Source organism: Mesoplodon bidens (assembly GCF_964165515.1).
Source record: "Mesoplodon bidens genome assembly, chromosome: 18".
NCBI lineage: Eukaryota > Metazoa > Chordata > Mammalia > Artiodactyla > Ziphiidae > Mesoplodon > Mesoplodon bidens.
The window spans coordinates 52,376,854-52,483,931 of NC_138175.1; the positions used below are offsets into that span (position 1 = coordinate 52,376,854).

Sequence of the window (107,078 nt, forward strand, 5' to 3'; positions counted from 1 at the left end):
TAAATATATATATAATGTGTGTGTGCATGTGAGAGAAAGAGAGAATAAATGTGTCAAAACTTAAAATTAGTGAATCTAGATGAAGTTATGTAAATATTCATTGGACTATTTCTTTTTTTTATAAATTTATTTTATTTTTATTTGTTTTTGGCTGCATTGGGTCTTTGTTGCTGCGCATGGGCTTTCTCTAGTTGCGGCGAGCGGGGGGTCCTCTTCATTGCAGTGCGTGGGCTTCTCATTGCGGTGGCTTCTCTTGTTGCAGAGCATGGGCTCTAGGCATGTGGGCTTCAGTAGTTGTGGCTCGCGGGCTCTAGAGCATAGGCTCAGTAGTTGTGGCGCACGGGCTTAGTTGCTCCACGGCATGTGGGATCTTCCCGGACCAGGGCTCAAACCTGTGTCCCCTGCGTTGGCAGGTGGACTCTTAACCGCTGTGCCACCAGGGAAGCCCTGGACTACTTTCTGTAAGCTTGAAGATCTTTTTTTTTTTTTTAAGCTTGAAGATCCAAGATTTTTAATTGGTTAACTTCATCTTTGATTTATTGGTGTCACTTTTTCCCTTTGTTAGAATGAAAAATTAACTATAATGATACAAACATATCAGTTATATAAATCAATATCATAAACCATAACTTAACTAATTATGAAGATACAGTATACTATAACTCATAGGACAAAAAAGGGCCTATTAAAAGTCCCAAATATAAAAATTTTTGACAGAATAAAATAAAATTAAAATTATCAAATGGCTCTTCTCATTTTGTCCCGAACTTCAAACCATCTGCACCTGCCTCTCATCCTCTAGAGTAAGATAAGGCGTAAGGTCATGATTGGAGGCTGAATTGGGGGTCAGGAAAGCAGTTAGGAAAGGGCCTTTCCTAGGGGGCTCAGCAATATTTGGAAGAAACATGACAAATCTGAAGAGGCATGTGCTTCCCAAACTTGCTCATTTCAAAGACAGCCTCAAATTATTCTAAGCAAAGCAGTGCTCATTCTGGAAGAGTTGACTTGCATATTTAGTGCTCAGGATCCTGAATTTTTTTTTTTTTGCTGAGCCAGTGGCTTGCAGGATCTTAGTTCCCCGACCAGGGATTGAACCTGGGCCCTCTGCAGTGAAAGCACAGAGTCCTAACCACGGGACCACCAGGGAATTCCCTAGGATCCTGAATTTTTTACATTCTCTATTTGCCTCAAAGTACAATGATCACATATTGCAATTATCAAATAGATTTCCAGGCTTAAAAAAAATAAAGGGACTTCTCTAGTGGTGCAGTGGTTAAGAATCCGCCTGCCAGTGCAGGGGACACGGGTTCGTGCCCCGGTCCGGGAGGATCCCACATGCCGCAGAGCGGCTGGGCCCGTGAGCCATGGTCGCTGAGCCTGCGCGTCCGGAGCCTGTGCTCTGCAACGGGAGAGGCCACAACAGTGAGAGGGCCGCGTACCGCAAAAAAAAAAAAAAAAAAAAAAAAAAGAATCCACCTGCCAATGCAGGGGACACGAGTTCGAGACCTGGTCCGGGAAGATCCCACATGCCGCGGGGCAACTAAGCCCGTGCGCCACAACTACTGAGCCCCTGTGCCACAACTACTGAAGCCCGCGTGCCTAGAGCCTGTGCTCTGCAACAAGAGAAGCCACCACAGTGAGAAGCCTGCACACCTCAACGAAGAGTAGCCCCTGCTCGCTGCAATTAGAGAAAGCCCGTGTGCAGCAAGACCTAACACAGCCAAAAATAAATAAATACATAAATAAATTTATGAAAAAATAAAATTAAAAGACCATACACAAAACTAATACAATGTTATATGTCAATTATATCTCAGTTTTTAAAAAATTCACGATCTGGTTTCTCAATGATCCCTTTGTCCCCTGGGGTCACCATGGCACAGTCACCTTACTTCTTTTCATCCCTCCAGAGTCTGGTCATTACTTCCTCTGAGAGATGTTCCCTGAAACCACAGTACAAAATACTCCCCCTAGAGGTTATATATTGCCTAGCACAGGGCTGGGCATTGAGGTCGTCCTCAGGGAAATGTAAATGAATGAACCTATCAGAGAGACTAAATTCAGAAAAATGGAGAGTGAGTTCACATTCTCAGAATATTATTTCCTGACTCCTACACTAAGCCAGACACTGTCATAGCTCCTTCTTTTCCTTGACAGCACTTCTCAAAGTTTCTGTTTATTTTTCTACCACTTTCAGCAGAGAAAGGAACTAAAGTCAGGGAGAGAAAGAGAATTGGGGTTGGGCAAAAACAGAGAGAATAGAAGAGAGAATTGGGTGGGGAGAATGTTCGGGTTATCTAATGCTCTGTAGCAAGTGATCAGCAAACTTGCGCCGCAGGGCTTGCTGGTTCTTAGTTCCCCAACCAGGGGAACTGGGGCCCCAGCAGTGAGAGCGGCCAAGTCCTAACCACTGGACCACCAGGGAATTCGCAGCAAACAGTTATTTTTCTTACAGATCAGCACTTTGGGCACGGCTTGGCAAGAATGGCTTCTCTCTCCTCCCTCTGGGGTGACTTGACTGTCTGCCAGAGGATCTCCTTCCAAGACGGCTCACTCACGTGGCCAGCAAGATGGTGCTGGCTGTTGGCTGGGGCTGTTGGCCGGGCTGAGGGTCAGAAGCTTTGGTTCCTCTCCATGTGGATGTCTCTGTAAGATGCTTTGTCTTGTGCTAGTATGGAGGCTGGGGTTAAGAACAAGTGTCCCAAGAAACAGAAAGTGGAAGCTGACCACTTCCTTTTTTTAAAAACAGCTTCACTGAGATATTCGCAGACCATGCAATTCACTCATTTAAAGTGTACAATTCAGTCATTTCGGGTATATTACATTATTAATTTTTTAAAAATTGTGGTAAAAATTTATAACATACAATCCACCATTTTAACCAGTTTTAAGTGAACAACTCAGTGGCATTAAGTACATTCACAGTGTCGTGCAACCATCACCACTACCTACTTCTTTTTTCATCACCTTTTGTATCTGGGTTCTTTCACTTAGCATAATGTTTTCAAGGTTCATCCAAATTGTGGCATGTATCAGTGCTTCATCCATTTTTATGGGTGAATATTATTCCATTGTATTGATTTCCCACATTTTATTTATCCATTCATCACCTGATGGATTTGGTTGTTTCACGTTTGGCTATTGTGAATAATGTTGCCATGATGATTGGCATACAAATATCTGTTTGAGTCTCTGCTTTCAATTCTTTGGGTATATGCCTAAGAGTGGAATTGCTGGGTCCTATGATAATTCGATGTTTAGCTTTTTGAGGGGAGGCTGCCCATTTCTTAAGGGCTGGACTCAGAAATTGGCCCAGCATTCACTTCTATCATATTCTATTTTTTTAAAAATAAATTTATTTATGTATTTATTTTCGGCTACGTTGGGTCCTTGTTGCTGTGCACGGGCTTTCTCTAGTTGTGGTGAGCAGGGGATACTCTTCATTGTGGTGCCAGCTTCTCATTGTGGTGGCTTCTCTTGTCACAGAGCACAGGCTCTAGGCGCACGGGCTTCAGTAGTTGTGGCATGCGGGCTCAGTAGTTGTGGCTCATGGGCTCTAGAGTGCAGCCTCAGTAGTTGTGGTGCACGGGCTTAGTTGCTCCACAGCATGTGGGATCTTCCTGGACCAGGGCTCGAGCCCGTGTCTCCTGCATAGGCAGGCAGATTCTTAACTACTGTGCCACCAGGGAAATCCCTCCATATTTTTTGAATGATATATTAAAAATATATATATTTATTTATTTATTTGGCTGTGCCGGGTTTTAGTTGCGGCATGAGGGATGTTTACGTGTGGCATGTGATGTCTTAGTTGCAGCATGTAGGATCTAGTTCCCTGACCAGGGATCGAACCCAGGCCCCCTGCATTGGGAGTATGGCATCTTAACCACTGGACCACCAGGGAAGTTCCTTGAATGATATTTTGACCTCTGATGAATTGCTACCCTTTTCTGAGTCTCAGAGTCATACTGTAAAAGGGGAGGAAATATCTATCTCTGAGGTTCATAGGGTATGTACCTCACTGGACAAGGTCAGAGCACATAGTAGGAGCTTAATGTACCACCAGCAGTATAACCTCCTAAGGAAGCACGTGGGCCTGGATTTGAATCCTAGCTTCACTACTTCTAAGATATAAGACTTTGTTCAGGCCACTAATATCGATACTTAACTTTGCTGGACCTCAGACTCTTTAGCTGTGAAATGGGAATATTAAAGAATTTATCTACTCTTGCAAGGGTTAGAGAAATAATCCATGTAAAACCCATTTAAACTCCATGAGAGGGCAGCTATTTTTAATTCTTATTTAAAAATTAAAAAAAGATTTTTTTTACTGCTCTATCCCTAGCACAGAGACTGATGGTTGACAAGCACGTTCTTTTTTTTTTTTTTTTTTTCGGGGGGAGAGGCGTGTGCCAAGAGGCTTGTGGGATCTTAGTTCCCTGACCAGGGATTGAACCAGGGCCCTCGGTAGTGAGGTGCAGAGTCCTAACCCTGGACGACCAGGGAATTCCCAAAAAAGTTCCTAATAAGTATTTGTTGAATGAATAATAAAAAGGTATTTTGCCTAGGGAAAATACATATTAGCTATTATTAGCTATTACTAACCTACAAGATTCCCCACCTGCTTCATATTATGATTTAATCTCTTACCACCCTCTCACTCTGCTCCAGCCACCCTGCCCTCTCCACAGCTCCTCAATTACGTTAGCATGTGCCAGCCTCAGGGCCTTTGCAGATGCTGTTCCGTCCAGGAATGCTACATTTCCCAGTCATCTACCCAGCTTGTTTCTACGGTTCCTTCAGATCTCTGCTCAACTATCATCTGTCACCCTGTAGTCCCATATCCTGTTTTAATTTTCTCCAAAACATTTATTGAGGGCCTGATTTATGTATTTTTTCCTTTGGGCCCTCCTCAAGGGAACGTAAGTTCCATGAGGGCAGGATTTTATCTATTTTACTCGCCACCCTATTGCACAACATCCCCGTTACCGGGATTTCGTCAGACGCTCCATTTTACTTGCTGAATTGAAGGCCTCATAAACAACCACTTGGGTATCCTTGTGGGGCCAGAAGCCGCGCGGATTTTTGGCCAGGATTGGCAGGAGACTCCATCACGTGACTGGCTGATGCCCGCCCACCTCGGAGGCTAAGGAGGTCCACGTGATTCCAGGGTCCAGGGTCCGGCGGGGCTTGGAGAAGGTAGTGCGCAGGCGCGATCCCTGGCGCAGGCGCAGATGCGGCCTGGGCTCACGGCCCGTGGCGGTTGGCTGCTTGTGGGGCCGGCGGGCGGTTGCCGTGAGCAGGACCAGGGCTCCGGCGCGGAGAGCTGGCGCCATGGTGGAGAAGGAGGAGGCGGGCGGCGGTATCAGCGAGGAGGAGGCGGCTCAGTATGACCGGCAGATCCGTCTCTGGGGATTGGAGGCCCAGAAACGGTCAGGGCCGGTGCGGCTTGTGGGACTGAGGGTTTGGAGGGTGGTCTGGCCTGAGGCGTTGGGGAGCCGGAGGGTTTAATTTGAAGAGAGGAGGCGGGAATCGTGTACCCGGCCGTGGTCGCCTTCCTGAGAGGACTGGAGGGGTTGATTTGGGATGTTTCCTCGGAAGGTATGGGAAGCGGGGACGTCCTAGGTGGTGGGAGGGCCGTTCCGAGGAATTGGCGACCTCTAGAAGGGGAGCTGGGGGAGTTCTGAGCGATCCGGAGGATGCAGACTCAGGAACTCGACGCCCGAAGGGAGCGATGGTGGCGTTTGGATCGGGGTTGGGGACTTAGCGAATAGGGGGGGCCAGGAGTGCATGGAAACGATGAAAATGGGGGGGCATAGTTCATTCATTCATAGGTAGTGGAAACCTGTTCTCTGCTGGATGCTGAGGAGACTGGCGAGCCCAACAGATGAGAGCTTACATTCATTTTTGTGGCCTCTGAGGGGTGGGCCAGTCTGAAAGACTGAGGTTTTTTTTCGAGTTTTGGAGCAAGTAATTTCAAGTGAGGTTCCTGAGAGGCTCGGAGAGTCTGGGGGGTGGGCTGGAGGTACCCGAAGAGATTGCTTGTGTCTAGATCTGGGGGTGTGTCCCGAGAGGACAGGATTGGGGATACCTTGGGCATGGGGGAGTAACTATCGGAGGGGATGAGGTCTTTGAAAGAGGTGGTCGATATGATCAGATATTGTTTGAGCACCTGCCACCGGCGCTGAGCGGATATTAATGAACTAGGCAGACTCCTTGCCCACGTGGAGCTTATGTTCCGGTGGGGGAGGCAATACACATAAAAAAATAATAAAATATTAGGCAATGCAAGTGCTAGGGAGAAAAAATAAAGCAGGGAAAGAGGATCGATAAAGGATGGTGGGGTGGGAGAGCTATTTTGATAGGGTGGCCAGGGGAGGCCTCTGAAGAGGTAACATCGAACCTCGGACCTGTATGAAAGGAAAGAGCCGTCTGGCCATCTGGGAGGATCTTCCTAGCACAGGGGACAAGTGTAAAATCCTAGAGGCCAGAGCATGCTTGGCAAATGAGAGCAACAGGGTGGCTGGAATCAAATGAGGGGTAGCTTTTTTTTTTCTTTTTTAAATTAATTGATTGATTGATTTTGGGCTGCGTTGGGTCTTCGTTGCTGCGCGCGGGCTTTTCTCTAGTTGCGGCGAGCGGGGGCTACTGTTCATTGTGGTGAGCGGGATTCTTACTGCGGTGGCTTCTCGTTGCGCACAGGCTCTAGGCGCGTAGACTTCAGTAGTTGTGGTACATGGGCTCAGTAGGTGTGTCTCGTGGGCTCTAGAGCGCAGGCTCAGTAGTTGTGGCGCACGGGCTTAGTTGCTCCACGGCATGTGGGATCTTCCCGGACCAGGGCTCAAACCCGTGTCTCCTGCATTGGCAGGTGGATTCTTAACCACTGAGCCACCAGGGAAGTCCCAGGAGGTAGCTTTTGAATTCTAAGTGTGCTGGGAAACCTGTTGGAGAGTTTTGGGCAGAGGAGTAACACGATCTGAGTTGTGTTTGAAAAGGATCGCTCGTGCTGCGTGGAGAACAGGTGGAAGTGGGCAGAAGTGGAAATAACGATTCCGCCTAGGAGGCTGCTGCGGTAATCCCCTTGAGATGCAAGTAATAGTGGCTTGGAAGTCTAGGGAAGGGGTCAGATGTAGATTCTGGATATAATTTGAAGGTAGAGGGGACAGGCTTTGCTGAAGGATTAAATGTGTGGAGTGGGAGAGGCAGAACTCAAGGTTGCCTCCAAGGTTTTTGGCCTAAGCAGTTGGAAAGACGGAAGTGCCTTCACTGACTGAGGTGGGGGAAGAATCAGCAGTTCTCTTTTGGACTTAACGTTTTAGCTGTTTACTGTACATCTAAGTAGAAATATGTGAGTGGTTGAGTTCAGTGATGAGGTCTGAGTGATGGGGGGTGGTCATGTGGTGTGCGTGAGTACAGAGGGCAGAATTAATTGATCGAAGGGTTGGGGAGGCAGGCAGTTCAAGAGGTTTGAGGGGCAGGAGCTTCTAGAACTTTTTGGTGAGAGAGCGTGTGTGGTGGGTGGGGTGAGATGGGGGTTACTTCAGGCTCATTTCAGGTGTGTGGAGCCTTCTGTGACTGGGGAGGAGGGTGCATTACGAGGCATTAGCAAGCACTGGTCTGAGGGTTGAAGGCACCTGAGATAGAAGATTGGGGATTAAATGATGAGAATGGGCCTGAAGACATAGTGTCGAATGAGTTTAGGAACTGCCGTTTGAAGGAGTGTTAGGGGTTCCTGAAGGGTTGAGAAGGGGATCGTAAGTGTACTACAAGGGTTGATCCCAGGCGTTGGGGGCAGCAGGTGGTTTTGTTTGAGGTGGGGTAAAGTTGGTGAGGATTAAACTGGAATTAGTGAGGGATCTGTCGGAGGGGTAGGAATGAATGATTTATCTGAGGAGCATTAAAGAATGGATGGAGGGCTCCTGAGGGAGAGGTGACCTAAGGGGCAAGTCAAAGTCGGGGTATGGAATTCTTGGGAGATGGGAGTTACTCTGAGGAAGTGAAGATGTCTAGAACTCAGCGAGAACCTGGAAAGGATTGGCTGAGGGTCCTGGGAGGGTAGGAAGGGGTTACCTATAATTTGGAATCGATCGATTTGTATACAGTCTTACAGAGTTGATTAAAGTGCTCTCTTGTCCCTTTTTCAGCTGAGTCTCATAGCAGCTCTTTGGAGAAGGAAAGGCAGTGATTTCCTCCTCTGTAGAGAAAGGAAGGAGGCTCCACAAAGCAAATTGACTTGTCTCTAAGGGAACTCCAGGTGGGATAGGGGAACTGTGGGGACTGGGATTCCTTGTGAAGTGGAAAGCAGCCTGGGAATCGACAGACTGCATTCTGGCTACAGTTTTGCCTCTGACGCTATAATGTTGGACCAAGGTTGTCAGAGAATTGGAAGGGAGACAGATAATAATAAAAAGGGTCTTCAAGGGAACTCATACAGTCTAGAGGTTAAAAACTGGTGTGTATCTCTCATACAATGTTTTAATTTTTTTGAAATTAGTTGCCAGCATTTAAAAATCTAGAGAATTGGCCAAATTTGGGACAGTTTGAGCGTCAGAAGGAATAAAATCGACTTCACTTAGAAATCTTTAATAATGTGTCTTCTGATGTAGTGAAATAAGAACCTCAGGGCATCGTCTTTGATGTTTTCCTGCCAGATATCACGTTTGCACAGAACAGAGGAACAAATTAAAGGACACCATCGAGGTAATGATGAGATGTCCAGAATGTGTCCAGGACGTTTTACAAGACGACTGCCCTGGTTCTCTTCCAGAAGTCAATGTCATGGAAAAAACAAGCGAAGGGGCTGTTCTAGATTAAGAGAGTAAAGGGTGGAGCCAAATGCAAGGTATAACCCTGACTGGATCCTGGTTTAAAAAGAAAACTTCCCTAAAAAACATCTTTTAGGCAATAGGGGAAATTTGAGTATTCAGTCCTGTTAGATGATATTTGGAATTATTTTCTAGATGTGATAATGGTGTGGTTATGAAGGAGAATGTCATATTTTTGGAGTTGCACGCTAAAGGTGTGAAGTGCTGTGATGTCGGCATATGGGTAAAGCCAGTGGGGCAAAGTGTTAACTATTCTTCCTATTTTTCTGTACGTTTGAAATTTTTTATAATGAGAAGTTGGAAAGATGTGTCTGTCTCCCTCCCAACCAACCCCACCCTCCCCACATATGGAGATTTCACAGTTTCTGTCTTTTGAAAAATAGTAAGGTCAGACACCTCCACATTGGTTGGAGCTAAGTAGAGGCCGCCTCTTTTATTTGGCCGCACCGTGAGGATGTGGGATCTTAGTTCCCCAACCAGGGATCGAACCCGCGTCACCTGCATTGGAAGCGCAGAGTCTTAACCACTTGACCGCCGGGGAAGTCCCGAGGCTCTTTTACACAGAGCCTGGGCTCTCTACTTGGCCGTCGTCTCCAGCAGTTCTGCTTCACTCATTGATAGAATTGCCTGGCCCCTGTAAGCGCATCTCTTGCTGTGGCGCCGAGCCCATTTTGTGGATGAGGTTCAGGGAAGGGAGCCACCTCTCCCAAGGTCACACACCAAGTACATAGAAGAAGGAGGACTTGAATCTAAGCCACTAACTTCAGGTTCACTGCTCTTTCCACAGTAGCTCATTTGCCACAATGGGAGGCTCATTCTTTCAATCAGATGAACATAAAGGAGAGTGTTGAAGCTGGCAGCCCTGTGTGTTCTCAGACTGTGTGCTTCAGCAGTTTTTGCACCGACTTTCACAACAAAGGCATGTCTAATTTTCCTCCTTCCACTCAGCGGTCGTTTATCCCCTATCTAAGAGTGAGGAAGGAGGGTGACTGAGAAGAGAGAAGTAGAGGATGAGCTCCATGAGGGCAAGCACTTTGTAAATGTCCAGGAATTAAGATGCGGGTTTTGACTGGTCTCTATTAAATTCCCAGTGCCTGCAAGTATGTAGACATTCGGATATTTGTTGAGTGGATGAAGTGATTGTACACTGCAAAGACCTAGGAAGTCCAGAAACCTGGGTTCAATTCCCAGCTCTGCTAACTAGCTCTGTGACCCTGGGTGAGTCACAACAGTTTCTTGGCCTTAGGTTCCACATCTGCAAAAAAGGAGGGGTGAGTGTGACTAAATCTTTAAGGACTCAACTGAAGTGTTTTTGTTTTTTTTTTTAGGATGTTGGGGGTAGGAGTTTAGTTATTTATTTATTTATTTTTGCTGTGTCGGGTCTTCGTTTCTGTGCAAGGGCTTTCTCTAGTTGCGGCGAGCGGGGACCACTCTTCATCGCGGTGCGCGGGCCTCTCACTATCGCGGCCTCTCTTGTTGCGGAGCACAGGTTCCAGATGCGCAGGCTCAGTCGTTGTGGCTCACGGGCCTAGTTGCTCCACGGCATGTGGGATCCTCCCAGACCAGGGCTCAAACCCGTGTCCTCTGCATTAGCAGGCAAATTCTCAACCACTGCGCCACCAGGGAAGCCGTCAACTGAAGTTTTGACTTTACAGGAAAGAGGCTCCAAAAACTTCCCTCTTTTCAAGCACTCATTACCCTACATTGCTGCTGTTCAGACAGCGCTTCAGTTGGTTCCATAGGCACCTACTTGCCATGAAAGTGACTGAGCGTGTACTGGAGGCCAATCCTGGTTGTTTCATGTAAGGATCAATTTTTTAGTGGTTAATAGTTGAGTTTGAATCTCAGCTCTAGAACTTCATAGTTATCTAACCTTGGATACATTTCTTAACTTCTCTGTGCTTCAGTTTTCTCACTTATCAAATGGGAATAACAGAATCTACGTCATAAGATTATTGAGAAAGAAATGAGATTATGCATGAATAGAGTCTATGCACAGAAAGCATTCAGTAAGTTATAGCTACCATTATTTGACAAGTATAAATCACCAGTCACAAAATAAGGGAAAATAAATAGGAAATAGGTTGAGATAAATGAGATAAAGCAGGTGTCAGTGGGATGAGTGGAAACTCCAAAAGGACAAGGAAGACTGTAGGAGGAGCAGATTTGCCCAAGCAGATCAAGGTGAGGAACAGTCTTAAGTTCTGTCTTGGATTCTGACAGGACATTTAAGTAAGTATAATGATTGGGCAGTTGGATGGAGCAGGATTGTAGATTTAAGTGAAAAGGACTGTACTGTTAGTTAAGTGGAGAGTATTTTTAGAAGGAGAAAATGGTCAGATCTTCTAAGTGGCCCCATCATTTTTCTGGTCACAGTGACCAGAAACCTAGGAGCCTCTGTCCTTTCTGTCCACATCCAGTCTATTGGGAGTTCCTCTAGGCCCTGCTTCAAGCTCCGTCTCATCCTCCCTTCTTAGTCCAAGCTACACGCATCATCTCAGATCACCTGAACAGTTCCTCCCTGGTCTCCCCTGTTCCACGTGTGACTCTTTATAATCCATCCTCCACACAGCAGCCAAACTGATTTAAATTTAAAAAACAGATCACAGCAGTCCTGCTTAAAGCCTTCCAGTGATTTCCTGTATACTCAGATCTTTAAAAATCTGTTGCCTTTCCTGCCCTGCCTTGTCCGACCTTGCCTGCATCTCCCTGGCTCACTCCATTCAAGCTGCTTGTATCTTTATGTTCCTCAAATATGCTAAAGCTCTCTCTGGCCTTGGGGACGTTGTGCTTGCCCTACTCGAAATCATCTTATACACGATTTTTGCATGACTCACTCTCACGCATTAGACTCTCAATAAATGTGGTTTGAATATGAATTTGGTCGTCTTCAGAATTTCTAATCATGAGTGGAATTCATTGGCTTGACTTACCTTGTAGTATGTATTGTGAATTCAGATTGTGGTGTAAAGACTGGTTCCTTCCTCCCCAGAAATTGAAAAGGTGTTCCCATGGCAGCAGAAGTAGAGAGGAGAGTAAATCAGCAAGTATTTATTTAGAACCTACTATATGCAAGGCAGCATGGGGGAGACATTGAGAGAGGGAAAAAAAAAAAATCATAGATCCTGGTTAGAATTGAATTTGGGATCCCAGCTCTGGGCACCCGTTAGCTGTGAGAGCTTAGACACCTTTTCTGAACCTCAGTTTTTTCCTTTCTCAAGGCAGACATGGATCCTTTCCTGTGGAAACGTGATGGCCTACTTGGGGGCCTGTGGAGCCACTTGGCCTTTTAGGGAGAGAAATTGTATGCAACATTTAGGATGCGTGCTTTTTTTCTGAGAGAAAAACAGTGAAGAACCATAATCAAGGTTTCAGTGAGGCACTGTATATATTGTATCTAGCTCAGTGCCTGGAACTTAGTGAGCCCTCTGTGGTTGGTAATTACTGTCACTGTTTTTTTTTTTTTTTTTTTAATTTATTTTATTTTTGGCTGCGTTGGGTCTTCATCGCTGCACGCAGACTTTCTCTAGTTGCGGGGAGCGGGGGCTACTCTTTGTTGCGGTGCGCGAGCTTCTCATTGCGGTGGCTTCTCTTGGTGTGGTGCGCAGGCTCTCGGCGTGCAGGCTTCAGTAGTTGCAGCACACGGGCTCAGTAGTTGTGGCACACAGGCTTAGGTGCTCCATGGCATGTGGGATCTTCCTGGACCAGGGATTGAACCCGTGTCCCCTGCATTGGCAGGCGGATTCTTAACCGCTGCGCCACCAGGGAAGTCCCGTTAGCTGTTGTTTTGATCATCTTTTTTTTTTTTTAACATCTTTATTGGAGTATAATTGCTTTACAAAAAATATGGAACACTTCACGAATTTGCGTGTCATCCATGTGCAGGGGCCATGCTAATCTTCTCTGTATCATTCCAATTTTAGTATATGTGCTGCCGAAGAGAGCACTAGCTGTTGTTTTATTATGTACCAGGTTTATGTAATTCTGCCGATGGACATTTGGGTTTCTTTTGGTGTATTTTTTTTTAAAATAAATTTTATTTATTTATTTATTTATTTTTGGCTGCATTGGGTCTTCATTGCTGTGTGTGGGCTTTCTCTAGTTGCAGCGAGCGGGGGCTACTGTTCGTTGCAGCGCAGGCTGCTCATCGCAGTGGCTTCTCTTGTTGCAGAGCACGGGCTCTAGGTGTGCAGGCTCAGTAGTTGTGGCTCGCAGGCTCTAGAGCGCAGGCTCAGTAGTTGTGGCCCCCGGGCTTAGTGGCTTCGCGGCACGTTGGATCTTCCCAGACCAGGTCTCAAACCCGTGTCCCCTGTGTTGGCAGGCGGATTCTTAACCACTGCACCACCAGGGAAGTCCTGGTGTATCTATTAATTCAATAGCAATTGGAGTAACAGTGTGGTAAGTCCCAAGCACAGTCATAGATGCTAGAGATACCATGGTTTCTGGAGCTTACTTACATTGTAATGGAGGAACTAGGAGTGAACACATAAACAAGTAGCAAAATTCCAGATAGAAAAGATGTAGACCTATTTTGGATTAGGTGGCCAGTGTGGACTTTTTTAAGGAGGGGTAGTTGAGCTGAGACCTAAAGAATGGGTCATGTGAAGAGTTAGGAGAAGAAGCAGAGAGAACAGCTAATGCTAGAGTCCTGCGGTGGGAGCAAATGTGGCATTTTCTGGGATCAAGGAAGGCCAGCCTGGCTGTAGGCAAGTTACCAGGGGAGAGAGTAGGGTGAGACAGGCAGGAGTGGTTGCAGGGCTGTTGGTAAGGAGCTTGCATGGGGGCCACTGAAAGGTCTGAGCAGGAGAGTGGCCTGGTCAGGTTTAGAAGCTCTCTACCTGAGATGGGGACAGTGGATTGTTGGGGGCAGGAATGGAAGCAGGGAGGCCAGGTGTCAGGCTCTTGTGTGTGTGTGTGTGTTTTTTTTTTTAAAGGGAACGCTATTTATTTATTTATTTTTTGGGCTGTGTTGGGTCTTGGTTTCTGTGCGAGGGCTTTCTCTAGTTGCGGCGAGCGGGGGCCACTCTTCATCGCGGTGCGCAGGCCTCTCACTGTTGCGGCCTCTTGTTGCAGAGCACAGGCTCCAGATGCGCAGGCTCAGTAGTTGTGGCTCACGGGCCCAGTTGCTCTGCGGCATGTGGGATCTTCCCAGACCAGGGCTCGAACCCGTGCCCCCTGCATTGGCAGGCAGATTCTCAACCACTGCGCCACCAGGGAAGCCCACTCTTGTGGTTTTATAGGTGAGAAATGGTGACTCAGAGTAGGGCTGTGTGGCTGTGAAAGTGGAGGGAAGTGGTGGACGATGCTGCTGTGAATAGCATTGTACATGATTTTTGTGCCCATGTGAGTATTTCTGCAGGATTGATTCCAAGAAGGGAATTGCTGCATTAGAGTCTGAGTAATGATAGCCAGCATTCATTCAATGCTGACTATGTGCCAGGTACTATTTTAAGTGCTTTTCATGTAATTGAGCCATAAATAAGCAGTAATCTCAGGGCCCCTAGAATGGTTAAGGATTAAAAACATAAACATGATATTCAGTGTTGTTGGCAGTTGAATTAAAAAACCTCCCAAGGGACTTCCCTGGTGGTCCAGTGGTTAAGCCTCCAAGCTTCCACTGCAGGAGGCATGGGTTCGATACCTGGTCGGGGAACTAAGATCTCGCATGCTACGAGGCATGGCCACAAAAACAAAACAAAACAAACAAACAGAACCCCAAAACCCTCCCGAGCAGTCAGAGCCTATGGAGCTCTCTAGGATGGAGGGATCCTAGAGAGGCCACGGGCTGCATGTGATTTATGTCAGAGGCATTTATGTGGAGCAGTTGCTTGAAGAGTTTAGAGTGTACTCTCCTGAGTCTGCTGTGATAAGGACTTTTTGAGGAAATGGCATTTGAGTTGGGGTTTGAAGTCTGGAGGAAAGGCTTGACTAGGCAGAGAGAGGAAGACAGGGTGCGTTTCAGGTGTGTGGAATGTTGTGATTTAAAGTCTGCAGGTAGGGGACTTCCCTGTTGGTGTAGGGGTTAAGAATCCGCCTGCCAATGCAAGGGACATGGGTACGAGCCCAGGTCCAGGAAGATCCCACGTGCCACAGAGCAACTAAGCCCGTGTGCCACAACTACTGAGCCTGCGCTCTAGAGCCCACAGGCCACAACTACTGAGCCCGTGCACCACAACTACTGAGCCTGCATGCCACAACTACTGAAGCCTAGAGCCTGCGCTCTGCAACAACAGAAGCCACCACAATGAGAAGCCTGCGCACTGCAATGAAGAGTAGCCCCCGCTCGCTGCAACTAGAGAAAGCCTGTGCACAGCAGCGAAGACCCAACGCAGCTAAAAATGAATGAATGAATGAATGAATAGCTTCTCTTGTTCCTGCACTGATTCTCGATGCTAGCAGATTTGGGATTTCCTTCAGTGATATGATCAAAGGGTAAAATGGTCATATTTCAGTGGAATTGTCACTTGAAAGGCTCCTGTCAGCTAGGCTATGGTTGGCAGTGGAAGGGCCGTGTAGAAAAAAGCAATAATGGAGAAGCTGAGCCCCAGACATATTCCTGTGTCAATGTTCTCTCCCTCCCCACCACGCCCCGCCATTTTACCCTTTGGTCATATCACTGAAGGAAATCCCAAATCTGCTAGCATTGAGAATCAGTGCAGGAACAAGAGAAGCCCGTGTCCCGCAACAAAGAGTAGCCCCTGCTCACTGCAACTAGAGAAGGCCCGCGTGCAACAACGCAGACCCAACACAGCCAAAAATGAAAAAAAAAAAGAATCAGTGCAGGAACAAGAGAAGCCCGTGTCCCGCAACAAAGAGTAGCCCCTGCTCACTGCAACTAGAGAAGGCCCGCGTGCAACAACGCAGACCCAACACAGCCAAAAATTAAAAAAAAAAAAGAATCAGTGCAGGACTCGATTTTATCAGCCATCATTCCCATTAAAGACTTCTAGCCTAATGACATGCAAGTGTCCATGATTATTAGAACCATTTTTGGAAAAGAGTTTCTGCATGTTCTCCTTAGTAGTGGTACTTGAGGAGAATGGACTCATTTCATAAATTAGGAGCAAACTCATTGGTCAGCAGAACTTGAATTTAGATGAGACTGTTCTTAGTTCTTACTAATGCTTTTCAGTGTGAATAATCATACATTTGCTGCAAAAATATTAATGAGTTTGATTACAGGGTGCTGCCTAAGATCCTGATGGGGTTTTTCATGATATATGATGCAAACTCTTTATTTCTTTTTTTTTTTTTCTTCTTCTTTTGGCCTACTGCGTGGCTTGTGGGATCTTAGTTCCCCAACCAGGGATTGAATCCAGGCCCTCAGCAGTGAAAGCACGGAGTCCTAACCACTGGACCCCAAGGGAATTCCCTTTATTTCCTTTTTCACATATGAAAAATTCTGATTCTGAAACACTTCTGGTTCAAGGGATTTCGAATAAGGTATTGTGGACCTATACTGCCTTCTGCTGACCTCAGAGTTAAGTCCAGACTTCTCTGACTACCTTTTTTTAAAAAAATTTATTTATTTTATTTATTTATTTTTGGCTGCATTGGGTCTTCCTTGCTGTGTGTGGGCTTTCTCTAGTTGCTGTGCATGGGCTGCTCTTCGTTGCAGTGCACGGGCTTCTCATTGCGGTGGCTTCTCTTGTTGCGGAGCATGGGCACTAGGTGCGCGGGCTTCAGTAGTTGTGGCACGTGGGCTCTAGAGCGCAGGCTCAGTAGTTGTGGTGCACGGGCTTAGTTGCTCCGCGGCATGTGGGATCTTCTCGGACCAGGGCTTGAACCCGTGTCTGCTGCGTTGGCAGGCGGATTCCCAACCACTGCGCCACCAGGGTAGCCCTACCCTTTTTTTTTAAAGCCCCATCTTCTGTCGCTCTGCAGGCTCGGAATGAGCTAAACACTTCCCAGATGCGCCCTGTTGCGTGCCACCTTGTGTGTTATAGCTTAAATAGTACCCCTTCTCCCCTTCCCTTCTGCTGTCACACTAGTCCAAGCCATCATCCTCTCACCTTAACTGTGACACTCTTCCCCTTCCAACCGCAAACCCGCCCCCACCCCATGGCTTTCCATCATGTTTAGAATAAAATCCAGAATCCCGACTGTAAGAGCCTTCATGATGTGGCCCCTGACTCTGTCTACAGCCTCATCTACCATTCTTCCCCTTTTTTAAGATTTTTTTGATGTGGACCATTTTAAAAGTCTTTATTGAATTTGTTACATTATTGCTTCTGTTTTATGTTTTGGTGTTTTGGCGGGGAGGCATGTGGGATCTTAGTTGCCTGACCAGGGATCAAACCCCGCACCCCCTGCATTGGAAGGTGAAGTCTTAACCCCTGGAACACCAGGGAAGTCCCCCATTCTTCCCTTTGCTCACTGCTCTTCAGCTGCTCTGTCTGCCTTCCTGCTCCTGGAATATGCCAAGCACTCCTCTGCTTCAGGGCTTTTGCACTTGCTTTTTTCTCTACCTGGACTGTTCTCCCAAGTATCTGTATATATGTCCTTCATTTCATTTTGATTTTTGCTCAGCACCTCTGTGGAAAGGCCTTCACGATCAGTCTGACTAAAGTCACGTCCTCCATCATTCCCGATCCATGCCATGCTTGATTTTCTTCACTTTTTGAGATATTATATATCTCTATTTGTTTGTCTGTCTCTACAAAATACAAGCTCTGAGGGCAGGAATTGTGTCTGTTTATTCACTGCTGTATTTCCACACCTTGGAGGGGGGCCTGGCATAATAGGTGCTCAATAAATATGTGTTGAATGAATGGTTCTCAGCAGGGTAGATTGGAGCCTGTCTCTTTTTCAAGATTTGAGGCCTGGATGCTTAAGTGCAGTTAATGAAATCCAAGATCATTTCCCTGTTTTTGTCTTGTTTTGTTCTTCAATGATTCGGGGAGCTTCCACTGTCCTCTTTCATCCCGTTGACAATATCTGCCTTGTAGGCTGCGGGCCTCCCGGGTGCTTCTTGTTGGCATGAAGGGACTCGGGGCTGAAATTGCCAAGAATCTCATCCTGGCTGGAGTGAAAGGACTGACCATGCTGGATCACGAGCAGGTGAGATGTTCCGCTGCCTTATCACTCTCCTTCGCCATCTCCCCTCTTTGGTATAAACACGTGGAGATTTCGTGCCTTCCTACTTGCCCCTTCTGGGCTGTGAAAGAGGAGGGCTGGCGTCAGTGGCACTGTAGCCCTTGGAGACGGACAGCGCCAGCACCGGGTTTGAACTCAGCTCCACCATGTCCTACGTGGTCAACCAGTGGAGGCTCTCGTCTCCTCGAGGACCTTGCCCGTCTGTAAAGTGGAGTTAGCATCTCCCTTGGAGGGTGATTGTGAGGAGTGGAGGAATGCTCTTCCAGTTTGTACCTTTAAATCGCCCGAGTCACTCATTTAAAATGCAGAATTGCCCTGGGGCTTTGTTTTGGTGTAGCTTTCACCCCTAATGAGTCTACCTTACAAAGTCTGAGATAAGGCTCAGGAGTATATACATTTAAAAGGTGTCTCAGAAGAAAACAGACGTATCTCAGGAGATCTTGATGGAGATGCTTCACAGGCATTACCTTGGGAAATGCTGGATCAGAGAGAATGTGTATGGACCACTTAATGTAGTGCCTGCATGTAATAAGCATCCAATAGTTAATTATATGATAAAATGTTATTTAATTGATAATAGAACCATAGTGCCCAACCCCTATGTAGCTTTCTCTGACCTATCTTTTCTCCAAAGTGAAAATAACTGCTGCTTTGTCTACATTCTCATGCCTCAATGACATTTTGGGTTTCTTTTATAGAAAATTTCAAATATATACAGAAGTAGAATAATATTTGACACCTCACCGACTTGGCTTCTACAGATACCAGTGTTTTGTTGATCTTTTTATTTATCTTTTCCCCTGTAGTTTTTGGGACAGCTTTTTAAAGCAAATTCCAGAAATCATGTATTTTTTCAGTTAAAATATTTCAAAAATTGTGTTGTCACATGATATTATTTGTGTCTTTTTTTCCTTTTAGGCAATGAACAGGGGTCCTGTCTCATGCTAAGTAACTAGCACACACAGTGTGAGGTATAGGCTCTGTAGACAAAAGTAAATGTTAATGAAATTTTTAAAAGCTCACCTTATTTGGAGTTTCAGGAGAAAATAATATCTAGAATTTTTGTTGTTTTAATTCTCCTGCAATACGAAGAGACAGATAGGTTGGCTCACTTAATATCACAGTCACAAATTGATTTTTGACTTGAATTCAAAACTTTCTAAGGAAAGAAAATGCCTGCAAGCAAGCTGCCAGATAATTAACTAACCCTCCCAGCTTTGACATCCCCCTGTCCACCAGCCACAGTGCCCCCTAGTGGCAGGAACACCCCATCCAGGGGAAGAATTTGTTTGCCTGTGTAGAGAGGGTAAGAGTGGAGACCCAAGGAGGTTCCAAAGGTTCCAAGGTTCCAAAACCTGGAGGCCGTTGGTGTGGAGAAACGAAACCACATGGGATGGTAGTTTCCTCATTTGTTTGGGAAGTCTGAGAATGGGGACGAGAGAACACCGAGGCCGTGTGATGTGGTTCTCTCACTGCCTCAGCACTGGCACGAATGCCACCCAGAGTTGGAGTCAGCCGTTGCCTCTTCAGTTTAAAGACTGATAGTGCCTTCTACTTGCCTTCCGCTGTAAGGCCTGACTCCTCTGACTGGTTTTCAAAGCCTGACACAGTGGTTCTCAGTTCCATCTGTGCTTTAGAATATTTGGGGAGTTATTTAAAAATAAAAGTTCTCCAGGTGAGTCTAAAAGGCAGGGAGGGTTGAGAACCACTGGCTTCATATAACCTGGTCCCAGTCAACTTACCCAGCCTGACTCCCATCTCATAGATTTCACAGTTCGTGAACACCCTCTCTGGTGGTTCTGCCTTTTGTAGTTTGCTTGTGCTTTTGTCCCTGACTAGGAACGTCCCAGGAAGATGGTGCTGCATTTTGCAGAAGCTTTGGAATCATGAAGGCTTGGGCTCAAATCACACCTTCTGAAGCTGGGAAAGGGAATTAACCTCACAGAGACTTAGCTTGTTCATCTATAAATTGAAGATGCTAATTCCTGCCCCTTAGAGTTTTTCATTTCGTTTATGTCAGCAAGCATCCAAGAGCACCTGCTGCCTACCCTGAAGTAGTCTAGGTACTGGCGATAGAAAAATGCACAAGATTTGCTTCCCATCCTCAATTTTTTTCCAGAAACCAGAGCACGCTGCCTGACTCAGGTTGTGGCATGCAGACATGAGAGAGACTTCCAGGAGTGCTGAGCTGAGTCTTAAAAAACAAGCAGAGGTTTTTCAGGGTTTGAGGAGCTGTGTTTTAGGCAGGGGACATTAGCACAAGACAGCGTGGTAGAAATCAAATATAACAGTTTGGTGTTTTTAGAGTGTGAAGCCCGCAGTGCTGGGGGTGTTGCAGATTGCAGGTGAGGTCCAAGTCACGAAGGGCCAGCTGGTAAGCTCTGCTGTAAACTTACTTAATTCTCTAGGTGGTAAGGAGTCATTGAAGAGTTTCAGATGGGTGAGGGTTGACTGCAGCTTTGGGCTTTCTGTAGATCACTAATACTGTGTAGACTGTGGTTGGCACAAGATATGGGGCAGAAGACTACTTAGAAGGCTGCTTTAATGGTTTAAGTGAGAGATGAAAAGGGTCTGTGGAATGACAGTGGGGATAGAGATGGCGAGAAGCACCGAGAGGTGAGAGATGCTTCAGTGGTATAGTCAGTAGGATTCTATATGGGAAAGCAAGGAGGAAGTACAACAGCTGACACTTACTGTAAGTGCTGGACGCTGTTCTAGGAGCTGTAGTTGTAGCATCTCATTTAGGCCTCAAAACAACTCTGACATGTAGGGATTATCATTCCTGCTTTACACATAAGAAGAAGGAGGGAAAGGAAGTGAAGTATTGGCCCACCCAAGGTCACAGCAGTTAGTGGTACCACCAGGACCCATGCAGTCCGACTCCTGGCAGAGGCCATGCACTTAGCCACATCACCTGGTGCCTGCTATCAAGGAAATGTAGAGGATAGGCAGACCAGGTTTCTGACTCTGGTGACTGGATGCGTCAGAGATGTCTCTGTTTGTTAACAGAGACAGCAAACATAGGAATTGGATTATGATTGGCCCATGGGATCTCCAGGAGGAACTTTCTGGTGGGCAGTTTAGTATAAGACTCAGATGGATCAGGAAGCAATCTGTACCAGTAAGAGCAATTTGAGAAATAACAGCAGATTTTGGTAGAAACTGTAAGGCGTGGATGGAGTTGGTTTATGGAGCTATATAGAGTGAAAAGATGAATGATTCCGAGGTGGAATCCTGAGAACAGCTGCACCTAAGAGGGCCCATATAGAAACTGGAATGTCCAGCGGGGGAGGAGAGCCGGGAGCTGTGAGGCCAAGGAGTGGGGCACAGGTAGTACCGACTCCCCTGGTGGAGTGATTAGTAGTGCATCACTTTTAGTACCATCCTCATTTTACATGTGATTCCCTCATACTCAAGGTCACACATTTAGGTGGTTGAGCCAGGATTCAAATCACAAGTGTGAATCCAACCTGAATTATCCCAGAGCATGGCTTTTAACCGCTATGATGTACGATCTCTCTGTGTGTGGTGAGATCCCTGGGATGGGATGGGATGGGATGGGTCAAGCATACTGTTAGAGGGCTGGCCTTGAACGGGAGGAGGACCAGCTCATTTGCTTGGAGGGAAGATAGTAAGGGAGAGTGTATACTGTGGGTAGTTGGCAGGAGAGGAGGATTACTTCTGTTGAACCCAGTCTTGGTGAATGTGGCGGGGTCATACATGGAGATTCATGATTAAATTAGATGTTTGATGTGTGAAGAAATGCATTTTGAACAGTGGAATCTGTAATCCTACTGGTGGCTGTCAGGTGACTATGTTATCTGTCTTTGAGGCTCTCTTCTGCTGACGTCCAGCCTTATGAGTGAAATTATCCCTCCTTGTGTTGGTCTGATTTTAAACCACCTGTAGGCAGGGACTACATCCTTTAAATTACCTATGTCTCTCTCTGATTGCTTAGAATTGGGCACATGGTAGGGATTTGGTCAACTCTTAGCACTGATGATTATGTCATTTTGTTAGTTAAAAATTTACTTAAGCAAGCATGGACTTCTTTTGTTTAGAGTGAATTTTCATTATAAACACAAGGGGGTGCTCTTTAACCATCAGTGCCCAGTTTAAAAAAAAAAAAAGTTCAATGTCTATTTTAAAGCCTCAGAAGGAAAGAGTATAGGGAGTCTGCATTGGGCAGATTCCTATAGGAGCAGTAGTACTACAATTAGATGGTAGATATTTTAGTTATTCTTTAAAATGGAAAAGTTTATTTGTTTTTCCTCCCAAATTCAAGTATTAAAAAAAAAAATTATTCTTAGGTATCTCCAGAAGACCCCGGAGCCCAGTTCCTGATCCGAACTGGGTCTGTTGGCCGAAACAGGGCCGAAGCCTCTTTGGAGCGCGCACAGAATCTCAACCCCATGGTGGATGTGAAAGTGGACATTGAGAATATAGAAAAAAAACCTGAGTCGTTTTTCACCCAATTTGATGCTGTAAGTTTCATAGAGCATGTAAAAGCTGCTTCAGGAATTCAGCAAATTAAAACACTAGTTGTATGTATACTAGGTACACTGGAGCATTAGAATCTCAAATCTGAGCTTTTCCCCAAGTAAGTTTTTAAGCTGTTCCATTCTTTAGTTTTAATATATTGCCCTAGTAGATTGAAGTCTTATATTGCCTTAGTGTATGTGACTTATTAGTGTATTGCCTTAGTATGCTGAGTGTGTTGGTAGGCAGATCCAGTCTGTTGAATCTGCTCTAGCTGCTTGTGAGTTGCTGCCTTTTGGTTTCTTCTTTGGGCATATTTTTCCCAAGACCAGGGTGTTTTTTTTTGTTTTTTTTTTTTAAGACCAGGTTTTATCATTGGTGTTTTGTCTTCCTTCCAGAATTTTTGCACATAGCTTCTATACATTTTATTGCAAATGTTTTCTTCTGAAAACTTAACAAGTTGGTGAATTTCTGTAGCAGAGTCTTTTTTTTGTTGTTAGAAATACCAAACTACAGCTTGCGTTTTGTCTTTAAAAAGAGCACACCTGATCTTGGTCTGTCTCTGTCTCTTTCTTGCACACAGCCACTTTGACCATGTTGCCATGGATAACTAGACAAAATCACTGTAGTCTTCAGCCAAACGAGGCATATCCAGCCTCATTTGATTTCACTGCCAAATCTTTACAGAGGTGAAAGGATAAGTTAAATTCTGTTTCAGTGTCTGTGACCTTTCAGACATGGCTCCCGGTACCCTGGAAAAGCTTAACAAATGTTGGATAACCGTGCAATAGTCACAGATGATCTACTTGTTTTTTAAATGAAGGGCCCATTATGTGAGAGGTTAGAATTTGGGCTTGGTAGTTTTCTTTTTCACACTGTTGTATTTCATATGTGCGTCTGTTCAAATGTGGGCTTGGAATGATGGATCATCTGTGCATTTTGTCCCTTAAAAATTTTTTTTTATTCTATTTTGTAAGCCTAGGTATTGGAACATTTTCCATTTGGACATAAGTCATCTCTTCATTTCTTTATCCGTAGTAACCACATTTGGTTTACTCTAGGTGTCCTTTGAACTTCTAGCAACTAGAAGCTTTGTTAGAACTGAAGCATGGGGCTGTTGCTTGTATAACGCATGTGCACAGGGCAGGCGTGACTTCCTCATATTTGAGCCACGTTTGACTGGTCTTCATAGGTTTTCACGCTCAGTTTTGACTGCAGGGCTCCATTCGGTTAGTTGATTGCATGTTCAGCTGCACCTGTCTTATCTTTTAGATTTGACTTTTCCTCGGGTGACTGCATCCTTTGAACGGCAGCAGAGACACACGTTGCTCTGTGAGCGTTATTTCAAAATTCAGGCTGCCAGACAACAGCAAGAGGTTTATCAAACGAAAATCCTTTTGTAATTTCTCCTCCAACTTTCTATGTTCAGAAGAAAACATGTGCAATTTAGAAGTTGTCTTCTTGGCCCTGATCACAAAGCTCCTCCCGAAAGGTCGTGTTCTGTGCAGTAAAACTTAGCCATTTCTAATACCTCAACTTACTGGAACACAACTTAGAGGCCTCAGAGCAACATTGATAATTCCACTGAGTGAATCACCGGTCTCATTGTCTAAGTCTGAATTGGAGGTCACTTGGGCTGTAACCTTTTCTTTTGTCCTTAAATTCAGATAAAGTTTCACATCGAAAACTGTGGAAAAATAATCTCAACAGGACTTGTTTATTTTCTTTATCTTAACATATCAGTCAAAAGAAGGGGGGAAAATGCCCTTGTATTTAAACATGACCTTTGGGTAAATTTAAAAAACTGGTTTTGTTTCTTGCTGTAGCTTATTCAGATATTAATAGGTTTAATGATTTAGAAATAACTTCCTCTAAGTTATATTACTGTCTTTTCCTTTTCCTGAAAACTGTGAAATGTGGTTTATATATGTTCATGGTTTAGGGGAAATAAATTCATCGAGTGCCTTTTACTTAATAGCTAAACACGTTTCATTTTGGTTGCAGAAGGTGAAGTGACCGTCTCATGATTTACATTTTCTACACACTGAAACCTGCAACTTTTCTTTTGTCTTCTAACCATAGCATCCAAAGAACCTGTTGTACCAGTTTGAAACTGGCTTTAGCCATGCCCAGAGAGACTGTTCATTAAGGTGTATTTAGACATCAGGGCGGTGATTCACAGTCTGCACAACTCACACCCAACCACTTTCATTCTTTCTGCAGGTATGTCTGACTTGCTGCTCCAGGGATATCATAGTTAAAGTTGACCAGATCTGTCACAAAAATAGCATCAAGTTCTTTACGGGAGATGTTTTTGGCTACCACGGATACACGTTTGCCAATCTCGGAGAGCATGAATTTGTAGAGTAAGTCTGGGGAGAGGAGGAGAGAACATAAAACCTTTTCAAAATGTAGTTCTATTTACTGGTAGGAAATGAACCATTTAAGGAAAGTATTTAACTATAATACTTAGAACTTTGGGAAACCAATTCATTAACAGCTTACTGAATATATAGATTCTGTGCTCAGAATTATAGGAGATGTGGCCCCTGCCTTCCAAATTGATGGTCTCCTCTAGAGCATGAGGAAAGCAGTTCTAAGGCGATGGAAATACCATGTGGGTATCTGATCAGTTTGGACTTCAGGTGGTGAAGCCACACTTTCTATTCAGGAAGAACCCGCTCGGATTGTAAACATTTGTTCCCCAGCTGGGGCTTGCGTGTATTCAGGTTGAGAGATGGTAAAATGAGGACTAGTTAGATGGGCAACTCTGTGGGCACACTCAGCCGGAGTCTACCTTGGAAAAGCTGCAAGGTCTAGAGACTGCTCTGGTGGAACAAACAGACTGCCTCTCATTTTGAACATCGAGGTTACAGACCATGGTGATTCCCACATAATGAAACCTGTAGTGTTTTGAACTTGTAGCTTCTAGATGAAAGATGGCAGATGATACCAGTACTGTAAAACTACAAGAGTTGGTTTTGGGGCTGTAACTTTTGACCACCACCCTTGCCGATGAGACGTAAAGAGAGACCCTGTGTGGTAGGTGAAGCCTCCTATCAAGAGTCAAGAACTGCTTTCTTTTGTTCAGCTTCTTAGGCAAGTCACTGAACTTTGTCCAGTCTGCAAGTTTCTTGCCTGTAAAGTCGAGATGGGGGAAGGACAAACATGTTCAAAATCTCTTGTATCTCTTACGTTTTATGGCTTTAAGAAAATCTAGTTCTTTGGGCACCTTATAAATGGATAAAGAAGTCACAGTAGAGAAAAGAAGGCCAGATTATTTTAATGTGAGCTCCCCATGGCAGAGAGGAGGAACTGAGTTCAACTCTTTATTTCATGATTCAGGTGGAACATTTACAAAGTTTATTGAGAGTATACTATGTGCTAGGCAGTGTGCTAAGCAATTTGTTATTTCTCTTCTAATAATTCTTCAGGGATTATTATTCCCACATAGCAGGTAAGTGAGGCATCAGGTAATCAGTGGCCGGGCTGGGATTTGAGCCAGATCTGTATGAGCTTTTGCTCTTAACCACCATCCCATTCAGTGAGCCACTGATGCTCCTTTTGTTCTCATGGCATGATTCATAGGGTAGAACTCGATTCCCTCCCCTTGTCACCCTCTAGGGAGAAAACCAAAGTTGCCAAAGTTAGTCAAGGAGTAGAAGATGGACCTGATACCAAGAGAGCCAAACTTGATTCATCTGAGACAACCATGGTCAAAAAGGTATGTGGAGGATGTGGAGGAGAGGGGTGGTGTCAAGGGTCAGAAGCCCTGGGGCCTTGGAGGCTACGGGCCATAACCATTGCCAGCAAGGGAAGCAAGCATGTAGTCCTGAAGGGGGGAGTCTGGACAGACCATTTAAAGGGGCAGCTGTGCTTGGTGCCAGCCGGCTGTTGCTGTGAGGGAATGTGGACCTAGTGATGTCAGATGTGATTTTTCAAGAGAATGAGAAAGAAAGATTTGTTTCAATATGCTCTGTCCCAGACTTTCTAATACCGGCAACCTTTTTGCATGCTGTTTCCATCCACCCTGTAGAGACTAAAGAGAACATGCCTGCAAGACTTACCTGCTCTGTGGGCCCCAGATTTGCACCTCTGGTGTATGGAGCAGCATCAGAAAGACTGTTTCTGAGCACAGGCCCTTACTCTTATTTATTTTTTTTTAAACTTAGGTCACTTTTATTATTGCTACATCTATTTTTTAAATTATTAATTTATTTATTTGGCTGAGTCAGGTCTTAGTTGTGGCATGCGGGATCTTTTGTTGCGGCACACGGACTTCTCTCTAGTTGTGGCACGTGTGCTCTAGAGCTCAGGCTCAGTAGTTGAGGTGCACGGGCTTAGTTGCCCCGCGGCATGTGGGATCTTATTTTCCCCACCAGGGATGGAACCGCGTCCCCTGCATTGGAAGGCGGATTCTTAACCCCTGGACCGCCAGGGAAGCCCCCACTCTTATACAAATTTTTTGGGTTTTTTTCAGATTGATAGACAATTTAGTAAGGTCCTAAGTGGGCAGGGAGACAGTTTAAATTTGAATTGCTTAATTGCTTTTTTGCTTTTTTAAAATAAAGTTTTTGGTTTTTTCCCACCAAATAACCTTTTAAGAAGAAAGGTCTCAATGTTGACAAGTGTTATCAGATGTGTATATATATATATATATATATATATATATATTTTTTTTTTTAATGTAGTTTACATTAGGGGCTTAGTCTCTACTAGGATTGGTGCTGTAATTCATGTTATAGAAAGAGGAGTGGGAAGGGAATCAGTAGACAGATGATGGTTTTGTAGCTAGTGTTGGAATTTGAGAAGGGAATTCATGCGATGGGGAAAAAAACAAGATGAAGTGGCCAGAATTGGTTTTGTTGAACCGAGAGGAAAGACATGGCCAAGCCCTTATTTACTCTTTGCTTTGTAGATCTAAATGTTGAGAAAGAAAAACAGCTGGTCAGGGCGTCGAGTTAAAACTGCTCTAAAGGGGGATTCTAAGAGTGCAGAAACCACAAAAGAGACTGCAGAAAACCACAAAAGTGGAACTCTTTTGAGTTTCCAGCAAGGCTGCGTTGGAGATTTTCTTTTTCTTGCTCTTTATGTTTGTACTGGAATAGTTTGATGCTGTGAGTGTAATACAGAGGAATTATTAAGCCCTAATTTTAGTGTCTATTCACAGGACCATAATTATCCAGAGTGAACATCGGTGTTTTGGCCAAAACTTGGGTCTTTTTCTTTCTTCCTTTCTTTCTTTTTGAGGCCCAGTCAAGCTTTATCTGAATAGCTCCGTGAGTTTGGTGGGGGGAGATAAATTGTTAACTAAGGGAGGAGTACAAAAGCAGCTTTGTGGGTGCTGTCAATTTATAAATCACACCCTCTTACAAGTGTGACACTTGGCCTTGGTGTGAAGGGTTTTATGGCTTAAGGGCCTTCTCTGATTGAGGCAGGTCTTTCACATTCAAATGGAGAGAGCCCTAGCTTTGTTTGCCCTTCACAGCTGGAAGTTTCCTGGGAGTCAATTCTGATGGTGCCCACTGGGGCAGATCTGGAAACCTCCTTTGGGAGCCACTTTAGCTAGCTATGAGGAGAATGTGGGCAGCCCTGGCAGGCACTCGGCGGCCTTCGCGTACCATTCCTAGGGCTCTTCAGTCACACAGCTCTTTGTGCGGCCTCTTCCTACATGGGGCCCAATTTGAAGGTATCAAAATATTCCCCAGCTGACATTGTTAGTCAGCTGTTGCACTGGGACAATTCAGGCTTGGATTCCAACCCTGAGCCCTTAAGGTTCCAAGGCATTCAGTGCATTCCTGATGACAATCCCTGGGATTCCAAACCTTGTCTTTGTGCGGCCTCACCGCGAGCGGCTGAGCAGGGTCTGGGCCTTGGCTTTGCCACCTTGCAGTAACACGCCGACTCCATTTTGGCAGTGACTACTCCACGATTTCGAAGTTTTCCTCCAATTCAAAAATCCCTTGATTTAGATTCTGCCCTTTCAACTAGTTGGGTTATGCTCAGCATGCAGGATGGGGGTGGGGAAGCAACCACTTCCCGTTTCCTGTGAAAGGCTTCTGGTTAGGGTTCCCTTCCCCTCCCCCTTTTCCTTAGGTTCAACCCAGTGTTGTAAAGCCACTTTTGCTTCAAGGTACACATTGTGCTCCTAAATTAGAAACGTTAAAAAACAAAGAGGAAAAACAAAGCTTGTGGTTTTCACACCGTCTAGGAAGACACTGGCTGGGCCTTTCTAGCACCTGTGCCATCATGATAAATACGGCAGTGGGAAAATGCCCAGCCCAGAGCTAGACATGCAGTAGTAGATTGTTAGCTTCCTTTGGTGCCCAGGAGAAGTGATGAGACACATTTCGTCAGAAACAGGTGTTGGGCGTAGACCAGATGTGGGCTCTAGTATGCAGTAGATAAAGGAGATTGCAGTGGTTTTGGGATGAGGAAGTGACCGGAAGGGCTTCCCAGAGAAAGAATTGTTAGAGTTGGCAGGTGAAGGACAGTCTGCCAAGCACCAAAGCTAGGACCGGCATCCAGTCACAGGAAATAGGGTCAAGAAAAAGCACAGCTGTCAAGACAGAGTGACTCTGGCTTCCCTCACTCCAAGCAGCGAGCCCTTTCTGTATCTGCAAAATGCCTGCTGTGGACAATGCACTGTATTGGGTGCAGGGAAGCAAATTAACCCTCTTGTCTCTGTTTACAGCTGACACTAAAGCCAAGAGAAGTTAAGGAACCCCGCCCAAGATCACACAGCAGTGTAAGAAGGAAGGAATAGGTGGGGAGAGAGCATAGGCAGTGGCGAAGGGCACAGGCGCACCTTACCGCCCACAAGGTGAATCCCCTTGGAGTTTCTAGGATAACTTGAAGTTTTGTGAGGATGGTGGGATGAAATATGTGAACACTGGGATCACTCCAGAAAACTTTAAAAAGCCACCAATGTGCTCCCGTGCTGCTGTTCATATTTCTTTATTGTTAGGGGCCTGCCAGATAGGAGTAGATAGATGCCTGGTGGTGGGTACTCTCCATAATAGCTCTTTAAAGATTAAACATAAAGTAGGATTTGCTTCTGATATGCTAAGAAACTACAGATTTAATTTTACCACTGCTTCTGATGTAGTGGGTGACTAATTTGGGCACTGTAATCCTTTTTTCATGAATTAGTTGTGAAATTCCACAGTTGAGGAGTGATTCATTATTTTGATTTCCCCCTTTCTGAGCAATTTGTTGACAACTCTCTCATCCTCCTCTCACCCCCATCCTTAAAGCAGCATTCCTGATGACTGACTAGTGTAGTTCCTCCTCTTTTCTGTGGCACGTTGATTTGAAACGCTGGTTACACCTCAGATTACTTGTCAGGGTCTCCCTCGTTACAGTTGAAGCTCCATACGGGCTGGGCAGTTCTGTTCACTGCTCTGTTCCTAGTGTGGTGCCCCGCACACTTGTGTTCAGGAGATTTTCTTTTAAATAAATTTATCTATTTATTTTTGGCTGCCTTGGGTCTTCGTTGCTGCACATGGGTTTCCTCTTGTTGCAGCGAGCGGGGGCTACTCTTTTTTTTTTTTTTTTTTGCGGTACGCGGGCCTCTCACTCTTGTGGCCTCTCCCGTTGCGGAGCACAGGCTCCGGATGCGCAGGCTCAGCGGCCATGGCTCACGGGCCCAGCCGCTCCGCGGCACGTGGGATCTTCCCGGACCGGGGCACGAACCCGTGTCCCCTGCATCGGCAGGCGGACTCTCAACCACTGCGCCACCAGGGAAGTCCCCAGGAAATCTTTGTTCAGTGTAGTTGTGGCTGTTCCAGCATCATAATGTGACCCAGCTCTGGAGGAAATTATTGTCATTGTAAAAAGGATTTATTCAGTTCACTTTCTTTGTGATCAAATAAATGGATTAATGTTGTAGTACATCAGTTCTCATAGTTTAGGTTATTTGAGCTGAGCTGAGAGAACAGACTTTTAAAGAAAAGGTTCTTGGCTGGGAATATGTAGAAGTCAGTCATTGGGTTGCCTAGACCAGAACCTGCAGCCCAGAGAGGTTCAAGACTAACTTGTCAGAGAGTCACTTGGTTCGGGGGAGGGGAGCAGGCAGGGAGGTGCAGGGTGCAAATCGCAGAGAATTTGGTGGACTGCTGATAGTAGGTTTTGCAGGTAGGACAGTTGTGGAGTGTGGGGTGGGTGCTGGTGGTGCCTTGTCTCACCTGAGAGAAGTTTCTTGGGCTCTACGGATGAGGAAGAGGAGTCCCTCCCATCATCACAGCACAGTCTGGTCTTGTGTGTATGTGTGTGTGTGAGAGTGAGAGAGAGATATTCAATATACAGAAATCACACGACATCAATGCAAGTTATGGACATAATGGTAAAACAAATACTATCCAACTTAAAAACCAAAACGTCCCCAGTACTGTTGTACCAATCTGGGTGTTCTTTCTCTGTCTTCTCAGGGCTGCTGGTACATTTGTGTGGATTTAATAAGGTATCCAGAAGGGGTGGATATAGCCCTGCTTGGCATGGTGTTTTGTCATGTGTTTGTAAATCTAAACAATGGAATAAAGCTTATTAGGTGGTGTTGTAGGTATAAATTAAAAATGAAATTGAGAGCGATAGAGCTAACCACCATGTACCCACCACCCAGTTTAAAGCATAAAACATGACTGATGTGATCGAGGCCCCCTGGTTATCGCTCGCCAGCATGAGTAACTACTGTCCTCAGTTGTGGTTCTTATTCTGGGCATTTCTTCTTACCGCACGTGTTTGTTTTTCCAAGTAACATAGAATTGTTTGGTATGCTTTTTAACTTCTTAAAAATTGGTTTTGCATTTTATGTATGCTGCCATGTGCTTTTTAAGAGCAGCTTTATGTTTGTGAGGCCATCTGTGTTTGTGTGTGGTTCTGGGGCTTCGCTGTCCATTATGGTAGCCACCGGCCGCATGTGGCTATTTAAATTAAAATTAATGAAATTTAAATTAAATTAAAAATTCAGTTCTTCAGTCTCACCAGCCACATTTCACATGTTTAGTAAGCACAAGCGGCTGGTGGCATCCATATCGCAAAGCACCAACGTGCAGAATGTTCTTGTCGTCATTGCAAGTTCTCTTGGACAGCAAACACTGCAGTTTTTTTTGTTTGTTTTGTTTTTGTTTTGACCATAGAGTATTTGTTGTGGGAAAACATTACTATTTATTTATTCTCCTATTAATGGGCATTTAGGTATATAAGGTTTTGCTCTTACAAATTGTGCTGCAGTCATTGTGTGTGTGTGTGTATGTGTTTGTGTGTGTGTGGGGGGGTAGATAATCTCCTTGGGTAAGTGTGTGATTTCTCTAGGATATAGGAGATTTAGGATGTGCACATCTTCAACTTTACTAGACCCCAAAAAATAACTCTCAAGTCGTTTCCTCAACTTACATTCCAAACCCAGCAGCATGTAACAGTAACATTTGGTAACTTCAGGCTCTTTTGCCACTCTGCAGAGTGTGAAAACTGTCTCGGGTTGTAGTTGTCAGTTGTTTATTAAAATGCTTTTGAAAACTGTAGTCTCCCATGAGTAGGTGTGGAAATTAGACCTAGAAATCTGTAGTTTGAAAGTTGTTTCAATTCTGATTTACATTCAGCTTTACATCCAGATCTGTATCACTTGTTACAGATGTTCAGCCTGATCTAAAAAGTAAAGTAGGTTCACAAGTCCCAAATGTGGAAAATACAGAACAAGTTGAGAAAATGTGAACCCTGTTACCCAGTGATGTCAGTATTCTTTTTATGCATGTACATAATAAATTAGAGCACTAATTAATATATATTAGTACATGCAAGACATGTATAGTGATCTAATGTAATATATGACATACATATGTATTGACTTTTCCTTTTTTCACTCCATATATTTTCATAAGCACTCCTCAAATCTTTATGTCTACTTTGGAGAGCATGATTCTATTCTATTCTGTTTATTTTTTTATTGACATATAGTTGGCGTACAATTGGAGAACATGATTTTAAATGGCTGTATGTGTCGGTCTTCCCCTTTTTGCCTTGCCATGATCTGTTGAGCCAGTTTCCTATTGCATAGAGGTTATTGCAGTCTCCCACTATTCTAAATGGCCCAGCACAACCCCTTAATTTGATAGCTGATAGACTGTGTGGAGAATTCATCTTTATATTTATTGTTGGGCTTTTCGGCAAATGAAAAGCAGGTAGGTCCTATCACTTCAGGGGTATTTATTGAAAATCTAGTCCATTCAATGCTGTGCCTTTCACTGTGGTCCCTGCCTCAGGAAGCTGCTACCCATCTGAGGAGAGGGGATCAGTTAACGGTGTGAGAGGGCTTATTATTAGTCTTAACTAGACTCTCAGATTGAAATCATCAAGGCCCAGAATCGTCAGGGGAGAAAATGGACAGTGGAGGGCAGTGGGTTAGGCATTCGAGGCAGAGGGATCCATAGCCAAGGGCATGGAGGAGTGGGAGGGACGAGTGAGCTGTGAAAGTTACCTTCATTCGGGGTGGGGGGGTGGATGCTACTACCTGGCAGGCACTGCCGGCTGCTTCATCTGAAAGGCTCTTCATTCCTTGAAAGCACCGTCGAACGGGCTTTTTCTCTTTATAAACTCAATGCCAGTGAGGTCGGTAAGGCAAGCACCACCTTTTGCATCTGTGCTACTACAGATTAGGCGGCTTGGTTAAGTTTTGTTTTATTTTTAATAGTTATGAGCCATGATAGTAGACTTTGGGTACCTTGAACCAGAAAAGGGGGTGTTAATTGAAGGCGGGCTGGAGTAGCACAAGAAGCATGGAGTAGCTCCTGTGATCTGAGAAGGGGAAAGACCAGGGCAACTGGGGAGCCTCGGAGGCATCAGGAATTTGGCCTTTCTCTTTAGAGCTCTGACGTTAATGTGTCTCCATTTCCAACTTTCATACTCTCGATTCCCAGGAGAAACAATCTGATGGGTCTGGCTGGGTCATGTGTCCACCCCTGGCTTTGTCACCTGTGGCTGGAGGGCTGGTACACATTAAAGACTAGGCCACAGGGGGTCTCCTCCTCAGATACCAGGAAACTTCTCTAAAAGTTGACAGCCACAGACAGGCCCAAGAGAGGTTAATTCATTTGCCTAAGGTCACAAGTTAGTGGCAGAACTGAGTCTAATTCCGCCCTTAGAGTTGAGGAGGGAAAAGGGCCTCTATCCTTGGCCCTGGTGCTATAGAAGGGCCCACTCTGGCCTTCCTCCAGCCATTCCCCTCACAGGGTAAGGATCCCATGGGATGCAGGAGATGCATCTGCCTGGATCTTGTAGCCTTCCTCCAGTTCTAGACCACATTCTGGATACCTGGACCCCTGGAATCTCCTGCCCAGATAACCCCAGGCTACTTCCCGGGCTTTTGTGGGCTTCTTCCCTGATCTGCCTCTGGAGTACAGACCTTCCCACAATGTCTGCATGCCTAGGCCTGAGGGGTGGATGTTTTGGTGGGGAAGGATGGGCAAAACCTTTTGCAAAGTTAAGTGCAAAGCCCCTTGAATTTTGGGTCAGAGCCAGAGCGGGGAAAGGGTGCGGGTACGGCCTTCCCAGGGTATCTCGTTCTGGCACAGTACTCCCAAGGAGTGTGAGAATTCCAAATTTGAATGAACCTGGTCTTCCAGGTGGTTATGAAGAAGGTTTATTTGTTAGCACAGGAGAATATAATATACTTAATAACTTATTAGTGTGATTTATAACTAAATACGTAGACATGGGTTTTCATTTGTACTCTTACCTCAGGCCCTGAAAGTGTTAGAGGTGGGCCTGCCTGGGACTAAGACTGTAAAAACAACTTTTTTCCCTTCATTTGTCATATAATGGCCTAACAAATCAGAGGATTCTTAGCATTGGTCTTTGCCAAACTACAAAAATTCTGAATTAAGGTCTTGGTAGTTTCTGAAACCTGGTTAAGACTTTTCTTATTGTGATGGCATTTCCAGACCATACTGCTGATGGCTTGATCTGCATTGTAAGACTTGTTAAGAAGGGTCTGGCAAGTCTGTATCAGGCACTAAATGTCACTCCGCTAACTACGTGACTTATCTGTTAAGGTCAAACAGACCCATTGACCAAAAGGTTTGAGGGCAGTACAGACATCTTGTATGCTAGCTTTTACAATGGACCCAGCCCCCAAAGGAGTGATTATGGGGAAGCAGAAAGCCTCCTTGAAAACCACGTTTTCAAGGCACCTTGGAAACCACGACTGTTTTATCTTCACCAGCAATTTGAACTTTCATCTTTCAAATCCGTTACGGTCTTCAGCAAGCTGCCTGGTAGCTGATAGATCTTGGTTCACTTAGCCTGCTAAATGGTACCTTTGTTGTCTTTTTTCTCTTTTATTTTTAAAATATCTGATGTATGTGTGTGTGTGTGTGTGTGTGTGTGTGTGTGTGTAGAGGAGACAGGAAGAAAGACACACAGCTCTGTAAGTTTGAAATTATTCATACACTTACACACATATACCATCTTAAACTTGGTAAAAGTAGCTAGTACTGACAAAAATTTGAGAGTAAGGTGCTACCACCTTACTCCCAAATATTTCAGTCTGTATTTTCTCAAACAAGGCATTCTCCTTAATCAGAAACCAACCATCAAAATCAGGAAATACACATGGGTATGTCGCTGCCATCTAATCCTCAGACCCCATTCACGTTTTACTAGTTGTTCCAATCATGTCCTTAACAGCAAAAGGATCCAGTTTAGAGTCATGTGTGCATCTAGATTTTCATGACACCTGAAGGCTGCAAGCCAGTTATTTTGTAAAATGTCCCGTAGTTTAGGTTCATCTGATGTTCCCTCGTGATTAGACTGTAGCTACACATCTTTGGCAAAAATATCACCACATGGATGCTTCTCATTGCATCCTGTGGTCTGGTGCATGGTTATCACATGCCCCTTTACTGGTAATGTTAACTTTGATCATTTGAGTAAGATTGTTTGCCAGACTGCTCCTTTGAAAACAGTTTTTTTCCCTGTGTGACTAATAGGTATTCTGTAGAGGGGTATTTTGAAAATATGTAAATACCCCATTCCTATCAAACTTTATTAATTAGTTAATTTTAGGTCTGTGGGCTACTGGATTATAGTTTACTTAAAGTGTTATAATCTGTTTTTATCCTCAAATTGTTTTAGTATATTTATCCTCACATTTGACCAGTGGAAGCTTCTTTAAGCTGGCTCTTATTACCTCTTGACATGGCCCATCATTCTTTGAGGACTTGCCTTGTTTCAGGCTCTTCTTGTGCTCCTGCTGCCCCACTTTTGAAGTCAGTCATATCTCCAAGGAGAAATGTTTCTCTTAGTGGTGATTAGAAACCAAAATCTGGGTGTTAGATGTGCTCATTGCTATCAGAGTATCATTGCTTTTAGACCTTCTCAGTGGACACAGCAGCTAAATATCTGTATGTGTACACATACACACACTTGCATCTACATTTATTTCTTTATCTGCCTGTATATATAGAAAACGAGTTCATGCCAATAACTCTCACCACAGGCTTCATTCTACTTTTCTCCTTTTCCATATTTCTAGTTCTCTTCTTCTCTGACAGTGAGAAACCTGGCTCCCCAGATGCTCAGTGTAATTTCTTGTTGCATCAAGTCCTTGGATGTAATCAGTCTCCTGTTGCTGCCCTTTGGGGATGCCCTTCTTACCCTGCCCTGCTCTATCCCCTCCAGCCAGGCCACCCAGCCCCTCCACACACACCGTTTCCCTGCCCTTCCTCAGTCTCAGCAAATGGCTTTTGGACTTAATTGTTTAGGAAAGGGAAAGGAAAACCATTTTCTCATTCATATTTAGTTGTTTATATTTAAAAATATAACTGTCTCATGGCATTTTTTTGAGAAAATTTGATTTAGTTTAATAGGTTTCAACCATATTTCCTCCTACCACAGAGCTTTTGCAAATGCCATTTCCATTTCCACAGCCTGGAGGTTTCATTCCATCCCCTTTGCTTGTTTTTCTTCTTGTTATTTATGGATATTGTTGTTTGTTTCTGTTTACCAATACAAAGAAAATTTATTGAATGTCTTTAGACACACATTCTTGGTCACTTATGAAGGTATTTCCGTGGTGTAAATACCACCAGAGTTCAAGAAAGAGCCAGAATGGAACTAGGTCTTTAGCTTTGCTCTGTCTTTCTTCAGTGCAGGGAGCACATATCATTGATTTCTGTGTCCCCAGTGCCCAGGGGAACACACAGTAAGTGCTCAATAAACATTTATTGGATTTGAATGGGCCTCAGCTTCTTTTAATGAACAGTAAACCTTACAGAATGACATTTCTCCTAGAAATGGTGAAGAGTTACTGCCTTGTGATATGAAGCCAACATGTTTTATCCCTAAGCAGTTTCGTCTTTTTTTTCAACAGAAGGTGGTCTTCTGCTCCATCAAAGAGGCACTAGAAGTGGACTGGAGCGGTGATAAAGCAAAGGCAGCTCTCAAGCGCACAACTCCAGATTACTTTCTCCTTCAAGGTGAGGACTGGAAGCAGGGCTTCCCAGCGAGCGATTTGTGCTTTGATTTCTGCAAATGTGGGTGCAGAAGCCAGAAGGTTTCTTGAGGTTTGCCGTGAGTGGAGTTCCCCCTTAGCTGGGTCTCAGTGGCCACTTAGAACAACAGAGTGAATGGAGAGGAGGCCTATCACTGAGCTCTGGTTTCTTAACGATTTTTGCTTTTTTTATTATTTGTTGAAGTGAACTGCCCTCTAAAGTTGAGCCTGAGATAACAGTGCCATAAATCCAGCTCTTTTCATCACTGCTTTCCCTCTTCAGAGTTCTTCCTGGGCCTTAAAACCAGTCTTCCTCTCCTGAAGTCTTTTCCCCCACTCTCACCATCATTGCTGGTGTCAGGGAGCATTAGCTAGGTATTAGTTGGCGTCTCAGTGTTCTTGTGCCTGGCACTTTTATTTTTTAATATTATTTTTATAATAATAATCATAAACATTGAGTGCTTACTAGCAAGAGCCATTGGGAGTTGATACTATTACTATCCCTACTTCACAGACAAGGAAACTGAGGCACAGAGAGATTAAGGTTACTCATGTTCTCACAGTAAGCCAAGTAAGTGTATAAATAACATCGGTTTGTTAATTAGTGTAAAAATAATCCATATTTGTTATAGAAAATACCAGAAAAAAAGCAAAAAAAGTCACCTCGACATTTTTGTACTTTTGGGGATTTGCTTCCCAGCTTCCCCCGCCCATGTTGGCACATAGGAAGCCCTCAGTAAACAGCTATTAATTTGGAAAGGTTTGGGGTATAGCCTGAGCGTTTCTAACTGCTGCTTATAAAAGGAGTCAACCAGTATTTTGAGTTTACCATAACTTGGGGATTCTCTCAGCCAGGGGCAGTCTTGTCCTCCAGGGAACACTGGCAGTGTCTGGAGACATTTTGGTTGTTATGACTGGGGGTGGGATGGGGAGAGGGCAGGGATGTTGTTTAATATCTTATGACACATGGCACAAGACAGCCCCCCCATGACAAAGAGATATCTGGCTGCCAGTGTCGATAGTGCTGACGTTGAGAAACCCTGATCTAACCCTTTGCAGTTTCCAGAGTATTTTCTTGTCCATCTCATCATCACAGCTCCCTTATGAAGTGGACAAGGTGGGAATTATCTGCAGTTTGGTTTCTTGGGATGAAGAGACAGAGTCCCAGAGAGGCTCATGTTTTGCCTGAGGACACAGAATGCAGATGGCAAAAGAGCAGCCCAGGTCTTTGAAGTCTAATTAATTAAATACTGTGAGAGGTACCAGGTAATGAAAGCATCCGGGCTCCATTCTCAGTGCTCTGTGGGTATTAGCTCGTTGGATCCTCACCACACTCACATGAAGCAGCTGCTGTATCCCCACTTATAGGCGTTTTAAAAGGTACAAATTGATGAAGACACAGGCATGTGGTCACCCCTGCCCTCAGGAGCCCATCATTGAGATGGAGAGGCAAAACTAATGGCCTGGAGACAGTGTGGGGGATAATGTTTATTGAATCCAGATAGATTCCGCTGACCATCACTATCAGAAGTTACAAGGGGCTGGGGAGCAGATAGGTCGTGAGGCAGAAGCAGGAGCTTTAATATTGTGACCCAGATGGCAGGCAGTGGTACACAGTTCAGAACTAGTGCTCTGGAATCAAAACAGACCTGCCTTTCAGTCCTGGCGCTGTCATTTTCTTAGGTGAGTGATGTTGAGCCACAGACTTAAATTCCCTTAAATTCCCTGAGGCTCCCTCAGATTCCCCTCTGACCATGGGGGTGTTAATAGCACTTGCCTCAGAGGGCTTTTGTGAGGCTTGCATGACACCACGCAAGGGGCTTAGCACATAAGCAAGTCTAGAGACCTAATCTAGTTATGTGCTTGGAGGTGGGAGGTACTTCGCAACTGTGCAGTAGAATTTTAGGACTGACTCAATTTACCCTTTTCTAAAAAAATTTATTAAAAAAAATTTTTTTGGCTGCGTTGGGTCTTCATTGCTGCACGCGGGCTTTCTCTAGTTGCGGTGAACGGGGGCTGCTCTTCATTACAGTGCGCGGGCTTCTCATTGCAGTGGCTTCTCTTGTTGCGGAGCATGGGCTCTAGGCACGCGGGCTTCAGTAGATGTGGCACGCGGGCTCAGTAGTTGTGGCTCGCGGGTTCTAGAGCGCAGGCTCGGTAGTTGTGGCGCGTGGGCTTGGTTGCTCCACGGCATGTGGGATCTTCTCAGAGGAGGGCTTAAACCCGTGTTCCCTGCATTGGCAGGCGGATTCCTAACCACTGCGCCACCAGGTAAGTCCCTCAATTTACCCTTAATTCCATACTTGAGTAAGTATTATCATAGCAGCAATCCTATTGGATTTTAGTTTTTTGCCTGTGACACTTTGTTGGATAATATACTCCATATGTTTACTTCTCTCTTCTTTTTTATTTTTTTTAAATTGTTTTATTTTTAATTTTTTAGGTTTTTTTTAACGTTTTTATTGGCATATAATTGCTTTACAATGGTTTACTCCTCTTTCTAAATGGTACTAATTACCTTTTTAATTTCAAGTTCCAGGGCTTCGGATTTGGTGATTGAAACTATGTTCATAAAGCAACTATACTCCAATAAAAATTAATTTAAAAAAACTGTGTTCATAATTAATACTCATATTAATTATGACTATTTCTTTATTGTAAAAAACCACATACCATAAAGTTTACCATCTTAACCATTTTTATGTGTATAGTTTTGTAATAGAGAATTTTATTTTTATTTTTTTGCAGACTTTTAAAATATATATTAATTTATTTATTTATTTTATTTATTTTTGGCTGCATTGGGTCTTCATTGCTATGCGCAGGCTTTCTCTAGTTGTGGCGAGTGGGGGCTACTCTTGGTTGTGGTGTGCGGGCTTCTTATTGCGGTGGCTTCTCTTGTTGCAGAGCACAGGCTCTAGGTGCGCAGGCTCAGTAGTTGTGGCGCACGGGCTTAGTTGCTCTGCGGCATGTGGGATCTTCCCAGACCAGGGATCGAACCCGTGTCCCTTGCGTTGACAGGTGAATTCTTTCTTTTTTCTTTATTCTTTTTTTTTTTTTTTTTTGCGGTACGCAGGCCTCTCACTGTTGTGGCCTCACCTGTTGCGGAGCATAGGCTCTGGACGTGCAGGCTCAGAGGCCATGGCTCACGGGCCTAGCCGCTCCGCGGCATGTGGGATCTTCCCAGACCGGGGCACGAACCCGTGTCCCCTGCATCGGCAGGCGGACTCTCAACCATTGAGCCACCAGGGAAGCCCGACAGGTGAATTCTTAACCACTGTACCACCAGGGAAATGTCCCTGTAATAGAGAAGTTTAAAAGGAGGCAGCCCCACATATCATACTGTCTAGACCAAGGCTGGCAGCTGTGCGCTTCCCACTCTCCCCTCCATCCCTCACCTGTGGCAGATGTGGCTAATAAGGCCTTATCATTGGCCGGCCACTTTTCTTATAGCCTTGGGATTCTTTAAACAGCACTGCCTGCAGTTCCCTCTCTGATTTGGCATACAAATACAAATAAAGCTAACTCTCTCCTTATAAGAATGAGACCTAGAAGGGAAGTGACTCCCCATGGCCTAGGTCTAAAACCCAAGTCTCCTGATTCTTCCAGGATCTAGTTCTTTTTACACCATCCCCAGTGTTCTTCCTGAGTTTTTTGGATATCCAACATAGCCTTTCCTGGGCTTTTCTCTTTGTAGCAGATGACATGTCCTAACTTTGCTTGCGTGGCGTCATATGCATATTCCTGATGATATTTTTTTTGCCCTCTTGGGTCGTTCTGAGCTCTGTGTGTCTTTCCAGAGGTGCTGCAACTGGAAGTATAAGGAGTGTTCCAAATGCAACGAGCATGAGGGCCTGCTTTGCTGTCTGGGAGTTTTGCTCTTGGTGTATATTTGATTAACTGCTTTGGCTAGGGACTGGACTAAGCTTCTGGAAGTAGAGGGAAATGGCTCTCGTGATCTCTTTCCCTGGGTCCTGCCGGCAGCTTAGACTTCTGCCAGAATTCAGCTTGTAAGTATTAAGCTGACTTTCTGAGTATATCACCTTATTCTTTTTTTTTTTAATTTTTGAATTTTATTTTATTTATTTTTTTATACAGCAGGTTCTTATTAGTCCTTAATTTTATACACATCAGTGTATACATGTCAACCCCAATCGCCCAATTCATCACACCACCATCCCCACCCACCCCCGCGGCTTTCCCTCCTTGGTGTCCATACGTTTGTTCTCTACATCTGTGTCTCAACTTCTGCCCTGCAAACCGGTTCATCTGTACCATTTTTCTAGGTTCCACATACATGTGTTTATATACGATATTTGTTTTTCTCTTTCTGACTTACTTCACTCTGTATGACAGTCTCTAGATCCATCCACGTCTCAACAAATGACCCAGTTTCATTCCTTTTTATGGCTGAGTAATAGTCCATTGTATACATGTACCACATCTTCTTTATCCATTCGTCTGTCGATGGGCATTTAGGTTCCTTCCATGACCTGGCTATTGTAAATAGTGTTGCGATGAACATTGGGGTGCATGTGTCTTTTTGAATTATGGTTTTCTCTGGGTATATGCCCAGTGGTGGGATTGCTGGATCATATGGTAATTCTATTTTTTGTTTTTTAAGGAACCTCCATACTGTTCTCCATAGTGGCTGTATCAATTTACATTCCCACCAACAGTGCAAGAGGGTTCCCTTTTCTCCACACCCTCTCCAGCATTTGTTGTTTGTAGATTTTCTGATAATGCCCATTCTAACTGGTGTGAGGCGATACCTCATTGTTTTTTTTTTTTGCGGTACGCGGGCCTCTCACTGTTGTGGCCTCTCCCGTTGCAGAGCACAGGCTCCAGACGTGCAGGCTCAGCAGCCATGGCTCACAGGCCTAGCCGCTCCGCGGCATGTGGGATCTTCCCGGAACGGAGCACGAACCCGCGTCCCCTGCATCGGCAGGCGGACTCTCAGCCACTGCGCCACCAGGGAAGCCCTCATTGTAGTTTTGATTTGCATTTCTCTAGCAATGGAAGCAGTACTTGTTGGAATTAATCGTTTGGTTTTCCGGAAGGAGCTCATAATAGAGGACTCCCTTCCGATCCCACCATATACACAACATCACCTTCTTTGGATGAAGGCCTTTGGTGTGGTTGGTGGTGGTTCATTTCGCCTGGCCCACGATCTCTTCCATTCCACATTACTGTACAGTATCCACTTTTTAAAAATTAATTAATTAATTTTATTTTATTTATTTTTGGCTGCTTTGGGTCCTCATTGCTGCGCGTGGGCTTTCTCCAGTTGTAGCAAGCAGGGGCTACTCTTCGTTGCAGTGCACGTGCTTCTCATTGCAGTGGCTTCTGCTGTTTCAGAGCGTGGGCTCTAGGCATGTGGGCTTCAGTAGTTGTGGCACACAGGCTCAGCAGCTGTGGCTAACGGACTCTAGAGCGCAGGCTCAGTAGTTGTGGCGCAAGAGCTTACTTAGCTGCTCCGAGGCATGTGGGGTCTTCCCGGACCAGGGCTCGAACCTGTGTCCCCTGAATTGGCAGGCAGATTTTTAACCACTGTGCCTCCAGGGAAGCCCGTAGAGTACCCACTTTTTATCACCCATCACAATTTGTTATAAAAACGGAACGTTTTCATTACATTTAAGTAGAGAATCGCGTGCGGAAATACGGTCAAGAAGGTTATTTTCGCTTAACTTAATGTGAAACTCAAACATAAAAGCGATTAACATAACTAAGCTGGTACAAATGATTTTGAACGCTTGATTTGGATATTTTGAGTATGTTAGCTGTCTCCTGTGTGGTACAACATTGATTGTTCTCAATTAATGTCTCAATTTGATCTCTCTCCACTTCACCTAGTCTACCTGACTCTGGAGCAGCGTCCAGTGAGAAAAGCTCTAGCACAGAACTTCACAAAACACTTTTGACATGTTCGATCAGTCACAGCACCTTCTTCATACACTGCACAAATCTTTTTTTGCATTTCAGTTCCGTTTTTACCTTTCTTGAAATAATAATGCATAATATGCCAAAAATGTTGGTTTTTTCTTCCATCTTCAGTATTAAAATGGCTACACAAGAATTCACCAATTTTGAGAAGTCCTTTTTAAAACGCACGCTGACATGACAGCTGTCACACACAATCTAACAAAATTGTTTCGAATGAAGTTGACGACGACGAAGGGCTACTAGAGCCATCGTACGGGAAAAAACCGAACGAACCTTTTGGCCAAGCCGATAACTTCGGGCTGTGGGCTGGCCTTGGGGAATATCCAACTTGAATGATCAACTTTTTTAGGCAGTACTCTAGTTTTCATGGTTGCTTCGGAAAAGATCTTGGAGCATATGTAGAGTGACCTCATTTGTCTTGTTGGCTGCAGAATGTATTTCTTTGAGTGTACTATCATTTGTGACCAGTCTCATCAAATGTAGGTTGTTTTCAGTTTTTCTCAGTCCTTGGAATTTGTTCCCGAGAGCCTTTCTGGGAATGTGACTGATATACCTGATGACGCCTTAGGAATTCCTCATGACGTCAGGGTGCTTGGCTCTGATACACACGAGAATACCTTTGTTTCACCATTGCCTAATGGAACACTTAGTAGGTGCTCGATAAATAAATGGGTGCTCAATAAATAGCTTTTGCATGAGTGACTGGTTTGCTTGTCTGGTCATTTCTTCACCCTAGAGAGAGAGCAGCTTGCCCACTGGTGTCCCTGCAGGCTTCTCTTTCCTGCCTGCTTCCCTGAGCACTTGTCAGGTTTTTGATCCCAGTGGCACCCTAGTCCTGGCCTGCCCCTCACACATAGGTGGCTCTTTCTGCCCCATTCAACTGAATTGTGAAGCAGCTGCCCTGCCGTCCATGTGCGTGTGTCGTCCATGTGCATGTGTTTGCCTTGTTTGGGTGTTGGGTGTTTTTCCAGTTTACTTAATAAGATGGTGGCCAGACTGAACGCTTCCTGCTGCATTTTTCCACCATCTTGAGAGTCGGCCTCACCATCTGTGAGCCAAAGGTCTCATCTTTTTATTATTCTCCCATGGCATGTTGCAAAACATGAAGTGTGAGCTGGTTTCCTGTGGCAAAAAGTTGACTTTGATTTGTTCTTTTTGAGGTTACTGTGAGTTTATCATAACAGGAGTGCTAAAAATATCGGGTCTAGTATGGAAACAGCATTCACTTACCAGCATGAATAATAACACACAGGTTTAGTTCAGAGCAAGGAGGCAATGGGCTTCATCTCAAGATGTGAACTACTTAGCAGAGAATCCTTGGCAATCTTAACTTTCTCAGTCTGTTCTGACGAGTCGTGGAAAAGTACTTAGGCCGTTTTTGAGCCACAGAATTAAAGCTGAAAATAATCTTAGACCATTTTTGGAGCACCTGATATGTGTCAGATCCCATGCCTGGGAATCGTCACGGGAAGAAGTCATCTTGCCAATGCAAAACTCAATCACAAATAATTCTACTCCTTGTGAAGAGAGCTGTAACAGAGAGCTATTGACAAAGCTGTCGTGTTGTGCTGGTCTGTTTTTCAGTATGTGTGAATTATTCTACCATCAAAAGCAAACTGTTATGGGAGCTCAGGGAACTGAGGGTCTGGCTCTCTTTGGGGAGTTGGGAAGTCTTCAGAGAGGAGGAGACATCTGAGCTGGATTTTAAAGAATAGGTATTGGCCAGGTGGTAAAGGGAGGTGAGAGTGTTGCCGGCAGAGAAGCAGTGCTTGCAGGCGGCCAGCGGTGCAGAGACCATGGCACAGCGAGGCTGGAGCTTGGTGGGTGCCGATCAGAGATGAGATCAGGGCCTTGCTTTTTTTAGGTTTTTATTCTTACAGCCAGTGGTTTCCCAACTAAGAGGATATCAGCCTCACTCGTGGAACATTTGAAAAATACAGATTCCCTGGTTCTAGCTCAGATTTACTGAATCACAATAATTAGGAGTGGCTGGAATATGCATTTTTGTAAACCTTCCAGGTTTCTGAAGGATCAGCCAATTAGAGGGAAACCACTGCCATAAGGAGAAAAGGAACCCATGTCCTGTGTCAAAGCCCTGATTTACTCATGTGTGGGTTTTTAAAAAATGTGTTAAGTACTGTATTTCAGATGAGGGCATGACTGAAGCAGGGGTAAGAAGGAGATAACCCATGTAGCTCTTTTTTTTAAAAATTACGGAATGTGTTTTTTTGAATTAATAAATTTATTTTTGGCTGTGTTGGGTCTTCATTGCTGTATGCGGGCTTTCTCTAGTTGCGGCGAGCGGAGGCTACTCTTTGTTGCGGTGCGCGTGCTTCTCATTGTGGTGGCTTCTCTTGTTGCGGAGCACAGGCTCTAGGTGCGCAGGCTTCAGTAGTTGTGGCATGAGGGCTCAGTAGTTGTGGCTCGCGGGCTCTAGAGCGCAGGCTCAGTAGTTGGCACAAGGGCTTAGTTGCTCTGTGGCATGTGTGATTTTCCTTGACCAGGGCTCAAACTCATGTCCCCTACACTGGCAGGCAGATTCTTAACCACTGCGCCACCAGGGAAGTCCCCATGTAGCTCTTGAATACAGAATTTTGACTGTATACCCTCAGTTTAAAAAAAGAACCGTTGCGGCTTCCCTGGCGGCGCAGTGGTTGGGAGCCCGCCTGCCAATGCAGGGGACACGGGTTCGTGGCCCGGTCCGGGAAGATCCCACGTGCCACAGAGCAGCTGGGGCCATGAGCCATGGCCGCTGAGCCTGTGTGTCTGGAGCCTGTGCTCCGCAACGGGAGCGGCCACAACAGTGAGAGGCCTGTGTACCGCAAAAAAAAAAAAAAAAAGAACCGTAAACAAATATGAAGTCTAGTAAGTTGGTTTGTTTTTTACAGTGGTATGGGTTAGCAAGTCTGAAACTATCTACTATTTATTCTAGGATTGAACAAATAGGCAAATATATTGTGGATGATGAGACTCGGACTTTTTTATTGCCAGAAAAGGGAGTTAGTTTCTGTAAATACGGAAGGTGGGAAAGGCTAGAAGGAGCCCTGTGGGGTTGGATTGGTATTGCAGTCATCTGGATGAACTCATGGTTTTTTATATGTAGGTACAGAAATAGATGTGTGTATGTCTGTGTATTTACATTCATACGTACGTATTTCCTAGCTCTGGCTGTTGAGAGGGCTGAGGAGCAAAAGCACTCCAGTAGCAATGAACAGACTTCATGCCCAGATCTTGATGGCTAATATCCAAGGATCCAGGAGTCCTTGGAGACATGGCTGATTCTGGGGCTGGGGTAGGAAATTTACAGGTGAGCTTGGAACATCCTGCTGTGCCTGAAAGTAAGGAAGTGCTCAAAGAATGATGGGTCATGTCAGAAGGTCACAGGAGTCAACTTGAAAGGGCTCCTATTGGTCAAATCTGGGACAGTTTGAGTATCAGATAAATGATAGTAATAGATTGTAACCCATAGACTAAAACAAGAACCCATGAGTCTATACTGATAATTGAATAAGTAAATGAGGGGAAAAAGCAAAGTTCTTTTTTTTTTTTTTTTTTTTTTTTACAGAAGAATAACAATAAATAAAGCAGGAATGATGAAGATTTTTAAAAATCTGTATTTGGCCATCATCATAGTAGTAAAAACTGTTTTAAGAATTATTGATGGATGCTAAAACTAATGGGAAAGTGCGCTGTGAAGCAGGGTAGATGGCTTCTCAAGATATGTTTTAATTAATTGCAGAGAAAGACTAGAGAACCCTGGCAGATTGTTCCTCAACCAAGAGATCACAGTTAACATTCCAAGAATAGGACAGTAGGTCTCAATGCGTCCTGATAGGATGCACTGAGCAAGACACGCCACCGTTCTGGTTCCCTGCCCAAAGTGGGTAATCTCAGCCTAATTGTGAGGAAACATCAGACATGCTTGGATTGAATAAGACTCTAGAAAATAGATGGCCTGTACTTCTCCGAAGTGTCGTAAAGGACCCAGGAACTCCATTTCAGATTAAAGGAGAATGAAGAGACCTGATAGCTCAGTGGGACATAGACCTCCCAGACTGGGTCTGAGGGCAGGAGATTGTTTGTTTCTTTTGCTCTCAAAGACATCAGTGGGACAGTTGGTAAAATTTGAAAAAGGTCTGTAGATTAGATGGTGATACTCCATCCATGTTAATTTCACAGTTCTGATCATTGTTTTGTGGTTCTGTGAGAATTTTTTTTTTTTAATAAATTTATTTATTTATTTTTGGCTGCGTTGGGTCTTCATTGCTACACACGGGCTTTTCTCTAATTGCGGAGAGCGGGGGCTTCTCACTGTCGTGGCTCCTCTTGTTGCAGAGCATGGGCTCTAGGCGCTCAGGCTCAGTAGTTGTGGCACGTGGGCTCTAGAGCACAGGCTCAGTAGTTGTGGTGCACAGGCTTAGTTGCTCCACGGCATGTGGGATCTTCCTGGACCAAGGCTCGAACCCGTGTCCCCTGCATTGGCAGGCGGATTCTTAACCACTGTGCTACCAGGGAAGCCCCTGTGAGAATATTCTTGTTTTGGGGAAATACATAGTGAAGTATTCAGGGGCAAATTTCAAATCATTTTTAAAAATGTGTATTTATAGATATGAAGAAATAATGACAAATGTGGTAGAATGTTAGCATTTGGGGAACTAGGTAAAATTATGCAGGAATTCTGTGTACAGGTTTTCTGTTAAATCTAAAATTATTTCAAAATAAAAATTAAGGGCCTCCCTGGTGGCGCAGTGGTTGAGAGTCCGCCTGCCGATGCAGGGGATACGGGTTCGTGCCCCGGTCTGGGAAGATCCCATATGCCGCGGAGCGGCTGGGCCCGTGAGCCATGGCCGCTGGGCCTGCGCGTCCGGAGCCTGTGCTCCACAACGGGAGAGGCCACAGCAGTGAGAGGCCCACATACCGCAAAAAGAAAAATAAAAAAATAAAAAAATAAAAATTAAAATAACGAAAAACAAAAACAACCTCCAAAAACCCCTGTTCTCAGCACCTGGAAAAATCCCGATATTGACGGCTGATGAGTAGTACCTGCAAAGGGCTCTATCAGTGCTGGGTCCATAGGAAGGGCACATATAACAGCACATCCTCATCATCTCTTCACATGTACAGTTCCTCTGGAAAGGAGCCATAGAGTTGCCCCATATTTTCAAGGGTGCCTAGAGACCTCTGCTGTGGGAGAAACAGCACACCTCTGTGACTGAGAACAGAAAGCCTTCATGCTTCAGGTAGGAGATAGTATAGTAAATAGCACCTCACTGCTGAGCCAGCCTGGGGTGGTCTCCACTTAGGGCCCTTGCTCTGCAAAAGGAATTTCTTCTTCCAGGCAGTAGTGTTGGGCAGACTGTAGGGGGTGTATTTGCATAGAAACACTTAACCCGTCTTCAGCTTTCATGTAGAGCCAAGCAGGACCTTACTAGGAACACATACAAATGGTGGCTTGGAGGCGGGTACTAGGGGTACAGAGGGTGAAGGGGTGCTGAGCCTCATGGTTGGTTGTTGGGCGGATTAAAGAGGAGCTCTCAGAGCTCTTAATATACTGCCTGTGTCGGAAACCAGTGGAGCTCTTCTAACGCATTTGCCATTTTCTCTTCTGCACAGCGTTCATCAAGAACTTGACTGGCCTCTCCTTTCATCCAGAAAGCACTCTGCATGGGGCTCGGTGGGACTGGAATGCAGCCTGGACATGACCATGAGTCCTCCCGTGGGGCTGCCTCTCACCCTCAGCCTTCATTGGTGGCTTAGCTCTTTACCAGCCTCCTCCTTCAGATCTCTTCCTTCTTTTTTTTTTTTTTTAATATTTATTTATTTGGTTGCACCAGGTCTTAGTTGTGGCAGGTGGGCTCCTTAGTTGAGGCTCGCCCGCTCCTTAGTTGTGGCATGCATGTGGGATTTAGTTCTCTGATTGGGAATCGAACCCGGGCCCCCTGCGTTGGGAGCGTAGAGTCTTAACCACTGCGCCACTAGGGAGGTCCCCAGATCTCTTCCTTCTAATCCATTTTCAGTCACCAGTCCGATCTGTCTAAAAACTAAAACCCTTCCATGATTCTCTTTTGCCTTCAGGATACCATTTAGACCTCCTGGATTGGCATCCCAGACCTGGGGCCCACTGACCTCCTTTTCTCCTTTCCACTCCCTTCTGCCCTCCATGAAGCCTATGCTGGGGACATTGCTGTCCCCAGACGTCTGTCAGTCCCTCGTTTCTACACATGTTTTTATTCCTTCTGCTTGGAATATCCTGCTTCGTCCCTTCCCACTTACCCTCACTGGTCACTCTGATGTGACCTCCAGGAATGTAGCTCCCCTGATGTGAGTTGGGTTTCCTTCCCCTGTGATCCCATAGCATCCCCTGGACAACAGAGTCACTTGAGGGCAGGGACCACAGCTCACCATCTCTTGACTGGGCCTGACGCAGAGCAGGGCCTTGCTAAATGTGGATTGATTGATTGCTGCAGCCACCTGTCCCAAGCTTGGAGAATCTTGCCCTTTCTTAACCTGTGGCTTCATTCATTTATTTTAGGCCCCTGTAAAGCCATCTAGGTGGTGCTAATTTGCATAGTTGCCCTTTGGCCTTTTCCTGACTGTGCCACAAGACACACAGTACCTCAAAGCCCCAGACCTGGCTGTAGGACTGTGCCTAAATCCAAAGGATCGGGGAGCCCTTCCACTTTCCTTTAACTCCCCATGTGCGGGGAACAAGGGCTTGTTTATGACTGGAAGCTCCTATCTCTCCTAGGCGCTGGCAAAGTTAGACCTAGGGCCCTCCAAGGGAAGAATTCGAATCTTTTCTAAGATGGCTGATTGTTCTTGGTTCATAAATCTAGCCAAACAAGTTTGGAGTTCATGTCTACTTTCTCCTGCCACTAGAACCTTGATGTCTCCAGCTTTGGATTTGAAAGAAAGGCATTTCGGTCCCACTCTATCATATACTGCCAGGCCTTGAGCAAGCCTCTTTGCCTTGTGGCCTCTGTTTTCTTTTATAGAAATGAGGGAGATGTTGATAATCTCCTCCCAATGATCATGTATAGGAGAGCCTTAGAAATGGCCCTATTTTCTCCTTCTTTTTATTGTAAAAGTAAGATGTCTTCTTAGTAAAATATTCAGATACCTCAGAGGAAACTGCCATTTCTTGTGTATTCTTCCAGAACTTTCTAGTATTTTGTACCTCATTCTTCCTCATCACTAAAAGGATTCTCTCTCAAGATTTGGACACTTTATAACTTTTTTACTGTTAGAAAACTTAGTTTGATTCCTCCTTCCTCAATTTTCCCTGCCCTCACCGCAGGGAAATTTTATGATTTTTTAATTGACTTTCTCTCTAGACCTCAGCTTGATTGGGTGATCAGTTCTCTTCAGAAGGAACTTCTTATTTTAGAACTTGTAACCTTTGCAAACCGGCCATTGCCACTTGGGCCTGGCGTTCCCCAGCGGGTGTTTTGGTGTCCAGCAATGACAAGAACTGCTGAGGAAGAGACAGCCACAGGGAAACGGGTTCCGAAAATGGGGCAGCAGCCGAGTGCTTGTTGATTGGCTACTGTCATAACCACAAATGTTTAAAAATAATTTGTGGGGCGGGAGGAAGAAAAAAGCAGTGGGTTTTGTTGTGTTTCTTTCTTTGTTTGTTTTTTTTCTGGTGCCACTGCCTTATCAGAGGTACAAAACGCAGACCACAGTCATTCAGAAAGGAAGAAGGCACTGCCGTGCAGAGAAGAGAGGTGAGGGAAAGGGCAGAAGTGACCCATAAGTGCAGTTCCGGGCTTTTCCGCCGTCAGCAGGTGTAGAGTCTGGTCAGAGAACCAGCTGTGTTTAGGCTCACGCTCCACTCCTCAACCTAAAAAAGAGGCATAACCCCAGGTCCGCCACATAGGGTCACAGGGATTAAATGATGGCCAGGCACATCTTGTGCATTAGTAATTGTTGATTAAGTGCTTTGTCTCCATCGTGATCACATTACATCTTCACAGCACCCTCGTGAGAGCAGACCTACTATGATCACGTCATTTTCACAGGAGGAAATTGAGTCTTGGAGAAGCTAAGCCATTTGTCACCAAACCTAGTAAGTGTTTAAGCATTGCCCAATACCCCGTCTCTCAAAGCGCTCAGTCAGACTTTAATTATTAGCCTTACTAATACTAATAGCATTATGTCCATTGTTAAAGTCTGAACCTCACAAGAGCCCTGTGACATTTTCTTATTCCACTTTTGCAGATGGGAAACTGAGACCCACCGAGACCAGATTGTAATAATGGGCAACACTGTCAGCAACCTGCCTTGTTTTCTTCTTTGCAGGCCCACATCTCCCCCACCCCCACAGTAGCCTATGTTTGAGCTGTTCTCGGGCCCCAAGCCCAGCTGCAATTCTTGTTTAAAGCCTCACATCTTTTCTCTGACTGTCAGACAACAGTCACGGGAATGTCCTGTGCCATCTTCCCTGGGTAAGAGCGGTTGGCAGAGAGCAGCAGATGCCCAGAGTCAAGGTCATGTGCCACTCAAGTGCTGGCCTGGAGAAAAGACCCTGTCTCTCTGCTGCTTGTGACCAGGCAGGGTGAGTGTGAATGGAAAGGGCTTTGTCAGAATAGCTCTGTAAGCGGAGGATGCGGCTGGCAAAGCTAGTAGATAGGGGCCCTTGCAGTAGGGGACCAGCGATCTCCATACTTGGCCTCTACATCATCTGCCTCTGCATTTTAGAATGTTTTTGTCCCGTTCTCTTTGTAAATTGCAGACTTTTCAGAATGTTCCACCTTATTTAAATAAATGTATTTATTTATTTATTTATTTTTGGCTGCATTGGGTCTTCGTTGCTGCGCGTGGGCTTTTCTCTAGTTGCGGCGAGCGGGGGCTACACTTTGTTGAGGTGCCGGTGCTTCTCATTGCCGTGGCTTCTCTTGTTGTGGAGCACGGGCTCTAGACGCGTGGGCTCAGTAGTTGTGGCATGCGGGCTTAGATGCTTTGTGGCATGTGGGATCTTCCTGGACCAGGGATAGAACTGTGTCCCCTGCATTGGCAGGCGAATTCTTAACCACTGCTCTGCCAGGGAGGTCTGGAATGTTCCACTTTAAAGGTGAGAGTCAAGCTTGGGAATCATTAGACTTTTTTTTTTTTTTTTTTTAAGAGGAGAACTAGAATATTTGGTCAGACTAGAGTCTGAATGGGTGGTTTGCATTATTCCAAACTGGTGGACTCTGAGGTGGGAAACTAAGGTCACCTGAAGTGATTTTCTTTTTTCTTTTCTTTTTTTAAACTCGCCTGTCTTCTGTCTTCTCTCTGCTTCCAGGGAGGCAGTACAGCATAGAGGTTAGAAGTGTGCTGACTTTGGAGTCCATCGTGATCCCGAGCCTCAGTTTCCCACCTCTAAAATGAGGATGGTAACAATTGTACCTACTTCATTTTTTTTTTTTTTAATTGATTTTTGGCTGCATTGGGTCTGTGTTGCTGTGGGCGGGCTTCCTCTAGTTGCGGCGAGCGGGGGCTACTCTTCGTTGAGGTGCGCGGGCTTCTCACTGCTGTGGCTTCTCTTGCTGCGGGGCACGGGCTCTAGGCGTGCGCGCTTCAGTAGTTGTGGCTCGTGGGCTCTAGAGCGCAGGCTCAGTAGTTGTGCGCGGGCTTAGTTGCTCCGCGGCGTGTGGGATCTTCCCAGACCAGGGCTCGAACCCGTGTCCCCTGCATTGGCAGGCGGATTCTTAACCACTGTGCCATCAGGGAAGCCCTAATTCATTCTATTTTATTTTACATAGGAGAGCTCATTCTGAATATAGGCTATTTATGCCCCCGCTTTTTTTAAACCTAAATGCTATTAAAATTTTTCAGTGTGACTAAAAACTGCTTAAACATAATTTTAATAGCTGAATAATATTCCATTCTGTCAGTTTATCATGTTTCATGTAATCATCGTGTTATTGGATATGAGATTATTTCCAGATTTTTTGAAATATGCATAAATAACGTGGCGGCGACCACTTACACATAATTAAATCACTGGCCAAGGAGCATGACCTTTTGTAAAGATCCTCGATACCACATCTTCACGTGGTTTGGTGAGCATCTCACTGCCGCCAGCTCTGGGCGACAGAGCCGGCGCCTCTGCCGCTCGCTCAGGCTGAGTAATCGTGGTCTTGCATTTGGTAGGCAAAAACTGGCAGCTCATTTCTGAGAAGTAGGACTTTGCTTTCTCCCGTCAACAACTTTCACCCAGCTGCCCGAGGTTCTTTTCAGAAGAGAGTGAGCTGTAAATAACAGGAGGCAACTTTCTTTCTCTGTTTTGAGCTGATGTGTGATGAGATCAGAGACTGGCCTTCATAGGAGAGGTCGAAGTGTGGCCAGGACTTGGTGCTTAGAAGGGGTGTTTCAGAAAAAGTCTTCAGGGGAGGCCAGTCTGGAGGTGAAGTTCTCTGGAGAAAGAGGTCAAAGGATTGTGTGGCCGTGGTGACAGATGGGGGCTTATGCGAGTGCCCTCCGTGGATTGTGAGCTCTGCCTTCTGGGTCCCCAGCACAGCTCAGCACAGGCGGTGGGGGTGGAGTGCAGGTGCTCAGAAATGTTTGTGGATGAAAAAGTGAATGAATGAGTATATGCACATGCATAATTTTAAGCTTCTGGGTTAAAGGGAAAAACTAAGAGTGAGGTAGATGAAGGGGGGAGTGGTGTGGAGCTGAGCTGAGCAGATGGCCAGACGCCGCAAGAGGTGAGAGGCTGAGAGCCAGCAGAACTCCTGGTGGCTTCCTGGAAATGCCCCGCCTTCCTCAGTCCAGCTGTGTCCCTCCTCTGAGGTTCACCCCCGTGGGCTGGCAGTTCTGTACCTTTAGCCCTCAGATACAGCCTTGAAAGCCAGGCTTCTATCTTGTTTCCCTCTTGAGGGCAGATGTGGTACACTGTGTATCTTTTTTTTCTTTGTTTCTTGCTGGCCATTCCATGTTAAGCATGTTTGTAAATAGTTGATAAGAAAAACAGATCCATCCTCGGTATCTTGAGGACTCCATTCAATTTGATGAGTAATAGAGCAGGCCTGGTTAGGCTCTGTGAGGGCCTTGTGTCGCTTTGTTGTGAGCCTTCTCCCCACCCGTGTGATGATTTTCCTTCCTTCTCCAAACATTGAAGCTTCCCGTGGAACAGATACTTTCTCAGTGCCTACTATGGGGCAAGCCCTGTGCTAGGCATTAAGTAGATAATAGTGAACAAAACAGATATGGTCTCTGCCCCACAGAGCACCAAAATCTGGTGGAGGAGACAAGTCAGTCCTTGTACAAGTGAATTTACACAGATGACTGTAAAATCACAAATTGAGATTAAGACCCTGAGGGAAAGAACAGGGTGCGGGGAATAAAGAGTATAGTTGAGAGCCGAGGCGCTGTAGTCCCCGGAGCTCACTGCTGAGTTAGTGGTGGTCACACGAGGAATCACAGCATGAACAAGCGTGTCAGCTCCTCTAAGGGCCATCCGTGCAAGCTGGATTTATGGCGATGCGGACAAGCAGTGGCAGTTCTGGAGTAGCGCCATTTACCTGATGCTTACCTGGCACCGTCCGGGGTGCTTTACGTCTATCAGTTCCCTTAATCCTTAAGCCTCTTAATAAGGTCAGTGCTCTTACGATTCCCATTCCACAGAGGAGGCTCAGGGTCGTTGTCACTTGTCCAGGGTCACAGTAAGCAGGAGAAGAGGGGGTCCAGAGCTGTGCTCCTCGCTGCTGCACGCTGCTGCCTGTGGATTCCCAGGCTCCCCAGGCCTAGCAAGGGCTTTGCGGAGAGAAGGCGCAGTAGGCAAGCAGGCAAGCTGACAAGCAGCGTGTGAGCAGGCTGAGGGTGAGAGGTGGGGAGGCTCAGCATCTGGGGCCGGGGGACCTGTGAAGGTGAGGTGGTTCCGCCCACTGGGGAGGGGGCTTGGCGGGCTGCTTGGCGGAACCACTGCCTTCTGCCCGATCACGCTCCCTCAGCGCGCCTTTCCTAGTTCCCACCTTTTGTTATTTCATGTGTACTTTTTGTTTGTCACCCTCACGAAATGCTCTGAGAGGCAGAGCGTGCAGTTTGCTCTCCCCTGCCCAGCTCAGGGCCCAGCACAGAGTCGGTGCTCACTACGTATTCCGTGTGAGACCTAGCGTCTTGCCTGAGCACATAAGCTACCGGCTAAGAGGATAACTCTGTTTTTCATTTTCTTGGAAGTTTATGTCACCCAGGAGTGGATCTGATTTCCAGGCCATTCCCAGAGATAATGAGTCGCCATTAAGTGAGCCACTTTGGGGAGAATGGGTGGGGAGCACCAGAGAGATGGGGATGGTGTCTGGCACAGAACAGCTTTAGGCGTCAGCCAGGCAATTTTATATAGATTTGACTTGGTCTCAGTTGAACTGTTTTGGGAAACAGCAGTTGGGTTGGAGCTAGTTTGCAACATTGATTTCATTTTTTTCCTATAAAAATACTGGAGTCTTTGGATGGCCTTAGTGATTATGCTAAATATAATCGTGCCATTTAAATGCAATAAGAAATGTTTAGAAAGAAATAGAGTGATTAATCACATTGCTTCCCAAATTCCTGTTATAACACTAATCTGGTATTCTGATTCAGATTAAATTTGAATTTGAGTTAATTTCTTTTTGCAAAAGTAGTAGTTTATTCACACGTACGCAGTTTTTCTTCTAATCCATGAAAAGGTGCTTGGTTTCCCCTTTTCAAAGTTTGTCTTCTCTGTTACATGGGCAAGTCCTGAACTATAGCAGAGACCCCGGCCTATCCTCCGTAACGGTGAATGTCATCCCCCCCGGACTTCTGCAACCTGAGTTAATTAAAAGGTGCAGATGAAGTTAATCAAGTTTGGAGCTCTTATTTTGTGCAGTGTTTTAATATGTTTCAATGAGTCATCTTTTGGCATCCCTGACCGTATTTGATCTTCATGGAATAGTTTCATAATCTGGAAACTGGTGGGGAGGTGCTCTTCAGAAATGCAGAGTCAACAGTGCTATGTGTGTGTCTGGCTATTTGGGAGGGCGGACAGCAGAACAAAGAGGAGAATTTAATAAGTGAGAACTCGTCCGGGGCTAGGGTCAGTTCTGAGGCTGCTGCCCGTCTAGAACACTGGGCTTCTTCCCACACCCCCTCCACCCCTGCTAACTGGAGTGCTGACATTAGAAAAAGAGTGCAGAATACAGCCTCTGTTTGCTTTGCTGCAAATAAGTGGCTGGACTGACTGGCCCCCTTCCCAGAGGCCCTGAGCGGACTTCAGATGTGGTCAGCAAGGTATCTGGACGGTGCCAGGCTGCCGGCCCACGTCCAGGCGGCCTGCACCAGGAACAGGCAAGGGGCCCAGAGAAACAGCGGGGCCAGCTGCTGGCTGCCTCTGCTCCTCCTCTGAGCGCCATCTTATTTCTTTCTGAGTTGAAACTGGTCTTACCCTCTGAAGATTGATGGGCAAGGTTTCGTATGGCTTCCACGTCCACTTCTCACCCACTGAACTAGTAACTTAAAATTAATGGACCAGGGACTTCCCTGCTGGTTCAGTGGTTAAGAATCTGCCTGCCAATGCAGGGGACACAGGTTCGAGCCCTGGTCCGTGAAGACCCCACATGCCGCGGAGCAACTAAGCCCGTGCGCCACAACTACTGAGCCTGCGCCCTAGAGCCTGCGAGCCACAGCTACTGAAATGAAGTCTGTGTGCCACAACTACTGAGCCTGCGCTCTAGAGCCCGTGAGCCACAACTACTGAGCCCACGTGCTTAGAGACCGTGCTCCGCAACAAGAGAAGCCACCGCAATGAGAAGCCTGCTCGCCACAACTAGAGAAAGCCTGTTGCGCAGCAACAAAGACCCAACTCAGCAATAAATAAATAAATTAATTAATTAATTAATTAATTTATAAAGGACCAGTTGAGAGAGGGCAGGGCCCTGTCAGGAAAATGCATCTCACAGAAATGTTGTCAAACAGGAGTCTTCCTGAGGTGGGGGGCAAAGAGCCAGACCACTTGGAATCCTTGGGCTGCATTCCTGATGGTCCTGGCTTTCTCCTGGATCAAGAAGCACAGATTCCAAATGCCAGCATTGGCATTTCTACGCCACTACTCATTGGCGGTCCCATTGAACAAGCCGCTCAAACTCTGAACTTCAGTTTCTTCACCTGTAAACTAAGAAGAGCATTCGGACCTACCTACCTCCCTGGGTTATTGTGGATGTAAAAGGTTTAGAATGGTGCCTGGCATAGAGTAGGCACGGTTTGTTTTGCAGTTGTTCTAATTGTTTGAGTATGCTTCAAGAGCCGTGCTTCATAACCAAAAGATGAACAGTTTTGTGGTGAGGGCTGAAAAAATGATCCTCTCTCCTCTGTCCCTTGTGACAGTTGGTGCTTCTGTCCCAGTGACACAGAAATAAGAGGACTGCGTGGGAGGCAGCTAGGGCGGGACTCCTGCTGCTGTCCGGCAACCTCGTTCCGTTCCCACGTGCTTGCCACTGGGCCTCGGACTGTGCATTACAAGCGGCCTGCCCTTGGCACTGCCTCCGTCATCTGCTCAGGCAACACTGGTGCACATTCTGGGTCCATCTTCTCAAGAGTGATTGACAGAATTAGAGCTGACATTCGAAACAGTCCGCTCGGAGTATCCTCTTTTGACTGGACTAGCAGATTTCCACGTTCCTTTGTCTCCACAGGACATTGTTGGAAAAGAGGCTTGGTGTAAACAGTGATGACCTGCCACTTCTGCAGTCTCTTCTCTACCCTGTCCCCAAATGCTTGCTTGATTGCATTTGTTTACTCCAAATTGGAATCCCAGTGACACATCTGCAAAGTTAGAAGTTGAGCTTAGGTGATGGCAGGTCTGTGATTAGCCAGCATCCAAATTGTCATCGACTTTTGAGTTGTCTGCCAAGTGGTCAGGTAGAATTGAGGGTTGTAGAAGCTGTGTTCTTGAAAATGAGAGGGGAGTAACATTCCCAGACAGCAAACAGTATTCAGAAGAGGTGTTCTGGAACCTTTCTAAGATAAAGAATAGAAAACCTCTGATGTGCAGAGCCCTATGCTGGGCACATGACAGGCGATCTTCCTCGGACACCGGCACTGAGAAAAGCATAGCCCAGAAGCAGGTTGCGTCTTCTTTTACCTGGGCTTCCACGTTTTGGGATCTTCTCAGAACACTGTGTAGCCCATTTATGAACTTCTCTCAGGCTTCAGTGGAGCCATCTGTCTTGACCCCTAAATTCCCCATCCTCCCCTGCCATCGCTTTCAGACTGCGGAGACCCAGACTCCCTTGCTCACCATCAGACCTTTGGCACGTAGGTCAGGTAGGTGCGCACACTGAATGCTCTCTTGTGCTGGTGAATGAATGAATTCCTACTGCTTCTTGGAGGGCGGTTCTCACCGCTCTGCTCGTCACCAAAACTGTTTGTGAGTCTTAAGAAAACAAAGAGAAGGACAGTGATTCCTTAGTCTGGGGCTAGTTCCAAATACTTGCGTTTTTAAAGAGCCTCACAACAATTGCCTGAGTTTTCAGTCCACCTTATCTTTTAGGGAAGAGCCCCTTGTACTGAGAGAGAGTGTAACTTGCTGGGTAAGTTCACTTTTTCAGTCAGCAAATGCTGATGAAACTTAAATGGAAGCAGTTTGTGAACTGTGAGTGTGAGGGGCTATCCCAGGGCACCCGGGGATCTACCCATCTCTACCTCTGCTCCGAAACAGCCTGTGTGGTGTGGGAGGAGGACTGCCCTAGAGACGAGGCTCCAGGCTGACTGTCCGCCTGCCTTGGGGAGCATGTGGGGAACAAGAATGCCACCCAGCCAGCCTGCAGTGGACATCCAGACAAGGTGCTGTAGCAGTAGAAGGTGCTTGTATTTTGATCGGTCTTCTGCTCCTGCCTGTGTGTTTTCGTTTGCGCTACAATTTCAAGCCTTGTTAGGGTCTTGTTATACAGTACTGCTCATTTGCTGCCATCATCTGAACCTTTCCTCTGGTTCACATCCAGAACAAAACGTCCATTTCTGAAGGTTGACATAATGGTTGTACTAAGTAAGGGAGGTTTTGTTTGTAATGATCTGCCTGTCTGATGAGTCTGAGCCCTTGGCTGGCCTTTCTGGCTGAAGCAGTTCATCCTTTGAACTGATGCCTAGAATGCATGCCTCCTCCACCTGACCTCTCTTCTGGGTCATAATAGGGCCTTTTCCCTCTGCTGGAAGTTGCCCCTACCCTTCTTCCCAGGCCCACACATGCTTCCCTCACGTTGCTTCCTCAGGGAACCTTTACTTGACGGCACCCTATGGAGGAGGATGTCACATCCTCTGTTGTCCTGTCATGGCACTCATCACAGTAATTTTAGTCATTTTTGCAATATTTGATTACCTTTCTGACTATATTTGTTGAATAAATGAAAAGTATTACCTTTCACTTGGCCCACATTTTAATTTTTATATATATATATATATATATATATATTTATTTATTTATTTTTGGCTGCATCGTGTCTTTGTTGTTGCATGTGGGCTTTCTCTAGTTGCGGCATGCGGGGGCTACTCTTCGTTGCGGTGCGCGGGCTCCTCATTGCAGTGGCTTCTCTTGTTGCGGAGCACGGGCTCTAGGCACGCGGCCTTCAGTAGTTTTGTCACATGGGCTCAGTAGTTGTGTCTCGCAGGCTCTAGAGCGCAGGCTCAGTAGCTGTGGCGCATGGGCATAGTTGCTCCACGACGTGGGATCTTCCCGGACCAGGGCTCGGACCCGTGTCCCCAGTGTTGGCAGGCGGATTCTTAACCACTGAGCCACCAGGGAAGCCCCCACATTTTAATTAATGTACTACTTCCTGTAGAATGGAAAAAAATGTGTTTAATTATCAACATCTATAAGGATTTATTTATTTATTATGAAATATTTTAATTATTTATAATTATATTATTATTTATTATTTTTATTTATTATTTATTATGAAAAGGCTTGCTTTTTAAAAATTTTATTTTATTGAATGAAGTATAGTTGATTTAAAATGTTGTGTTACATATATATGGAAACTAAAAAAAAAAAGAAATGGTTCTGATGAACCTAGGAGCAGGGCAGGAATAAAGACACAGATGTAGAGAATGGACTTGAGGACACGGGAAGGGGGAAGGGTAAGCTGGGACGAAGTGAGAGAGTGGCATGGACATATATACACGACCAACTGTAAAATAGCTAGCGAGTGGGAAGCGGCTGCATCCCACAGGGAGATCAGCTTGGTGCTTTGTGACCACCTAGAGGGGTGGGATAGGGAGGGGATATGGGGATACATGTATACATATAGCTGATTCACTTTGTTACACAGCAGAAACTAACACAACAATGTAAAGCAATTATACTCCAATAAAGATGCTAAAAATTTTCTTTAATAAATAAATAAAATGATAGTACCGTAATCATTGCTAATTTACGTCAGCCTCAATTCTAATACTTTCCACTAGTCTGTGTTTAGTTGCTGTCTTGATATTGTGTTTGCAGATGGTTCTAGTCTTTAAAAGAGAATTCACCAATAAAGAGAGATGTGATGCAAAAAAAAAGTCTTAATTTCTGCTGTACAGCAAAGTGATTCAGTTATACATATATAGACGTTCTTTTTCATATTCTTTTCCATATGGTTTATCACAGGGTATTGAATATAGTTCCCTGTGCTCTACAGTAGGACCTTGTTGTTTATCCATCCTATATATAATAGTTGGCATCTATTAATCCCAAACTCCGAATCCTTCCCTCCCCCAAACACCTTGGCAACCACAAGTCTGTCCTCTATGTCTGTGAGTCTGTTTCTATTTCATAGATAAGTTCATTTGTGTCATATTTTAGATTCCACATATAAGTGATATCATATGGTATTTGTCTTTCTCTTTCTGACTCCACTCAGTATGATAATCTCTGCGTCCATCCATGTTGCTGCAAATGGCTTTATTTCATTTTTTTTTAATAAATAAATTTATTTATTTACTTATTTATTTATTTATGGCTGCGTTGGGTCTTCGTTACTGTGCGCAGGCTTTCTCTAGTTGCGGTGAGCGGGGGCTACTCTTGGTTGCAGTACGCGGGCTTCTCATTGTGGTGGCTTCTCTTGTTGTGGAGCACGGGCTCTAGGTGCGCGGGCTTCAGTAGTTGTGGCGCGTGGGCTCAGTAGTTGTGGCGCACAGGTTTAGTTGCTCCGCAGCATGTGGGATCTTCCTGGACCAGGGCTCGAACCTGTGTCCCCCACATCAGCAGGCGGATTCTTAACCACTGCACCACCTATTTCATTCTTTTTATGGCTGAGTAGTATTCCATTGTATATATATATATACCACCTCTTTTTTATCCATTCATCTGTCGATGGACCTTTAGGTTGTTCCCATGTCTTGGCTATTGTGAATAGTGCTGCTGTGAACATAGGGATGCATGTGTCTTTTTGAATTATAGTTTTGTCTGGATGTATGCCTAGGAGTGGGATTGCTGGATCATATGGCAACTCTGTTTTTAGTTTTTTGAGGAACCTTCACACTGTTCTCCATAATGGCTGCACCAGTTTACATTCCCACCAACAGTATAGGAGGATTCCCTTTTCTCCACACCCTCTTCAGCATTTGTTATTTGTAGATTTTTTTTTTATGATGGCCATTCTGACCCGTGTGAGGTGGTACCTTATTGTAGTTTTGATTTGCACTTCTCTAATAATTAGCGATGTTCATGAGCCTGTTGGCCATCTGTATGTCTTCTCTGGAGAAATGTCTATTTAGGTCTTCGGCTCATTTTTCGATTGGGTTGTTTGTTTTCTCGTTGTTGAGTTGTATGAGCTGTTTGTATATTTTAGAAAGTAAGCCATTTTTGGTCACATTATTTGCAAATATTTTCTCCCAGTCTGTAGGTTGTGAAAAGACTTGCTTTTTAACCTGTCTTCTTCCTTTCCCAGTGCTCCTGAAGTTCCGCACAGATAAAGGAAGAGATCCTAGTTCTGATACCTTTGGGGAAGATTCTGAGTTGTTGCTCCAGATTCGAAACGATGTGCTTGACTCCCTGGGTGTTAATCCTGACCTGCTCCCCGAAGACTTTGTCAGGTTGGTCTCAGCACTTATCACAGTTTAGCCTGGATTGATAAATGTCTGTTTTCAGTATTTGCCTTAATTTGGGGAGATGCTTTATTAAGACCGAAAGCCCTGAGGAGAGCCTTCTTTGCCACATTCTGCCACCTCCTGTGGCCCGCTGTCCTTCTGTTGGTATAACAGCAGCATACGAAAAATCGAGGTGACCTTGTACGTGTGCAGGTATAACTGCACGATAAATGGAGTGGCAGGGTCAGAAGAATGGGTTTATCATTTGGTAGATATTGCCCCGTTGCCCTCCATTGATGACCTATCAGTTTATGCCCTCAGCAGCAAAGGCATCCCTGTTCCCAGCATCCTCACCCTTAGGTGCTGGGATGCTTTCACCTTAGGCGACCAGTCTTTTGCTCTTATACACAATCAGGTTTAGGATTTGGTTGGATCGGTCCAAAGGGAGACTGGGTCAGGAACCCCTTCCAAGCAGTTCTGGGGTCATCTCTTTACTCTCACTCTCTTTCGGTGTATTTGGGGGACTCCCTAAACTGCTTTGCTGTGCTCCAGCTTGTAGCAGTAATACTGATGGCTAGAATTTACTGAGCAGCTGTTATAATACCAGGCATTGTGGTGGTTGCTTTCTGTACATGCTCTCTCTTGACAACAGCCCATTTTATAGGAGAGGGAAAGTTAATTTAGGGCTCAGAGAAGTTCAGTGACTAGTATGAGGTTATACAGCTAATAACAACAGCACCACGTATTGAAGACTTTCTGTGCTTTACCAACACAGCCACGTTTAATTGTTACAATAATCCTCAAAGTGTGTATTATTATTTTCCCATGAGTTAAATGAAGAAACTAAGGCTCAGAAAGATAGTCACTTGTCCAAGGTTTTAGTAAGTAGCCAACCGAGATCTCACCACACTGCTAATCGCTGGTAACAGCATAGTACCTTGGTTCCTTTTCAGCAATAAAGTGAATCGGAGTCCCTTCGTTCCCTAGTCCTTTCCTTCTTCACTCGTGGCTGGGAGCCTCGCTTAGACACTAGCAAACCTCAGCCGATTTAAGACCAGCAGTGGGCTTTGAATCCCCTGCCGGGCCCTCAGCCAGAAAGAGGCAGCTGTCTACAGGTGCTTTTGTAAATTAACACTGGGAGGTCGGGGCTGATGACACTGCAGGCTGGGATGGGGACCCTGTTTTGGGCTAACAGTGGGCACACTTCTCTTGGTGGAGGAGCAAGTGGTGCCTGCTCTGCGCTTCATGGCAGGAGGCGGGCAGGCTCTGCAGGGCTCCAGATTCAGTGGACGTAGCCAGGCCGCAGGGCCGCCGAGCACACCCAGTGCCGCGTGCCGGGCCTGAGTGTGCCGCCGAGTGACTGATTTGGGTGTTTAGAGTGATGAACGGCCTGCCTCTGCATCGCCAGCCAGTGGCAGAGGCCCTGCTTCCCAGAAGGAGAAAGCCACAGCCTAACTGCTAACAGCTGGACTAGCTGCCGGCTAGTTTCCTCTCCAAAGTGTCCCCCCCCTACCCGCTTGCAGAAACCACTTTCCCGTGACTACGCCTCGTGTGCTCAGGCGCTCCCTCTCTATTGCCTTTTAAGTAAGAGGTGGTTGACGGCCTCTCGAAGTCCGTCTGTGGCTGGTGGAGATGAGGCTGGTGGAGATGGGGTAGGGATGCGGCAAGGAAATGAGCCGCCGTCTGGCAGCTGAGCTACCCTCACAAATTACCCATTGCCAGCTCCGAGCAGGGTGCGCTTACTTGAGTAGGGAAAGCTGTGCCCAAGTCTCCATTTCCCTCATCTGTCTGTGATCTGCTTGTCCTGTCCCTTCATGTTCTGTTATTTATTCTCTTTTCAGAGAGCTTTATTGCTTTTCTGATTATGAAAGTAACAGATGCCCATTGCCAGGAAATATAAAAGGGAAGAAAAGGATCATCCATAGTCCTCCCAGTGAGAAGTAGCCACTGCTAACTTGGGGTTTAATTTGGGGGTTTAGCCTCACAGACATCAGTATGTATATTTATTCAGGTTTTTTCTCTGTTTAAATATCAAAATGAGATTGTACTTTTCATGTGATAGCCTTCTTTTTCCAGCATATCATGGACTTGTTTGTGTCACAAATACAGATCCGTAACTTCACTTGTGCTGCATAATGTTTCATTGTCTGCCATATGGTTATTTATTTAGCCATTACCTTATTGGTGGGTATGTGAGTTATTTGTAGTTTTTCACTATTATAAACACTTGTGATGAACATTCATAATTTGTATGTGTAATATAACTTTTACTGTTTAAAAAAAATTTTTTTATTGTGGTGAAATACACACAACATAAATTATGCCATCTTAACCGTTCGTAAATGGACGGGTCAGTGGCATTAAGTACATTCACGTGGTTGTGCCCCGTCACTGTTACCATCTCCGGTATTTTTCATCATCCCAAACCGGAACTCTGTCCCTGTCAGACTCTAACTTCCCACTGTGCTGCCCCAGCCCCTGGTAACCTCTATTCTTCTTTCTGTCTCTATGAATTTGATTGTTCTACGTATCTTGTATAAGTGGAATTATACAATATTTGCCCTTTTGTGAACTTACTGGTTTTTAAGTTTCAGAGATAATATATATATTATGGAAAAATCAGATAGTGTGGAATAAATTCAAAGATGAAAATGAGGAGGAGTGGAGGCACAGACTATTGGGTATAAGATAGGCTCAAGGATGTATTGTACAACACAGGGAATATAGCCAATATTTATTTATTTTTTTTGGCTGCACCATGTGTAGCTAATATTTTGTAATAAATGAATGGAAAGTAACCTTTAAAAATTTTATTAAAATTTTAAAAAACAATTTAGAAAGAGGAAAATGAAAATTACTCATAATTCCATTAACCAGAGAAAATCACTGAATATGTTATTATATTTTCTTATATATTTTCTATCAGAGAGTATTCATATTCTAACATATTCATTGTTAGTAAGCGTGGTGGGAAAAGGTACAATCTTTTAAGGAGGCAGTTTGGAAATAAGTATCGAGAGTCATTTAAGTGCTCCCTCTTTAGCCCAGTAATTCTGCTCCTTGGTAATGAGAATATACCCGAAAGAAATAATGTGAGCAAATATTTATGTACAGAAGATATTCATTATCATATATATAAGAAAGAGAAATTGGAAAGGCATTAGAGAGTTAATATTACAGAGCAAATGCAAATACACGGATTAAAAATGATATGAAAAATGTCAAGCATACAGAAAAACGGAAAGAATAGTGAACGGTAGTAAACATCCATGTACCACTCAGTTAGATTCAGTTGTTAATATTTTGCATTTTTATTGGGGAGGGGGGCAGAATGATGACATGATGCTTAAGAGTGCATCAGAGTTCATCTGTCGCGTTTGGTTCTGTGCTGCTTTTAATCTGGGAGTTGGCAAACTGTGGCTTGCCACCTGCTTTTGTAAATAAAGTTTTATTCCACACCTACTCATTTGTGTATTATTTGTGACAGCTTTTGTAGAGTTTTTACAAAGAGTTTAAACAGAGACCATATGGCCTATAAAGCCAAAAAATTATTTGGCTTTCAAGCAGAATGTTAATGTCTGGTTCTTTACAAAGAAAGTTTTCCAACTCCTGATCTAGAAGAGTTTACCACCTTTTTTTTTTTTTTTTTTTTTTTTAGGAGTCCAGGCCAGTTACATTGTAGAATATCCCATATTCTGAACTTGTCTGATTATGTCTTGAGATGATGCTTGTTTTTGTCTTGTTTAGTTTTTATTATTTAGACTTATACAGTGAAATTCCGTGTTTCCTCATGGTGTTTTTTGTTTTTTTTAATTTACATACAGTCAAATTTATTCTTTTTTGTTATGCAGTTCTGTGAGTTGTTTGTGTGTTTTGTTTTAAAGTTCCATAAAATTTTACGAAGACACAGTTGTGTAACTACCACCACAAACAAGATACAGAAAAGTTTTGTCGTCCCCCCCCCCCCCGCCAGATTCCCTCATGCTGCCTTGGAGTGCTCAGCCCCTTCCCTACCTGCAACCACTGACCTGTTCTCTATCCCTGTAGTTCTGCCTTTTTCAATAATGTAATATAAATGGAATCATACAGCATGTGTAGTCTTTTCGAGTCTGACTTCTTTCCCTTAGCCTAATACCTTTGAGATTCATCCATGTTGTATGAATCGTTAGCTCATTTCTTCTTATTGCAAGTAGTAGTCCACTGTATGGATGTACCACAGTTTATGCACCAGATGAAGGACATTTGGGTTGTTCCCAGTTTTGGGCAATTATGACTAAAGCCGCTCTAAACATTCATGTGTTTTTGTGTGAACATAAGTTTTCATTTCTCTTGGATATGTATACCAAGGGTGGAATTGGTGGCTCATATGGTAACCGTTTAACAATTTGAACTCTCTTTCACAGTGGGCACACCACTTTACCATCCCACCAGCACTTTATCCAGGTTCCAGTTTCTCCACATCCTTGCCGACAAGTGTTATTGTCTGTCTGTTTCAGTGTTAGTGGGTAATGAGTTGCATCTCACTGTGGTTTTGATTTGCATTTCCCTAATGACTAATGATGTAGAGCATCTTTTCATGTGCCTACTGGCCATTTGTGTATGTTTTTAGAGAAATGTCTATTTAGATCATTTGCCCATTCTTAAATTGGGTTATCTTTTTATTGTTAAATTGTAAGGGGTCCCTGGGTACAAGTCCTTTTGTCAGATACATGATTTGTAAAAATTTTCTCCCATTCTGTGGGTTGTCTTTTCACTTTCCTGATAGTATCCTTTGAAGTAGAAATGTTTAACTTTTTTTTTTTTTTTTGCCGTACACGGGCCTCTCACTGTTGTGGCCTCTCCCGCTGCGGAGCACAGGCTCCGGACGCGCAGGCTCAGCGGCCACGGCTCACGGGCCCAGCCGCTCCGTGGCACATGGGATCCTCCCTAACCGGGGCACGAACCCATGTCCCCTGCATCGACAGGTGGACTCTCAACCACTGCACCACCAGGGAAGCCCGAAATGTTTAACTTTCATGAAATATAATTTATGTTTTTTTCCCCCGTTTTTACATGTATGTTCTCGTCTGAAGAGTTTTACAGTTTTAGCTTTTGCATTTAGGTCTGTGATCCATTTTTGAATTAACTTTTGTACATGATGTGAAGTAGGGGTCCACATTAATTCTTTTGCCTTTAGAGACCCAGTTGTCCCAGTAACATTTGGAGAGTATTGCCATCTTAACAATATTAAGTCTTCTGATCCATGAACTTGGGGATATCTTTCCATTTATTTAAGTCTTTTATTTCTTTCAACAATGTTTTATAGTCTTCAGAGTATGTTTTACACATTTATTGTTAAATTTTTTCTGAAATATTTTATTCTGTTGGATGCTATTGTAAATCAAATTCTTAATTTCATTTTAAGGATGTTCATTGCTCATGTATAGAAATAGATAGATTTTTGTATGTTAATCTTGTCTTCTGCAGTCTTGCTGAATTTAATATTTCAAATAATTTTTCTGTGGTTCCCTTAGAATTTTCTATATACCAGATCATGTCATCTATGAATATATATATATTACTTCTTCTTTCCAGTCTGGATGCCCCTTATTTCTTTTTCCTTCCTTCCTTAAATGACCTGGCTAGAACCTCCAGTACAATGTTGAATAGAAGTGGTGATAGCAGACATCCTTGTTTTGTTCCTGATCTTCTAGTCTTTTGCCATTAAGTAAGATGTTAGCTGTGGATTTTTCGTAGACGGCCTTTATCAGTTTAAAGAAATTTTCTTCTCTTCCCAGTTTGTTGAGTGTTTTTATCTTGAAGAGGTGCTGGATTTTGTCTCATGCTTTTTCTGTGTCTGTTGAAGTGATCATGTGTCTATATGTTGCTGGTTTGGTTTGCTAGTAGTTTGTTGAGATGATTTTTAAAAAGCAGAATGTTAAATTTGTATAGTATGATCACATAGAATGTAGGTGAATTATTTATTTATTTATTTATTTATTTATTTTTTGCGGTACGCGGGCCTCTCACTGCTATGGCCTCTCCCATTGCGGAGCACAGGCTCCAGACGCGCAGGCTCAGCGGCCATGGCTCACGGGCCCAGACACTCCGCAGCATGCGGGATCTTCCCGGACCGGGGCACGAACCCGTGTCCCCTGCATCGGCAGGCGGACTCTCAACCACCGCGCCACCAGGGAAGCCCGGTGAATTTTTTTTTAAAGGAAAAATATTCCCACATTTGACTGTCTTTGAGTAGTAGAATTATGGTGACTAGTTTCGCTTTGGCATAGTTCTCTGTGTACTTTATAGTTCTGCAGTGGACCTTGGTACACGGGAGGAAGAGCTGCCTCTGTGGATAGACAGATGGGAATGCTGGGCCCGGCCAGGGGGTGAGGAGATGGGCATCCCCAAGCACAGTTGATGCGAGCTGAATGGGTATAGCCTTTCTGGAGAGCATTTTGGCAAAATGTATCAGGACTCAACAATTCTATATTTGGGAATTTGCCATAAGGAATTGTTTGGACACGACTGCCAAGATGTATGGTCACAATGCTGAACAGCTTAAATATCCATCAGTAGGTTACAGGGCACAATGAATAATAGCTGCTATGACTTGGGTTTTAAATTACATATATTCAGATATGCGCCCTTTTAAAAATGTCTAGAAGGGTGTATACCAAACCAGGAAGACGGGAGGTGGTCTCCTCATGGTAGGGTTCCGTAGGGAAGCTTTACTTTTAACTTGCCTGCACCTCAATTTGCTCATTTAAAAAACCCCTTTGTGTTCAGGGATGGGAACTGGCGAGGCATGGTTCCTCTGGGGAGGTGGGGGGAAAAAGCGTCTGGCTGTCCAGGATGGGTGATTGGGGCAGGTGACAATATTAGCTAACGTTTGTCCTCTGGATGCCCATCCTGGCCCAGAAGGGTGGGTATCCACGTGGGTAGTGAAGGCTTTTTTCTGCTCCCGTGCTTTAATCTCAGGCCCCGAGTCTCCTATGCCTCCTGCACGTTAACACAGGCCTGCTCCTGACATCTGTCTGGGAATAGCATATAGAACCCGCTGCCCGTTGTGGGCCAGGAGAGAATGGCGAGAATGTGACCAGGGCACTGAAACATCTGATATCTGTAGGACTTTATTTTTAGGATGCACAGATATAGCCTTTCCTTTAACTTAAAAAAAAAAAAAAAAAAAAAAAAAGTTGTGAAACAATTCTTGCCTGCCAAGGTTCAGAGGTCATTCCCAGCCACCTACTAACCTGGATCAGATTTAATTTTCACACCTAGCTGCCAGCATTAGCATCGCTGTCTGAATTGACTCATCCTGGTAGGAGATGTTTTCATTCAGGTGAACCTACTGCTGACCTTTTCCAGATGTCCTTACCAGCTTTCCTGTTCCTCAGTGCCCTGTTTCATTTGTCTTCTCTTTTAGGTACTGCTTCTCTGAGATGGCCCCAGTGTGTGCAGTGGTTGGAGGGATCCTGGCCCAGGAAATCGTGAAGGTAAAAAGTCCCTGTGGCCTAGAAAATTGTTGACCCTCCGCACCATGACCTTGGATGTGCCAACAGAGAGAACCCAGGACTGTCTTAGCTGCCTGGTTTCTCTGACTCCACTCACCCTGTCTCCTGCCCTCCCCATTCCCTTCCTTCCTTCCTTCCGTTTTCCACCCCATCCTCTTCTCTCCAGCCCATCCAGGTGGGCCTGCAGCAAATGATCTTTGAGTGCCTGCCTACTCAGAGCTGGACAAAGAGCCCGTGAGGTGCTGCCCACCATCCCCTAACTATACCAACCAGTTATCTGGTGCTTATGATATTTGTCAGGTATTCTGCCTCTTACAGCTCTATGAAATGGGCACTGTCCTGACCCCCATTTAAGGGGTGGACACCGAGGCCCAGAGAAGGGATTCCACGACCCGTGCTTCTCCACCTCTGCTTCACAGTTTCTCTCCAAACATGGCCATGGCGTCAAAGCACCCTCTTGTTACTGCACACACCATACACGTGTATAGAGCAGGGGGAGATCAGTACCAGTGGAGCCCGTGCACTGTGCCAGGAGCCCCACAAGGCTCTATCCAGGGTGACCTGTGCCCACATTAGGCAGGTGTCGTTGTCCCTCTCAGAAGGGAAGCATTTCATGTAGGGTCATGAGGTAACCAAGTAACTAGCACAGCCTTATGAGTCTCTTCTGGAACGTTTGAGTTGCCAGAACCATAGCATAACCCCAAATGTATTTTACTTTCTTTGGGGACTTTGATATTTGCCCAGAGATACTGAATTTGCCTTTTGCAGGTTCTGAGCTGCTTCAGTGGGCTTGCAGTGACGGGGTGTCCTTCTCTTTCACGGAGCAGAGTCGTGCCTGCTCACATAATTCTCCACGTCCATTGACGTGTCAGCTGTGAGCTTAGGAGGACGATTTGGAGACCAGCTCTCACTGCTTTGTCCTGCTTTGGAAACAGTTGACTCAATTTGATGGTCCCGCCGTCCTCTCAAGGCCTTCTTTTTTCTCTCTTCTTTCCTGATCCTTCTCTGTGGATCCATTCTTTCCCTAAATCTAACCTAACTTTCTATGGCATAGGCAGTAGGGGTGAGCACTGAGGATGTACAGTGCAGAAGAGGAGAGGCATGGGCTGCTGCACCTGCTTCCTTGCTCACGCCTTCTGCTTAACCCAGACTGATAGAAAAGTTCAGCTGTGTCCCCAGTCTGAGAAGTTGGCTGCCCAGAGGACTGTGTTGAGAAGGATTCTGAGGCTGCCTGTAGAGAGTCTTGGCAGGAAAGAGTACAGTGATGGAAAAACAAGGGGGGGAATGGGAACATAATATATTTTTTGTAGCCTACAGTGACGACAACAATAGTAGATAACATTTATTGAAAGCTCATTACGTACCTACCGCACAGAGACCATGTTCCCTACGTGGATAGACTCATTTGATCCTTACAACAACCCAAGAAGTGGGAGCTGGTGATCCCTCCCGTATGAAGAAGGCACTGAGGTGCAGAGAAGCGGCGGAGCCAGGACTCGAGCCCCTGCCATCTGGTTTCTGAGCCTGAGCTCTGCCATCAGGCCTCAGGTGCCCTCCCTAAAGGCCCTCCCGTCCGGCGGGGCTCTGTGTGGACCCGGGGCCACCATCCTTGCGCCCTTAGCCTCACCTCCATACCTCCCATTGAGAAGCTGCTCCCTGAGTTTTTCATGTGGGATGGAGACTGTGGGTCAGGCAGTGGCCTTGACCCCATTGTGTGCAGGGGCTTCTCTGCATCCCAGTCCTAACCTCTAGTGCAGCCCCCTCCTTCCTGCCTGCAGGGGACAGCTGTTGCCCAGCATCTTGTTTCTGTTTATCCCAGATAGCCAGAGTACTCTGCATTCTTGGTTGCTGGGCGTGTTTGGAATCTCCTCCTACCCCCTTCTTGCTTGGGAAGCACTTTACCTTTTGCCCCATGTTCACCCCATGCCCTGCTGTCTTGTCCCCGCCACTCCCCCTTACTTAACACCGTTTCAGCTTCGGCCAGCTGGCGGTAAAGGCCTGCAATCTGAGGGCCGTGGACCTCCCCCTTTTCCCTGGTGGGACCATCTGACCACCCGTAAAAAGTAAACATCGGAAGATGGGGGGGCAAATGTATAAGTCTGTTCCCTTGGAATCATCTTTGTTTCCCTCCTTCCGTGCCTCATTCCAGACACCACGTGTCCTATCCATGTCCTCTGTCATGTCCCGCTTCCTTGGGTTTAATTGTCCTGCTTTTCTCTCCCCACTGTCCGCGGCCGGTCTCCCCACCTGGAGCACTAGAGGTGAGAGTGTCAGCAGCAGCCTTACCGAGCTCCGCGTGAAAACGCCTTGTATCATCTCCTGGACTTGGGTTCTCGGGTCTAAGATCCACCTGTGGGCGCTTGGGCCCTTCCACCTGGCTGAGTGCTTGGGGCCTCAGATACTGGGAAAGGACCTCTGGCCCCCGTTAGTCGTAGCAGCTCCCATTTATTGAGAACTTACTACATGCCCGGCACGTTGCCAGCTTGATCGCATTTCATACTCACCAGGGGCCCTAGCAGGCAGGGGCCTTTTATTTGCCATTTCATATGCCAGCCCAGAGAAGCAAACCTCTGATCCAAGCCCCAGGCAGGGAGGGACTTCAGAATCCTTAATATCTAGCACGATACCTGACACAGAGTAGATGCTCAATACATTTTCCTCAGAAGAATGGTTATTTCCGGAATAACCACTTGGAATAGGTGTAATTGTCTCCACTTTACAGATGAGAAAGTGGATTGGGGTTGGCACTCAGTCCGAGGAGGAGAGGTTCGGGATGTTTAGAGCGCACTCCCGACCTTGGCAAGGGGTCCTGCCCCAGGGATGACAGCATGGCGCCCCCGGAAACCTTGACACCCTGCCTAGCACTCTGCCTAGGTGATGTCTTCCTCTTTAAACAGTAACCCTTCTTGCGTTGAAAATGTCCACTGTTGCCTGTGGACCTTTCCCCAGTACACACAGGTACACACATGACTCAGCACGTAATTTCAGGGACTCTTAACTCCATCTCTAACGGTGCTGTGAACTTCTGTTAACCCCACGAGATAATCATCATTTTCATGGCTGACTGGCATGTCCCAGGCCCTCTGGACCCCAGCCCTGGCCTGTCCTGTGGGGGGCAGGCAGCACTGCCTTCTCCTGGACGCGCCGCTTCTGCATCAGTGAGTGTCCCCCCAGGTGACGGAGGCTGCAGCCTCTGACGTGTTGATGAATCAGTGCCTTTCTCAGTTGAATAGTCGTAAATAATTATCACTGCCGTTAGCCAGGCGGTGCTTCTCCATGTTAGGCATCGTTTTAGATATTTGAGGTACAGCATCTTTCTTAATCCCTAGGATAAAACATTTGTTATTTTCATTTTACATGGGGAAAGTAAAGGTCAGAGAGGCTAAATGATCTGCTCAAGGACACACAGCTGGTAAGGGACAGAGCAAAGGGACATGACAGTTACAATCAGAAATGTTTCCCAACATAGCCAGATAGCCCCTGGGGAGCAAAATCAACGTCTCTTGCGAACCACTGCCCACGTTGCTCGTAGAAGATTTCGGTTTGGGGGTTTATTCTCTTTTCCCCATTTTACCCCTTTTAAAGCACTTGAGCTGAACCCTCGTCTTGTTTTGCTCCCCAGGCCCTGTCTCAAAGGGACCCTCCTCACAACAACTTCTTCTTCTTCGATGGCATGAAGGGGAACGGGGTCGTGGAGCGCCTTGGCCCCAAGTGAACCCAGGACTCGGCAGCCCCGGCGACGCTGCCCCGCGGCATGCCCACGTGTCATCCTTGTCCCCTTCCCCCATGAAGGCCCTCTCCAGGCGAGGGAAAAGTGAAGTCATTGAACCAATACAAACCATTTCCTGTGAGCAGTGAGGTCGTACAGATGTGCTGCTTCTAAGCACCAGTGGCTGCTAAGCAAGGGGCGTAGGTCCTGGCTGTCACCGTTCCCGTCCCAGGCCTGCGCGGCCAGCACCTGACAGCCCCCTCTGACTCCTCGTCACAGCATCACCAGTCCCCCCGGCCAGGAACCAGCACGCCTTGTTGCTTAGGAGCCTCTTGCCACCTTCTTGGTCTTAGTCTCCGCCTGATGTCACACAGAGAGGAGCGTGACCTCAGGTGGGGAATAAGGCCTAGGACTGATGAAACACTAGTGGAACCACAGTTCCGAATGCAGACAGGTGCCCTTAGGAAAAAACATGGCAGGCGGAATGTATTTCCTCCAAAGTTTGAGACTCTGAAAAACAACAGGTGGCATCTGGTGTGCTATTCTTGAGTTTTAGTTTAGGATTAGTTGAGTTCCAGCCTGGATTTTGGACGAGAGGAAATATCACCAAGTCCTCTTGGGTATGAGGGTGAGACCTTGCAAGTGGAACATTAGCGGGAAAGCTCGTTTTAAAAAGGCAGATTCCCTGGTCCCACCCCCTGGGGATTCGGACTCCTTGGCCGCGAGCTGGGACAGGAGCCCGCCCTTCCCACGGAGCCCCGCCCCAATGCCATGCCGACCCTCGCCCTGGAGGCTGTCGCGTGGTAATAAGGGCTGTATCGGCCCTTCATTTACCCCCTGAATTGCAGCTGTTCATGTTTTTTTTTTTTATATTTTCTATATTTCCTTGGTTCTTTAAAAAGGAATGATTGAAATAAAGTTATTTGCTTTAGGATTTGTTTGTTTTTCTTCCACATTAGAAGCTTCTTCCTCTGACAGGGAGCAATCCTATCAATTGCCTAAACCTGAAGAAATGTCCCTGGATGCTTTAACATGACACAAAGATCCTCCCCTCCGTCACCGTTCCTGCCACCGTTTTTCTGGGCAATGCAGCAAGAGTTAGGGTGCTCGTATTCTAGCATGCAGAAGCTTCTGATTCTTATTGTCTGTTGAATAATTCAGTTAAGTAGTGGCTGTTCTCAGGGATAGCAATTGTAATAATAGTGGAAAAGGAGTAAAAGTGAGTGATAGTTAAGAATCTGCCTGTCAGTGCGGGGGACGGGGGTTCGAGCCCTGGTCCGCTAAGATTCCATGTGCTTTAGAGCAACTAAGCCTGTGTGCCACAACTACTGAGTCCACGTGCTGCAACTAGTGAAGCCCCCGCCCTCTAGAGCCCGTGCTCTGCAAGAAGAGAAGCCACCACAATGAGAAGCTCGCGCACCGCGGCAAAGAGTAGCCCCCGCTCACTGCGACCGGAGAAAACCCGCGCGCAGCAACGACGACCCAACGCAGCCAAAAATACATAATATAAATTTAATTTTTAAAAAAGTGAGCGATGGTCTCATAACGGTTAAGTGACACTTAAGTAAAATGCCCCAAGTCCCACAGCTGGACGGGTCAGAGCAGTCGTTGGAGCGCCAGGTTTGTCTTGACTCAGCAGCACGTTCCAAGTCTCCTTACCCTCACTTGGCTTTTCCACGTGGTTTGAATGAATAAATCAGCTCCTTTCCTATTTCAGCCCTGTTGCAGTCAGTGAAAAAAAAACTGATCTCCTCTTGAGAGGAAGAACTCAATTCCCCCAACCCTCCTGGTCACCTCTCCTCCCACCCTCGGTGACGCTAGGGCTGCATTTTTGGAGCTGCCCCTTTCTGGGCCCTATTAGTGTTGAGTCAGGGAATCCTTGCATGAATCTTGCAGGGTCTTAGAAAATGTGAGCTAATTACACCCTTTACTTTGCAATGTGGGGCCTTGGTCACAAGGGGGAGCAGGTGGGTCTGCATGGGTTAAAAACAAAACTGTTGAATCTTCTCTGAAGCTTTTCAAACTTTTCCACCCCTGTACCTGTAATGGCAGAGATTGATCCCGAAAGGACCCCTTGGGAATCGGGGGGTTGGTGCTGGAAGCTGCCAGCCCTGGGCAGGAAATGTGTTTATTCTCTCTGCTCCAAATTTCATATTTTCCCATATTACATGTTGGTGTTATCGTAGGAATGGATTTCCCTAAGTCTCCAGGAAGTCCACAGTGATGATCCCGCACCTTAGCAGATCATGTAGCCCACCTGAGAAAGGGGATCTGAGCTGAGACGGTAGCAAATAGTTTGGGGGTGCTGAGTTAGCAAAGGAAAGGAAATGGGTTCTCTTGGGGGCTGGCAGCCTTCTATGCACCCCACTTCTCTTATCTCTGGTATGTGTAAGTAGCCAAACTTCGTTAGGTGCTCAATGGTTGAAGTTTCAGACAGAACGTTCTAGTGAACAGGTGCTACTCAAAACGAAAAAAAAAAGCTCTTGGTCCCATCGCAGCCCCACGTTCCATGATTTCCCTTTGCAGTGCAGACCCTTTTTGTCAGTTTCTTGCTTTTTTTTTGGTAACTATAAATGTATATCTTTTGAGGTATCACCTATTTGCCCCTTTACAGGTGGGGAAACGGAAGTTTAGGTTGTATTTGGCAAGCAAAAGAGTTTAATAATAATAGCTAACATGCTCACACTGCTTGTGTGATACCTTTCAAAATACTTGTACTTTAGCCAAATGGTTTGAATCCTCACAGAAACTCCATGAGGGTAGATAACTTGTCGTGCCCATATTGCAGGCGAAGAAAGAGCCTCACCCAACAAGTCAGGGGTGGAATGTGGGCAGATGGGGAAGGTGTACAGGACACCTAGTAAACATTCATTTAGTGGCTCAGCTTCTTGTGATCTTGGTGAAGACAAGAAAACTCTGGCTTTTCCTTCCCAAGGTCCTGAGACCTAGGAGTCACCCCTGAAAACCATCAGTCAGGCCCAGGTGCTCAGCCTTCAGCTGAGTCCAGAAGGGAGTGGCTTTGGTTTTTAAGCTTCTAGTAATAAACATTAAAGCAATATTTGTACAAGTCTAAGAGTCAAAAGATTCCTCTTCCCATGCCTGTCAGCTCAGTGTTGGCCACATAGCAGGAGCAGCTGACTTAACAGCTAAACTTGATTTTGGAGAGAAATGTGAGATGCTTTTTGTAGATGCTAGCCGTATCCCTTTTCATATTTACCTCCCAGAGGGCACCCTGGCAGCCACTGAGAGTGAATCCTTCCAGACTGTCAGGTTCAAACCTGGACTCTACCACCTAGCCACATGACCTTGGGTAAGTGACGTTTTTGTACCTCAGTCACCCCATCTGTAAGATGGTAATAGTAGAACATTCCTCTGATATGTTGGGATTAAATTACTGAATATATTCTTTTTTTTTTTTTTTTGCGGTACGCGGGCCTCTTATTGTTGTGGCCTCTCCCGTTGCGGAGCACAGGCTCCGGACGTGCAGGCTCAGCGGCCATGGCTCACGGGCCCAGCCGCTCCGCAGCATGTAGGATCCTCCCGGACCGGGGCATGAACCCGTGTCCCCTGCATCGGCAGGCGGACTCTCAACCACTGCACCACCAGGGAAGCCCTGAATATATTCTTTGAGTAGAAATCGCTCAGTGTTAGCTGCTATTACGCAGATTCACAAAATAACGATTTTTCTGCGTTTTGCTTTTTCTCACTGTCTTGGAAGCCTTGTCAGTTCAAGTTTGGGATTACCTTGCTGGAGGCTGCACGGTTTGCAGGTGGCAGTGTACTAGCTGAGGGCTTCATTGCCAGGTCCTCTGAGCCTTGACTGCTACGTTGCAGAACCACTTGGCACCTGGGTTCCAAGAGCGAAGGCCACACATGACTTCAGGTGTTTCCTTTCCCTCTGAACAACTGATCCCTCCTTTGTTTTTCTGGGAGCGCTTTGGACTTTGCTAACAAAATTTGGCCTTGATTATCCCTGGGTCTCTGCTGCTTTCCCTCCAACCTGGATGATAGGGTGGCATTCCCCACTTTCAGTCCTTAAAAATGGTAGGTTTGGGGCTTCCCTGGTGGCGCAGTGGTTGAGAGTCCGCCTGCCGATGCAGGGGGACGCGGGTTCGTGCCCCGGTACGGGAGGATCCCACATGCCGCGGAGCGGCTGGGCCCGTGAGCCATGGCCGCTGAACCTGTGCGTCCGGAGCCTGTGCTCCGCAACGGGAGAGGCCACAACAGTGAGAGGCCCGCGTACCGCAAAAAAAAAAAAAAAAAAAAAAAAAGGTAGGTTTGGTTCTATTAAAAAGAAAATACAGGGCTTCCCTTGTGGCACAGTGGTTAAGAATCCGCCTGCCAATGCAGGGGACATGGGCTCGAGTCCTGGTCCGGGAAGATCCCACATGCACAGAGCAGCCAAAAATAAATACATAAATAAATAAAGCAAAAGTTAGTACATGTCTTGTGGAAGTCAAGGTGTGCAGATGTGATCCGCATGACAACTACAGCATGAAATCCAGGGACGTGCAGTGGCAGAGCTTCTGTGTTGTGAGTGATGTGGTTCAATAGACAGCGGATAGGCTAAGGATGAGTTTGTAATCCCTAGAGCAGTCCTGAAAAAATGTTGAAACACCAAAGGATACATTTAAAAGAATTCTTAAAAAGTATTCAGATAATCCAAGAGAAGGCAGGAGAGAGGAAGCAGAAACAAAAATCTGACAAAGAGAAAACAATAAAATCGTGACCTAATCCAACCAGCTCAATGGTTCAGCGACAGGAATTCCCTGGCGGTTCAGTAGTTAGGACTTGGGGCTTCCACTGCAGGGGGCCTGGGTTTAATCCCTGGTCCGGGAATCAGGATCCCACAAACTGTGTGGCATGGCCAAAAGAAAAAAAAATAGTTCAGCAAACTGTTTCTGGACAGGGGAAGCTGCTGGTCGCAGGAGGAGGACCCATTCTTTGCCAGGGGAGCAGTGAGGACCAAGTAGAGCTTCCCTGCCAGATGGTTGGGTGGGCACACCATCTCTCACCTCCTCACCTCAGGGCCTTGGGCCCCATGCACAAGTATGTAAGCATGACGAAAATCTGGAATAACATCACAGGGTATACACCCAGTACCCACCATCATTTTGCTACTTGCTGTTCTTTTTTTTTTTTTTTTTTGCGGTACGCGGGCCTCTCACTGTTGCCTCTCCCGTTGTGGAGCACAGGCTCTGGACACGCAGGCTCAGTGGCCACGGCTCACGGGCCCAGCCGCTCAGCGGCACGTGGGATCTTCCCGGACCGGGGCGTGAACCTGTGTCCCCTGCATCGGCAGGCGGACTCTCAACCACTGCGCCACCAGGGAAGCCCTACTTGCTGTTCTTGCTCGCTATGATTTGTTGTTTATTCATAGGGATAAAGTTCTAGTTCATTCCAGTTCACTGCTGTCTATTATTCTGTTTTACTACAGCAGACTTGATTTACCCTTCCAACTGCTGTTGGTACTTAGGTGGTGGCTTTGCGCGCTGCCAACTCTTGGACACCTGCGCACGTTCACTTCTAAGGGAGACACCCAGGAAGGCACTTGCTGCCATAGGTGTGTACATCCTCAGATTTTGCCAAATTCCTCTCCAAAATGACGGTTCCTGTTTCCCTCGGCCTGGCCTTTTAGAAGGGCCATTGCTTCTGAACTGCCCCTTTGCCAGTGAGGACAGCCAGGAGACGGAGCAGAGGTGGGTCTGGACCCGTGTCTGGGGCGGTCCTGTGTGGAAGACAACACGGGGGAAGCATTTGGCTGGTTGCCTTGTTTTCTCGAAGATCATGGTAGAAGCTCCCCTTCTTGTTCGGCTTTTTAATGTTTTGGCCACGCCGCGTGGCTTGTAGGATTTTAGTTCCCCCACCAGCGACTGAACCTGGGCCCCTGACAGTGAAAGCACTAAGTCCTAACCCCTGGACCACCAGGGAATTCCCTCCCCTTCTTGTATTAAGTCAACACAGGTTTTTAATGCTAGGTCTTAACGGTTAAGAGTATGCTAGGGGGCTTCCCTGGTGGCGCAGTGGTTGAGAGTCCACCTGCCGATGCAGGGGACGCGGGTTCATGCCCCGGTCCGGGAAGATCCCACATGCCGCGGAGCGGCTGGGCCTGTGAGCCATGGCCACTGAGCCTGCGCGTCTGGAGCCCGTGCTCCGCAACGGGAGAGGCTACAACAGTGAGAGGCCCGCATACCACAAAAAAAAAAAAAAAAAAAAAAAGAGTATGCTAGGCTGGCTACATGGGTGAAGTTTCACCTTGATCCCAGATGTCACCTCTGTGTCCCTGAGGGCAGGGACCAGGTCTGACAGTTCCCCAGGACTCCTCCCAGTGGGACTTCTGAGTAAGTTATAGGTCATTCATTTATTCTGTAAATATCGAGCCCCCCAACATACTTTATCCAGTGGGGATAAGGTGAGGAGAAAACACCCAAAAAGGCCCTGTCCTCAGGGGCTTAGCTTTTAGTGGGAGCTGAGGAGGGGTGCATGAAGGCTGGGTGCACACAGTGGCACCGGGGCTGTCCTTTTTTTTTTTTTTAATTTTATTTATTTATTTTTGGCTGCATTGGGGCTTTGTTGCTGCGCGTGGGCTTTCTCTAGTTGCGGCAAGTGGGGGCTACTCTCTTTGTTGCGGTGCACGGGCTTCTCATTGCGATGGCTTCTCTTGTTGCGGAGCACGGGCTCTAGGCGCGCGGGCTTCAGTAATTGTGGCATTCGGCTCAGTAGTTGTGGTGCACGGGCTGAGTAGCTCCGCGGCATGTGGGATCTTCCTGGACCAGGGCTCGAACCCGTTTCCCTTGCATTGGCAGGCGGATTCTTAACCCCTGCGCCACCAGGGAAGTCCCCCAGAGCTGTCCTTTAAACACAAGGACAGACACCTCAGGGTGATGTGCGCACTGCCCCCCACCTCCTCCGAGACAGGGCTCACAGATTCTGCGCAGACCCCTCTGCAGGGAAGGAGAGCAGGAAGAGTATCCACTGTTCCAATCTGATTTTATTGAAAAGGAAACATACAAAAATCATGTACAAAAAAAATTAACCAAACATGTACAGAAAATTCATTCCGGTATCTACAGCAGCGCATATACAGTATTTTACAGGCTGGGCCATCCCTCCCCGCTCCCAGACTCCTCCCTCTTCTGAGATTCCCCCCCTCCCTGACTCCCCGTTTCCCCCCAGCGCTTCGCCCTGGGGACTAAGGCTGGGGCGGTTTCCGCCAAAATATCCCACCCCCCAAATGAATGCCAGTGGTCACACGTGCTCTCTTCTAAACCTATGCAATGGGATTGATGGGGGGGCGGGGGGTGGTCTTGGGCAGAGCACAGGATTCACAGTCTGGGCCCCTCCTGGCCACCCCCAGATGAAGGTGAGGCAGGCATGCCCACCACCCGCCGGCTGGCTCAGGGAAGATGGCTGGGCGCTGGGCTGGGGCGGCCGTCAGACGCACCCCACTCTCTGGCTCCAGGAGGCTAGTGGTCACGTTTGGCTCATTTGCTCTTCACGGGCCCCCTCCCCGGGAGGAGGGGGGGAAGCACCAGGGGCCTGAGGCCAGGCCCAAAGTGAAGGAGCACTGGGAGAGAGAGAGAGAGAGAGACCCCCCCCACCAGTGTCACCCCTGCAGCTGGAACGGGCAGCCAGCACCAGCAGCCTTTCCTGAGATGGTGATGGGCGGCAGAGGCGGGCGGCTCAGTCCCCACCGCCTCGGTCACCGCCGCCTTCAGACGCTGAGTCCGTCAGCCCTCTCTCCCCTGGCTCCTCAGCCAGGGACCCAGGAGTCCACATCTCCGTCAGTGCCCCCCAGGCTAGGCTGGGGCTGGGTCCGGAGTGGCTGCCCTGGCCCGCCCCTGGGACAGGCAGGGCTGGTAGTCCAGTATGCTACATGGTGCAGAAAAAGTCCCCCGCACTGGCCAGGGCGTCAGGAGGTGGGAGGGTCCTGCCCCCCACGTCCCCGACGTCCACCGGGCGGGTGCAGGCACCTAATTGGGCTCCATCTCGGGGGCTCCGCGGCCCCTGGGTAAGGGCAGGAGTCCCATGATGAGATTGTACAGGACCCTCCAGGGGGAGGGGCGGTGTCGCTGCTGCTCCTCTTGTCTCTAGGGAAAGAGAGCGAAGACCAAGTTAGAGCAGGCCTGAGATGGGGGTGTGTAGGTGGTCGGGTCGGAGGGCAGCGAGGAACGAGGCACGGTTCTAAGAGTGAGCTACGCCCTCGACCAACCCTCTGAGGTCAGTACTATTATTATTGTTCATCAGGTCCAGATACATTTCTCTGCCCACCTTGGGCCAAGGTCCTCTGGAACATGGGACTAGGACGGAAGGGATGCAGACAATGTCCTCAGCACAGGGCCTGCACATATTAGCTGTGGTCTCCTAGTCCCTGGTCTCCAGATGAGAAAGTTACCCAACCAAAGTCACACGAGGCTGAGGGGTGGGGCTGGATTGCAGCCCATCTGCCCTCCCATTAAAGGCTAGTGAGCCACACAGAAGGGAGCAGGGAGCCCATAGTCTCAGCAATTCTAGAACAATCTGTGGAAGAACTGGGAATGGTTCACCATCTGTGCTGAAGCTGCACGGAAGTATGTCGAGGTAAAGCTAACCCCCTGCCCTTTCCTCAGTGGCAGGATGAAGGCTGGGGGCAGCCTCTAAGACCATCTCAGTTCCACAGTGTTAGAAACGAAGGAAACTAGATACAAGAAAAGGCTTCCCACCAATAAAAATTAACAATACTAAAAAACTTATGAATACCTATAGTACTCTCCACTCCCCATACTGAATGCAGGGCTAAATCCGGTGCTAATTAGCAGGGCCCACCTAATCTCATCCCCACAAGGTGGGAAGGAGAAACCCATTTTACAGATGTGAACAAGAAGGTCAGATAAACCATCCTAATGATCCTAATGGGTGCCTGGGGGTGGGCTGCCTGGTACCAGCCTGCCTCCTTATCGTTCCCCACTAAACTTTGCAGCCAGGAGAAGGTGGCCAAGGGGGCACATCAGATTGGCAGAAATTTAAAAGCCTGCCGCTGTTACACTGCTGTGGAGTGCCACCTGGCACAGTCACCTTGGTGTGCAGGCTATTATTTACTAAGGCTGAGGGCCGGCAGACCCGCCAAGTGTCTGCTCTGGAGACACATGCGTGCACCTGGAGATGTGTATTTTTTGGAAGAGCAAAAAAAAAAAAAAAAAAAAAAAAGCCCAAACCAACCAACCAACAAAAATAAATAAATAAATAAATAAATAAAAATTTGAGACATTTCTGGAAAGTCCTAAATACCCACCAATGAAAAAATGAACAAGGATACTACATGTCGATCCAATAAAATGCTACATGGCCATGAAAATGAATGAATTAAAGCTCCTTTGCCCATATGGATGAATCTCAAGCATAACACTGAGAAGCAGGGAGTTTGGAGAGGAACACATACTTTATCATGTATATTAAGTCTGAAACGCCCCACAATCCTAAGCACTGTTTGTGGCCTGGTAAATATGTAGTAGAAGAATCAACACCTGCAGAGGAATGGACAGGCCAATTTGAGAGGTTTGAGAGGTTTCCTTTGGAAGGGGTAAGGGGAAGAGGGTCAGGGAGGGAAGGAGCTTCACAACATCCGGTTTTTGTTTTTTCTTTGAATAAGCAAGCAGTGTGGGTGTAATGTTCAGGTTGGACAGATCTGGGTAGTGGGCGCCCTGGTGTTTGTTATTCTCTGTTCACTGCTGCAGGCTTCAAATATTTTGTTTTAATGAGAGATCTGGCTGTGGGCCTTGGGGGCGGAGCCTCAAGCGGGGCGGGGCTTCCAGCGGGGCGGGGCTTCCAGGGCCCGCCCCCGGCCCGCCCGGGAAGCGGGGTGGCGCGCCGCAGCCGCGCGGGCGGGTGGGAGGGGCGGGCGCGGCCGCGCCGCCGCTGCTGACTCACCGGCTATAAATAGACCGGGATATATGAGCAGCTCAGCCGAGCGCCGCCCTCAGTCCCCGCGGCCGCGGACCCCGGGCGCGCTGCAGGGCTCGCGGATACCCCGGCCCTCCCCCGGGCCGTGACAGCGGCGGCGCGGGCCTTAGCCCTACGGCGGCTCCGCGGACACGCCGCCCCTCCCACCTGCCTGTCCCCAGCGCGACCCCGCCGCGCAGGGCGGCAGCTGCCGCACATCTGGCTGGGCCGCCGCAGCCCCCTCCCCGGCGGGAAGTCCCACCTGCCGTCTACCCCTCCCCCAGCACTCACCCGCCGCTCGTACAGCGCGTTGAGATCGTCCGCCATCCGCCGCAGCTGGGCCCCGATCTCTCGGGCCCACTGCTCCTCCTCCCCCCGGACTCCCGGGGCCGCTTGGGTGGGGCCGCCCGCCAGGGCCCCCGGGGCGCTGGGCACTGGCGATTCCAGGTGCTGCTCCGCGGGCGAGAGTGAGGGCTGAGGACCTGGGAAAAGCCGGGGGCCGTGGTCACACCCACCACCCCTCTAGGCCCTGAGGTGTCCCGGAGGGACCAGTTATCCAGGGCCTACTTCTCCCTTTTCCAGCCGCCTGATTTCTCTCCTGCTCCCCACCTCATTTTAGAGATTCTGTTTTCCCCTTTAAGAGCCAGATTTCTCAGCTCCTACTCCCCAGGCAAAAAAGAAGTCCTGGGGAGGCCTTCCTGGGGTCACCTGTCTAGTCAGCTACCACTTCACTACCCGTGTTAGTCTGTAAGTGCTTCCTCTTATCCTACCTAAATACTTCCCTTCCAAAACGGTGCCAAATTTTGACTGCTCCACTCAGCAGATGGGGAAACTGAGGCTCACCCTAAGAAGTGGCCCAAGGTCACACAGGGCTACGGTGACTGACTACACCCAGAGTCACAAGCCTCAGGTCTCCTGCCCTCTAGTGTCCAACCACAGTGAAGCCACACCCCCGGATGTGGCCGAGGCCTGGAAACCAGAAGGCCAGACCGTGGCTGCCTCTGAGCAGGGGCCTGGGGGCTGGGATGCGGGAGATGCCTTCCTGCCTCCTCCCCACACGCACATTCTGAGCTCCCCTGACGTCTCTTCCTCCCTTCTGTCACGCCAGGTCCTGGCACGAGGAATCCCTGAGACCTAAAATCAGGGCCTCAGTTTCCACACCTGTGACTCTGGTCTAGAAGTCGGGTCTCCTCTTGCCTCTGCTGCCAGGGAACAGAGCCGGGGAAGTTTTCTCTCTCCAGATCTCTCTGGGGTCCGGGGACGGGGTGGGGAGGGAAACCGGGACAATCTTCCCATTGCCACCGAGTGTGCCGGCTGGGATGGGGCTAGCCGGGCACCACGGAGTTAACAGCCCATCAGGCAGGGGACCTTTAACCCTTCCCTCCCCAAGACCCGTCTCCCACACTTTCCCCATACAATTGCCCCTCCCCCTCTCCTTCCTCCGGCCGGACTGCGGAGAGGGCGGGCCCTGGCCAAAGAGATGCAGATAAAAGGCAAAAGGCCACCCTCGACCCCTCCCCAATGTCCAGAAGTGACAGTCATCTCTGCCCACTCTCTCCAACTACAGTCCTCAGGGGGCTTCAGGGGACCCAGACCGGGAGAAGGGGGCTTGGAAACAGCTGTTGCCCGAGGCCCGGAAAAGGCCGTGGGCTGCAACTCGGGGACTGCAGTCAGATTCCAGGAGGGACTTCCCATTCGGCCTCCCCCCACCCCCTGCCTCCCACTCAGTCTTCCTGCTTCTTGCAACACAAAGACCACACTGGCCACACCCTCCCCGTGGCCCGGCCGGCTCGCCACCTCCCCCCACTCGCTCCCACTTCTCCGGTTCCTCCGTGTCTCTTTTTCCCAGCTCCCAGCATCCCTGGTGCGGGGCGGGCACTCACCGTCGGGGCGCGGGCCTCGGGGCCGGCTGCGAGGACCCCCAGGCCAGCGGGGGGCCCCCAGGGCGGCGGTGACGGCGGGCGGGGCGGTGGGGGCGCAGAGGTAGGCGGCGGGCAGCAGGGCGGGGGCGGCGGGGGCGGCAGGCAGGCCGGGTTCGCAGAGGCCGCAGGATACGGCCGAGGGCACCAGGCGGCTGAGGGGGAAGGGACGCGGGCCGTCGCGGGCCAGGCCCTCTACGGGCTCTGGGGAGCTGCCCTCCTGGCGTGCTCGGGCCATGGCTCTCCCTGGGGCCTGCAGGACAGGGCAGAGAGGTGCGGTCAGCCGGGAAGTGCAGGGGGCGCCAGGGCCCCACGACGCACCCATCTCACCCGGGGTACACAGGGCACCCCACTCCTGTACGCACGGCAGGCCAGGCAGCCCAGGGCTGGTGCCCACAACACACGCAGGGCCCAGACGGAGGGGACCGTAGGTGCGTGTGATGGCCCCTCAAGACACACCCTTCCGCAGGGGCTGACCCGAGGCCTGGGCTGGCCGGAATAGCCTCCCGTGCACATGGTGATGGGCACACATGAGGGACAAGAGGCACAGGATGGCTGTCACAGCAAGGACAAGGGCTCACGCAGGACCCAGACTTGTGGGCCTGTCAGGTGTGTGTGTGTGTATGAGGGCTGACAGCCCCACAACACAAACTCACCCAACGTGGGACTCACACAGGGCCTGGGCTGGTGGGATTAACTTCCGGAACACAGTGATGGGCACACAGGGAGGGCAGCCAGGCACTGTGATGCCTCGCAACACACACGGGGACTCACACAGGACCCAAAGGGGTGTGTGTGGAGGGTACACAACACACACACAAAGGCTCACGCAGGACTGGCCAGCCAGACCTCCCACCTCGTCTCCCATTTGCATGGAAACATTGAGATGTCTCAGGACACACACATACAAACACTGACCAAAACGTGGACACACACATACACACAGACCACAGGAAGAACTATCCACACAATGCATAGTGGCTGGCACAACCCATCCCCTCCACCCCATACACACACACATACAAACTGTCAGGATCTCACCCGCTGAGCCACTGTTAACAGCCCCATAGACACACATGTACACACTATGCAGCCCTCACAAGCACAGACAGAAACACACACCAAATAGGCACTGCCACACTTCTCAAACACATGTGCCCCTCCCGACAACACACACGCAATAGATAAGACCCACACACCTCAGGACTCACACACATATCAACACAAAACAGACCTCCATGGACACACACATGGACCGACACAACCGAAACACACCCACTTGTCACCAACTCTCAGACCCCAGGACACATGTAAAGCTGGCACACACAGACACGTCATCAGACCCAGATGCATCACTACATGCCGGCAACAACACAGAGACGCAACAGCAGAACAGTAGACATCAACCCTCCCTCCTACCCCAACCTCCAAACACCATCACCAACTGTCAGCCCCGGACACACGCGCAAATGCACGTGTGCACGTGCGCACGCGCGCGCACACACACACACACACACACACACTACAGCTAACTCTAATCCTACACTGCCCTGGCAGCGTGCACACCTAAAGCACCCACAGAAAACACTGGTCTCACGTGACTGACATAAACACTACACACACGCAGCCCACATGACACACATGAGCCAGCCAGCCGATCAGAGACAAGCCCCTCAGACCCAACACACACACACACACACACACACACACGGGCTCAGACACAGCCTCATACAAGAGGCTGCCAGCAACATCCACTGACTGCTCTGCTCAGACCCCACAGAGCCCAGCTCCTCAATTCCCAGACGCCGATGCCAGACACACAAGGCAAACACAGACCAGACAACCCCCAGCACACACACACACAGACACACACACCACGCAGAACTCACACAGACACCTGGAGAGAAAACAGACATCGGCACTGGGCAGGCACACCATTACAAACGCTTAGCTGAGCCACATGCCCTGGAGATATACACAGACAGTCACAGACAGTACACACAGGCAAGACACACAAGCACACACAAACACAGCACATCGGGCAAGACACACACATGTAAACAAACAGCTCACTCAAGCAACACACCAACACACTACAACCACACACTATAACACAGGCAGGCAATACAGACCCATAGAATCACTCCCAAACAGCACACACAGACAACTCTCACAGAGGACACAACACAGGTACACCACACATAAATAAACGGAGCACCCGCCTTCAGGCGCGGCGTACACAGACAGAACCCCACACAAACACGCATGGGGACGGCGCGCACACCACGACGGGCCACAGCCCCACCATTCCCCGGGACTGACACAAGCACCCCCTGCAGACCCCAGCACAAACTGGGAGCCAGACACACGCACACACCCAGGCGAGACACCTGCAGATCCACAACCCCGCACACGCGCGCTCCCACGGCGGGCCCAGACGCCCCCCTGCGCTGTCACAGCGCCCCCCCCCACCCCGCCGCCGCCACGTGCGCCCGCCCCGCCCGCCAGGCGAGCGCGGGGCCAATAACAGGCTGTTGCTGGGGCGCAGCCCCCGCCCGCAGGAGCCGCAGACTTCACGGCCCGCGAGCCGCCCCCTGTCGCCGCCCCCGGCGGGCGCGCGCGCCCGGGGTGTGGCCGCCCCTCCACGCCGTCCCCCCCCACCCCCCGCCCCTCCCGGACTGCAGGGGCCGGGGCAGTCGGGGTCGACTCACTTCCCCGGGGTCGCACTGGCCGCCAGGAGGCGCTGCCGAGCCCGCACCCCATTGTTTGTAAACAAACCCGTCAGACCGCTGAGGCACCTGCGCTCTCGGACCCTCAGTGCCTCCCGCCCAGCGACACCAGCCTCATGGTGGGTGGGGAGGGCAGGGAGAGAGGGAGGCACGGTGTAGGGACTCAGCGCCCCCCCACTGCTCTCCGAGTGCACTCCCGCCACCTCCTCCAGGGAGCCCACCGGCCTGGCCAATCGCCGCTGTCTGGGACTTGGGGCGCGCACACTCACCCCGGGGGCATGAACACGCCGGAGGGGACGGTGATGGGGGGCGGGCGGCTTCCTTCAGGAGGGCGCGCCCGCCGAGCGCCGCTCGCTGCGGCTGCTGCTGTGGCTGCTGCTGCTGCTGCTGCTCTAACTGCAGTGGCTGCCGCTGCTGCCGTTGCTGTTGCTGCCTCGGCTGCTCCTCGGGCCGCAGGCGCGTCCGCGTCCTGGCCGCCGCTGCTGCTAGTTTCGCTGCTGCCGCCGCCGCCGCCACCAGACACCCGCTCGCATGTGGCTCGCGCCGCGTCTCAGGCCGCCCGGCAGATCCCGGGCCCGCTCGGCGGCAGCCCCGCCCCGCCCCGCCCCGCCCCGCCCCGCCCCCGCCTGGCCGGTCCCACGCCCCGCCCCCGCGTGACGCCACTGCCCCGCCCGCCAGCCGCGGACAAGTCGGGACTTGCTGGCGCGCGCCGCGCCCCCAACCTCGGCGCGGGGGGTTTCCCTGCAGCCGGGGGCGGGGCAGGACCTGGCCCGGGACGCGGAGGCGCGCTGATCGGACACCCAGACAGCGGGACAGCCGGACACACACACTGACACACTGACTGGGACCCACAGACCCACACACCCAGAGACGTGTACGCAGACTGACCGTCTGGCGCTCCAGGGTACACAGAGTCACGTGCTGACAGGGCCTGGGGACAAGCCGACTTGCAGACACACAAATGCACACCCTGGACAGAGGCGTGGACGCACAAACGCACACACTGACGGAGCACTCACACATCCAGACACAAATACATAACCTGACTTGCTAACAGGGTCACTGGGACGCACATACTACAATGTCAGGGACACACACAGTTGCACAAACACCCACACTGCTGAGCACACCTAGACCCACAAACCTATCAGGTTCACAAGCATGCCCACTGAGCAGGTACCCACAACACACACACAGTCGCGGGCCCACATAGACACAGGCTGAGAGCTTCTCAGGAAATAGAAACTTTCTGATAGGCTCAGCTGAACACACACACATACACACACAACACCTGTCACAGGGACACCTGGACACACAGCTTGATCTCGATGAAACTCCTACAGAGACACACACAAACACACCCACCCCAGCTCACAGCTGACACATTAAAATTGTCAGAAATTGACCCTCACAGACACAGATCAAGTCAGACATAAAAAGACTGACTCCCCCCATCAACAGACAGTCACAAAGTCACACCTGTGACAGGTTCCTGCTAACTGGCCCACTGATGGGACACTCCAGAAGCGTGCACATCTGACCACACTCGCCACAAGTCTGGTGGGGGAACCAGAGCTATAGGAAAGCCCCGGGCACCTGGCACGGGACATGCCCGGGCAGTCCCTGCAGTGACTCTCACCCGGGTTTTCTGCCTTTCAGTTCCCTTTCCTTTCTCAGTTTCCCATTGTCACTCCTTCCCCCACTCTGATGTGGTCACTAGGTGGTGTCCTGCCCTCCCCTAAAGACTCTGGGGTTCTGTCTCCCCTGCACCTTCCATTTCCTCTATGTCACACCGCAAACCAAACTGTGTCATCGCAGGGCAAGTGGTCTCTGAGTGCCCAGCTCTGGGCTAGCCGAGAAGGGGTGCCAGACCCCAGCAAAGGTGGGCGTATCCAGGTTCTCAAATTTGGTTCCCTCCAGGGCCAGACCCTTCGACTTCTCAAGAGCAGAAAACGCAGATCTCACGGGTAATCTCCCTACTTTAAATATTGAGGACTAATTCAGCCTCCCTCTCTCCTTCCTTTCCTTCCCTCATTCATTCATTTCCCCTTCCTTCCTTTCCTCCAGTGTTTTTTTGTTTTTTAACCTTTAATATATTTATTTTAATTTTTTGGGCTGCGCTGCCCAGCTTGCAGGATCTTAGTTCCCTAACTAAGGGATTGAACCCGAGTCCTCGGCAGTGAAAGCGCAGAGCCCTAACCACTGGACCACTGGGGAATTCCCCATCCGGTGTTTTTCAAACTGTGGGTCATGACTCACACGAGAAAACCATGGACTGTGAAATCACTTGTGTGGATCTTATTCTGCTTTATTGAAGTTTATTGAGATATAGTTACATGCCATAAAATTCACTCTCTTTAGGTGTATAGTTTGGTGAGTTGGGACAAATGTACGCTACTGTACACCACCACAATTGAGATTTGGACCATTTCTATCACCCCCCAAAACTTCCCTTGTGCCTCTTTATAGTCAGTCCCTTTTACCTGCAACTTTAGCGGCTCTTGACCAGACTTTAAAAAAAAAAAACAAAACAGAATATAATTTTTAAAAATTATGAAGTCAGAGGAAATATTGTTTCCTGAAAATTTTATGTATAGTGGATACATACCAAGCCACAAAGAAAATGGATGTATTGCTGACTGTAGGTTGAAGTTAACGGCGCTTGAGGGATGCTGCTTTAGACATTTATTAAATGAGATCATTCATGGAAGTCACTGAATACAGTGTCTTACATGTATAAGTGCCTAATAAATGTTGGCTACTATCACTAGTATAACTAATTATTGTCAGTGTTTGCTCTGTGCCTGGCAGTGATCACGTTGGGAGAGAGGCTTGCAGACCAGCCTGTACCCCTTACTCCCCTTACTCACTGATCAGTGCCCTAAAGCTGCCTAGCCTAGGACTGGACACCAGGAGGCCAGATGTGCTGGAATGTTCTTCTGGGAAGAAAATGAGTGCGAAGGAATCTGGCTTGGTGGGTAGGAGTGGGAGAGGAGAGGGCCAAGAATCTACCAAGCCATAAGCATTGGCACCAGTCAAGATCCTCCCCACTATGTAGTCCAGATCCTGTTCCAAATTCTGGCATCCTCTCACCCCCAGACCAGGGATCTCAAACTCAAGAGCCAATATGAAATAAATGAGAGAAGTGAGTCCAGTTTAAGACAACAGGGCATGGTGGGGACTGTGGCTAAGGAGAGGAAGTGTGTTTCTACTAGAGACATACAAAGTCAAAATTAAAAACTATATTGTGACTGGCTGAAGGGCTGCCTTTTTGAGACTCCCTACCTTAGGGGCCCAAGGAAGGAGAAGCCCCAGCCTCTGTCTTCCAGACTAAATTCCCCTCCACCCCTATACCAGCAGGTCTCCTGAGGGACCAAGGGACTCCCTCCTCTAAGTTCCTGGAGGAGCATTCTGGGCCTCTAACCCTGCCTCTGGTCCCTGCTCCCCTGGAGAGGGGCCGAGAGGCTCTGAAGATCTGAGGGGGCAGCAATACCTCTGATAGAGGATTAGAACAGAAGTGAATAGAGGTACAAACAGACAGAGGAGGAGTCAGATGAGGGGAGTGGAGGGAGTCAGAAAGAGAGAGGGAGAGACCAGATGGAGAGAAAATGAGAGGGGTCAGGGATGGAGGGATGGCTTGGCTGCGGTTGGCAGTCAGGCTTGGCAGAGAGTGGAGGTGGTTTTTTTGGTTGTTTCTGGTTTTGTTGTTGTTTTGTTGTTGTTGTTTCAGGCTGCTGGCATGCAGGATCTTAGTTCCCTGACCAGGGATTGAACCCGGGCCCCCTGCAGTGGAAGCGCGAAGTTCTAACCACTGGACCGCCAGGGAAGTCCCTAGAGCAGTTTCTTAATCTCTTCTCTACTGACATTTGAGGCCGGATGATTCCTTGCTGTCTTGTGCTTTGTAGGATGTGCAGCAGTCACCCTGACCTCTATCCACTAGATGCCAGTAGCACCCCCTCCCTCTGTGACAATCCAAAATGTCTCCAAACACTGCCAGATGTGCCCTGGGGAAGGCAAAATCAACCCAGGTTGAGAACCATTGGCTAAAAGAAATCCGTCAGGGTCTCCATAACTGTGGCTCAACAGCCCCCCGCCCCCGCAAAGCCTACACAAAAACTCACCCAAGAGCCGGAGCTCTGGGGACTTGAGGGCCTGACCTAGAATCCCCAGCTTGGCCACCTTCTGGCTGTGTGACATTGGGCAAGTGGTCACGTCTCTGTGCCTCAATTTCCTCACCTGTGAGTTGGGACAGCACAGGTCCCTACCTCATAGGATTTTGCAGAGTAAGAAGGTCAGTAAAAATAAAGCACTGGGGCCTCCGTGGGTCCTTAATACATGTTACCCCTCATTACTACTACCAGTGTGGGGGGGCTATTGATTCTCTGAGAATCCAAACAAGGTCTTCAAGCTAAGACCCTCAGGTTGGGGCAGGGGTTTCAAACCGGGTCCGCAGGCCAGCCACTAAGGTGTTTCTCCGGGCCGGCACAGTTTCTTTCTTTTTTTTTTTTTTTTTTGCTGAACACGGGCCTCTCACTGCTGTGGCCTCTCCCGTTGCGGAGCACAGGCTCCGGACGCGCTGGCTCAGCGGCCATGGCTCACGGGCCCAGCCGCTCCGCGGCATGTGGGATCTTCCCGGACCGGGGCACGAACCCGTGTCCCCTGCATCGGCAGGCGGACTCAACCACTGCGCCACCAGGGAAGCCCCTCATTTTGAATTAATGCCTCTCAAAGGGACATTCAACACAGTGAAGAGACAGAGCTTCCAGACTTCGGAGCCAGACTGTCTGGGTTCAAATGATGAACGCGAGGAAGTAGCTTCCTCTCTCTGAGCCTCAGTTTCCACACGTGTACAAAGGGGATCACCGTAGGACCCCCAAATGAAACGTGAAGATTAAATGAGTTCCTATTTGTAACGCACGTAGAAGAGTGCCCGGCAGCAGCTGGCTCCATGTGAAGTCCCGCTTAAAGAAAATAAAGGTCCCAGCTAGTTTACTGCAGACCCATAACCTTCCCTAATATCTTGAATGCCGTTCCGGGGAAGTAGATTTCTCAGCACGGGAGAGGGAGTTGGGAAGGACTTAACTTTTCACTGCAGGCTCTGAGTCCTGGCTTTCCGCGGTGGGGAGGGGGCCTCCTGGGTCCCCTCAGTGCAGCCGGCCTCCCAGGCCCGGAGGCTGGACGGGAGCCTGGTGGGGGCTGGGCGGGGGCGCCGGTGTCCGCGGGGTCCGAGCGGCCGGCGCGTGTGAAGGTTACCGCTCCCTGGCGGGGCGGGGGCCGCGCGCTGTTGCTGGGGTCTGCGGGGCCTGCCTGCGCCCGCGCCCCCCCTGCTTCCCGGCCAGCCAGTGAGCGGTACCCGCCGCCGTTGCCAGGGGAAACTCGCCGCCCCGTTACCCAGCAACAAGCCTGGCCCAACCAGGCGCGAGGACCCCCCAGGCCCCGCCCGCCGCTGCCCACCGCGTGCCCAATGCCAGGCGGGCAGAGCCGGCCCGGCTCCCGGAGACGGCGAGCGCGCTCATTGGCCGCCGCAGCGCCCGCCCGCCCGCCCGGATCTGGGGGAGCCCTCGGCGCGGGGGGCGGGGAGCCGGGCCCCGGGGAGCTGCCAGGCTCACTGCCTGCAAGCCTGCGGCCGGCTAGGGTGAGGCCCGGACTGGGCACTGTCCCCCCTCCCCCGCCGCCCCCCTCCCCTGCCCCATACTCGCACTCTCGGGCGAGGATGGGCACTTGGGGTGGGCTGGAAAGAGAAGCTGCGCCTCCCATCCCTCCCCAGCAAGGTATGCTAGAGATGGCCTTGTGAAAACAGGGAGCAAGTGTTCCCCTCCCAGAAGGAGTCCTGGGCATCCTGACCTCGTGAAGACAGGGGCTGGTTGTCTGCACAACACGCCCACCACCACGCGCCCCAAACAGGATTCAGGCATCGTGACTTTTACAAACAGGGGCTGAGGATCCCCCACCAGGAAAGGACTCAGGCGTCCTGAGCCCATACAAATAGGGGTACCCCCTCCCCAAAGGACTCAGGGTGTCCTGTCCTGTGACAACAGAGATATGAGCCACCTCTCCCAAGGGGATGCTAGTTTCCCAGTCCCTGGAAAGAAGGGTTGAGGATGCCCCCAGAAGGGGACCCAAGCAGGTCTGATTCTGGGAAAGTTAGAACTAAGCACTCCACCCCCAGAGGAAACAGCGGCTCAAGCCTTTGGGCCCCAAAGCATAAGATGCCTCAGAGCCCCTGGGCATCCTGGTCCCTCACCATATTGATACTGGAAGACCCCACACATACACCAGTTACCAGCCCCTCAGGTGTCCAGTTCATCCAGAGGACCACCTGCCCAGCCCCAAGGTGTAGACTGCTAGCTCCCCTCCCCTCTGAGTCATTTCCCCCCAGGGTCTAGCTTGTTGAGCTCCCAGGAAGCAGGCATCTGACCCCACAGCTACTCCCTCTCCTCCCTGGTACTCAACCCACACCCCTCCCCCTGCCCACACACATGCCAAGGACCCAGGAGTCTAAGCCCCTAGTGTCTCGGACCCCCCATCCAGACACCTGGTGAGGTGACCCAGCCCCTCACCGTGGTGCAGGGGGCCCCTTCCCCGTCCTGGGGCCCTGGGATGCCCAAGACCCTAGATCTGGTAGATCCAGTCTCCCAGTGCCTTTAGTTGGCCACCAGGGATCCAGGACTGGGAGCCTCCAGCCTCAAGGGGTCCTGATGTGAGCGCCCAGGCCACTCCAGAGAGGCTCAGATTCCTCAGTCCCCAACCCCGGGAGACCCAGGCAGCAGAGCCCCCAGCTCCAGACCCTGGTTGAATCCAGGTGCGGCCCGCCCCTACCCTGGTACCTGGGGGGGTGGGGGGGCGGAGTCGAGGATTACTCAGCCTCCAGAATGAGGCGATGACATCATCCTTGGGGGGGTTTGACTAACGGCCGCGCTGGGGGGGGGCGGGGAAGTTTACCCGGTAACAGCGGCTGCCGCATGGCCCTGCCCCCCCACCCCCCGAAGGGCCAGGAGAGGGAGGCATAAGCACACACACACAAGCACACACACACACACAAGCCCACTCAGCATCCCCCGCTTCCCCCTGCAGCATGCCACATCACACACATCTTACTGGGGCAAGGGCAGGGATGAGTGTGTGCGTGTTTGTGTGACTGTGTGTGTGCCGGAGAGTTCTCTAAGTCTGCTGGGCCAGTGTGCTGTGTGTCAGGGGGTTGACTTATGAGAGTTGTGGTTGTGTCAGGGTGCGGTGTGTGGTTGTGTCAGTGTACTGCTGTGTATCACTTGATTGTGTCAGTGGGATGATGTGTGTCAGCATTTGTCCCATGGGATGGCCGCCTATGTGATTGTGTGTCAGTGTGCTAATGTATGACAGTTGGGCATGCTGTATGTGAGTGTGATGGTGTATCTGTGTGTTAGTGTCCATGTGCTCTTTTGTGCAATGTGCTTGTGTGCATGGGTGAGATGATGTTTGTCCATGTGATTGTGTTTGTGTGACAGGGTTGGAATGATGTTGTGTGCTAGCAGAAATGTTTGTGGACATGCTGTGTCTTACTGTTGTGTTAGTGTGGTTGTATGTATCAGTGTAACACCGTGTGTCAATGTGGTTGTGTCACTATGATTGTGTCTGGACAATGCTGTGTATAGTGGGATTGTGTGTGTAACACTGTCATTGTATCTCAAACGTTGTGTGTCTGTGGGACTGTGTGTTACTGAGAGTATGTGCGTCTGTGCAGTGCTATGTGTCCTTGTGATTGTGTGTCATTGTAATTGTGTGTCACTGTGATTGTGTTTGTCAGTGTGATGTTGTGTGTTCATGGGACTGTATGTTAATGAGATTGTGCAATGTTTTGTGTCACTGTGATTGAGTGAGCCATTGTTGTGATTGTGTGTGTCAGGACCAACTGGCTGTGGAATTATGAGGTGTCACTGAGACTGTGTGTGTCACTGATATTGTGTGTCTTAGGGACTAAGTCATGGAGATTGCATGGGTCTGGGCGACACTGGGTGTCATTGTGGCTGTGTGTTAGGGTAATGCTGTGTGTCATTGTGATTGTGGGTCTGGGCAGTGCTGTGTGTCCTGGAACAACGTCTGTGTCCCTGAGATTTTGTGTGTCTGTGTGATGCTGTGTGTCTCTGCGTGTTCCTGGGACGGTGTATGACACTGTGTGTGTCACTGTGATTGTGTGTGTGTGTGTGTGAGGTGATGCTGCGTGTCCCTGGGACAGTGTGTGTGAACCACTGTGATTGTGTGGCAGCGTGCTTCGCTGGGTGTCGGGGGAAGGTGCATCTCCAGGCCTCCTGCCCGAGAACAGCGACGCTGCTCTCTGATTGGCTGCGGCCTCGCCAGTGAGAAGCTTCCGAATCCTGCGGTAACTTGGTAACTCGGTAACTCGGCCGCCGCCGCCGCCGCCGCTGCTGGGATGGGGGGGTTGGGAGGGGCCCCGCCCATATCCTGCAGGGCCCGCCCCTGCAGGCGACCCTAACCCCGTGTGCCTCTCCCGGATCTCCCTCACCCCACCGGCTCCCCAACCTCACCTCCGTCTCTACATCCCTGACTCCTTCTCCCTCACCTCTGCCTCTCGGCTTCTGCTTCCCCATCTCTGCCACTCGCTAGCACTCTCTCTCCGCCTCTTACCCCTGTTTGTCTCTCCCTATCTCTGTGTCCCTGCCTGTCTCTTTCTCTTGTCTCTGTCTCCCACGTCCCAGCTCTTTCTCTCCCTGTCTCTCCACCATCTCTGTCTCTCCTTGATCTCTCTCCCCATCTCTCTCTTCTTTTCTGTGTCTCTCCACCTCTGTCCCTCTAGAGACTTTCTCGGGCTGTCTCTCCGTCTCTCTGTCTCTGTCTCCCGCTCCTCTGCCTCAGTCTCCCCATCTTTGTGTCTTTCCGCTTCTTGCCTCTGTCTCCCTCCCTTCCCCGTCCCCTCTTTCTCCCACTCGCACAGCCAGGCTCAGAATTCACTTTTCATTCTGCGGAGACAGCCAGGGGAGCATTCGCTACTTCACCCTCGCCCTTCCCCGCACGCCCAGGCTTCTGCCAGCAGGCCTCACGCAGGTCAGACTTCAGGAAGGACTTCCCGCCCTGGTTCAGCACCGGAGTTTTATCGCTCGGGCCAGGCGGGGCCCCGGAGGCCCCGTGGCTTCCGGAGGCGCCCGGGCGGGATGAGCTCACTGCAAGTTGGCTTGGATTTCATCAGCTTCCTCTGCCGGAGTTGCCCCCGCTCCTCGTCCCGCGCGGGCCGTGCGGACGAATCCTCCGGGAGCCTGCTGCCGCCCAGCGGCGAAAGGAGGAAGCGCAGGCGCCGCGTAAAAATCCCACCTCTGCAGTTCACGATGTCACCAGCTCACGAGCGCTGCAAATATGAACCCATTTCACCCTCACGACAACCCCATGAGATAGAGATTATTTTAAATCCCATTTACAACTGGGAAACTGAGGTCAGAAACTTGAGGTCGGCCGTCTGAGGTCTCATTGCTGATGAATGGAGCCCTTTGGAGGCTGGAAGCTCTGAAAGGGAGTGAGCAAGGCGGGAGGGAGGTGAAGTCCGATACAGGATTAGATCGTGGTGAGGACTTTACTTTTTACTCTGAGTCAGGTGGGAGCCACTGGAGAGCAGAAGGGACGTGAGCTGACCTAGTTCTTAAGGCGCCCCCTGGCGGCCAAGTGGGAAACAGGATGTGGGCAGAGAGAGCTGCGAGCCCAGGGAGGAGGAGATTTTAATAACATAGGTTGAGGTGCTGGAGACTGGACCAGAGTGGATACTGTGGGGTCAGGTTGAACGTGGAGCCGATGGGATTGGCTGAGGCATTGGGTGCAGATGTGTGGGAAAGAGAGGAGTTTAGGGAGTTCCCGGTTTTGGCCTGAGCAGCTGGAAGGATAAAAGGGCCAGTATGATGATGATAGTAATAATAATGGCAATTCTCACATTCTGTGCACCTATGTGCCAAGCTCTGTGCCAACTCACTGCTTTACACACCTGACGTCGTTAAATCCTTATGACCATCCTGAGAGGCCAGAGCTGGAGGTGGGTGATGTAGGATTCTGGATTTACTGAGATTTTATTTTGCAGGTAGAGTCTACATGATTTGCTCAGTAACTATGTGTGGCTTTGATGGATAATAACAATAATAACCTACAAATAGAGTGTGTGTCTGGCATGTTCTCAGCGCTTTAACTATATCATCTTATTTTATCCTCACAGACTGCCGTGATTAGCAGAATTTTACGCAGGGGGAAACCGAGGCAAGAAAGATTAAGTCCCTTGCCTAAGCACAATGCAATTAATAATTACAATAATTTATTATAGACGTGATAGAATGGGCTCCAGGAGTCAGAAGGATCTCTCTGGGTTCAAATCCCGGCGGCTAGGTATGTATAGCTGATTCACTTTGTTATGGAGTGTAAACTAGCACACCATTGTGAAGCAATTATACTCCAATAAAGATGTTTAAAAAAAAAATCCCGGCTGGACATGTGACCTTGGACAGCTTACAGGGACTCTGGGCTTTGGTATCCCGCTTTGTAAAATGGAGATTGCAAGAGTACTGTTGGCACTGGGCTTTTTTTTTTTTTTTTTTTTTTTTTTCGGTACGCGGGCCTCTCACCGCTGTGGCCTCTCCCATTGCGGAGCACAGGCTCTGGACGCACAGGCTCAGCGGCCATGGCTCACGGGCCCAGCTGCTCCGCAGCATGTGGGATCTTCCCAGACCGGGGCACGAACCCGTGTCCCCTGCATCGGCAGGCGGACTCTCAACCACTGCGCCACCAGGGAAGCCCAGCACTAGGGTTTTGTGATGAGTTCATGAAGAACAAAAGTGAACCCCAGAAGTAGGAAATGCTCTTTAAATGTTAGTACAGACTCTCTTTAAGGGCTGGGGCTACTGAGATAGGCAGGACCTGAACACAATCATGATAAAACAAATATTTAGTCAGTCACTTCAGAGGGCCTACAAGGTTTGAGCCTTGTGATGACTCCTCCAGGCAGGACCCCCTGATTGCCCCCCCTGCTTCCCCAGGCTCATAGGAGCTCATCTTGTCTGCACCTCAGCCTGCACTGCTTGTGTCAGGGAATGTGTCGCCCTTTGCCTCCTGTTGGGCCTGGCTGGGCCTGCCTCAGCCTCCCTTTCTGTCTTACAGCTGGGGAATGCAGCCGTCATATTCCCTTTCTCCACCTGGGACATGCCTGTATTCACCTAGCTTGCCCCCATGTTTCACTCCGGTCTCTGCTGAAATGTCACCTCCTCAGAGAAGGCTTCTAGGACCACCTCTGTCCCCTCACTCTGCCTAATTTTGCTCCACAGCTCTCCTTTTACATATTCGTTTGTTTAGCTACTTACTGTCTGTTTCCTTTTGTTGAAAGTGAGCTCCATGGCGGCAGGGACATGCCTCCAGCATAGCTGTACCTTCTAATCCCCATTTCACAGAGTGAAACACCAGACCAAATTTCTGCAAAGCAGGCTTCATGGTTCAAGGACTATTTGTTGAATGAATGCGTCTGGGGTCTAAAGCGGCAGGGAGTGCGCTACACCGCCCCCTGGTGGCGAGTAGGAAACTCGCACCGCGAAAGTCGCCTGCACGGCTAGCAAATTTCGTACAGATCTTCAGGTAGCCCGATATTACCTATGTACTAATACTAGAACTGAACTCCATTTCACATTAAACACAAAGTATTGTTTACGATTATTTTTTGAACTTCCAAATTTTACTTTTAAACTACTTTAAAACGTTGTTTCAACTGAGGCATAACTTCCATACTTTTGTAAGACCCAGAAATTTCAAATGTAAAGCTCCATGTAATCACTGCTTACCTGGGCTGAGGGCATGGGGCGGGGGGTGGTGGTCTAAGAAACAGATATTACAAGCTCCCTAGGACCTTCCCTCAGACCCCCTTCTAGTCACTATCCCCCTGGGTAATCATTATCGTGGATGCTAACAGCAGAGATTAGTTTTGCCTTTTCTAGAACTTCATACAAATGGAACCATGCAGTATGTGCTCCTTTGTGTCTGTTTGGCATTTGTCACTCAGCCTCATGTTTGTGAGATTCATCGTGTTTTTGTGCACGGTTAGAGACCGTCGTTCATTTTCATCTTTGTATAGTATTCCTTGGTGTGAAGACACCATAGTATGACTATCCAATCTGCTGCTGACAGGCATTTGACTTGTTTCCAGTTTGGGGTTGGATTAGTTTGCTTAGGGCTGCCATAAGAAAGTAGCACATACTGGGTGGCCTAAACAACAGATATTTATTCTCTCATAGTTCTGGAGGCCAGAAGTCTTAGATCAAGGTATCAGTGGGGTTGGTTTCTTCTGAGGCCTCTCTCATTGGCTTGTAGATGGCCACCTTCTCTCTGTGTCTTCCCATGGTCTTCCCTCTGTGTGTGTGTGTCCTAATCTCTTCCTATAAGGACACCAGTCATCCTGGACTAGGGTCCATCCTAATGACCTCATTGTCACTTAATTACCTCTGCAAAGGGCTTACGTTTTCGTTTCTGTTTTTTTTTTTTTTTTGCCACACTGCACAGCATGCAGGATCTTAGTTCCCTGACCAGGGATCAAACCCGTGCCCTCTGCAGTGGAAGCATGGAGTCTTAACCACTGGACCCCCAGGGAAGTTCCAAAGGGCCTATATCTAAATGAGGTCACATTCTGGAGTCCTGAGGGGGTTTAGCACTTTTCATATATCGATACATTTTTGGGGGCCACAAACCAGTCCCGTAAGAGGGGCTATTATGATAAATCTGCTATGAATGTTCTTATACATGGCATGTCTTTTGGGAACACGTGTATGCAGTGCTGTTGGGTAAATCCCCTGGAGTGGATCTGCTGGTTCATAGGTTACGTGTGTGCGCTGTGTTGTAGTAGAACTTGCCCAGCGGTACCTCACAGTGATTGGAGCATTTTACCTGCTCCACTCCAGCAGGGCTTGGGAGTTCCAGTTGCTCCAAGTCCTCATCAGCATTTGACATTGTCAGGTCCTTTAATTTGAGCCATTCTGTTGTTGGTAAACGCAAAGTATTATTTGCGTGGTAAAGTAATATTTGCATGGTTTTCATATAGCCTGAACTTCCCAGGGATGCAACTACTTCTTTCAAGGGAAAATTGTACCTTGTTTTGTTCAGAAATCTGTCCAGGGTTCGTGTCACCACTGCAATCCCACTTCTGGTATCAAAGTCACATCAAAAGTGTCTCACGGGCTTCCCTGGTGGTGCAGTGGTTGAGAATCTGCCTGCCAGTGCAGGGGACACGGGTTCGAGCCCCGGTCTGGGAAGATCCCACATGCCGCGGAGCAACTAGGCCCGTGAGCCACAACTACTGAGCCTGCACGACTGGAGCCTGTGCTCTGTAACAAGAGAGGCCGCGATAGTGAGAGGCCCGCACACCGCGATGAAAAGTGGCCCCCGCTCGAAGCAGCTAGAGAAAGCCCTCGCACAGAAATGAAGACCCAACTCAGCCAAAAATAAATAAATAAATTTATTAAAAAAAAAAAAAAAGTGTCTCACCGCAGCATCTTGTGTCAGGCTGCTGTCTCAGCTGCTGCATCCAAGCTGAGTTTACACACACACACACACACACACACACACACACACACACACACACACTGAGCCGTTTCTCAAAATCTCAGATATAGAAAGGTTGTTGACAATATTCTGCTGGTGATTTTTCAAATTCTTTTATACTCAAACCCACTCATTATAAGTAGGTGAAAGCATTTGACTATTTCTGTATGTTTTCCAGTGTAGTTGGACTAATGCATCTTTACATATGTACTGATTTAACATAAATTACTTTCCTTTAATTTCTCCTTTAGATTTCAGTTAGGTTATTACATTGATCGGAAAAATAATGATTATGTAGGGACTTCCCTGGTGGTCCAGTGGGTAAGACTTCACGCTCCCAATACAGGGGGTCCGGGTTCGATCCCTGGTCAGGGAACTAGATCCCACATGCATGCTGCAACTAAAGATCTCACATGCTGCAATGAAGACCAGTGCAGCCAAATAAATAAATAAATAAATATTTAAAAAAATGATTATGGGGACTTCCCTGGTGGCGCAGTGGTTGAGAGTCCGCCTGCCGATGCAGGGGACACGGGTTCGTGCCCCGGTCCGGGAAAATCCCACATGCCACGGAGCGGCTGGGCCTGTGAGCCATGGCCTCTGGGCCAGCGCGTCCGGAGCCTGTGCTCTGCAACGGGAGAGGCCACAACAGTGAGAGGCCCGCGTACCGAAAAAAAAGAAAGAAAGAAAAAGATTATGTAGGTAGGACACTCTATCTATGCGTCTCATTTCAGGAGAGGAAAAGGGGTGTTGTGAAAATAGTGTTTGTCCTAAAAGGCGTTTGGGATCCCCTGGGGTTGGGACGTGTTGGTCTAATTGGTTTGGGAGACTGAGAAGGCTCCGTGAGAACCAGGTTGCTTTGGTTATTCAACATGTATTGAGACCTACTGTGTTCATGGCCCTGTGCTGGACAGTGCTGGGGACACAGCAGTGACAGAGACAACTCCAGCCCTTCCCCTACAGGGCTCGGAGGCCAGTGGGGGATACAGAACTGTCCCTGGACAGTGAGGACGCTGAATGGGCAGAGATGGGATGTGGGGATCCAGAGACAGCCCAGAGGGGCATCTGACCTGGCCTGAGGTCCAGGAGGGCTTCCTGGAGGAGGTGACATCTGAGCTGAGCCTGGAAGGATGAGGAAGACTTAACCAGAGGAAGAGGCTATGAAGGGTCTTCCAAGCAGGAGGAATGACTTATGCCAAGGCCCAGATGAGGGACACCATGTTGTTTTCAAGGAACTGAAAATATCATTCAGTGTGGCTAGTGCAGGATTTCTCAACATCAGCTCTGCTGACATTTGGGGCTGGACGAGTCTTTGCTGTGAGGGCTGTTCTGGACATTGTAGGATGTTCTGCAGATTCCTGGCCTCAACCCAATAGATGCTAGTAGGACCCTTTCCCTAATCCACCCTAATCCAAGATAATCTCAGCTCGAGATCCTTGCTTTAACCACATCGGCAAAGACCCTCATTTCAAACAAGGTCACAGTTTGAGGTTCTAGTTGTGACAATCAAAAATGTCTCCAGGGACTCCCCTGGTGGCACAGGGGTTAAGAATCTGCCTGCCAATGAAGGAGACACAGGTTCGAGCCCTGGTCCGGAAGGATGGCACATGCCAAGGAGCAACTACGCCTGTGTGCCACAACTACTGGGCCTGTGAGCCACAACTACTGAGCCCACGTGCCACAACTACTGAAGCCCGCGCACCTAGAGCCCATGCTCCGCAACAAGGGAAGACACCGCAATGAGAAGCCCACGCATCGCAACGAAGAGTAGCCCCCGCTCACCACAATGAGAGAAAGCCCGCATGCAGCAACAAAGACCCAACGCAGCCAAAATTAAATAAATAAATAAAATATAAATACATTAAAAAAAATATTTAAAAAAAATGTCTCCAGACATTGTCAAATGTCCCCTGGGGGGGCAAAATCATCCCTGTTGAGAACTAGGGGCTGAGAATGGGCAGTGTGAGGAGGGGAGAAAGGGAAAGATGTGGCTGGAAGGGTCAGCAGACAGATGGGCACCAGCGAGTCAGGGACACTTCCTGTCTGAGGGACACTATGGAGGACTGGGCCACGTGGAGGCTGGCAAGGCCTGGGGACTGGGTTCAAATTTTTTTTTAGTACAGTTAACTTTTTATTTATTTATTTAATTTATTTATTTATTTATTTATTTATTTGGTTGCACTGGGTCTTAGTTGTGGCAGGTGGGCTCCCTAGTTGTGGCATGCGAACTCTTAGTTGCAGCATGCGTGTGGGATCTAGTTCCTTGACCAGGGATCAAACCCGGGCCCTCTGCATCAGGAGCACGGAGTCTCATCCACTGTGCCACCAGGGAAGTCCCTGGGTTCAAACTGTGACCCTGCCGCTGTAGTGGTTGAATTGTGGCCCCCAAGATATGTCCACCCAAAGCCTCAAAATGTGACCTTATTGGGAATAAGGGTCTTTGCAGAGGTAGTGAAAGTAAGGATCTCGAGTTGAGATCGTTCTGGATTAGGGCGGGCCCTAAATCCAGTGACAGATGTCCTTATAAGAGACAGAAAAGGAGAAGACACACAGTCACAGAGAGGAAGCCCTGGTGAAGGCTGAGGCAGAGGCTGGAGTGATGCGTCTACAAGCCAAGGGATGCGAAGAATTGCCAGCAACCTCCAGAAGCTGGGAGAGAGGCAGGGCCTCCAGAAGGAACCAACCCAGCTGACACCTTGATTTCAGACTCCTGGCCTCCAGAAGTGCGAAAGAATACATTTCTGCTCTTCTGAGTCACACAGTTTGCAGTCATTTGTTATCGGACATCAACCCAGCCACTTAGCAGCTGTGACACCTTGCACAGAGAAGCCTCGCTGAGCCTGTTTTCTCCCTCTGTAATGTGAGCATAAACAAAGGCACTTACCTTTTAGGACTGTGATGCAAAGGACAAAAGAGTGTCCCTTTAACCAATAAATTAGCAAACATTCATGTCACGTTCATAGGCGATCAGCTGGTATTATGTGGTCAAGGGTCTTTCAAGTAACCGTAATATAATATTGGCAGTTAAATGCACCTCCTGTGTCCCTGGCACTGTTTTTTTTTTTTTTTTTTTTTTTGCGGTACGCGGGCCTCTCACTGTTGTGGCCTCTCCCATTGCAGAGCACAGGTTCCAGACGCGCAGGCTCAGCGGCCACGGCTCATGGGCTCAGCCGCTCTGCGGCATGTGGGATCTTCCTGGACCGGGGCACAAACCCGTGTCCCCTGCACTGGCAGGCGGACTCTCAACCACTGCGCCACCAGGGGAGCCCCCTACCCTTTTCCTTCAAGGGGGTTTCCAACTTGGTATAAACTTCAGGCTCTACGTATCCTGGGCCCATCTCTGTTCATTTTTACTGGAAAGTAAAAATGTGAATTAACCTCTGATCCAGCAATCTGCCTTCTTAGAAGTCATAAGACTGGTCTCCATTTATTGAGAACGTACAATAGTTCAGGCCTAATATACTGGATGTGTATTAATCGATTAATCCATTGAATTCTGCACAAAAAACTGGTAGGGAGGTGTTATGATCTCCATTTTACAGATGGAGAAGATGAAGGCCAGAGAAGTTTTAGATACGTATTCCCCAAGATCACACAGTTGGTAAATGACAGGGCCAGGATTCAAAGCCAGAACTTCTGGCTTCAGAGTCTTTTTTTTTTTTTTTAATTTACTTTTGGCCGCGTTGGGTCTTCGTTGCTGCACACAGGCTTTCTCTAGTTGCAGCGAGCGAGGGCTACTCTTTGTTGCGATGTGTGGGCTTCCCATTGTGGTGGCTTCTCTTGTTTCGGAGCACAGGCTGCAGCATGTGGGCTCAGGAATTGCGGCACGTGGGCTCAGTAGTTGTGGCACACAGGCTTAGTTGCTCCAAGGCATGTGAAATCTTCCCGGACCACGGATTGAACCCGTGTCCCCGGATTCTTAACCACTGCGCCACCAGGAAAGTCTCCTGGCTTCAGAGTGTTAATCATGACATTGTGAGTCCTTTTTTTTTTTTTTTAAAGCCCATATGATTTAAATTTATTTATTTATTTATTTATTTATGGCTGTGTAGGGTCTTCGTTTCTGTGCGAGGGTTTTCTCTAGTTGTGGCAAGCGGGGGCCACTCTTCATCGCGGCGCGCGGGCCTCTCACTAACGCGGCCTCTCTTGTTGCGGAGCACAGGCTCCAGACGCGCAGGCTCAGTAATTGTGGCTCACGGGCCCAGTTGCTCCGCAGCATGTGGGATCTTCCTCATCCAGGGCTCGAACCCGTGTCCCCTGCATTGGCAGGCAGATTCTCAACCACTGCGCCACCAGGGAAGCCCCTGTGAGTCCTTTTTGAGCAAGGTCACAGATCATATACTTGTAAAGATATGTGCCTATAGAAATTCAATGTGGGGACTTCCCTGGTGGTCCAGTGGTTAAGACTCCATGCTCCCAGTGCAGGGGGCCCAAGTTCAATCCCTGGTCAGGGAACTATATCTTGCATGCCACAACTAAGAGCCCGCATGCCATAACTAAAGATCCCACACGTGGCAATGAAGATCCTGCATGCTGCAACTAAGACCTGGTGCAACTCACTAACTAACTAACTAACTAACTAAATATTTTTTAGAAGAAGAAATTCAATACGGCATTGTTGGCAACCTCCCCAACTGGAAACAACTCGAAAGTCCATGAGACCAGTTGGGCCAAATTATGGCTCATCTCTGGGATAGAATGTCACATGGCAGTTTAAAAGGTGGCCAACCATCCATTGTTAAGTTCAAGGTATAGAATTTCAGAGCAGTACACATACTTTTTGTTTTATAAAAAAGGAAGAAAATAGTAGTAATAAAGATTCACTCAGGGAATTCCCTGGTGGTCCAGTGGTTAGGGCTCTGTGTTCTCACTGCCGAGGGCCTGGGCTCGATCCCTGGTCAGGGAACTAAAATCCCACAAGCCACGCAGTGTGGCCAAAAAAAAAAAGTTTCACTAAACAAATAGGTTTTGAGAGCTTCTTATGTATAAGGTACAGTTGGAGGCACTGGGAACATAAAACAGGCAATATAGTGGAGGAGACAGACAGTGAACAAGAGAAGTGAGTGAAACATGGTAGTTTAGAGGGTAAACAGTAACATGGAGGAATAAAATTGGAAGAGGAAAGGATGAGAGACTTTGAAATTGTCAAATGGGTGGTTTCAAGGAAGGCCCCGAAATGGAAGTGACAATTGAATACAGAGCTGAAGCAAGGGTGTCCTGAATTTAGCAGGTATTTGGGGCATTTTATATTTATTTATTTATTTTTGTGGCCACACCACATGGCTTGTGGGATCTTAGTTCCCTGACTAGGGATTGAACCTGGGCCCCAGCAGTGAAAGTGCCAAGTCCTAACCACTGGACTGCCAGGGAATTCCTGGGGAATTTTAAGAGAATTAAGTTGTATGTATAGAGAAGGTCTCTGAAAGGCTGTTAACCGTAACCACATAAGGGGCAAGGTACTTCCCCTTTCCATGCTTTAAATCACAAAATAAAATTATCAGCAACCTCAGGGAACCTGGTCTGCCCACTTATAAGTGTCATCACCTCCTGTAAGCGTGTTCCATAACATTTAGCATCACTTATAAAAACAGGTTAATTATGTCTAAGTTTTGATTAATGCACGTAACCCTCTGGATTCTGTAGCCAAATTCAGCAGGTCCTTCTCTGAGCGTCTTCCAGTTCCTAGAATGCACCAAGCTCACTCACCACAGGGCCTTTGCACAGGCTGTGTGCCCTCTGCCTGGACAGCCACCCCCTCTCACCCTCAGCCTCTTCTCCAGTCCTTCTTGCAAGACATCGCCCACATTTCTGTTTTCTGTTATTTCACGTGTACTTGTGCCTTCCCTCACGAGGACAGGGATAGGGTCTGCCTTTTCATCACCTTAACACCCTTCACCCCCCCACCCCCCAGCACACAGCCTGTCACTCAACTCTG

The 107,078-nt window shown here is 47.9% G+C and overlaps 2 protein-coding genes across 4 annotated transcripts; one reads left to right on the forward strand and one right to left on the reverse strand.

Moving 5' to 3' along the window:
• Window positions 1-5,225: 5,225 nt before the first annotated feature.
• On the forward strand, window positions 5,226-73,181 carry SAE1 (SUMO1 activating enzyme subunit 1). Of its 2 annotated transcripts, none has more exons than XM_081215699.1 (9): window positions 5,226-5,429; window positions 17,771-17,882; window positions 22,229-22,402; window positions 24,621-24,763; window positions 26,022-26,121; window positions 36,763-36,868; window positions 61,692-61,836; window positions 69,239-69,308; window positions 72,949-73,181. In XM_081215699.1, exons 1-9 carry the CDS (start codon window positions 5,332-5,334, stop codon window positions 73,039-73,041), a joined length of 1,041 nt encoding a protein of 346 aa, XP_081071825.1. In that variant the 5' UTR covers window positions 5,226-5,331; the 3' UTR covers window positions 73,042-73,181. The 2 variants fall into 2 exon arrangements, with proteins under 2 accessions (XP_081071825.1, XP_081071826.1); XM_081215700.1 differs by having other exon boundaries at window positions 5,266-5,439.
• Window positions 73,182-80,160: 6,979 nt separating this feature from the next.
• BBC3 (BCL2 binding component 3) lies at window positions 80,161-87,989 on the reverse strand. 2 transcript variants are annotated; one of them, XM_081217216.1, is made up of 4 exons: window positions 87,871-87,989; window positions 84,837-85,125; window positions 83,245-83,435; window positions 80,161-81,125 (listed from the first exon to the last, which is right to left on the reverse strand). In XM_081217216.1, the coding sequence occupies exons 2-4, from the start codon at window positions 85,108-85,110 to the stop codon at window positions 81,009-81,011; spliced, it is 582 nt and encodes a 193-aa protein (XP_081073342.1). In that variant the 5' UTR covers window positions 85,111-85,125; window positions 87,871-87,989; the 3' UTR covers window positions 80,161-81,008. The 2 variants fall into 2 exon arrangements, with proteins under 2 accessions (XP_081073342.1, XP_081073343.1); XM_081217217.1 differs by lacking the exon at window positions 87,871-87,989 and adding an exon at window positions 85,529-86,294.
• Window positions 87,990-107,078: the final 19,089 nt, after the last annotated feature.

Coding starts and splice junctions, on each gene's coding strand:
- BBC3 (XM_081217216.1), bottom strand. CDS start 85,110: ATGGCCCGAGCACGCCAGGAGGGCAGCTCCCCAGAGCCCGTAGAGGGC. Junction 83,436..84,836: donor CCGAGGCCCGCGCCCCGACG/GTGAGTGCCCGC, acceptor GGCTTTTCCCAG/GTCCTCAGCCCTCACTCTCG. Junction 81,126..83,244: donor ACGCGCTGTACGAGCGGCGG/GTGAGTGCTGGG, acceptor CTCTTTCCCTAG/AGACAAGAGGAGCAGCAGCG.
- SAE1 (XM_081215699.1), top strand. CDS start 5,332: ATGGTGGAGAAGGAGGAGGCGGGCGGCGGTATCAGCGAGGAGGAGGCG. Junction 22,403..24,620: donor TTTTCACCCAATTTGATGCT/GTAAGTTTCATA, acceptor TTCTTTCTGCAG/GTATGTCTGACTTGCTGCTC. Junction 36,869..61,691: donor AGATTACTTTCTCCTTCAAG/GTGAGGACTGGA, acceptor TTCCTTTCCCAG/TGCTCCTGAAGTTCCGCACA.